This window comes from Miniopterus natalensis, chromosome 4 (assembly GCF_054644295.1).
Source record: "Miniopterus natalensis isolate mMinNat1 chromosome 4, mMinNat1.hap1, whole genome shotgun sequence".
Lineage (NCBI taxonomy): Eukaryota > Metazoa > Chordata > Mammalia > Chiroptera > Miniopteridae > Miniopterus > Miniopterus natalensis.
In genome coordinates, this window is record NC_142084.1 from 77746718 (window position 1) to 77885135 (window position 138418).

Consider the following 138418-nt stretch of genomic DNA (forward strand, 5'->3'; position numbering starts at 1 on the left):
CCACCAAACTCTCGCTAGGCTCACAAAGGGAAAGCAGTTTGGGTGGGGGGGGGGGTCCACCTCTCTCACGGAATGATTGCATTCCTTTAGGCTCTGGAAGAATATCTCACCTGCCACACCCTCCCAGATGCTTAATTCTGCCTGGTGATTCTGACCTAGGTTGAGATCTTCAGACCCAGAGAATAAATTCATGTGGGATCCCAGCCAGACAGGAGGCTATGCCCCACCCTCCCTTTCCAGTTCCATTCTGACATACTTCCCAAACTCATCTCACAGAATCCCCTTCTCTCACCCAAGTCCCTCCTCCCAAGTACCCTCCTGAAATCTCTACCAAAATCCACTGTGCACACACCAACCTTCTCCCCTCTTCCCATGGCCCTGTTAGAATCTGTCTCAGTTTACCTTTCTCCCCTTTAGACTTCTCCTACACTGGAGGGGGCCCGGGAGCAGAAAAAGCCTCACAAGCCTCTGAATTTCCTTGCCCAACAGGGCTCAGAGATGATGGAAGAGGCCACAGCAGTCTGTCAGAATCAGGGAGAAGAATGCAAATACAAAGCCGATCCTTTCTTCTGCAGTGGGTGTGACTGGAGATTAGTGACAAGCCAGGCCCAGGATGAGGAGACAAACTCTCTTCCACTCTGGGGTCTCTTACAGGCTGGTGCCTTCACCCAACACTGCCCAGATTCCTGGGTTTTGCTATCTTCTGAACTATTATTTCCTTCGTACTTTTCTTTAATTGACACACTTCCTTTAAAAGCAGATGTTTTTAAATTGTGCTTTATGGGGGTTGGGAAGCTGGGTGAAAAAGGTGAAGAGATTGAGCAAAAACAAACAAACAAAACTCAGGCACACTCTCCCTCTGGGGAGCTCCCCCTTGCCTTTCCCTTCTGCCTTTTCCTCTCCAAGGCACATTACCTTTGCCTTTATCTCTCCTCAGCTCCAAGGGCCCTTCTACTACCTCTGTAACTTTTTAAATAAACTTTCTCTTATAATTTGAATTAAAATAAAACTCATAGACACAGAAAACAGTATAGTGATTACCAGAGGGAAAGGGGGACGGGGGAGGTAGAAGAGGGTATAGGGGAGATAAATGGTGATGGAAGGAGACTTGACTTTGGGTAGTAAACACACAATACAATATACATATGATGTGTTATAGAATTGTACACTTGACACCTATAATTTTATAAACTAATGTCACCCCAATAAATTCAATAAAAAAAATCACCCTGGCCGGGTAGCTCAGTTGGTTAGAGCCTCGTCCCAATACACCAAGGTTTCAGATTCAATCCCTGGTCAGGGCACATACAAGAATCAACCAATGAATGCAGAAATCAGTGGAACAACAAATCAGTGGCTCTCCCTCGCTCTCTCTCTGCCCCTTCCTCTCCAAAATAAATAATTTTTAAATTTTAAAAATTGTGCTTTTACATCACAGCCCATATTGTCAACTTGCTATAAAAAGCTTATTGTAAAAAATAAGAGGGCAGACTCCCCCTGGAGCATGCCCACGTCTTTCCTTCCCATTTCTTCCTAAGCCATGTTTTTTTCTTCCTAAGTTCTAAGGGTCCCCTTGAGACTTGGAACCAGGGAAGCAATGGGCAGCAGCAGCTCCTCCTTGGCTTACCCTCTGAACCTTTTCTCTGACTTTTCAGTGAGCCAACAGCAGCCCTGCCTTGGCTTACTCCTGTCACTGTGACTTTAACTTCCCTGTGAGCCAAAGCAGCCCCATCTAAGCCCTTCCTTGTTTCACGGTCCCCAGCTTTAATAAATGTACTCTAAAATATATATAAATATATACATATATAAATAAGAGGATGATGCTATTAAAGTATAAATTCAGTTATGCATGCTGCCAAAGGCTCTGAGCCCCAGACTTGCTCTCTCTTTGCTAGGGTTAGGGGTCATTAACGATAGCCTAACACCAACCTACAACTTTCTCCTGGACATAATTGAAAGTATTAGAAGAGATTTGCAAAGGAAACAGCTTTCTCATTTCACGATGGCATATCCTCGGGTCTCTTGGCATCATCTCCAGCGATACCACACTCCAAAAATGGCGTGGAAAGGTAAGTGCTAGGCCTGGGCAGAGAGGGAGCAGCTGCAGAGGCAAGAAGGGTATAATGCTGTTTCTGCAGACCACCAGATGCCTACAAAGCCCAGCTTGTCTTTCTAACTGCCTCTCTTCTACCCCTCTGCCCCTCCTCAATCACACTGCCCCAGCACCATTATCTACTATGCTGCTCCTTCCACAGGCCACGCAGGTTCCTAGGCCTCTGCACTTTGCTGTTCCTTTCACTCCACAGCCAGGCTGGCCCACCCTTGCCCTTCTAGTCTGGGGTAGAAAGGGTTTTTCTTCCTCTGTGAGAGGACCAGACAGGAATTCATGTGGAAAACAATAGAACTGTGCTAGGCCCATCATGAATGAATGATCTTGGGCAAGTGACCTACTACTCTGATCCCCACTTTGCTCACCTGCCAATGAGATTAAGAGAACCCCAGAACCTACCTTTCAGGGCTGCTCTGAGTACTAAATGTGGCCTGATGCAGAGAGCCCTCAAACATAAAAAGGCTCAGAAAGAGCTCAAGAAGTAGGTGCTATTGCCCCACCTGAGTGGCTCAGCTGAGTGGTGTCCTGTGCACCAAAAGGTTTTCAGTTCGATTACTGGTCAGGGCACATACCTGGGTTGTGGGTTTGATCCCCAGTCAAGGCACGTACAAAAGGCAACCAATCAATGTTTCTCTCTCACATCAGTAGTTCTCTCCCCCCACCCCTTTCTCTCTCTAAGGCATGTCCTCAGGTGAGAATTAAAAAAAAAAAGTGGGTGCTATTATTAGCATGACCATCTTCTGCTTCCTTCCTGAGTCCTCCTGGAAGGGGATGCACAAAGCTCAGCACTGGGACCATGCAGACCCATGCTCAATCCCACCTCTGCATCCTAGAACTGTGGCACCTTAGACAGAGGCTTCCCGGCTCTGGGCCTGTCTTCTGGGCCTGTCTTCTCATCTGTAAAGTGGAGGTAACAGCCATTCCTCCTGCCCAAGATGCAAGTGAGAGTCGGAGGAAGCCTGTGAAGGTTCTGAACTGAGCCTCATGCAGGGTGGCCCTTGATAAGTGTGAACATTAGTTATTAATGAGTGTTAAGGGCTCAGCATGGCATCTGGCCCATAGTAGATGCAAAGTAAGTGGAAACTGTTCTTACATATATTTATTTTAAATCATTTATTATTTAACCATGCTACCTGCTCTTCACTTGAAAACTCAGACATGGCTTCTTCTGCTGTTTCACAACGGATCCCTCAAACCATCCCAGTGCATTTTTTTTAGCCTCTGTGTGATCTCTGACTCCCCTTGGTCCCATGTCCCTCACTTTGAGGCCTCAGTTCTGAAATATAATTGACAAGTCCATTTTATCCAGCAAGGGCTCCTTTTATTCATTCAGGGTGGGTTTTTGAAACTCATTGCAACTTTATAAAGTCAAGGGTGCCAGGAAAGTGAGCCTGCCAGGTGCAGAGAAGCAAAAAAAGCTTGTGGAATGTCCAGCCCCATGGGCAGCCTCAACTAGCCTATAGCCACAGCTGTTGGCCCACAAGGGGCCGAGTGGACCTCAGAATGAGATCAGGGTGCCTGCTCCGTGTGAAGCTTAAGACCACTTCCATCTGTCCTCCACATATACAACAGTGTGCAAAACAATCTGAAAATATCTTCACACGGGATCACAGAATCAGCTCCACTTGGCATCTCTTGGCCTAAGAAGCATTCTGGCCGTGCAGGAAGGGTCAGGCAGTTTCCATTCTTCCAAAAGTCAGGGCATCATCAGCTGCCTCTGGCCCTGTCAGCCCAGCCTTCACACAGGTGTCTCCTCTGCCACCTTCTTCAGGAGTCCTGCTGCCAGCAGGGAGTGCCGGGTAGCCTCTGAGCCATCTGTGTCCCGGATCTTTAGGTGTACTTTCTGGTTGGTTCTTCTCCATTCAGTGTACAGCTGGCAATGATAGCGGAAGGAGACCTGCGGGGCAGTGCAGGATGGGTGAGGCCAGCTGACAGGCCTCTGCCCCCAAGGGAGGGAAACTGGGCTCTTTGGCCCACAGCAGGGCCGGGCTTATGCTTCTAGAAGCAAAAACAGCAACCAGATATTTTTCATACAGATTATACACACAAACCCATTCACTATCCTGGGGAAAGTCCCCACCAGAGTTTAGGACCCTGCAAAGGTAAAGGGCCTCTCAGAGGGTGGGAGTGAAGTAGTATAGCCCCTTGGAAAGGATTAAATATCATTGGGTAATATAATTGCCAAAACTTGGAAGCCATCAAGATGTCCTTCAGTAGGTGAATAGATAAATAAGCTATGGGACATAGGAAGATGAAATATTATTCAGCACCAAAAAGAAATGAGCCCTAGTCAGTTTGGCTCAGTGGTTAGAGCGCTGGTCCGCGGACTGAAGGGTCCTGGGTTCAAGGCCAGCCAAGATTACGTACCTCGATTGCAGGCTCAATCCCCAGCCCTACTGAGTGCGGGAGGCAACCAATCAATATGTCTCTCTCACATCAATGTTTCTTTTTTTCTCTCTCTCCCTTCCTCTCTCTGTGAAAAGCAGTGGAAAAAATATCCTCAGGTGAAGATTAAAAAGAAATGAGCTATCCACCTGTGAATAGACATGGAGGGCCCAGTCAACATGGCTCAGTGGTTGAGGGTCGACCCATGAGCCAAGAGGTCAATGGTTCAATTCCCAGTCAGGCACATGCCCAGGTTGCAGGCTGAATCCCCAGTAGGGGATGTGCAGAAAGCAGCTGATTGATGTTTCTATCTCACTATCCCTCTCCCTTTCTCTCTAAAATCAATAAAAACATATTTTTAAAAAAGACATGGAGGAACCTTAAATGTATGTTACTAAGTGAAAAAAGCCAGTCTGAAAAGGCTATAAACTGCATAATTCCAACTCTATGACATTCTGGAAAAGGCAAAACTATGGAGTTGTCAGGAGTTGAGGGTGGGGGAGGAGGTATGAATAGGCAGGGTACAGAGGATTTTTAGGGGCAGTAAAACTGTGTAATGGTGGATACATGTCATGATACATTTATCCAAACTTATAGGATGTACAACACCAGGATGAACCCTAATGTAATCTATGGACTTGGGGTGATAATGATGTATCAGTGGAGGTTCATTAATTGTAGGAAATGTACCCTTGCCCTAGCCAGTTTTGCTCAGTGGTTAGAGCATCAGCCCAAGGACCCAAGGGTCTCGGGTTTGAGTCTAGTAAAGGGCACATAGCTGGGTTGCAGGCTCGATCCCTGGCCCTGGTCAGGGTGCGTGCAGGAGACAACAAACTGATGTGTCTCTTTCAGGTCAATGTTTCTCTCTCTCTCTCCCTTCCACTCTCTCTGAAAAGCAATGGAAAAAATATCCTCAGTGAGGATTAAGAATTTTATATATTTTTTTTCTTTTTTATGATATCTTTATTGATTTCAGAGAGAAGAAGGGAGAGGGAGAGAGAGTTGAAACATCAATGATGACAGAGTCATTGATTGAGCCCGCAACCCGGGCATGTGCCCTGACCAGGAATCGAACTGCGATCTCTTGGATCCTAGGTCGATGCTCAACCGCTGAGCCACACCCAGCCAGGCGTTTTTTTCTAAATAAATGTCAATGGTTCATACTCTTTGACCAAGCAAGTTCCAAGAAACATTTGCATAGGTGATGCCCAAAGCACTGTTCATAACAGCATATAAAAAAAAGAAAGAGCCCGGCCGGGCGTGGCTCAGCGGTTGAGCGTCGACCTGGGATCCAGGCGATCGGGGTTCAGTTCCCAGTCAGGGCACATGTCTGGGTTGTGGGCTTGATCAATGACTCTCTCATCATTGATGTTTCTGTCTCTCTCTCCCCCTCTCCTTTCCTCTCTCTGAAATCAATAAAGATATATTTTAAAAAAAGAAAGAAAAACCAACATTGGAATGCATCCCAGATCCTATCAAAAGGGATTGGTTAAATCAATATCATGCACCCATACAATGAATGACTGCTGGGTGGCTGCTGGGTTTTTAAAAAAAAAACATTACAACAGTGAAAACAAGCAGACTGCAAAGCAGTACCTGTGTCATCTTATTTGTATTTAAAAAAATATGCTGGTGAATGCAACGAAAAATAATTTTTGAGACAGATAACAGTGGTTATATCTGAGGGGTAAGACCTTACAGTGCCCTTTATTCTCTGAGCAAGGGTTCTAATGCCTGCCAGTGGCTGAAACAACAACTCCACCCCAGACCCCCTCTCTCTCTTTCAGTAGCTTTTTCTCTCAGTCTCTTGGTCTACCCCTCTCTCAGTCTCTTGGTCTACCCCTCTCTCAGTCTCTTATTCTCCTGCTCTTACTCTCTGTCTTTTGGTCTTAGTCTGTCTGTCTGTCTCTCTCCCCCCTCCCTTTCTCCTCCCTCCTCTCTCCCCATCTCCTTCCAACTCAGTCCAGTCTTGGAGGGCTCCTGGATGGGCCTGCACTCAGCACTGGTGATCAGGTGCCTTGGTCTCTTTGGAGCAGAAGGGTCACCCAGCTCAGGCTTCCCTAAACCTTGGTCAGGTTTGAATCTGAATTTCCACCCAGGGCCACATGGAGAGACAGGCAGGGATCCCCCCCACCCCAAGCCACTGACCAAACCCCTAGCCTGGCTGCTGTAAGCCAGAGACCCCTAGACACCTGCCCTCTGGCTGAAAGCCACTCACCAGCGTCCAGAGGACATAGATGGTGAAGAGGGCGATGGTGAGGGCAATGAGCCCCACAGCCTCGAGCCGGCTGTGGAGCCGGAGGTGGTCCTGGGCCCCACGCAGGCAGAGCCAGCCCGAGATGGCAGCCAGCGGTGTGATGAACAGGAAACACACCATGTCACAGCACAGCGTCCGCTTCTCTGTCCGAGGCCCGGGGTCCTTCAGCCACTGCCAGGGGTAAGGAAAGGGAGGGAGCTGCTGAGAGGGGCTACATACCGCCCTCCAGCTATCCCCAACCTAGGGATGGGATACAAGACCTCCAGACCCCGTGCCTCCCTCTGCTGACATCCCTCATGACTACTGGGTCCTACAGGATCAGCCTCCTACCTGGCACCTCCCTCCCTCCTTTCCATTTTACAAATACTTAAGCCTATGATGAGCCAAGCCCTGCTGGGCACCTTTGTCCCATTTTACAGATGGGGAAACTGAAAGGCATAGAGGGGCTGACTCATTTGTGCAAACTCGCACAGCTAATAGTTCACAAAGCCAGGACTGGAAGTCAGGAAGTCTTGCCCCAGGGTCTGTGTGCCCTTGACTGCTGTGCTACACTGCCTGCCACAGATGACTGGGCAAGAGAAATGGGCTTCACTCATGGAATTCTGGTGAAGAGAACAGAAAGGGCCCTGCCCTCCCACGCTCGTGGGGTGAGATACGAAACGGAGTGGGCGCTCAAGGAGGGGAAGGCCTTTCTGAGGAGGTGACATTGAGGACTAGACGAGCAGAAGGAGCCATGTGAAGAATGGGGGAGACAGCACCCCAGGCAGCAGGAAGAGCAGATGCAAAGGCCCTAAGTTGGGAGTGTGTGGCCTGAATAAAGTACAGCTGGGAGGAGGCCCATGTGGCTGCAGCATGAGGGAAGGAGGCTAAGGGCAGGGCAAACTCTCCCTCCCACTGTTCAACTAAGAGCCCAGCTCCCAAATGTGTCAGGAACCTTTCCAGAAGCCCATACCTCAGCCCAGTATCACCACCCTGTAGCTCTCAGCTGCCTCCTGCCAGGCTGGGCAGGGAGGAGCCTAAAAAGCATGCAGGCGGCCAGCAGAGCTCGAAGGAGCAGGGAGACCACCACACCTGGGAATGCCCTGTCTCAGCCCTGATACATTCCACTCAGGCTAAAGTCTAAACTCCCAGGCAAGGACCATAAAGTCCAGTGTGGCTACTACCGCCTCCTTCTGGGCTATTCTCCTCCTGCTTTAACTCGCTCTACTCTAGCCACTTGAGCTTTGTCAAATACACTAAGCTCTTCCTGGCTTCAGGGCCTTTGCACTTGCTGTGCCTTCTGCCAGGACTGCCCTTCCCCAGTTTCTTGGCATGGCTGGCTCCTTTTCATTCCTTAGGTCTCAGGTTCAGAGGTCACTGGAAGTGACGAAATCAGGGAGGGGGCAGCTCTGGAACCTTAGGGTTTGTCCAAAACAGGGTTTGTCAGTTCTGGAACCTTAGGCCTAATCCCCCGCCTCCCCCAGGATCAGTAGAATCTAACCTGGAGTGGAGGAAGGAAAAATGTCCCTCCTAGAGAAGTTGCTTCCTCAGCCCACCAGGATCCTCCAGGGCAGCTCCCTCCTCTGGACCCATGCCTGCCTTCCTTCCTTGCCCACTCCAACCTCAGGCTCCTAAGCATACCTCTGTGAGGGGCCGGGGTCGCTTCTCCACTGCAAACTCTGTGTGGCACAGCTCACAGTAGCTGGTGTTGGATGAGGAAAGCCACCTCTCCAGACAGCTCTTGTGCACAGCGCCCAGCGTGCCGGTGCAGCCACACGGAGACAGCAAGCTCTCCCCATTCGCTCCCTCATGGCAGATCCGGCAGAAGGGGCCATCGCTGGACACAGAGATGGGACATATGAGCAATGATCAGGCTTTCTGCCTACATGCCTGCTTCACTACCCATTGAATCACAAGCCACTTGGCAAACTTCTATTCATCCTTCAATGCCCAACTCCAAATGTCCTTTCCTTTGGGAAGGCTTCCCAGACTCCCACAGATGGAGTGATGTGCTCTCTCCCCAAGGTTCCTGCAGCACCTTTTTAGGCACAGGGTGAGCATCTCTTATACCTGTCTGCCCAGTGTCCACTCATTTTCTTGCAATACCACCCTGATTGTCCTGGGAAACCACCCCATTCTTTTTTTTTCTTTTTTCTTTTTTAAATATATCTTTATTGATTTCAGAGAGAGGAAAGGAGAGGGAGAGAGAGAGATAGAAACATCAATGATGAGAGAGTCATTGATCAGCTGCAGCCCGCAACCCGGGCATGTGCCCCGACCGGGAATCGAACCCTGATCGCCTGGATCCTAGGCCAACGCTCAACTGCTGAGCCACGCCTGGCTGGGCGACCCCATTCTTTTTGTTAGTTTGTTAATCCTCACCTGAGGATATTTTTTTCATTGATTTTTAGAGAGAGTGGAGGAAGAGAGGGAGAGAAACAGAAAAGAGAGAAACATCGATGTGAGAGAGACACATACATTGGTTGCCTCCCACACACTCCCCAACCCAGGCTGGGTGGCAAACCCACAACCCAAGTACATGCCCTTGACTGAGAATTGAACCCACAACCCTTTGGTACGTGGGCCAATGCTCTAACTACTGAGCCACACCAGCCAGGGCAACCACCCCATTCTCTCTCTTTAAAAAGTTTTTATTTTTTATTTTTAAAATATATCTTTATTGATTTGAGAGGAAGGGAGAGAGAGAGAGATAGAAACATCAATGATGAGAGTCGTTGATGGGCTGCTTCTTGCACGCCCCCTACTGGGGATCGAGCCCACAACCTGGGCATGTGCCCTGACCCAGAATCAAACCACTATCTCCTGGTTCATGGGTCAATGCTAAACCACTGAGCCACACCAGCTGGGCTCTTTTTTTTTTAAATCTTCACCCAAGGATATTTTTTCCATTTCTTTTTAGAGAGAGAGTGAAAGGGAGAGAGAGAAAGAGAGAAAAACATCAATGTGAGAGAGATACATCAATTGGTTACCTCCCATGTGTGTCCCAACTAGAGCCAGGGATTGAGCCTATAACCAAGGTACATGCACTTGACTGGAACTGAACCCAAGAGCCTTCAGTCCATGGGCCAATGCTCTAACCACTGAGCTAAACCAGCTAGGGCAGCCACCCCACTCTTTTTTTTTTTTTAAATATATCTTTATTGATTTCAGAGAGAGGAAAGAAGAGGGAGAGAGAGAAATAGAAACATCAACGATGAGAGAGAGTCATTGATCAAGCCCGCAACCCAGGCATGTGCCCTGACCGGGAATCGAACCCCAATCGCCTGGATCCTCGGTAGAGATGCTCAACCGCTGAGCTACACCCGGCCGGGCCAAACCACCCCACTCTTAATTCTTAGTCTTCAAGGACTAAGACAGAGCTGATGATACCCCTGATAACCTCAGGCCTGACCAATCAAAACACCACACATCACTGGGCACTGGACCAACTTAGATCATGTGTGATGGAATCAGAATCACAGGGAATTAATTCCTGAAATCACCTCCCCCCCCCCAAAAAAAACCTCCAGAACTACAGGCAGCACAGTTGATGTAAGTCTAGAGTTTCTGGTGGCAGCCTGGTCTCCACATGGAGTCTGTGAATGATGCCAAACACTGAAAAAGAGAGGAAAGCAGAACCAAAAGACAGGGAAGGACAGGTTCTTTAGGAGATCAATCAGAGGCGCTGGATCTAGCCATACCTAAAGACCATGCTACCTGAAGAACCTGTGTGTCCAGGGAGAAGAGCTCCTCTGCTCCTCTTCCCTGTGAGGCTCAGAAAACAGACATATAAAGCATCACAGAGAGTCCCTTCCGAGAGGTCTCAATCCTCACCTGGTCTCTGGGGATGCTGGTCCTTCCCCTGAGGCTTAGGAGAGTGGGGGTGTGGCCTTGGTGGGCCCAGAGGCTGTCTAGCACATGACTCATTGTTTTCCAGACATTTCTGCCCAGAGAGGGCTGTGGAACATGTGAAGGAGGCGGGACAAGAAAGCAGTTTTGTTTTTGTTTTTTTAATTTTTATTTATTGATTTGAGAGAGAGAGAAAAGAAGGGGGAGGGACAGAGAGAGAGAGCGAGCGCGCAACATCGATCTGCTGTTCCACTCATTTATGTACTCATCGGTTGATTCTTATATGTGCATTGACGGGGAACTGAACCCACAACCTTGGCATACCGGGATGATGCTCTAAACAACTGAGCTAGAGAGAGAGCAGTTTTCTAGAAAATACCAGTTTGCTCTTGGAAACTGTTTTCCATTCTTGACTCAGCAGCTCCTGCAGGGGCAGGACCTGGCTGCTTTGAAACCAAAGAGCTGAGCTGACCACTCATGTCTGCTTTCTGTTGCCAGTCTGGCACAGGGTGCTGCTTTCTCACAGAAAGTCAAAAGGGCACTCCTAGCTACACTCTCGCCCCACACCCTGATTCCATTCCCACTCCCCTACCCCCCCCCCCCACACAAGTTCAAAGGAAAGGCATCTCAGTTCTGGAACCCAACCTCAGGAAGTAGAAGTGATGAGAACCTTGAGGAAAAACGACATCAGTTTGGGGTTTGTCCTGGGAAACCTTACTTTGGAGAAGCAAGTTCAGAGAGAAAAACAAAACAAACAAAACCAGATTTATCATTGAGTACTTATGTACTGAGCACTGTTTGAAGTTCAACATCTTGGATTCATTTGTCTCATTCTCACAGGAAGCCTAGGAGGAAGGTGCCCCCATTTTAGAGATGGGAAAACTGGAGCTCCAAGGGGTAAGCTCAATTATGCAAACTCTCTCAGCTAGTTATCTGCAAAGCTGGGATTTGAACCCAGGAACTTGCTCCAGGGGCCTGTGTACCCTTGGCCACTATGCTACGTATGCTGCCTGCAACAGATGGTGGGGAAAGAGAAATGGGCTTCACTCAGGAAAATAATGCACATAATACAGATGGGAAGGAAATGGAGTGGGGAAGGGGGTGAAACAAGCATAGATCCCACTGGGCTGCCCAGAGAATGCTCCAAGATCAAAGGAAAAGGGAGAGTGTAATCAAGTTAGAAAACAAAGAGGCAGTAGTGGTAGGCCAGGTGAAAGGCCTGGGGATGCAGAAATGCTCTGGGTAGTTTCCAGAAGGGCCTGGGCTTACTCACAGCCTGGTGGGCAGAGCACTGGAGATTCAGAGGTTATAGAGGCCCCAGATGCCGGCCCCAAGCCTGAGCCTTTGTGGATTGTACTGGGTCCTGGAGACACCACCTGGGCCTTCCTCTTTATCCTCTACAGGTTTAAAAGTCGAGGCAGGCAACTGGTGACCTGCTTGCATGGGCCTCTACCAATCCCCAGGATGTGCTGGCAGTGGCAGGAGGATCCTCATTTACTCTGGGGAGACTAGCCAGGAGGCTGGAGGGAAGGCCACATCTCTGGATGATAAAAGCTCTTTGGAAAAACAGCAGCTTTCCCTCTGTGAAGGGCCAATCTGCCCTGGTCTTCAGTCTGGACAGGTTGGGATTGAATTGCATCAAGAGGCAGAGGGGAGAAGCTGTTGGCAAAGAGGTGGAAGGGCAGATCAGGAGGGCCTAGTGGTGTCAGAGGGCATAACTGTCCTGGCCACCAGCCTAAAAGCAGAGGGGATGAGCTTCTCCCCTGCTTCTCTCTCACCCTAGCAGAAGCCTTGGGTCCAAACCTCAATTCTGCTCAGTGACACTGGCAAGTGTCTGCTTCCCCCTGACCTCAGTTTCCCCATGTATCAAGAGGAAGGGTGGGGCAAGGTGGGGTTAACTCACTCAGTGCCCCTCATGAATCCATGTAGGGAGACCCCAGCTTCAGTCAGCCTCCTCCCCATCCCCCTGCCCAGGTTGCTCCGGCTAATAGACCCCTGGCCTTTCCAAGTGTCCCCCTTCTACAAGCCTGGCTTGACCAGAACATGGTCTTGCCTTCAAGGGATCTGATGAAGATACAGACTTAAAAACCCTGTAAACTGCTGCAGCCACTATGGAAAATGATATGGAAATTCTTCAAAAAGTTAAAAATAGAGCTGCCCATATGACCCAGCAATTCCACTTCTGGGCATTTATCTGATGGAAACAAAAACATTAATTAAAAAAGACATATGCACCCCTACGTTCACTGCAGTATTATTTATAATAGCCAAGACATGGAAGCAATCTAGGTGTCCATCAACAGACAAATGAATAAAGATGTGGAGCATATATACGATGGAATATTACTCAACCATAAAAAATGAAATCTTACCATTTGCAACAACATGGATGGGCCTCTATAGAAGGTATTATGCTCAGTGAAATAAGTCAGACAGAGAAAGACAAATACCATATGATTTCATTTATATATAGGATCTAAAGAACAAAATAAATGAACAAACAACTCAAAAACAAATTCACAGACACAGAGAACAAACTAATGCTGCCAGAGTGGACTAGGGTGAGGGGATGGGTAGGATAGGGTAAGGGCATTAAAAAGTACAAACTTCCAGTTATAAAATAAGTCATTAGGATGTAGTGTACAGCATAGGAAATACAGTCAATAATATTGTAAAGACTATGTTACTAGACTTATTGTGGTGATCACTTTGTGTAATGCATATAAATGTTGAATCAAACTGTTGTACACCCGAAACTTATATAATAGTGTACGTCAACTGTAAATAAAAATAAATTTTAGTCCGGCCGGGCGTGGCTCAGCGGTTGAGCGTTGACCTAGGACCCAGGCGATCAGGGTTCAATTCCTGGTCAGGGCACATGCCTGGTTTGTGGGCTTGATCCCCAGTTGGGGGCGTGCAGGAGGCAGCCGATCAATGACTTTCTCATCATTGATGTTTCTGTCTCTCTCTTTCCTGCTCCTTTCCTCTCTCTGAAATCAATAAAGATATATTTAAAAATAAAAATTAAAAAAAAATAAATTTTAGCTGTAGCCGGTTTGGCTCAGTGGTTAGAGCCTTGGCCTGCAGACGGAAGGGTCACGGGTTTCATTCTGGCCAAGGGCACGTACCTCGGTTGCAGGCTTGATCCCTGGCCCTAGTCGGGGTGAGTGCAGGAGGCAACTAATCAATGTGTCTCTCTCACATCAATGTTTATCTCTCTCTCTCTCTTTCTCCCTTTCACTCTCTGAAAAGCAATGGAAAAAATATCCTCAGGTGAGGATTAAAAATAATAATAAATAATAAATTTTAAAAAAACACAACAGCATGCTCTCCCTCCCAGAAGCATACCCATGCCTTTCTTCCCTCCCAGGCATGCATCTCCTAAAGATGCATGAAACTTGCAACCAGGGGAGCAATGAACAGTGGCAGCTTCTTCTGGGCTAACCCCCTAAACTTATCTCTAAGGCCCCCTTTCCTCTGACTTTCCAGTGAGCTAGAGCAGCCCCACCTAGGCTAATTTCTTTCCTATAACATTTCTAGAGAGCCAAAGCAGCCCCACCTAAGCTCTCTCCTGTTGCTTCTTCTATCCTAAGCCCTTCCTTATTTCACTGTCCCCAGCTTAAATAAATGTACTCTCAAAATAAAATAAATAAATATCTTAAAAGGCAACATAAAAAGACTAAATAAATAAATAAATAAATAAATAAATAAATAAATAAATAAATAAAAGCATGGGAACAAAAACAAACAAACAAAAAAAACTGCCTTGGGGGCTAGAAGGAAAACTGCCAATCTCATCTGGGCTCAGGCAAGGCTTCCTGGAGGAAGTGACACCAGGCAAAGACTTAGTGAGTGGCAGTGAGCTCCCTCCAAAGCCTAGCAAAGCTTCCATCTGCTTCTTTTTATGTCTGAATGAAAAACTTATGAGTGAATTCTGATACCTGCTACAACATGGATGAACCTTGGGGACATTAAGCCAGATAGAACAGAACAAATATAGCGTGATTCCACTTATATAAGAGGTTGTAGAGCAGTCAGATCCATAGAGACAGAAAGTAGATGGTGGGGGCCAGGGGCTGGGGGAGGGTATAAGGAGTTGTTGTTTAATGGAGACAGATTCAGATTTACAGGATGAAAAGAGTTATAGGAATGGATGATGGTGATTGCGCAACAATGCGAATGTACTTAGCACTACTGAACTGTGCGCTTAAAATGGCTATGATGGTAAAAGTTATATGTATTTTAACAAAAAAAATTGAGGGAAAAAACTTATGAATTAAATCATATCAAATAAACAATACATTAAACTTGAAAAATTGTTGCCTATTTTAAATTTTAGTGAGTTAAGATGGATTTAAATTTGTGTGGGGTTTTCTTTTTTTTAATATATCTTTATTGATTTCAGAGAAAGGAAGGGAGAGGGAAAGAGAGAGATAGGAACATTAATGATGAGTCATTGATCGGCTGCCTCCTATATGTCCCCTAATGGGGATCGAGCCCACAACCTGGGCATGTGCCCTGACCAGGAATTGAACCTTGATCCCCTGGGTTTTAGGTTGATGCTCAACCACTGAGCCACGCCCGGTTGGGCTGTGTGGGGTTTTCTTAAAACTCTTTTCCTTGGAACTTATGACAAATTGGTGAATCAGGCAGATTTAGCTCACAGATGGGTCTGGAAGGCCAACAGTGAGGTTTAAACACATTTATCGAATACTGACAAGGTGGTAAACCCACCTGTGGGCACTCAGTGTGGACCATGGCAATGTACTCTCAGCACAACCCAATAAGGAAGGTGTCTCCAATTTAGAAATATGGGGGTAAAGCAACTTGTCCCAGGTCACACAGGGAGGGAAGACCCCCCCTCAGCATTTCAGCCCAGGTGCTATATGAGTCACCCTCTGCACTTCTAACCACTTCCTCACACTGCCTCTCCGAAACAGGAGCTACTCGCCACATTTCATCTTCCTATTTCATGCAATAATCTGGAGTTTTGGCTTTTCCTGAAGAATCAGAACTTCCCGGCCTAGGCTCCTTTCTCTGACCCATTTAGATGACTGGATTTCTGACCCTAGACTGGGAGGAAGTCACTGGCCCAGAGAATGAAGTGAGTGGAGGTAGATACACCTGCTCGATTACCACTCACCTCGGTGTGTCCAAGGCCCGAATGACAGTTGAGAGCAGGCGGCCGTCCCTTGAAGTCACCTGTGCCACATACTGGGGTGGTCCTAGGCCTGTGGCTTCCACGACCTTGGAGAAGGCAGGGCTGCTGGAGCAGTCACACAGGGATCCAGGGAGGTGGCAACAATCACCCGTCGTCATGGCCACAGGGAGCACCAGGTCCTCAAGGCCCAAGGCCCATAGTCCCAGGAGCCTGGGGAGAGGCCAGCAGGGAAGTGAAGGGTAAGGTTAGTGAGTTGGACACAGACCAGGGTTTGAATCTAGCTCTCTAAGTCTCAGTTGCCTATAAGATGGAGCTTTGTAGGAGCTGTGAAGATTCAAAGAGATCACACATACAACTCAGCCCAGGCCTAGCACACAAGGACTTGGTTATATTACCTCTAACTCTCCTAAGAAAGCCCGGTCCAGCCTTCAAAGCTTGCATGCCATGCCCATCTTCACTTTTCCAGATATGGTAACAGCATCTAACCATTACTGAGCATCTGCTGTATGGCATGCCCTTTTCTTGGCGCTTTCCAATGCCAGAACCATGCCCACCAATCATGCAGAGACTGGTTCTGAATTCCCAGGACTGGGCTCAGAACAGATAAGCCTGCTTCTGAATGGGGCACAACAGACCTAGCAATTTGGCTCTACAGACAAGGATGGTAAGTCACCTTGATCCATCTGGTTCATGGCCTCTTGTACAACTCTGAACTCCTTGGTACTTCAGACCATCAAGGAAGTGGCCCAGGCTGGGGAGGACCTTGGCAGCCTCTGTTCCCACCAGAAGAGCTGCTCTAAGCCATGCCTGTTCTGGAGGTGAGGCCATGGGAGACAGCTGGAGCCTCAGACAGCAATCTGAAGTTAGCTCTGGGTGGGTGACTTGAGCAAGTTTTGGCCCCCCACTCTGGGGTCTGTCTGACCTGCCAGGAGGAACCCTTGGCAACCCTTTTGTCCCTCCCAGAACCAGCCCGAAGATGTGTGTGTTTCCCTGTGAGAATTTTATGAAAGTACTAGATGCTCCTCTCAATGCCTGTGGAGGTCAGTACAAGTGCCCTGAAGCTAAGGATCTGTCCCCAAGTTGTCTCACCCTTTACTCAGGAACTTTTTAAAAAATTTTTATTGATTTTAGAGAGAGAAGAAGGGAGAGGGAAAGAGATAGAAACATCAATGAGAGAGAAACATCAATTGGCTACCTCCTGCATGCCCCCTACTGGGGATCGAGCCCAAAACCTGTACATGTGCCCTGATCAGGAATGGAACCTGCGACCTCTTGGTACATGGGTTGATGCTCAACCACTGAACCACACTGGCCAGGCATACTTTTTTGTAATCTTCACCCAAGGATATATTTTCCACTGCTTTTCAGAGAAAAGGGGGGGAGAAAGAGAGAGAAACATTAATGTGAGAGAAACACATGGATTGGCTGCCTCCCGCACATACCCCAACTAGGGCTGGGGATCAAGCCTGCAACTAAGGTACATGCCCTTGGCCAGAACTGAACCAGGGGCCCTTCAGTCCACAGGCTGACGCTCTAACCATTGAACAAAACCGGCTAGGGCTATCTCAGGAGCTTTGAGCTAGAGACCCCAGAAATACTTACTGACATACCCCACAGTCAGCTTTAACCAACTCCTGCGAGTTAAAATCTGAGAGACAGAGCTAGGGGAAAGCAGCGTAAGTTATTGACTAACTTTTTGCACCAGGATAGTCTGCCAACAGATCAGTGCCCTCTGAAAAGCTCGACCAGCAGTGTCCTAGCTTAACATGCCCTTCTGAGCCTCCATAATAAGGCCAGATAAACAAGTTATCAGCCAGAGGCAGGAGGAGCCAGGAGGAAGGATGCCTGACCGAGATAACATCTGAGGTGCAGTGAGTTGTCTGCCATGTTGTGTATGCTGCTGTCCCTTCCATGTGCCTATAACCAGAACTTCTGGCCCAGAGGTCAGAAGGAAAGCAAGTGGCCTATCCAAGGGAGTGCTCCTGCCCGTCCAAGGATCAGCCTTAACATTCCTGCAAGGAATTGGGCATTACAAGAATCATCACAGCTCCTATATATTAGTTCTACAGTTTCTTTTACTATCAGGGGGGGAAAACTCACTGGTATATCGGCTAATGTAAGGCCTGCAAATGGCCAAAATAATAACAGCAGTTACTCTTTATTAAGGACTGCATACCAGTACTGTGCTGAGCTCACTGAATTCTAAACAGTTAAGTGTCCCCTTCAAAGGTCACCTCCCCAGAGAGACCTTCCCTGACCATCCCGTCTAAAGTGCCATTGATGCATTGATGTCCACATTATTGCCCTCAAAGAATGTGCCCCGCTCTGAGATGCTCTTCTTCATCTACCTGTGTAACCACGTCTGTCTTCCACACTTCAGTGAGCTCTGTGAAGGAGGGACTTGCTTTCTGCTGTCTCCAGCGCCTGGCCCTGTGTCTGGCACAGAGTGGCTGCATTAATTTCTCAGCCCCTACTCTGTATAAGAGCAGACCTGCATTATTGGGAACAAGGTCCCTTAGTCTGCTAGCTCCCATGGAGGGAATCAGATGTTTAGAGGCTAGAGGTCCTTATAAACCACAGAGGCCTGGGCTCAGAAGAGACCAAACTCGAGGCTGGACACAAGGATGGAATGGCTACAGGCTGGACTTAGCTCTGGGGCTGCTGGGATGGGAAAGGGAGTCAGTGTCTAGGGCAAACTTGGTTCAGTGACCTGGAGATAGATTTCACTGAGTCTTCACAACAAACCTATGACGTAAGTCCAATAGTTACCCCCATTTCATTTGCGACTAAGACTCAGAGAAGGACAGTTACTTGTCCAAGGTCATACAGGTAAGAAGGAACAGTGCCAGAATTTAAAGTTAGTCCAGTGAGTGGGTCTGGGACTCAAAAGACCTGTTTTTTTTTTAAAGTCCTGACTCTGTCATTGATGCTGGATCCTGGGACAAGTCACTTTGTTTTTCTAGGCCTCATCCTTCTTTGTCAAATAAGTTGATGGAGTTGGTGGACTGTGTCTGCTGAGGGGCTTCCTGAGGAGGATCCCCAGGCTCAATTCCTCCAGGGAAGCTCACCCTTAGCTAGGCTGATCTGGGTGGCACTACGGCACCACAACCTTTTCAGATCTGCCCTAGTCTCCTTTACTGACAGCAGGAAACTGAGGGAGGAGAAAGCAGAGAGCCATAACTCCCCATAGTGTGATCTCAGGCCAGCTACTTCAGTCTCTGGCCTTGGTTTTCTCATCTATAAAATGGTAGTCAAAATGATACCCAGCTCAAAATTCCATAAATATTAAGAAGTCAATAAATAGGCCCTGGGCCATGTAGCCTAGTTGGTTAGAGCGTCATCCCAATACACCAAGGTTGCAGCTTCAATCCCTGGTCAGGGCACATACAAACATCAACCAATGAACGTATAAATAAGTGGAACAACAAATCGATCTCTCTCTCTCTCCCTCCCCCGCCCAAACCAATTTTTAAAAAGTTAAAAAAAAGTCAATAAATATTACCTCTTATTATAATTGTTGTCATCAGCTTACAGAGCTGTTCAGAGGGTTTGATGAGACAAGACACTGTCAGTGCCTGGCACACAGTAAGTGCTCAATAAATGCTCACCATTTTGTTGTTGCTGTTTTAATAAACGTAGAGCCTGTGAAATGCATTCATTCCTCTTCACTCACCGGAGAGAGGCTCCTGCTCCTGTGTGCCCTTCAGTAATTCCCTGGCCCTGCATTGGAGGCCAGGTTAGAATTCCAGCTCTGCTCTTATTTGCTGTGTAGCCCTGGGCAAAAACTTTACCTCTCTGAGCCTTGATTTCCTCTTCTGCATAACAGGGAACACTTCTAATATTTGCACCTATTATGGTCCCTAGAGAACTAAATGAGCCAATCATATAAATTCTGTTTTGAACACCCACTAACTGCCAGGCACTCTGCTAAGCATGGCCTTTCTATACGGTGCCTGGTTCACCATATTTACTATTTTTCAGGCAGAATCCCTTTGAGAAGGAGGTTGAGGAAGGACACTGGCCACTTACTGACTGCCTACTGTGTGCCTGAAACTCTCATCAGTCATCTCCTGAATCAGCCCCATTAGACTGGCCCTAGGATGACCCAGTTTCACAGAGAGGGAAACCGAGGCTTGAAGACCTCCCACTGCCCTGGAGACGGAAACTGCGATCCCCTCGTCCCCGGAAAGGCTGAGGCCGAGGGTCCGAACCCGGCCGCCCCGCCGGGGCCAGGCTCGGGCCTCGAACCCGGGTCCAGCCCGCGGACCTGCGTCCTCCGACCCCACCAGGCTACCGGTGCGCACCTGATCTGCGGCCGGGCCGGGAGGCCGCGCAGGCCCCTCCGCTCGCCCGGGGCCCAGTCCCGGCCCGGCCGGTCCCGTCAGCGCCGCTAGCTCCGCTCCGGCCAGCACCTGCGTCCGGACACCGCCCGCCAAGCCCACAGGCTGCCGACCAATGGTGACCGCCCCTCGACTGCACTGGCTAATAGCCGTGCACGTCCCACCCTGGGAGGCGGGGCCGGAGGCGACAGGGTATCCTGGGACTCACAGGCTCTGCTGCGCCGCAACTGCTGGCTCCGCCTCTGTCGCGCTCTAGCTCCGCCCCCTGCCCCAGCTCCACCCCCCCGTCTTGGCCCCGCCCCAATCCGGCAAGGGACTGCTACCGCCACCTGCCGGTAACCAGTGCTTGTTAATAAATAAAACCGTTATAGAATTTTACACCCGTCAAAGGGATCTGAGTGTTCGTCACCTCCCTTACGCTTCCCATCAATCCTGGGGGAGACACGTATGCTCACATTTTACAGAGGGAAAACAGATGATTAGAGAGAGAGGTTAAGAGGCTGTGGAAGAGCCCAAAGCCAACATCATTCATTCATTCATGCAATAGATTCATTCACTAGATGTAATATAAACATAAAGAGAGCCTATTATGCCCTGGCCGATGTGGCTCGGCTGAACATCGTCCTTTGCACCAGAGGGTAGCCGATTGGATCCCAATGTCTCTCCCCCTCTCCCTTCCACTCTAAAATCAATAAATACATATACATATATATTTTTAAAAATCCTATTATGAGTAGGCACTGTGCTAGGCGATGGGAACACAATGTTGAGTAAGAGAAATACTGCTGCCCTTATGGACCTAATCTAGGGTATGAGACAGAGCTAAAATAATTAATTATGCTATAAATTATTATAAGAGTGATAAATTGTAGCCCTGGTCAGTTTGACTCAATGGTTAGAGTGTCTGCCAGAAGACTGAGGGGTCTTGGATTCGATTCTGGTGAAGGGTATGTACCTCGGTTGCAGGCTCGATCCTGAGGCAACCAATCAATGTGGTTTTTTTGTCACATTGATATTTCTGTCTCCCCCCTCCCTTCCACTCTTTCTAAAAAAAATCAACAAAAAATTTTTTTTTAATTTCTCGGGTAAGGATTAACAAAAGTGATAAATTGTAGCAAGTGAGAGAAGCATATCATGGAATAATTTGGAAAATCCAAAATTATGTCCTTGAAGCAGCAGCAATTGAACTGACAAGGTATGAGTGGAAGTTAACTAGAAGAGGGGGGAAATGCTAGGCAGAGTTCAAGCACATGCAAGAAGCCTCAATAATACTCTTCCTGCCTCTCCTTTAATATACAGATGAGTTCAATTGCCTCAGTTAAATTCTGTTGTTATACTAGCATATATTTTTCTAAATTAAAAGATAAATCATAACATTTTTAAAAAGATTACCTATAGAGGGAAATAATAGGATGGAAGGGACAGAGATAGAAGGTAGACTTTTAAAAAGTTTTATATATTTGACTTTACAACCATGCAAATTTTATATAATTATAAAACAAAACTTAAAGATACCTCTAAACACAAAAACTAATGAACCTATGCATCCAGTTGATGCCAAAACAACACAAAGATGAACTCCTAGTGACTTTAAAACACAACAATTTGACTGTACATACCACTACTATATTGGTGGTGGTGGTGTTAAAATTGTTGTTCTAAACATGTTGCATGTGTAGCATGGGATAAAACAAAGGAATAATTATGTTGATGTAAAAAAACTGGGCTTTTCAGAGGGAGTGAAATTGAATTGGGAGTATCTTGAATTTAGAGTATCATGATATATTTTATCTTTAGAAAAAGCAAACATTTCTTAGTTTTGTCTACTAAAAAGGTCAGAAACAAAGTCCAACCTCATTGCAATGAGCACTCCTTAAGCTTGTGGTCTTTAAATACCATTTCCAATGGAAGGAACCAGAGAACCTTGGGGAAAAGTCTGATTCTGGGTCTGGTCCGGGAAATGTACAAAATAAACTTGGCACATCGTGATATACCAGAAAGCACAAGAATTACCAAAGACATTACCTACTAATGTAGTGTCAGTGTTGGCCAACTAGAAGAAGCTTCCACTGGCCACAAAATGGATAATTTGGCCTCCAATAAGGATAACAATTACAGCTCAACACATCAAATGTTTAAATCTACTCACTCAGGTTTTAAATTTTTTATCTTAAAATAATGCTGAATTTACATAGAAGTTGCAGAAATAATGCACAGAGCTCCCATAAACCTTTTGCCCAATTGTTAACATTTCAGAATCCTTTGAGTATCAGCTACACACATGGTATCTCATTAACCCTTAATACTTCAGTGTATTTTTCTTCAGTACACTTTTCCACATACTCTCAGTACAACCTTAAAAATCAGGAAATTAATATTGATCCAATATTACCATGTAATTCCTATATATTATTAATAGTTTCAATGAAGTCCTTTAAAGCTCCAGAATCCATCCCAGGATCACGTTCTATTTTGTTACCTAATTCAATCTCCTTCAGTCTAGAACAGTTCCTCAATCCTTCCTTGTCTTTCACGACCTTGATACTTTGGAAGATTACAGGCTAGTTATTTTGTAGAAAGCCTTTCAACGGTTGTTTGTCTAATATTTCCTCATGACTTATGCATTTGGGAGAGGAACCACAAAAGTGGTGTTTTCAGTGCATACATACATCAAGAGGCATAGAATGTTGATTTCTTCCATCACTGATTATGCTAACCTGATTAAAATCGTCTGCCAGGTTCCTCCAGCATGATTCAGTATGTTGTACTTATTAATAAGTGGTTTATGGGAATATACTTTGAAACTAATTATCCTGTTCCTCAACAAACCTTCATCCACCAGATTTAATGTCCATTAATGAGCCGATTTTTGTTGTTGTTAGCTTCAACAACAAGTTTCATTTTTACTTACAAGAATTCTGGAGGATTCAACAATAAAGATAATTTTTTTTTTTATTCTGGAGGATGGATGCTGGCATTGGTTTGGTCAAATGATGACAGGGTCAATGACTTGGAGATTCTATTGGCCTTTTTCTCATGGTAGCAAGATAGTTGCTATAGGGTGAAACTAGTCTGTATGAAGTTTGGTGGTAGCATACAGGGGCTCATTTGACAGTTCAAGCCTGTAGAGAATTTTTATGACTTTATTTGAGACAAAACTGATGACATGTGTAGGGAGCAAGATCTCAAATGCTCTGCAAAATAACAGTTTGCAGTTTCTTTTATGCATTCAAAATTAAGGAAGGAACAGATTATATGAAGGTAGGATAACGCAAAGTGGGGATTGGATTATAGGATAGTTAAGATTATGCTCTCTTGAGGATGGTTACATCTTAAAGGAGGAGTCTGAGAGGGTGGTTCGCATTAGAAAGGGGTCTAAAAAGAGGCATTTCAATGGTGTGTTAATCTGCATGCACAGAAAACAATGGACAAGGTTTGCTTAAGGCAAGGATAAACCCTTTACTAAAAAGTTACATGCCTGCAATGTGACCACCCACCATGACCAGACCAAATAGGAATTTATGATCACATCACCCTATGAGATCACTTTTCATAGAATCCCTTTTTTCATCTACAGATTCATTAGACTATTCTATCCATAATGATTTTTTTCATAATAAATTTTTTAAAATATATTTTTTAAATTTTGGTATACTTCTTCCCAGTCTATTACCTGGGCATTTTCTTCAATTGTTTGGGCTTTCTGGCACATAGAAGCACTCAATAAACATTGGAAGAAGCCTTATAGCTTAGTGGTTACAAATAGAGCGCTGAGATAGAAACCTGATTGCTTATTAGCTGTGGGACCCTGGGAGAGTCACTTTTTTTTTTAATAGCTATTAGTTTAATTTTTCCACAATGACTTCTGTTCCCTGTTGATAAATCAAGGCTGGTAAATTATGCCCACCTCCTGAATCACATGGTAATTACAGGTTTAATTTTTGAGGAACTGTTAACCTAAATTATGACATAAATTTATTTTTTGTGGAACTATGTTCTTTTATGTCATAATTTATTTACAGTAACGGTTCCTCAAAAATATTAAACACATGTGATCCAGCAACTCCTGCAAAAGAACTGAAAGCAGGGACTTGAACAGATATTTGCACACCATTCAGAGCAGCATGATCCACAATAGCAAAAAGTGGAAGCAACCCAAGTGCCAAGTGTCCATCGACAGATAATGGGTAAGCACAATGTGGTCCATCCACACAATGGAATACTATTCAGCTTTAAAAAGAAAGGCCAGCCCAGCCGGTTTGAGCATCGACCTAGGATCCAGGAGATCGAGGTTCAATTCCTGGTCAGGGCACATGCCCGGGTTGCAGGCTCGATCCCCAGTAGGGGGTGTGCAGGAGGCAGCCCATCAATGATGACTCTCTCATCGTTGATGTTTCTATCTCTTTCCCTCTCCCTTCCTCTCTCTAAAATTAATAAAGATGTATGTTTTTTTAAAAAAGGCCATCCTGACACCTGCTACCACATGGATAAACCCTGAGGACATGCTCAGTTAAATGAGCCAGACACAAAAGGAAAAATACTGTATGACAGGAAAAAAAGAGGGGGATTCTACAGAAAGTAACCTCACTGGATGGTCTGACCATAAATTGCTAACTGGGCAGGTCACAGTGGGTAGTCACATCCAGCATATGACTTCTTTTAGTAAAGAAGTCATATGCTGGATGACAGAATCTTTGCCTTAAGCAAGTCATCCATTAATTCTGTGCATCTAGGTTAACACCTTTGAAATGCCTTTTTTCAGACCCCTCCTTCTAAAGCACAAGAGAGCACATAATCTTAACTATTCTGTAATTTGATCACCAACTTGCTCTCTCCCACATTCATGTAGTCTTCCTCCTTAATCTCAAATACATAAAAGGAATTGCAAACTGTTATTCTCTAAAGCATTTTTCTCAAGTCTGTTGAGATCTTGCTTCCAGGTATAAACTCTGATAATTTATCTTCAAATAAATTTTTAAAATTTGATTTTAGCGAGAGGGAGAGAAAAAAACATTGATGAGAAAAAACATAGATTGGTTGCTTCCTGCATTTGCCCCAACCAGAATATAACTCACAACCTGGGTGTGTGCCCTGATCAGGAATCAAACTTGCTACCTTTTGGTGTATGGGATGACACTCCAACTAACTGAGCCACACTGGTCAGGGCTATCCCCAAGTGAATTTTTATAAAAATTCTCTACAGGTTTGGACATTCTTTGACAAATTCATAGAGACAGAAAGTAGAATGGTGGGTACCAGGGGCTGGAGGAGGGAGATGAGGAGTTAGTGTTTAACAGGGACAGAGTTTTATTTTGGGAAGATGAGAAAGTTCTGGAGACTGATGGTTGTACAACAATGTGAGTGCACTTAATGCCACTGAACTGTACTGTTAAAAATGGCTGAGAAGTCCTTATCCAGGTAGCTCAGAGTGTCATCCATCCCAAAATACCAAGGTTGTGGGTCAGATCTCTGGTTAGGGCACATACAAGAATCAACCAATGAATGCATAAATAAGCAGGACAACAAATTGGTTTCTCTCTAAAAAAAGAAAAAATCAATTAAAAAAATTTTTTTAATGGTTGAGATGGTAAATTTTGTAATGTAGCTCTGGCCAGAGAGCTGAGTTGGTTAGAGCATTGTCTCAATACACCAACGTTGTGGGTTCAATCCCCAGTCAGGGCACATACAAGTATCAACAAATGAATGCATAAATAAGTGAAACAACAAATCAATCTCTCTCTCTAAAAATCAATTTAAAAATTTTTGTAATTTTTTTTCATAAAAACACCACAAAAACCCCTGAAGAACAGTGCCTGGCACAAAGCCAGCATGCTGTGCTTATTAAATTACTAAAATTAGAGTAACTGAAATAGCATCACTGGACCATCACCAACCCCTCCGCCCCCCAAAAGGGGACAAAGTCATATTGATCTTGTTCCCTGGCATGTGGTTCAGGGCCTGGCCAATCTGAAGCTCCAGAAAAATTTAATCTTAGACCACCTGAAACCCTTCTGGGTGCCTCAGTGCTTCACTTGGCCCTCCTGAAGCTCCCATTCACCCTCTGCCCTCTCCATAGCCCACCCTACCCAAACCCAGGGGACCTGGGGTCTATGTAAATGGTCCCTGGAATGTGCACCCCATCAGATCCCCAGTCCAGAATGCTCCTGTCTGGAACATAGGCCCTAGCTCACCCAACTCCTGTCAGAAAAGCCCCTATGATTCAGAGCTCTTTTGGAGGGATGTCTGGACCTACCCATTCCTTCAGGCAGGGCAGCCAGAGCCTGGAATCCCCCTCTGGTGGCTCTCCTAGGGGTCAAGGGCACAAGGGGTTTTAGCCAGAGACTGGAGCTTCTAGAACAGCTGCAGGCACTCAAGTGAGAGGAATCATACATTGGGTCACGTGGTCAGGGCAGGGCAGGGGCTGACCATGCCTCCTCTTCCTCCATTTCAGGAGCTAGTGCTTAGGCCAGTCCTGCCCACATGGACAAGCATCCCATTCAGTCCTTCTCTGTCACCAGCATCCTATTCAACCCTCCTCAGAGGTCAGTCTGGGATGGAGAGAGCCGGGGTGGAAGTGGTACTACCAACATCTGGACCAGCCCTTCTCACTAGTCCTTGCTGGGACCCAGATAGTGGCCAGCTAGAGCATTAAGAGCAGTGGACAGAGCCCACCCCCTCCTGAAGGGCCACCCTCAAGTCCTAGAGCTGGTAGTCCTAGGACCAGGGAGTTTAAAGTCAGCCCCTATAGCCTTCCCTCCCTCCCTGCCACAGGTGAAGCTTGGAGAGGGTCCATCCCACCCCTACCCACCCTAGGACCCCCGTGGTCAGCTCAGGAGGCCTCTGCATGATCCTGGGCAGGGGCTCAGGCCTGGTGTTGTAGCTCCCAGTAAGGCTGAGCCTGGTGGTAAGGCCCAGTGCAGGATGTGTGCAAGGGGCCTGGCTCAGGGGTGGCCATCTGGCGGAGAAAAAGAAGACAAAAGTGCAGCAGTAGGTTTCTGTCCAGGAAGTTGGGTTATACATTTTAGTAATGGGCCAGAGAAATGAGGCATTGAGGCAACAGTGCAGGGGCCACAGGGAGAATAAGAGATCTGAGAGCTGGGGTTTGGCGTCAATCTTACAAAGTGTATAAAGAATCTGTTTCTCTACAATAACAAAAAACCAAAGGCTACAAGAGCAGTTGTATATACAAAACACTGAGATATTGCTTCACTTGCAAACAGGTTCCTGACCAGACAGGGAGACAAGACAGAGAGAAGGGCATAGGGAAGGGTGGGGAGTGCGCTGCGTGCAGAAAGGAAGGGGATTGGGGCTTCTCCCAGCACAAATCTATGGGCAGGAGCTGGATTCAGGCACGCACAGGAGAGGCCGAGGTCAAAGTCATGTGCCAGTGCTGGCTGTGCATGGGTAGTAGTGCTGGGAGCCTGTGTCTGCCTGCCCCAGCCCCCTGGTCACTTGCTCTTCAGGCTTCAGCCCGGAGGAGGGTTCTGGGTAGGAAAACTGGCCAGAGAGGAAGGGAGGTAATTGCTCCCTGGAGTCTGCTGTGGAAAACTGAAGAAGCCTGCTTGGTGTGCCCATCCTCTTGCCTCTGGCTGGCCCTGTCCATCCTGCCATCCTCCCCAACCCACTCAGAGGCCCGATGGGACCCAAGAAGAGCAGGAGCAGCAGCCAGGTTTCAAGCTTTCCTGGGGCGGGGGGAAAAAGATAGATGGTGCTGCTTGACTCCTGTTCTTCCTAAGCCCCAGCTGACTGTGCAGAGCTCAGTGGAAGGGTGGGAGCCCGTCACAGAAGGACAGAGGGTCGGGTCAGGGAAAACATCACGGTGAGGGACAGGCGAAGGACGAGGGTGTGCACGCACACTTGGACGAGGCACGGGGCAGTCACAGGTTCTGGCAGCACTGCAGCTTGTTCGGTTTCTGTCCATCGGTAGTGGGCGGCACACTAATGTCCACCACATTGTTGCCAGGGGACTCGTCGTGGGCTGCGCGGTCTGCAATTTGCTTCTGTGACACGATGCGGTAGATCTCTGCAATGGGAGGATGCGAGGTGAGTGCCCTGAATTCCCCTGTCTGTGTTGACTGCCCCATTGCAGGATCCATCTGGATGCCACCTCCTCTAGGGAGTGCCCCCTAGGTTGTGCCCCTCCCAAAGGCCCCCATTGTGGCCTACCCGCACCCCATGACATAGGGGTTCTCCCCTATGTAAGGGTGGAACCCACCTCTGGTCACAGAGATACCATCCCCAGCCCAGGCCTCTTCTTAAAGATCAAAGACCCCTTTTTCCTCAGAATAAAGTCCCAGACCAGCTCTGGAACCAAGGCCATATGTCTTTCCCTCTGGCTGTTCCATGGTAGAGCCATGGCAAGGTCTACACATGGAGCTGGATCCCGAGTGCTAGTAGGGGTGGGATCTGGCTTGACTTCATGGAGCATGCCATGTCTGTCCTCCTGATTGGACTGACTGGCAGATTTAAGGAAAGAAGGTTCAAGGGCTGCATTCTGGAGAGTGCAACCAGTGTGGCTGGTGCCCTTCCCACACCACCTGTGGTAGTCCTGCTGGGGTTCCTGTGGCCCCCACCAGGCCCTAGGATCACCTGTGAGAATGTTCTTGAAAGCTTCTTCTACATTGGTGGAGTCCAAGGCTGAGGTCTCAATGAAGGACAAGTTGTTCTTCTCTGGAACAGATAGAATATTGCCCAGGTGATTGGGGGCTCCCCTGCACCCTCTAGGGGCCCTCACGTGCCTGCCTGCTCACCTGGCCCAGGAAATGGAGGGCTGGGGCCAAGGAGGTAAGACCGAGATGCCCATTCCTCGGGGAGGGGAAGCTGGCACTGCGGCCATGCTCACAGCCAGGGAAAATGGGAAAGACCTGGAGGGTGCTGCCTGCTTTCCAGAAACTTCTCCGATGCCTTAGTCACCGTCCCGCTGTCAGGAGCTGGTCCCTGTGGGAGGGCCTTGACCCTAAGTAAAACCCTTCTCCAACTGGTAGCCGCTCACCTGCAAAGGCACGGGCCTCATCAGTGGGCACAGCCCGTAGGTGGCGCAGGTCACTCTTGTTGCCCACCAGCATGATGACAATGTTACTGTCAGCATGGTCCCTCAGCTCCTTCAGCCAGCGTTCCACATTCTCATATGTCAGGTGCTTGGCGATGTCATACACCAGCAATGCACCCACTGCACCGCGGTAGTACCTATGGGGACAGGGGGCAGGGTCCAGGAATAAGCTTCCCAACAGCACCCCACTGGGGCCCCCAAGACTCTGTGGACAGCAGCTCCTGGGCCCCCAGAACCCAGCCAAGGGGCAGCTGAAGGAGGGCTTTGTGCCCCAAATTCAGCTCAGGACTATGGGGCCTGAGGAGGGAGTTTAGGGCCTGAGGTCAGAAAACACCCACAAAAAGGGGAGAAGGAAATAGTGCCTGTGCAGGAAAAGGGCTGCTGCTAGGCAAGAGCTCTGATGCCTGGCCCACAAAGGAGATGAATGGACACATATCCACCCTGAAGGATTAAAGAAATGGAGAGGTGACCAGGCTTCAGTGGAGGGCATCCAGAGGACAGCATGTGACCAATGGAGAACTGGCCAGGGTGTTGGGAGGGACCTAAAAGGAGGTAGCTCGAGTAGGTTCTGATGGCTGGTTGGTCATGGAGAGCTGAGGGAAGAGAAAACTGGGAACAAAGCCAGGCAGGGTAGGCCAAGCAGGCAGGACTGAGGGGGAGGGCAAAGTGGAATGGCCCACTCCAGGGCCAGATAATAGCCCTCACTGTGCAGCCAGCACCCAGCAAAACAGCAGTGCCTCAGAGGAGCTCCCGGGGTCAGAGGGGCCATAGGACATGCCCACATGAGGTCACAATGTTGTCAAGAGTGGGCATTGGTCTTCCCAAGGGTCCCATAGCTCCTGGGGGTTCTCATCCCTCCACCCTGGGCCAACTGCTCTCAGGGTTGTGCTCTCCTCTTCTCCTCCTGCCCAACTCCTACCCATCTTTCGGGGCCCACTAGCCCTATGTCCATGACTTCCTGCATTTCCCCATCCTCGCCACTCACGCAGAGGTGATGGCACGGTAGCGCTCCTGGCCGGCAGTGTCCCAAATCTGCGCCTTGATGGTCTTGCCATCGACCTGGATGCTGCGGGTGGCAAACTCCACACCAATGGTGCTCTTGCTCTCCAGGTTGAACTCATTGCGGGTGAAGCGGGACAGCAGGTTGCTCTTCCCCACACCTGAGTCCCCGATGAGTACCACTGTAGGGGTGGGGAGGGATATAGGTAAGGCTCCATGGGCCAGAGCAGGACAGTCCCCCAAGCCAAGACTCACACGCCATCCACGTCCACCTGCAGAGCCTTCACAGAAGTGTCCTGGGTTCTTTGGAATTGTGACAGCTAACAACAGAGCGGAGTCAGAGCTCTCCTAGAGCCCCTTGCCTGAGGCACCACATTTCTTGATGTAGAAGCAAACAGTAGCTCCAGGCTTCCAGAAACATAGCTACTACAGAAAGCACAATAACCCCGCTTATGTCTGGCTCTTCAGGGCAGGGCTTCCCCAGCTAAGGCATAGGTACCTAGGCATCCAGGCAGGCAGGTGGCTTGGGGATCCATCAACCCCCAAACTTCCACTGCAGCCTGGAAGCCCAAGTAAGCTCTGAGGCTGGGTGATCTTGACCAAGTCACTTAACCTCTCTGGGCTGCCTTTCCACAGGTGTGAAAAGAGACAAGAACAAGAGATAGTTCAGGGAAGGAGACCCAAAAGCTTGCAGGATCAGAACTCAGCCAGCATCTAGCCCCCTAAGACAGGTGGGGAAGCAATTATTACTATTGTTCCACCAGGTTCCTACGGACAAGGATCTGGCTCTGGAGTTTTAAGTAACAGGAAACGAGAAGCCTCACATTCCATGCCCACCCTGCTGCATTGTCATGGAAAGCAGCTGCAAGCAAACCAACATTCAGCTCAACACAGCCAACTTGCCTATTCAAAACAGAAATGTGCCCTCTGGATGTAACCAAGAGGGAACAGAGCCTGCTACCCCTCCCATCACCCCATCCCCAAGGTTGGACCATCCTGCAGGATCATCCAGGACAAGAGCCCTCCAGAGCAGGGCAGAGCAGACTCGGTGGGTCTCTCCCATTAGCAGTGGGGCCACTCGAGATGGTCCAGGAAGGTCCTGGGCCTGGAAAGGCTGGCCTCAGTCCCAGGGACTGGGAGTTGTGTCTCAGTGTGTGCACACATGCATGGGTATATGTGCAGCACAGAAGGAACATCATACAGCAGTCTGATTAGATGCCCCAGCTGGAAACCACATGGACCTCCAAGTATGGGCCTTGGACTCTGGCACCTGAGGGTGGATCTGCCTGGTGGAGAGCTGTGGGCACTGCAGGCTCAGTCACCCTCGGTGAGGATGAAAAATTTCTCCTCAATGAAAAGCGTTATGTGTGCATGTCCAGATTCCCCCCACTTCTTACCACTGTCACTGCCCCAACCCTAGCTAGTCCAGGCAGCCTCCTTCTCTCAGTGTCCTGGAGTTCACACTCATCCCCAACCAACAGGCTGTTCTCCGACCGCAGCCACCAGGGGGTACCTGTGAGCGCTGGAGTCAGGGCGTGCCCCTTCTCTGTCCATAGCCCTCCAGGGTTCCCAGCCTTCCTTGGGGTAAAAGCCCAAGTCTTCCTCAGGGCCCAAAAGGCGCTCCAAGACCTGCCCGTCCCCTCCCTGCCCTCACCTCCTCTCTCTCCCCTGCTTGCTCACTCTCCTCCTGCCACACGGGCCTCCTCACTAGGACTCAGAGATGTGTAGGTGCATGCTGCCTTTTGCCTGGAATGTTCTTCCCCAGGTACCTGCCTAGTTCCCACCCTCATCTCCTGCATGTGATGCCTCAGATGGCACTTGATCAAGGGGGCCCTCCCTGCAGTCCTCTTAAAACCCCGCTCCCTCCAACACTCCCCACTCTCCTTCCCTGCCTTTCCTCCGTAGCTCTCACTACCCTCCCACACCCTCCAGGTTTCATTTATTTTTCTCCAGTCTTCCTCAAGGGTAGGCTCTCAGATGGTCTCATTCCCTGCTGTATCCCCAGGACCTGGTGCAGAACCCCACACAAAGGCAGAGTGAACAAACAAATGAGTGGCTAAAGTGGCTGCAGAGCCTCCAGGCTACCATCCTCAGGCAACAGGGGAGAAGAGGGCCGATGACCCAACCCCCAGAACCCAACACCTTCTCTGGGCTGGCTGCTTCAGAACCAAGAATAATAACAAGAAAATTTAATGAATCTGTGCTAAGAAAACCTTTGATGCACATCACCTCACAGAAGACACATGTAACCCATTTTACAGATGAGGAAACTGAGGCACAGACAGGGGAACGACAAGCCCAAGACACACAGTGAGCAGAAGGCTGCAGAGCAAGGATCTAAGCAGGCTCACTTCCACTTTCCAACCATGCTCACTTGGTCCACCTGCTGAAAAGTGATCTGGCAGGATTTGAACCCAGATTTTCTGGGTCCAGGGTTGAGCTCAGGGGTCTGAATTCAGCCTCTTCCTCTCCCATAACCTAAGGCATCTGATGCCCTGGAATAGATGGCAAACTTCCGCTCTTCCTTCAAAACCTCAGTTCAGGCCTCTTTTCTCCCCACAAACCACCACATGGCCTGGCCCACAGGTACCCAATGCAGAGAGATGGCCAACAGGGCAGTGGCTGGGTTGGCTCTGCGTATATTGTGGGAATGAGAACAGCACTGTCAAAAGCACAAGCGATCTATTGTCTTGGGGAAATAAAGGGCCCTGAGGACACAACCCACAGCATTTCCACAGAAGTTGGTGGCAATGCTGGCCAGGAAATGGCCTCCCTAGACATGCCACTTCGATGGCAGGGCAGGCAAGGCCAGTTGGCAAAAATAAAGAGATGGCACCTCTTTAAAGCCTGGGTCCTCTGGCCTGCCCCATGACAGTGTAGCACCCCCAGGGCCCATACTCAGATGTTCAGGCAGACTGAGTAGCAATTCCGGTGGGGGGCATACCCCCCTACTTCAGGCAGAGCAGAGCCCCATCTCTCCTCCAGGAAGCAGACCCTGATTATCCCAGCCTCCAGCACCAGCACTTGGGGGCAATCTTATCAGAGCTATTCTGGAAATTAGAGAACAAAGAAGAGCTATCAGAAGCTGGGGCACAGGCAGGGCCACCATTTGCAATGGAAGAAGATGGTGTGCTTGGTTCCCGGACCAGTAGGCCTGGTGGGGTCCCGTCCATGTTGCAGAGCCAGGAGGCTGCCTTGGGAGTACCTGGCAGAGAGAGGCAAGCACCGGGAATGGCAGTCACTCTCTCCTCACCCCCTTTCCCAAAAGGACTCATATATGAGGCAGGTGTACACAACCCAGAGGACAAGGCTCTGGGCCACTGTGGAAGCCTCCCACATTCACCTCGTCCTTATGGGTGAGTGGCTAGGGGCTCTGGGAAGGCCTTGGTTGTCCTTGGGGACACCACTGCTTCCACTGTAGACACCACAGCCTGGTCAGAGAAGTCAGGGGAGCCCTAGGGGACTGATCGGGCTGGGAAAATGACCCACAGCTGACAGAATAAAATGTTGGCAGGATAACTGAGATTCTATAATTAGGTACAAATAAACAACCTCACTCCTGGGGAAGGGGTGAATGTGGAGTGAGGAAAATAAACACTACATGGGGACAACCCGGATCTGCTGGCCTTGGCGATGGAGGTCAGGGGAGCCAACTGTGATACGGCAACCCAAACAAAAAAACTGGTGGGAGGGCTGGACAGGGGGAAACCAGTGTCCCAAAATGAGAGGTGTGACCCCTCTGTGCCCAGGACAAGGCCAGGGGAAGATGACCAAAGCCTAGGGGCGGCTGGGCACAGGGCAGGGGGTGGGAGGATGGCTGCCCCCTTTTCTGCTAAAGGGTATCCTAAACCAGGAGGTAGGGCCAGGGAGAAAGCTGGCCCTGGTCAACCTTTCTGGTGCAGTCATGTCTTGGACACTTCTCTAATGCCCAGGCCTGACCCTCTGCAGGCCATGGAGTGTCAGGAGGGACTGGGGACGGGGAGTGGGGGGCATTTGCAGCATATTTATGTTTGTGTCTACCCACCATATTTATGGTAAGTTATGTGAGGGTTGTGGCTTGCCTGCCAGCTTCCTTCCTCCCTTCTTTATTTGCCAGAGCCAAATAGACTTTCCTTTTCCCATTTAAGGGAATGAAAACCTAAGTGAATTTAAAGACAAACATTAAAAGATAATGGAGAGAGGGATGTACTTCAATAAGGATAATGAAGGGGAGGTCTCAGATGACCACAGTTTGGAGAACCCTGACCTTGTGGATTAAACTTTCACCTCCCACTCAGCTTGAGAAGGTCGGCAGGACACCTGCTGGACTCAGAAAAGGAGGCCAGTGGGAGAGGGCAGCAGGGCAGGCGGGCACCCTCCCCCCATGCCAGGTGCCACAGAAGCCTGATCAGTGTTTCCAGGAAGTAGACTAGAGACGAATCCTGGGAAGTACATAGCTGCTCCACTGCCCCTGACCCAGTAACTGTAGTTCTGGGAACATACTTTAAGGAAATAACCCAAAGGGCAAAAGATGACTTGTGCAAACAGTTGGTGCTGGATTACTTATAACAGCCAACAGTTGAAAATAACAAGCAAATGACCACAGAAACTTGGAGGGGGTGACTGGGGGAATGCCCCCTGCCCCGACAATGCCAGGTCCAGGTATGTGTCCCACTCTGATCCAGGAGCAGTTGCCTAAGGGCTGGATGAGTACAGACAAGCACCAGCTGTAGCAGGACTGGAGTCCAGACCACCTGTCACCAGTCCCCCAAACCCCGACAGAGCTTTCCCTGCCTCTAAGGTGAGACCAACCACAAGGCTCAGTCAGCACCAGGGCCTTGGCCTAATGCCTGCTGACTACACAGCCTCAACTGCCAGTGACATATCAGCCTGCAGGCAGCTCCCAGAGGCCATGGTGCTGTGTGAGGACTCTGGACCTCTGAATGGATACTCCCTCACCCAGGTAGGGAGAGTTCCACCCCTCTTCACATCCCCAAAATCCCTGGGCCCCCCACCCCAAGATGCTGGATGGTCATCCAAGGCCAGTTCCAGACACAGACCACACTCCCAGGGATAGCAGAGCTCCCCTAATGAGGGAAAGATACGAATAGCTGGTGTGGGAGACAGACCCTCACACAGCAGGCAGCAGAGCAAATGTACCCCACGAGGGCCAAGGAGCTACCTCTCAAGGGCAGCCACTATCAGCCAAGAATCCCACCACAGAAAGCAGAGGGCCTGGCCAAGGTCCAGCTTGGCACAGAGGTGCTATGAAGCCAGTGAGCCCTAAACTAGCTGAGCTGAGAAACAAAGGACTCCAGCGACATGTAGCAAGTCTCCTCAGCTTGAGGCAGGGTGAAGGAGCTCCCCAACTGAACACAGACCAGCTATGGCTGCCTGACCTGCCTAGGTCATACTTGAGGCTCCCAGAACCCTATGTCCCTTCAGCTGGTAAAATCCTCCGGCACGTTGGCCCAGACCCAAGGCATCATCTTGCATGTGCTGAAGGAGGCGGTCTGACACCTTGGTCCCAGATCCTGGCCACAAACTCCCCCAGATACACTCCCAAGTGGTAAAGCCAACAACTGGTCTGGGTTCAAATTCTTCTCTAACACTTATTCACTATGTCCTTGTCTCCCTGCACCCCAGTTTCCAGGTCCATAAAAGAGGAGGCTGGATAAAATTGACATCACAGTGTTGGTGAGGATTTCAATAAATTTGCATGTGTAAACAGCTTAGAAAAGTGCAGGTACTTGGTACTGCTTTTAAGAATTCTAAGTGTGGACCTGGCTGGTGTGGCTCAGTAGTCAGAGCATCACCCACAGACCCAAAGGGTCACAGGTTCAATTCTCAGTGAAGGGCACATACCTCACCCTGGTGTATCTCACATCGATGTTTCTCTCTCTGTCTCTCCCCCTCCCTTCCACTCTCTCTGAAAGCAATGGAGAAAAAAAATATCCTTGGGTGAAGATTAACAAAAGAGTACTATTTTTTTAAATATATTTTTACTGATTTCAGAGACAGGAAGGCAGAGGGGAAGAGAGATAGAAACATCAATAATGAGAGTCATTGATAGGCTGCCTCCTGCACACCCCCCGCTGGGGATCAAACCAGCAACCCGGTCCTGTGCCCTGACTGGGAATCGAACCTAGATCTCCTGGATCATAGGTCGATGCTCAACCACTGAGCCATGCCATCTTGGCACAAAAGAGTTCTAAGTGTGTGCCTGCTTCAGCAGCACATATACTAAAATTGGCTTGATACAGAGATTAGTATGGCCCCTGCTCAAGTACTGCAAATTCATGAAGCCTTCCATATTTTTATGGTACCAGATAAAATTATAATTGGGAATGAAGCTTGTGTATCATCCATTATATCTAATCATTAAACGATTTAACATCCTCTTGGGGGAAAAAAAAGATTTCTAAGAGTTAAGAGAGATAACTTGCTGTTAACCACCAGGCCTGGGTCCAACACACACAGTCCCCCCACCTCCACACCAGGTCGCCCTCCACACAATCCGGTATCTCCCAACACACATCTCAAGCCGCATAGTCCACCTCTCTTCCCGAACCCTGCCTCCAAACTGGCGGCCACGTCTGGCCACGCCCACCCTGTGAAGAGCACTGCCCCCGTCCGTCCCGCCTTGGTCTTGGACACGCCCATCACATCCTAGCTCCGCCTCCAAGGGTCCCGCCCCCACCCCAGCTTTCTACCCAGCCCAGCCCAGCAAATGCTGCGGTGGTCCCGCACCACCCGGCGGTCCCGTCCCCTCCGGAGGCCTCGCCCCCAACGGCCTCTCCCACCGCTCATGGCCCCACCCCCTCTGGGCTCCGGCCTTGCCTAGGCGCATCCTGGGAACCTCAGGCCCCTCTAGGCTGTCGGGGCTGCACGGTCGCACACTCCGGTCCAAAGCTGACCGAGACCAGTCTGCTAAGGCCTTCTCGACTGACTGCCCAGCCGGGCCCCAAGCCCCGGGCTCCGATTTGGGCCCAGCGGCCTGGACGCAACTTCGGCCCGCGTGTCAGTCACCGCCCCTAGCCCACTTGTGCCCCACCGGTCGTACCTTTGAATAGGTAGTCGTACTCGTCGTCCCGGGTCCCCATTGTCCTGGCGCTTCCGGCGGGCTCCGCGGCTCCGCAGCCCCACCACAAACACCCGACGGGGGCGGGGCCGGCGCCGCGCAGAGCGGCGGCAGGCTAGCCAACCAGCGTCGGATGACGTATAGACGGACACCCAGAAAAGCCAATCAGAGGTGGAAGAAGAGCCCCCGGGGTGGGGGCTGCCTGGGATCCACCTTCCTTTCCCCCGGTCCGCCGGAGAAAGGCGGAAGGAATGCGGACCTTTCTGAAGTGACGGCAGTGTCAGCCTCTCAGACACCGGCTCAGGAAGGCGGGGCGGAAGACTGAAATAATTAAACGGATTGACGACACGAGTAGCCAATGAGAGGCTTGATGCAGACCTTGCCTGACTAACAGAGGACCTGTCGGGGAAGGAAAATGGGGCTACGCCCAGGTGATGTTACGCTATCTAACGTCCGGATGACATCATAGGTCAATGCGTGCCCCTCTGGGCCCACCTGCTCCGCCCCCATTAATGACCGTTTCCCCCCCCAACACCCCCCCACCCCCCACCCCCCGCTTCTGCACGAGCTCTTTTCCACCTTGAAGTCCCTTCTCTCTGGGTTGCAGTTTTCATCCTTACTTTCATCCTTACATCCTTACTAATCACGTTAACCCTCTGCCTCACTTCCCCTCTTCTGTATAACAGGAAAGAAACTCACCTCATGGAAACTTTGGGGGATATCTAGATCATTTCCCTAAACAACCGTGCTAAATCAACCGTCCACTTTCTGTCATTAAGTCCTTTCTTTAAAAATGTTTTCATTGAGCCCTGGTTGTTTTGGTTCAGTGGTTAGAGCATCGACCGGTGGGCTGAAGGGTCCAGGGTTCGATTCTGACCAAGGGCACGTACCTTGGTTGCAGGATCAATACATCCCTGGCCCCTGGGTCAACCAATCTATATGTCTCTCTCCCATCAGTGTTTCTCTCTGCCTTCTACTCTCTCTGAAAAGCAATGAAAAGAAATATCCTCGAGTGAGGATAGAAAAATAGAAAAAATAAAAAATGCTTTCATTAGCCCGGCCGGGCGGGGCTCAGCGGTTGAGCGTCGACCTAGGATCCAGGCCATGGGGGCTGGATTCCCGGTCAGGGCACATGCCCGGGTTGCGGGCTCAATCCCCAGTCGGGGGCACGCAGGAGGCAGCCGACCAATGACTCTCTCATCATTGATGTTTCTATCTCTCTCTCTCCCTCTCCTTTCCTCTCTCTGAAATCAATAAAGATACATATTTTTTAAATGTTTTCATAGATTTTTTTTTTTTTTTTTTAGAGAGAGGAATGAAGAAGGAGAGAGAAAAACATCTTTTGGCTGCCTCCTGCACGAATCCCGACTGGAGATGGAGCCTGCAACCTGGGCATGTGACCTGACCAGGAATCCAACCAGCAACCTTTTGGTGCATGAGACCTTTTGGTTGATGCTCAACCAACTGAGCCACGTTGTCCAGGGTGTGTCATTAGTCTTTTTTTCCTTCATTGTTGACATTATTACAGATGTCCCTCATACCCCCCACCCTTTGCCCCCCTCTTCCCATATATCTTAGGATATATTCCCAGAAGTGGGATCACTGGGTCAAAAGGCAGTTCCATTTTTAATTTTTTTGAGGAAACTCCATACTGTTTTCCACAGTGGTTGCACCAGTCTGCATTCCCACCAACAGTGTACAGGGGCCTGACCAGTGTGTCTCAGTGGTTGAGCATCCCCCCATGAACCAGGAGGTCATGATTAGATTCCTGGTCAGGGCATATGCCGGAGTTTTGGGCTCAGTCTCCAGTAGGGGGCTTGCAGAAGGCGGCGGATTGATGATTCTCTCTCATCAGTATGTTCCTAACTCTCTCCCCCTCTCCTTTCCTCTCTCTGAAATCAATGCAACATATTAAAAAACAAAACAGTGCACGAGGATTCCCTTTTCTCCACATCCTTACTAGCACCTGTTATTTGTTGATGTCATTAAGTCTTTAGCAAATATTTATAATCCTTACTGGGTGTCAGACTCTGTCCAACATAGTCTCTCCTCTCTGTCATTTACCCTGTTTTATTACACACACACACACACACACACACAGACACACACACCCCACCCCAGGATTTATCACTACCTAACCTTAAAGTACATTTTCTTTCTTAACCCATTAATCTGTTTAGTTTCTGTCTCAAGTCAACAGAATTATCAGCCTCATGAGGGCAGAGACTGTGTCTGTTGCAATCATTGCTGCGTTCTCAGTGCTCAATAAGTATGTGACATGTGATGGATAATGTAAGCATAGACCTCACATACTAGTTATAACAATAACTATAATTATTCTTTATATAACTATAATTATTGTTACTGCCTCCTGGACCTCATCCCTGCTGTGCCCATTAGGCATCCTAGTCACTAATTGGCCTCTTTCCTCCTCTCCTGTCTTCATTCTCCCCACCCCCAGCCCCTCATCAAAGTCACAGGTCATGTACTTTTCTCTCCTTCTCATCCTTGCTCTCCTGCCCCTGCCTCCCTCCCCCTCCCTTAGTTGCCTTCTATGTCCCCCCTTCCTCCTGTATTCTGACCACTTCTCCACTGTCCCTCCACTGCCACCACCCTGGTTCTTACCTCATCATCACTTTCTGGACCTCCCAGATCTCCCTGCTCTGCCCACATGCACATGCTGTTCTTCCCACAGCAGTCGGAGGGAGTCTTTTAAAACATGAGTCAGATCCTCTCACTCCCCTGTTTAAAAACCTTTTAGTCCTTTCCTTAATAAGCATTTACTTAGCACCTACTAAGTGCCAGGGGGCGCTGTACCTGCTGGGAACGCACCATTGAATAAGACAAAGTCCCAACCCTCATGGAGCTGACAGTGGGGACAGGTAGACAAGAAGCAAGTAAAGAACACACACAAGATAGTTTCAGAATGGGAGGCCTACAATGAGGAAAATAGCCTGGGTTATGTGATAGTGGAGCTCCTTAGCTAGGGAGTCAGGGAAGACATCCTGAGGGAGGTGGTATTTGCATGGAGTCCGAAGGTGAGGGAGGAGATGGTGGATGGTGGGTGCAACAGTAAGGGAGAGAGAGAGAGCCTGATGAGTCTGAATAGCCAGGAGGACATGGTGGCTGGAGAGTGAGTTCCAAGGACCCCAGGTGAGATTAGGTGAAAAGGTGAGGCTGGAAGTCAGACCAGCACAGACCCTCTGGCCCTGCACAGTCTAGCCAAACCCCCTGCTTACCCCTCCCTACTCTACCTCAGCTCACCATCCCAGCTTCCTGCTCCTTGCTGCAGCCAGGTGGGGCTGTGCACTTTCCACCCAGGCCACTAGGCTTTTGCTCTCACAATGACCTCTTCCTGGAATCTCACCCCCCACCCCCACCCCATCTTTGTAGATTTTTTTTTTTTTTTTTAATTCTCACCTGAGGATTTTTTTCCATTGCTTTTCAGAGAGAGTGGAAGGGAGACAGAGAGGGAGAGAGAGAAACATTGATGTGAGAGAGACATGTAGATCGGTTGCCTCCTGCACATGCCCCGACCTGGGTGAGGGATTGAGCCTGAAATCCTCACAGCACCAGAAGAATAGGAAGGGGTGGTAGGGGTAGGGGGCTGGGGTACCAGAACCATCCCCATTTTCCAGATGGAGGATGGAGGCCACAGAGCTTTAGAGGCTGTCCTTAGTCACTTAGAAGATGGATGTGGGTAAGAGCTCCGGCTATGGAGTTAGACAGGTCTGGATTCACATCCTGACTTTTGTTTGGTTCCCAGCTATGGCGGGGTTATTCTTTGTGTTGTTCTTTGGGGTGGAGGGACAGAAAATGCTGTGTTGGAGGAGGTGGTGATAGCAGGAGAAGGGACAGGTTGGGGAGTTAAGCCCTCTTGGAAGAGCCTGAGAATTAGGAGGGCAAAGCTGGTGGGACCACCCCTCCACCTCCACAGTTGGAACTTCCTACCAGTTTTCAGGCACAGTAGGCTCAAGAGAGACTCTCCAAGCCTGCCTGGTATGGGACATCCCCAGACAAGGAGCCTGGAGAGGGCTTGGCCCACAGAGCTGAGGACTTCGTGGCCCATATTCAACAAGGGCTCCAGGGAAGCTACTGTGTCCCCAGCATGTTCCAGGAAGAGGCAACTGGGACTCAGGGCATAGAGAGGTGTTTTTCTCTAACATGTGTCCTGGAGACAAGAGATCACATTACTTATTCCAGGCTATATGAGCTGGGTGATAATTTTAGGTGGTTCATTAAATAACATTGAACCACATGCTGAGAAAGTCCTATCTTTTTTCATTTTTTTCTTTTTTCAATTCTTAAAATCCTTTATTACCCATCAAGAAGGGAGGCTTTCTCTCTGTGGCTCATATCTCTTGAACAATTTTCTAACCCCCATCTCTCTCATTTTAAACAGAGCTGGGACATAGACTGAGTCTGCAGAAGGCAACAGAATCTGGCTAGGATTTTCTTCCTCACATTTTATTGTGAAATTTTTAAGCATTTAGAAAAACGGAAAGAATTGTACAGAGAATATCTCTGTATTCATATCCCCCTGGATCCCCACCACCTGGATCCCACTATTAGTACAGCATTTTGCTTTATCACATATCTAGCTCTCTATCCACCCATCCATCATCTTACTTTTTGATGGATTTCAAAGAAAGTTGAAGATTTGGGGGATGTAATGTATAGCATGGTGATTATAGTTAATAATACTGTACCATATGCTTGAAACTTGCTAAGAGAGTAGATCTTAAATGTTCTCACCACAAAAAAGGAAATGGCAATTATGTGATGTGATAGAGGAGTTAGCTAATGCTATGGTGGTCATCATTTTGGAAATATATAAAGTTACACAATTTTATGTCAATTATATCTCAATACAGCTGAAAAAATTAAAACAGAAAATTGAAGGCAAATTCTCTTCACCTCTAAACACTTTGGCATGCATATCATTAACTACACTTCAATATTTGTTTATGGCTCTTTTAGTAGTTTCTTTTGGGGTAAAATTTACATACAATGAAATGTACCGATCTTAAGTGTACATTCGCTGAGACGAAGGCATACACCCATCTCTATCAAGGTTTAGGCATCACCATAACTCGGGAAGTTTCTCTCATGCCCCTTCCCAGTAAGTCCCATTCTGCGCTCCCAGGGGCAGCCACTATTTGTGTGTATGCATGTGTGTGCGTGTGTTTCCTACCATACATCAGTTTCCTAGCTGGAATTTCAAAGCATTGGCATTGTTTTATTTTCATTGACTTTTTTTTAATAATATATTTATGGCAGGTGATATTGGTTTTCCATATGTTGTAGAGATATGTGTTTACATTTTTTTTTCTTTTTTCCCCCCTTCACCTGAGGATATTTTTTCCATTGCTTTTCAGAGAGAGTGGGAGAGAGGGAGAGAGAGAAACATTGATGTGAGAGAGACACATTGATTGGTTGCCTCTAGGGATTGAGCCTGCAAAGGAGGTACATTCCATTGACCATAACTGAACCCAGACCCTTCATTCTGGGGGTTGGCTGACACTCCAACCACTGAGCCAAACCTGCTAGGGCAGGTTTTCAGGGTTGTTGTTTTTTTTTCCTTATCTTTGTTCTGTGTTTACATTATTTTGGGGGGGTGTTAATCCTTACCCGAGGATATTTTTTCCATTGCTTTTTAGAGAAAGTGGAAAGGAGGGAGGGGTGGAAAGAGAGAAACATTGATGTAAGAGAGACACATCAATTGGTTGCCTCCCGAAAGCACTCCAACCAGAGCCAGGGATTGAACCTGCAACCCAGGGACATGCCCTTGACCGGGACTAGAACCCAGGACCCTTTGGTGCGCTGGCCAAGCTCTAACCACTGAACCATACCAGCCAGGGCTCTGTTTACATTTTTAAAAACAGAGTCAAGACCCTGGCCAGGTAGCTCAATTGGTTAGAGCAACGTCCTGATACATCAAGGTTGTGGGTTTGATCCCCAGTCAGGGCACATACAGGAATCAACCAGTAGCCCTGGCCAGTGTGGCTCAGTTGGTGGGCATCGTCCCATGCACTGAAAGGTTGATTCTGTCAGGACAAATGCCCATGTTGTAGGCCCAAACCCTGGTAGGGGCCATGCAGGAGGCAGCCGATTGATGTTGTACTCTCACATCGATGTTTCTCTCTCTCTCCCTTCCACTATCTCTAAAAAATAAAACTCTTTAAAATTTTTTTAAAAAAACTCAACCAATAATTGCATAAATAAGAACAAATCAATGTTTCCCACCCCCCCCTTGTTTCTAAAAAGCACTTTTTAAAAATAAACTATTATTTAAAAATAATTAAATAATAAAACTGAGTCAATAAATCCTGATATGCCTGGGAGTGAGCTGCTTTATGTTTGCCATCCGGCTTAATTATTAACAGCACACCCCCTTTCACTCTTAACAAGTGTCTCAGTTTTGACCATCAATTATAGGTCACCCTATCTGTAATGGAAGGGTCTTGGTGCCAGCAGGGTCTCTTCTTTCACTCCAGAATCCCAAGCACTTAGTACAGGGCTTTAGCATGTGCTTGGTAAGTATTAGTTGAATTTCTATGTATATATTTTTAAAGCCAATTTAAAAGAAAACATGCAGCCTGGCCGGGCATGGCTCAGCAGTTGAGCACTGACCTAGGATCCAGGAGATCGTAGTTGGATTCCCAGGTCAGGGCACATGCAGGGTTGCGGGCTCGATCCTTAGTACAGGGAGTACAGGAGGCAGCCGATCGATGACTCTCATCATTGATGTTTCTCTCTCTCTCCCTCTCCCTTCTTCTCTCTGAAATCAATAAAGATATATTTAAAAAAGTAATAAATAAATAAATAAAACATGCAGATGTGGCCCCAAAAAAGTGAATTTCCTCCAAACATTGTATTAATGTACGCATTAAAGCTGTGCTGTCCAAATACGTGTCATTGGCCTCTGTGACTGTTGAGTCCTTGAAATATGGTTGGTCCAAATTCAGATGTGCCATAAATGTAAAATACATACCGGATTCCAAAGATTTAGTACAAAAAAGCAATGTCAAATATCTCACTAATAACTTTTATATTGCTCACATATTGAAATAGCAGTACTTTTGATTTATTGGATTCAATAAAATATATTTCTAAAATTCATTTCACCTGTTTCTTTTTACTTTTAAAAAATGTGACTGCTAGAAAAAATAAACACGTTACTCACATATTTTTATCAGTTGGTGGGAAACTGAGAGGTTAACGGTGATTCACATACATTAAGTATGATCAGGAGGGTGTTCTAATTTTCTCTATTACCTGCTTCCAGAAGGAAGGAATGAGAGCTTTGTTTTTAAATTTTGAAAATAAAAATGACATATACATCATGAAATAATAACTGAAGGAAATTAAAATCAGTTTTCAGAGGTGGTAGGAATAACCAGTGTTGTCCTTAACAGACCAGGGAGTGTTCACCTCTACCCTGAGAACATGTTTACATGGATTTTGAAACTGTCCACTTTTAACAAACCTAAGGACAAAGAAGAATGAAATGTTCTGAGGTTGTTTTTATTCTGTGAGCTCTGCCCAGACACCATGTGGCACGGGCTTGTCCCACAGCGCCCACATACAACAGCACCGTGAGGGCGCCCTGGTCCCTTAGCCAGTCAACATGACTGAATCTACCGTTGAGGGCTGGCCTGGTTGCCCCTTCGTGGTCTCTCTGTGTTCCCCACTCCTTGGGTAGGCAAGGAGAAGACCTCAATGCCCGTTGGTCCCACGATTCTGTGGTGTGTGCCCTGCAGTTCCGTCCTTCTCAGAGGATATCACCTGCAGTCCCCCACTAAAAAAGGGGGGTCTCTCCAGTCATAGGCTTTTTCTCTGTCTGCAAGGCTCCAGACGGCCCCTGCCCAGGCAGGGAATGGCCACGTGTTGGGCCAGAATCAAAGTCACTGTCCCCTAGGAGCCTGGGACCAGGCCCCAGCAAGGAGGCTAGGAGGCTGTTTCAGCAGCTACGGGCTGGATCAGCATGGTGGTGGCCTGCAGCGGGTAGTAGCGGCCCCGCCAGGTCTTCCAGAAGATGCCCTTCTTACGCTGCTGCCGCTGCCGAGGGATGGAGCGGAAGTACTGGCCGTTAAGGTTCGAGTGGCCGCAGGTACCAAACCACCAGCCACCTTCGGGGGTCAGAAAAAAAGGAATATGGTTAAGAGGGGCCTAACCACTGGGGCTGGGACGGGGATGAGGCTAGGCATTGGACTTTACACACTTTAGATGGGAGGGCTTTGGCAGTGGCTGTCAAATTGTATCCTGAAGGACCCCGGGTTCTAACAGAGGGACTCGGGGACTTTGGGCCCCCCGACCCAGTAACCATAACTTTCACATCTGTGACCATGGCAAGTCACTTCTCTGCACCTGACACATGACGAACATTCATTAAAGACCTTGATTGTCATCTGTCTCATTAATTTATGTTAGATTGAACCAAATGAAATTACCAGTATTCCATCATTTTTTAAATGTATTTATTTTTTATTATTTTTTAATCCACACCCAAGGATATGTTTTTATTGACTTTAGAGAAGGGGGGAAGGGAGAGGGAGGGCGAGAGAGAGAAACATTGATCGGTTGCCTCCCAACCAGGAGGACTGAACCCACAACCTACATATGTGCCTTGAATGGGAATCAAATCCATGACCCTTTGGTGCACAGGATGACACTCCAACCAACTGAGCCACACTGGCCAGGGCTCCACCTTTCTTTTTTTTTTTTTTAAGAATAGTTTATTGGTTTTCAGAGAGAGAGAGAAAAAACTCTATGTGATCAGCTGCCTCCTGCATTCCCCCTATCGGGGATCGAGCCCACAACCCAGGCAAGTGTCCTGACCAGGGAATTGAACCAGTGACCTTTCAAAGCAGTTTGATGTGTTTCACTTCACAAGGCCTTTGATTTCATTAAATCAAGGTGAAGTTTGCCTTGGTGGCTTTACCACATGCCAGCCACTATCCAACAAATGTCATCTCCTTGAATTTTCATAATAATCCTATGGAGTGGGCACTGTGATTATAACCATTTTTAAAATGGGGCAACTGAAGATGGGAGAGATTAAGTCAGCAAGGGCACACAGCAAGTAAGGAAAAGAGGGTAATGGATAGAATTGGAGTTGAAGACAGGGCAGAGAAGCATAAAGGCAGGGAGAGGAGGCCCTGCAGGCAAGATGAGGATGGACAGAGTTTACTCACCAGAGAGGCTCTTGGCACAGTTCTTGTCCCTGCTGAGGTCGTGGTCCTGGTCCCAAGTGGAGAAGGGCAGGGAGAGGCCACTGGGTGTAACAGTGGTGGGACCCAGCTCACTGGCCATGGGTGCGGTTAGCTGCAGGCTATAGGCTGTGTCCTCACCACCCAGGCGGATAGGGAACTGCAACGACTTGGCATTGCCCTCCCAGTCCTGCAGCTGCACAGCCAGGTGGCTGCCACGGTCCCCCAATATCAAGTGCATCTTCTCCAGGCCCAGCCAGAACTCTCCTACAGCGGGAAAAGTCATTGGTGAGACAGGGGCCCACCTCCACAACCCCCTCCTCCCCCTGTGCCTCTGGCTTCTGGAAACACCCACCTTGGGGATCACCGAAGCCAGTCTTGTAGGCTTCCCAGGGCTGATTGAAGTCCACAGAGCCATCTTGACGCCTCTGAATTATGGTCCAGCCTCCATCTGCCCAGATAGGTACAAGGTCATCAGGAGGACCCTTCCCTTCCCACAGGGGACTCCAACTCCTCTATCTGACTCCAAAACCCCACAGCACCTCCAAACCTAGGGGGAGCAATGCTCCTTCATTCATCCCAGCAGGACTAGAGGAAGGTGGTCAAAGGAAGGAATACTGTGGGCTGGCCAGCAGCCCAGAGGCTCAGCCTAGATCTTTGTCCCCAGGACTCAGCAGGGAAGGAGGAAGTGGGAGTGAGGGAGGCGGGCTACATTTGACAGAAAGACAACAGTTCCCTGGAGGGCTAACATGTCCTACCGGAGCTCATCTTGCAGTTAACCAGGAAAGGCAGAGACCCCTGAGGCTGGATCTGGAATAGTCCACTTTGCCGTTCTCCTTCTTCAAACAGCTCTTGGCAGTCCCTGGGCAGCCCTACAGGGCAAAGAGAGGGGTGGGGAGATTGAAGCAGGGAGCAGTCCTGGGAGTCTCAAGAAACAGGCGTATGTAGAATCTGTGCAGTGGGCAACAGGGATATTAAGGGGCAATCCTGAGATCATGATGCCCTCCTCTTACACTTGCCTAAATTCTTCCATGACTCCCTCTTCAACACTCACTACAAGGTGCTCTAGGATTGCACCCATCCTCCTTCCTCCCACACTGCATGCCCACCTTCTGGCCACACAGCTTTCCTTGTCCTACACATGCTCCTGCCACAGGGCCTTTGTACATGCTTACCTAGGACCCTCTTCCCTCATGCCTTTTTCTGCTTCATTCTAAGTCTCAGGTTCTGGAGGAAATCCCTCACCCCAGACCAGGTCAGACACCCAGAAATGGGCATCAAGGACTCCCCACTCCCTACACTAGGGTCATCTGGTTGCCTTTCCCACACTCCCTTCACTGAATGAGGCCTCTATGAGGCCAGAAACAGGGAATGTACTTGGCCCAGTGCCCTGGCTGACCCTAGTCCACAGCAGGTGTTTAATAAAAACACAATGAATGAATGATTGATAAATGAATGATTGCAGGAGCTAGATGGGGGGGCAGGGTGGGGAGGCCAAAGCTGAGCTGAGCTGGACAGGCTTTGCTTTGTCTAGTGGGGGATTCAGATCAAGTCCTGATGGGACTTGGGAAGACAGAGGCCCTGCCTGGGGTCCCAGGTATCAGAGGGGGAGTTGAATAATTGAAGAGTAAAGGAAGGAGGGAGGGAGACAGGGAGGGAGGAGGAAAGGAGTAGAGAGGGAGACTGAGAGGGAGAGGGGGAGGGAGACAGGGAGGGAGGAGGTGAGGAAGGAGGGATGGTTACAGCTAGTGGGAAGTCCCACTCCCAGCCCAGCAAAGAAAGTAGGGGAAAGGTCACGGGCAGGAAGGGGGGATGGGTTGTGAAGGCCCAGGACAAGGGGTGAGTGTGTCCTAACCATTGCAGGAGTGGGGGCCAGCCCAGAGTGACTGGAGACACTTTCCGGCCCCTGGGGCAGCTCCTCTTTCCCCTACTTTCCTCCCTTCCAATCAGGACAGGCACCTGGCCAAACCACCAATGTGGCTTCCATTAACACCAGCTGTTTTTCTCTCCAGCTCTGAACTTTCCCCTACTTGGCAGAACTAAGCTGGAGTCTGGGAGTCCCCAAATCCACCAGTTTCCCCCTATAATCCCTTCCACATCCCTTAACCTGGACCTATACCTACTGGCCCATCCCAGAAGGCCCTCATCCCAAGACAGCAGTTTGGGAGGGTGTACTGGAACCTTTCTGACAGGAGTTGGGGGAGCGGTGGGGTGAGGGGAGCCCTCAAAACTAGAGGGCTGGAAGCCATCAACCAGCCTGAGGGTGTGAGGGGAGGGATCTGAACTTTTACCCAGTTGGCTGCAAACAGCCACAGATGCCAGGCAGGGTAACAGGGTAGGAGGACCAGGGGGAAGTCAGCTACTCTGGGGCCATGAACTTAAGGTGGGGCAGAGACATGGGAAGCTGGGAGCCTGAGTTGACATACACAGCCATGTGATTGGAAATTTGGGTCAATTTCAAGCATACATCCAGATAAGACCCAGAATTCCAAATGCTGGCAATGGCTAGCTCTCTGTGGAAGTGGGGGGATAGAAAATGGGGGTGATCAGGCAATTTGAAGCCAAGAGAGGGGTCAGGGAGCAAGGGTCAGCAGCCTTGGACTTGTCAGAGATGCAAGAATGAATGCGTCTGGCCCTGGCCGGTTTGACTCAGTGGTTAGAGCATCAGCCTGCAGACTGTAGGGTCCCAGGTTCGATTCCAGCCAAGGGTATGTACCTCGGTTGCAAGTTCCATCCCCACCCCTGTCGGGCAAGTTCAGGAGGCAACCAATTGATGTATGTCTCTCAGAGATGTTTCTCTCTTCCACTCTCCCCTTCCACTCTCTCTAAAAGTCAAAAGTCAATGGGGGAAAAATATCCTCCAGTGAGGATTAACAACGACAAAAGAGTGAATGCCCCTGGTCAGAGAGATAGGGGTCCGTTGCCCTTGCTCCACCTCCTAGATCCACAGTTCAAGCCTTAGAACCCCTCTCCCCTCTCCCAGACAGGCATTTGCTGTTCACCAATAAGGACTCCAGATTCCCTAGCTGACACCCTCTTTGCCACCATCAAGCCCTTCCACCATCATGTCCTCCTATAAAGTTCCAACCTACATGGAGGTGTCCCTGAGCTGCAGCACCCCTTTCCCTGCACTTCTACAGCCCAAGTCCCTCTCTCCCAACCCTGGCTCTATTAGTGGCCAGCAAGGCTTTGGGGAAAACCCACTGGCCCACTGGCAAGAAAGGTGGGGCATCAGGGACAGAGCTGAGGGAGGTGCCCCCATCAGCCCTTCATCAGAGCCCAGGGGGACCCAAGGCCGGGACCTCTCTCCTTCTCAAGTCAAGTGTACATGACAAGGAGGGATACAGGAATGGCCAGTGTGTGTCCGTGTGTGGAGGGAGGAGCTGCCAGAGGACAGCAAAGGGCTGGACACTCACTGTGCAGGTGGCTTATATTGTGAGTGGGGCCAACAAGCTGGGACATCTTGGGCAGCCTCTTCCTCCGGGCAGGCTTGGCCACCCCGCGGCCCAAGTTGATGGGGGCCAGGAGGCCCACCTGGGAAAGGTGGGAGGAGAGTAGGCCAGTCAAACCTGACACTCTCCTCCAGACCCACAGGTCCAGCTTCGACCTCCCCTCCCTCCCGTTCTGGCGCAAGCATCTGGTACCTGCCTCTGCAGATTCTGGATTCTCAGATGCTGCTTCTCCAGGTGCCGCTGCTGCTGGGCCACCTTCTGGAAGAGTTGCTCGATCCGGCTGTTCTGAGCCTTGAGCTGGGTCTGGAGAGAGTGTGAAAACCATGGTGAGGACGCAGCCTTCTGCCGCCAAGCTCTGCATTCATCTACTCCTCTGTCCTTCCAACTCTCCGTCTTTCGTCGCCTAAGCAGGAGAGAGAGCTCAGGGAGCCCTGGAAGCGCCCCGCTTCTGTCCACACCCTTCCAGACTCGCGAAGAGAGCAGTAGGAGAAAGCGCAGACTGCCACCCGGGTCGCCCTTACCTGCAGGCTGCGGAGGGTCTCAGGCGCGGCCTCGCCCGGGGAGACCAGACTCCCGGGGACCAGCGGGGGCGCGGCGGAAGCCCCCGGCTCCTGGCAGGCGGCCCCGCACGCGCCCAGACGCCGCTCCAGGGCGCCCAGCTGCCCCCGGGTGCGCTCCACGTGTTCGCGCAGCCCGTGGCCGAGCTGCAGGAGCCCGTGAGCCAGCACATTCACCTCGTCCCAGGACGCGAAGCGCGGCGGCGACTCGGCGGGCGCGGGGTGGTCCTGCGCGCTCAGCAGCCCGGCGGTGGCGGCGCACAGCACCAAGGCGGCTCCGGCCGTCGGCGCGCAGCGCATCCTTCCGGGTGGCGGTGCGCGGGGAGGCGGGGAGGCGGGGACTCAGGCTCGGGCGCTAAGCCGCAGAGAGTTCAAACGACGCGGGGACCCAGGCGGAGGCCCGCGCACGTTCAGAAGCCCCAGAAAACAAGGCTCGGATCCAGGCCCCCAGCCCTCAGTCTGGCTCGTTCCCGCGACACCCTTTTTGTAAGGCGGGTGCGAGAGGGGGCCGGGCAGCCTCGAAGGCGGAGCGCGGGGCGTGCCGGGGGCGGGGCGTGCGGTTGGGGTGGGGTTCTGTGCATTCCCGGCTGTGCAGTTCGCTGGCGGTGTGCGGGGCGCCCCAGGAGCGCAAAGCTCAGGCTCCTCCCCACCCTGGCCTGACGTGGCTTCCCTGCCGACTGTGGGAGACGTGACTGTCCCTATCATCGTGACCCTCTTTTCAGCGCCGGAATTCCGAGCCGCGCCCCCCGCCCCCGCCCCCGCCCCCGCCCGCCGCACTTAATTGGGGAAAGGGCGCCGGGCGTGCTCAAAGGCTGGGCGCGCGGGGAGCATTCCTCATGCCCTCCTCTAGTCAAACACTGGGGAGAGGGCGGAGAGAGGCATATGAGAGAGGTTCCTGGTACAGTGAATCCTTAAGGACCGGGCGGGGAGCCCAGGATGTTTCCGGGAGAGCCTCCCAAGACCAGGCTGCACCCCTCTCCCTCCCCCCCCCCCCCAGACATCTCCCGGCTCCCACGCTCCTTCTGGCTCAAGGATTCGTCATGGCAGATGTGTCTGTGGATTCTTTAAGTCCCTCATCCCCCTTCCCCACACCCTAGTGCCCTGTTGGCAGGGCCCGTGTCTGTCAACTCTCCAGCTCAGGGCCTCACTTCCCAATGACACTTTCTACCACCAGGGTCTGCAGTGTCTGAGTCTTCCCTGCATCAAAGCAGGAACCTCGGAACAGAAAGAGGGGATACATGGAAGGAAGGCCCATTCATTCATTCATTCATTGGGTAGTCATCTGCTCTCCTATATGGAGTTCCCAGGTTGTGATGGAGAGACCCCAATACTCTGAGATTGGGGTATGGGCAAGGTTGGGACAAAGAAAGAACCAAGTGCAGCTGTGAGTCTGGACCATGTCCATTCCACAAGGGTAAGAATTTATTCAATAAACTTTCACTAAAGTTCTCCCCCTCCATTTACACCAACTCCCCTATACCCTGTCAGGAAAGAGAGGCTGGCACAGAAAAATCTGTCTGCCGGGAAGAACCTAGGGCAGGTTGGTTCCAAGCTCTGACAAGAACAGAGTTGATTCAGCAGGGCTCAGAGCCAGTTCCGCCTCTGGAATCTGAAACTATGTGCCCCGGGCCCAGCCCAATGTGCAGGTCACCATTCATACATTCGGCTGGGTAGATGCCAGGATTGCAGATCCTGACAGCAGTGACAGGCAGACAGGGAGGAAAACCTCCACAAGGAGGAGACCTGGACAGTCACCATCTGCCCTGGCAGCCAGCCTGTCTACCCCGAAGCCCGTGGCCTCTGTCTGAGTGGGGGACATTGCTCTCCCAGAGTGCATTCTTTCCTACCGGGCTTCCTTTGCTGAGATAAATGATCAGTTATTTTCCCAACCTGATGGGCTTTTCATGATCCATTTCTCAGGGGCTTCTTCCTCGGTGCCATGTTTCAGAGGGCACAAAACACCAAAGGCTCTCTCTCTTAGAGGCAGATGCCATGAACAAGCTACAGAAGAATTTCTCCAGGGGCCTGGCTCTTGATTGCATCCTAAAAAGTGCTCTGTGGAATGTGCCCTATGCCCCAGCAATGACATGGTCACCCTGATCAACTGTTTCTTGAGTGTGCCAGTTACTGTGCTGGGGTCATAATGGTGGGCAGGACACCCCAGGCCCCACATAGGCTACTTTGGTCAAGGTAAATGGCATAGAAAGATGACATGTGGGCTGAAATCTCTCATCAGAAAGAAAAGCAGTGAAATAGACTTTTTTTGCTTGTCTGTGGACAGCTGAATTAAGTCCCTGCCTTTGGGAGTTTTCAATCTGAGGCAGGACACAGTCTCATGAACAGTGTCTTTCCATCTGTATCTCCAATACTTAGGTTATGGGGGGGTCCCTCAGTCCCTCTTTACTAATTTCTAATCCTTGGGGCTTCTGGTGGGTGGGACAGGAAGAGCAGATCTGTCAGTAGAGGGGCTGCTTATAATAAAAATAGTGGCAAACCCCTACTGTACAGTAAATATATGCCAGGTATTATTCTAAAGTGATTCTGTATTCACTTAATTCTAATAACAGCTCCAAATTAGGTATGTATTTATTCTATTTTAGGTGATGACACTATGAAAGAGGTTACACACTTGTCTGAGTTTTCAGAGTTATCTGGACAGAGCTAGGATGTGAAACCAGGCTAGCTAACTTAGAGTTGTGTTCTTAGCAGCCATGATATGCTACCTTTATTCAAAATAGCCCAGTGAGCCTTGCCTCCTGATATTCACGCCCTCATGTATGTTCTCCCTAGCATATAATCAAGAGCATATTGTTAAAATGATGGTGTGTGTGACTTCTGAGGTTAGGTCATAAAAAACAGGTGGCTGCCCTGGCCAGTGTGGCTCAGTTGGTTGAAGTGTTGTTCTGTACACCAAAAGGTGGCTGGTTCAATTCCTGGTTAGGGCACATACCCAGGTTGTGGGTTCGATCCCCGGTGGGGGCGCGTGTGAGAGGCAACAAACCAATGTTTCTATCTCACATCAATGTCCCTCCCCCTGCCCTCTCTCTCTCCTCCCCCTCTAAAATCAATTTTAAAAAGAAGATGGAAGAATGAAATCTTCAACTTTGGAACTTTATGACCAACAAAAGGAAAGACATTTTCAGATGAACAAACTAGAGAATTCATCACAGACAGATCCCAAATAAAGGAAACACCAAAGAGTCTTTTTGAGGCAAGAGAAAATGATTCCAATTTCTTAGAGATGGAGGAAGAAATGAAGAGCAAAGAAATGGGGTAAATAAATAAGTAAATAAAACACACACAGAAAAAAACAACTACACATCTTCTTCCTTGTTCTTGATTAGATCACATGGTCTTGGAGAAGCCAGCCGCCGTGCTGTGAGGACACTAACCCTTTGGAGAGGTTCACATGTTGAGGAACTGAGGCCCTCACTCAACAACCAACATCAGCTTCTCAGCCATACAATAAAGCTCTCTTGAAAGCACATCCTCCAGGGGGATAAATGGTAATAGTCGGAGACTTGACTTGGGGTGTGAACACACAATACAGTGTACAGATGATGTGTTGTGGAATTGTGACCTGAAACCTGTGTAATTTTGTTAACCAGTATCACCCCAATAAATTCAATAACAAAAGGGGAAAAGAAAGCACATCCTCCAGTCCCAGGCAAGCTTTAAGATGACACAGCCTCAGCTGACATGTTATTAACCTCATGAGACCCCATGCCAGAACCACCCAGCTAAGCCACTCCCAAACTCTTGATCCATTCAAACTATGAAGTAATAAGTGTATATTATTGTTCTAAGCCACTTGTTTTGTAGCTAACACAATAGATAGCTAATATAATAGCCAACACTTCAGTGGTGCCTACTCTGTGGCTGGCACTATTTTGAGTATTTTACGTACATTCATTCACTTAACATACCCTATAATGATGGGGTAGTACTGTTTTTTAAAAATATATTTTTTATTGATTTTTAGAAAGAGAGGTAGGGAGAATGAGAGAAAGAGAAACACTGATGTCATTGATTGGCTGCCTCCTGCACGCCCCCTACCAGGGATTGAACCCACAACCTGGGCATGTGCCCTGACCAGGAATCAAATCAGCAACATTTTGGTGTATGGAATGATGCCCAACCAACTGAGCCATACTGACCAGAGTGAGGTAGTACTGTTTTAAGCTCCATCTTGAAGAAGAGAGGAAATTGAGGCATAGAGAAGTCACATGACCATGTGAGAGAGGAGGTGTAAGGTCAATAGTTCCCCAGCAAGACTAGGACTGCTGTTGGGCTTAAACCTGCCCCAATCATGGTCTGCCAGGGGCTGACATGAGAGCAGCTAATGCTGCTTCTATGAGTCACAATCCTACCACCTTTTCAAATTTGCACAGAAGCCAAACCCCCTCTGCCATCTCTCCTCTTGAATCCATCACACCCCTTGCCCATGTTTTAGGCACAGATCCTACCTCTCCAGCCAAATTCTGTCTGAAGATATGCTTCGTTTGGTCTGCCCCAAAATTTGAACATTGGGAGATTTCTAACAAAAATCTAGATTTTTGGCTTCCCTTGCACAATTGAAAGGTCCAGCAAGGGTGGCCTGCAGGCCTGCTGGTTTGCAATGGGCTAGAACTGAGGGGGAGCTGCCTCCTTGGCCAAGGCAAGTCTTCCCACCCTGTCACTGCTGTGTGACACAACCCCTTCCATGCTCTGTCTTTTGCAGATATCTTAAGCCTCTGTTCATTCCCTTTGGGCCAGTGTTTTTCTATTGCCAATGCCAGCCTCAGACTGGGGTAAGAGAGGTCTGTATTACAGTACTGAACTTTTCAGGGCAAACCTAGAAGGTCCAATCTCCAAAAATCATACAAAATAGTAGCTATGAGTCACATGTGGCTGTCAAACACTTGAAATGTGGCCAGTCCATATAAAGATTTGGAAGACTTGAAAAAAAGAATGCTACTTGACTAATTTTTAAAAATATTGATTGCATGTTAAAATAATTTTAGATGTGTTGGGTTAAAATTAAATGATTAAAATATATTTCATCTTTTTTAAAATTTTAAATCTTTTTAAAGTGCCTTCTAGAAAATTTAAACTTACACATGTGACTTGCATTTGTGGCTCACACTATGCTTTTATTTTCAGCACTAACCTAGAGTTATTTACCAGTTTTTAGGAAATACAAAGAACAGGAGAATATCATGAATGACACTGCAGGGGTGCAGTCAGCTTTTGAAATCCAAACTGTGGAAGATGCATCGGGACAAATCTGTCTTCTTTAACAAATAAATTGGAAAAAAAAAAAATGGTGAGAAATTTTTGAGATCAAAAGACATTTAAAAAACATTTCAACTACATGCAATATATGGACATTTTGGGATCCATATTCAATCCTTCACTAAAATAATGAAACAAAAGAAATTACAACATTTATGAAACAATTAAAAATTTGAACACTTACTGGACATTTGATGATTTTAATTTTTAAAGTATAATAATGCTATTATGGGTATTTAAAAAATAAATAGTCCTTGTCTCCTAGAATGCATATATACTTAAATATTTACAGATGATGGCATGCCTGCTTTGAAGCAAAGGCTTCAAAACAGTCCAGTTGGCAAGGAAGTGGGAACACAGGAGATAAAATAGGATTGAGTTGACAATAATGTTTACGTTTTACAATCTACTGCCTTTTTCACTATGGAAAATACGCATCATATAAAATTTACCATTTTAACCATTTTCAAGTGTACAATTTAGTGGCATTAAGTACATTTCTCTATTTTTTTTGCTTGAAATTCTCCAAAATAAAAGGTTGAAATAAAAATTGTGAATAAGGAAATGGTGATCAAAATAAAATATGTAGATGAATTAATAAGTACCCAGGAGGGCTAGTGCAGTGATTTTAATTTCTTTTTTTAGTTTCTTAAATTTCTATAATTAATATGCTAATGTTTAGAGATTTTTTAAAATTTTATTGATTGATTTTTGAGAGAGAGAAAGAGAGGGAGAAACAGTAATTTGTTGTTCCAGTTATTTATGCGTTCACTGGTTTCTTGTATGTGCCCTGACCGGACATCAAACTTGGGCATATAGGGACTCGGCTCTTAACCAACTGAGCTATTTTTCACCAGGCCAGGGCAATTTTTAGAGGTTTTTCAAAATAACAATAAGAGACCTAGCCAGTTTGGCTCAGCGGTTAGAGCGTTGGTCTGTGGCCTGAAGGGTCCCGGGTTTGATTCTGGCCAAGGGCATGGACCTCGGTTGCAGGCTCGATCCCCGCCCTAGTGGGGGTGGTTGGGTGACTGGGGAGGCAACCAATCCATGTGTCTCTCTCACAGAGACACATGTGTTTCGCTCGCTCTCTCCCTTTCCACTCTCTATGAAAAGCAATGGAAAAAAATACCCTCTGGTGAGGATTAAAAAATAGTAATAACAATAAGAAAAAGCTAAAGGCGGCAATGTTTTTAAGGACAATTCCTTCAGAGGTGTTCCGCGGCCAAGCTCAGCTCCTGCATTGGGCAGTGGGAGGGGCGCCCCCTGGTGGCGGAGCTGAGAACCGCGCTCCCCGGCCGCGTCCTGGGCTCCGCAAGGGAAGCAAGATGCTCGTGGAGTGTGTGCGCCCTCTTGCGGGCTCCAGAGCACCAGGGGGGCGCCCGCAGTGGCCTGGAGGTCTTGTCCTAGATGAGGTTCAGAGGAGAGACCAAAGGGGAAATGTAGGGTGATGCCTAGCAGCTTTCCTCCTCCTCCACCTTCCTCCTTTTAAAAATCCATCTTATTTAACAGCAATTCATTCATTCCTCCTCAAACATTTATTGAGTACCTACTGTGTGCCTGGCCCTATTCCAAGCACTGGGGACAAAAGCTCTTGCCCTAACGGAGCTGACACAATTACTGTGTGAGGGAGAACAATAAACAAGTAAAAAAATTTACAGTGTGTTATGTGGTGATAAGTTCTAGGGAGAAAATAAACCCAAGAAGGGAGATACCGAATGAGAGGATGCTTGTAATTTTAAATAGAGTGTCATCAGTTTGGTTCAAAGAAACTCATAAAAATCGAAAGAAAGAAAGAAAGAAAGAAAGAAAGAGAGAGAGAGAGAGAGAGAGAGAGAGGGAGAGAAAGAAGAAAGAAAGAAAGAAAGAAAGAAAGAAAGAAAGAAAGAAAGAAAGAAAGAAAGAAAGAAAGAAAGAAAGAAAGAAAGAAAGGGAGAGAAAGAAAGGGAAGAAAGGGAAGAGAGAAAGAGAGAGAAAGAGAGAAAGAGAGAAAGAGAGAAAGAGAGAAGGAGGAGTTTGGTCAGAGAAGTGAAGGATGCGAGGGGGTAAGTCAGGCAGGTATCTGGGAGAAGAACATTCTAGGCAGAGGGACTAGCCAGTGCAAAGCCTCTGAGGCAGGAGCGTGCCTAATGTGTTTGAGAAACATTAAGAATGGCCATGGAGAGGGAGGGAGGGAGGGAGAGAGAGAGAGAAAGAGAGAGGGAGAGGGAAGGAAAGATAGGGAGAGAGAGGGAGAAAGAGAGAGGGAAAGATAGGGAGAGAGAGGGAGGGAGAGAGAGGGAGGGGGGGAGAGAGAGATATAAGCAAATGTGGCAACATCTTAGCATTTTGGAAAGTTAGGTGAGAAATACACATATATATGTATATGTATGTGTGTGTATGTATGGAGGGGGGTGTAGAATAGATATGTATTTTTTTGAGCCTTTGAGAACCAATCCCATGACTCCTTTATATTCCTAAATGCTTTAATTTCTATTTCCTGAGAAAAAGAATATTCTCTCTCTCTTTTTTAAATCCTCACTCAAGGATGTTTTTTCCATTGCTTTCAGAGAGAGTGGAAGGAAGGGAGAGAGAGAAACCGCAATGTGAGAGACACACTGCGCCCTGTCGGGGATCAAGCCTGCAGCCAAGGTAGGTACCTTTGGCCAGAATAAAATCTGGGACCCTTCAGTCCGCAGGCTGATACTCTAACTGTTGAGCCAAACCTACTAGGGTACAAAAAAAGGATATTGTCTTACAGGGGACTTCTCTACCTTGTCACTGTTGACATTTGGGCTGGACAATTTTTGCTGTGGGGGCCTGCCCTGTGCACGGTACACTTTTTAGCATCTCTAGCCTTTACCCACTAGATGTCAGCAGCGCACACTCGCCCAGTAGTAGCAGCCAAAAATATCTTCAGACACTGTGGAATGTCCCCTGGATGACAGAACTGCCCGCAGTTGAAGACCATTGCTTATATAACCGCAGTGCAAGGGTTACAACCAGAACATCTAATATTGATGTAACATTACTATCTAAACTATAGACCTTATTCAAGTTATACCGGTCATCCAATGATGTCTTTTATAGCATCATAGGATACCATGAACAGAGTAAAAAGACAACTGACAAAATGGGAGAAAATTTTCACAAATCATATATTTGATAAGGGATTAATATTCAGAATATATGAATAACTCCTAAAACTCAACAACAACAAACAGTCTAATTAGCCCTGGCTGGTGTGGTTCAGTGGTTAGAGCATCAGCCGGCACACCAGAGGGGTCGCTGGGTCAATTCCTGGTCAAGGGCACATTCCTGGGTTTCAGGTTCGGTCCTGGCCCTGGTCAGGATGAGTGTGGGAGGCAACCAACAGACAACCACATTGATGTTTTCTCTCTCGCTCTCTCATCCTTCCCTCCCCTTCCACTCGCTCTAAAAAAAATAAAAAAAATTAAAAATCAGGTGAGGATTAACCAAAAAAATAAAAATAAAAATAAGCAAAGGACTTGAACAGACATTTTTCCAAAGAAGATATGCAAATGGCCAATATGCATATGAAAACATGCTCAATATCAAAACTACAATGAGTTATCACTTCACATCCACTAGGATGTGTATTATTTTTTTTAAATGATCAGTTTGGCTTAAGTAAACTCATAAAAAAATTTTAAAATGGAAAATAGGTGTTGGCAAAGATATGATCACACTGGAACCCTCGAGCACAGCTGGTAGAAATGCAAAGTGATAGCCACTGTGAAAACCAGTTTGGCATGTCCTCAAAAAGTTAAATATAATAAAAATGGTTAAAATGATCAATTTTATGTTACATATATTTTACCACAATAAAAATTTTAGTGGAACCTGAGAGCTTCGACTCAAAAGCACTGCACCAAGACATGTTTTAATAAAAGTTTTGGACTTTAAAAGAATAATCCTTTGAGCATCTAGGAAAAAAAAGAGCAAATGGACCAGTTGTTGCTGCTCAGTGGTTGAATGTCCACCCATGCACCAAGAGGACGCTGGTTCGATTCCTGGTCAGGGCACATAGCTGGGTTTGGGGCCCGATCCTCAGCAGGGGGCATGCAGGAGGCAGCCAATCGATGTTTCTCTCTTCCTCTCCCTTTCTCTCTAAAATCAATAAAAACATATTTTTTTTTTTTAAAAAAAGAGAGAGCAAATGACTTAGAAGGAAAAGAAAATTAGATTCTCAACAGATTTTTGGGAGCAATGCTTTATACAAGAAGAAAATGGAGTCAGATGTTTAAAGATATTCTAGGGGAAAAAATATGAGCCACGGATTTTGTATACAGCAAAACTGATTTTCAACTATAAAGGATACAGACTGTTATCAACATGTAAGAACTAAGGGAATATAGTTCCATGAGGTCTTCTTGAAGATTCTACTTCAGACAAACAAATGATTAGAAAACATGAATGTAGGACTGGCAGAAAGTATGAAACAAAGAGTTGCTTATAAAACTAAGACTGAAGGGGATAAAAAGGAAAGAGTCTTGTATGGAACAGCAAGATGTGCTCACAGTGTAGATGCAGTACAAAAATCAGAGAAAGGATGGAGAATCAGGAGAACATATGCAAAAGATACTTTTTTTAAAAAATCATTTTAAAAAATATGTTTTTATTGATTTCAGAGAGAGGAAGGGAGAGGGAGAGAGAGAGATAGAAACATCAATGATGAGAGTCATTGATCGGCTCCCTCCTGCACGCCCCCAGCTGGGGATTGAGCCTGCAACCCGGGCATGTGCCCCCACCGGGAATCGAACCGCGATCTCCTGGATCCTAGGTCAATCCCAACCACTGAGCCACACCAGCCAGGCTGCAAAAAATACTCTTAAAGTGTTTTTAGTCACAAATTGGTGGTAGTATTGGCATGTTATTTTTAGACTGTTTTGTGAGCAATTTTCATTAAAGCAATTAAGTAATTATGTGATATTCTAATTTTGTTTTCTGTGTCCCTGGGAACCAGGATTTTTATGGAAGAAAGGAGAAATAGATAGCAGAAGTATTAATATTAGCTTCCTATGGCTGCTGTAACAATTACCACAATCTTAGTGGCTTAAAAACAACACAAATTTATTTTCTTATAATTCTGAAGTCAGAAGTAAAACATGAGTCTCACTGGGCTAAAACCAAGATGTCCTCAGGGCTGTGATTCTTCTGGATGCTCCAGAAAAAGAATCCATTTCATTTCCTTTTCGAGCTTCTGGAGGCAAATCTATTCCTGGGCTGGTGGTGCCCCTTCCAGCAATCACAACACTCTGACCTCTGCTTCCATCCTCACATCTCCTTTTCTGATGCCGACCCTCATGCCAACTCTTTTTTTTTTTCAGTCCTCATCATAGGATATTTTTTCCATTGCTTTTCAGAGAGAGTGGAAGGAGAGAGAGAGAAACACTGATGTGAGACAGACACATTGATTGGTTGCTTCCCGCATGTGCCTAGATTGGGAGCCTGGGATCGAGCCTGCAACTGATGTATGTGCCCTTGGTGAGAATCAAACCTGGGATCCTTCAGTCTGCAGGTCGATGCTCTAACCACTGAGCAAAACCGGCTAGGTCCTGCCAACTCTTTTTTTTTTTTTTTTTTTAATATGTCTTTATTGATTTCAGAGAGAGAGAACAGGAGAATGAAAGAGTGAGATAAAAGCATCAATGATGAGAGAGAGTCATTGATCGGCTGCCTCCTGCACGCCCCCTACTGGGGATGGAGCCCAAAATCCGGGCATGTGCCCTGACTGGGAACTGAACCTCGATCTCCTGGATCATAGTGGATGCTCAACCACTGAGCCACTGGCTGGGCCTACCAACTCTTATAAATACCTTTAGTGATATTGGGCCCACCTAGACAGTCCAGGATCACATCACCATCTCAAAATTTTTAACATAATCACATCTGCAAGTCAGTTTTGCCATGTAAGGTAACATATTCATAGGTTCCAGAGATTAGTATGTAGATATCTTTGACAGGATGTTATTCTACCTACCACCAAGAGGTTGAGTAAAAATCATGTAGTCATGAATTGAATTGGAAATATCAAAATGAACTTATAAAGCATTTTACATAACATAAAATGCACACATATATAATACATATAGTAAATATATTACTTATATATTACTTATATATTACTTATATATTTACCTATACATATATTTATAAATATATTAATTTTATCATTTATACTATTATATCATTTATACTATAATTATATTATGTTTTATTATAATACTATTATACATTATATCATATCATCATGGCATATGTCATAATCATAAATGATGTAATATTATATATATTTATATATATTCTCCCTACTTAGCTCTGCTCACTGAAAAAGTCTAGACACAATAGCAAATGAGTATTCCTAGCACCCAAACTCCTATATTTCCCATTGACAGAATCCAGAGTTTCAAGGAGTTTCTGGCTGATGCCAGTCCTGGGATAGGATATGTCCAAGATGAACCTGAAACATCTGGTCCTATGAGAGAGCAAGAAAACTATCAAAGATTACCAGAGTCACTTCTGAAAGTTCCAACCCACAAAGGTTCCCCAGCCAGGTGTGCCCAGCAGTGAGCATAAATGCAAGGGCTTGAAGCACGATGTGTTTCAGTCCATAAGCTCATAATTACTTAACAACAACAACAAAACCTAATTCATCACCTTAGGGGATGGTGGAGAATCATTCATTATTTTGAACACTGGTATATAAAGTGAAAGAAGCCAGCCCTTTTCTTGTCTTTCCTATAGGAAGTTCACTGGGTAACCACACAGGAAGTAAAGGGAAGGAAGCATCTGACAAATGAAGAATTCTACCTAATAAACAGGGAAGAAATACTGAAGGAAGGTCACTATTTTGTAACCCTCAATGGCTGCTGGCCTCATGCAAGGAGAAACAAAAAGTTTGAGCTTCCTGGCAAAAGGACACAACTCCACTCATGGACATACCAAGGAATTAAACCCGAGTCTGACCCCAGTTCAAGAACAAACCACAAATTTTCAAGGCGTAGGGAAGACAGAGCAACATACTGGACTGCATCATGAGTGTGCAATCAATGACACCCCAACTGTGGGAAACACTTCAGGGCAAATAGCCTGAGTTGTGCGTTTGATTTATCACAAGGGAAGAAAAGGGATGGAGGGGGCCTGTGGGTTAACAGAGACTGAAAAGACATAGCAGTTTCTTTTGGAATGGGCAAGACTAAACTACAGTGTCTAGAGATGCATATTCAGGTGTTAAGCTATTCAGGAATTCAAGGCAATGATTACTACACAAGTCACAACAGTGGTTACTTTGCAAAGTAAGGAGGCAGCTGTGATGGGAATATGGAGAATGGAGGGCCTTCTGAGGTAGCTGGTGATGTGTTGACCTGGGTGGGGGTTATAATTATGTTCATTTCCCAGCTGGGTTTCTCAAACTAAGCACTATTGACATTCAGGCCATATAATCCTGTTGTGAGGGGCTGTTCTGTGCACTGTAGGGTGTTTAGCATCATCCCTGACCTCCACCCATTAGATCCCTTCCCCCTCTCCATCATGACAATAAAAAATCACCCTGGTTGAGAACCTCCCTCCAGTACTCCTTAAGCTATACTTTTAGTTTATGTAGTTTCTTTTTTTTCTTCAAAGATTTTTTTTATTGATTTCCAGAGAAGGAGGAAGGGAAAGGAAGAGAGAGAAACATCAATGTGAGAGTGAGACATCAATTGGCTGCCTCTGGCATGCCTCCTACAGGGGGTCAGGGATTGAGCCTGCAACCTGGGACGTGTGCCCTGACCTGGAATCGAACAGACAACATTTTGGTGCACCAGATGACACTCAACCAACTGAGCCACACAGGCCAGGGCTTATGTGGTTTCTTGGGTTTGGCTCTATGTGTGTGCATTTTATTTTACAGTAAAAACATTTTTAAAATTCCAATGGAGTTTTCATGGGAAAACTCGACAGAATTCTGCATACGGTTTATGTGCATGAAGAAAAGACAGCGGAAATTACCCAGGAATTTTCTAAAAGGAGGAATATCAGATATTGAAATACATTCTAAAGCTACAGTAGTTAAAGTGAAGTGGCACTGGGACAACATAGAGGAATTTGGAATAAATCACTTTCCTCTGGACGGGCTCCACTGATCAGGTAAAGTCCGAGAGCTTCAGATGTGCCTTTCTGCCCGTCCTCTCCCACCAACACATTGACCTAGTCAAAGTCCTCCATATAGGGAGCTTCCTTCTCTTCCTTTACATGTGCACTTTCTTCTATTTGGAGCACCCTTCCTTTAGTGTTATCCCTCCAGGCTGCCTCACCAGACCCTCCAGGTCAGGGATTTGCCTCTCTTGTCTCCTCCCATAGACTCCAGCTCCCACCTGTCATCCCCTTACCATAAACTTTAGCTTGGAAATCTGCCTCTGCCTCTCAGCTTTGAGGTCCAGGATGGCAGGATTGTGTCCCCTTAGGGACCTACACAGTGCCAAGTACACAGAAGGTGCTCAATAATGCTAAAATAATCAGGAGAAAACCTACCTGTACAGTCACTTTAAATAATAACACATTCCAAATGGATTAAAATGTTAAATGTAATTTTAGATAATTAGTTGAACAAGCATTTATTGAGCACTTACTGTGTGTCGGGGCAACTGGATAAAGCAGTTACCTAAATAAATCAGTGTCCTTATGGTGCTCACATTAGTGGAAGAGACATGCGCAGGGAAGACAGTTCAGGAAGGTGGATGGCCAAGTGCAAAGACCCTGCCGTGGGAAAGATCCAGGGTACTGGTACCTCGCCCAAAGTGGGACCTGGGCATCAGTCCTTCCAGCTTCCATCCAAAGTATCTTCCAAACGCACAAATTTCCTCAGTGAGTCTCCGGCTCAGGGCCTTCCCACGGCTCTCTAATGTCGGGTGGATCAAACCCAAGGTCCTTAGCGGTGAGCTGGACAGCACTTGGCCGAGGCCCTCCGCGGGGCTCTCTCCCTCGGGGACCATCACTCCAGGCCCCGCCTCCCAGACCGCCCCACAGTCGCGGCGCCGGCCCACTCCGCCTTACTATTGGACAGTTCGGAGAGGGTCGGGCGTTGGTTGGCTGGAGTGACCGTCAATTAGGGTTAGGGCATTGATAACCCGTTCTCGAGCTTCGAGGGGGCGGGCTTGGGTGCAGGCTCGGCTGGGGCTGCGGCATCAGGTAAATCGCCTGCTTGTGGGGTACCGGTGCGGTTCTTGGGGGGATAAAGGGACGCCCCGGGAAGGGGCTATGAGCCTTCAGCCCCTCTGCGGGCCCAGCGCGCTGCGACGGGGCGGGCACCGTGTCCCCCGGCTGGGACCCCTCCCACACTGAGAGCCCGTAGTGGGCAGCTGGCAGAATGGGAAGCTCTGGAGTCGTGAGATCGCCCTCTACCCACCCTTCAGGAGCCAAGTGGGGGGCTTATTCGCCCCTAGCTCCCCTACCGACTCTAAGACCCTTTCCCCGCGTCCCTCCCGGACAGCTTGGGGACCCGGGTCGAGCCCTTTGCGCTGGACATGGGTGTGTGTGTGTGGGGGGGGGTGGGATACGGAAACGGTGTTGGGGGAGGGACGGACGGCCACCGGGCCGTCAGACAATGGGTAGCGGATGGAACCGCCCGGCGGCGTTTCCTGTAGGAAACGGCTCTGTCTCTGCGAGGCAGTCCTGGGGGGGACGGTGAGGGGGTGGTGGGTGCTGACCTGAGTCCCTCCCCTCACACCATCATCAGCCAACATCTGCACCTCAGGGATGTGCAAGTTCTACCCCAACGTTAGAGGGCGCCATCACCCGGGGCCTCAAGCCCGGGGGGAAAAAGTCCCCTCCCCAAGATCCGGAGCCGCACTGCCCGCACTCCTCGAATTTCATGATCACAGCACCGAGTCCCGAAATAGTCCCTGGGGCTGGAGTGGGGCGTGTGGCATCTGCTATGACGGCCTAATGAGGGGGCCTCAGGCGGAGGACCCGGGTCTAGCAGTGACAGCTCCGGCAGCCAGCGGAGGAGAGAGCAGGGCGCCTGCACGCCCCTGCTCCGATGAGGTTGCAGCCCACCGGAGCCACGGAGTGTGAGCCTGCTCCCCGCCATCAGGGACACACCGGGGACAGGCATGAGTGCAGGCTGGGAGGTCGGGGGAGGGCTCTTTCTAGAAGGCCATCAAGTGGAGTGGTCAATGCAAAAAAAAAGGGGCAAAGCTGCCAGGGTTTAAATCCTGCCTTTGCCTGTATGTGACCTTGGGCACATCACTTAATCTGTATTTCTCCATCTGTATAATGGAGGAAAGGAGAATGATAGTAACCTACTGCAGAGGGTTTAGCCAGGATTTCTTAAAAGTTAATTAATACCTACAGATTGCCTAGAATTGAAGCTGGTCCATTGAAAACGGAAAAATTATTGTTTTAATTATTATTTACCATTCTTGGAGCATCCACCCATTTCTCAGCCCAGCTTCTGAATCCAGCTGCAGCAGCTGGTTGGGGCCTCAGGGATGGCCCACAGCTGTTCTTTGAGTTCCCAGCACCTCAGATTTGGGTGTTACCAGGTCACTGGAGGAGGGGGCTGACCCCAACTGAGTCACACAGTGAGCTGTGTGTGAGGGAGGCCCAGACTTCTAATCCCCCACCTAGGCTTTTTCCATGGCCCAGCTCTTCTCTGGCCGTTTCCTAAAAACAAGTCCTGAGAGGAACTGAATGTCCTCTGTGATGGTCAGCTGTCCTGCTGGCCTACCCCTTGCAGCCAGCTGGTATAAGAGGACAGGAAACAGCTGCTTTGGGATTGGCCTTGGGGTGGGTGTGGGAGGTCAAGGAGCCAGGTTGGACAAAGGTAGGAAGTGGAAAGGTGATTAGTTTAGCACAGATGAGCAGTGGGTCAGGGAGAGCTCAGATTGGGTCTGGTAGGCAAGGGTCCCCGGAAGATAAGTAGAGCCCAATCTGAGGGTGTTTCCCATAGACAATTGACTTAATTGCTTTGTACCTCAGTTTCCCCATCTGGAAAATGTGAATACCTGCCTTGCAGGACTGCACAAGATTACATTTAATCAAGCAGGGCAGCTTGCCCTTCCCTGAAGGTTTTTCATTGTGGGCTCTTCAAAGCTCTACTTTTCACCCTGTGCTTTTTGTTGTTGTTGTTGATTTCAGAGAGAGGAAGGGAGAGGGAGAGAGATAGAAACATCAATGATGAGAGAGTCATTGACCAGCTGCCTCTTGCATGCCCCCTGCTGGGGACCGAGCCCACAACCCAGGTATGTGCCCTGATGGAGAATCAAACCAGGATCTCCTGGATCCTAGGTCGATGCTCAGCCTCTGAGCCATGCCAGCCAGACTCACCTTGTGCTTTCTGATGCCAAGTTCTGGACTCAAGATTTCTCTTTGTAAAATATCACATTATTAGATGTGTCCCAATGTCCCTTAGTTTTTTATGTCACCCCAAGTTACTCTCCCTCCAGCCTCAGGCATAGTTTCAGCTCTGACAGCCTGGGTGCTTGTGGTTTCATTACAAGCTCTTACAAGCCAAGGGCAGAGCCTTGTGGCACTCCACTAGAGACATTCCAGGGATACAGGTATCGATTGATTTGCATCCTTTGTGCATCTGGCCCACAACTCTCCATCTTTCCTATAAGGGTCTCATAAGTCACCTTGGTAAACAATTCTATTTGTTTGCACTTGTCTATGGAAAAAATTCAAGTGATTCTGTATTTTTGTTTGTTTTTTAATCTGCAGAATCTGACCAGATGAGTTCTTAATGAGCCCATGAAGGGCTTCCAATTCTTGCCTTCCTCTCCCGAAGATTCACATTCCACCCGTGACCATTAATTTCTGATTTTCCCCACGGATTGACAGAAAACTCAGCAGGTCTAGAATGACACCCATCCCCATCACCAGCTACTCTTCTTTTCTTGATCACTTTCCTTTCTTCTTTTGATGCCCTTCCTGCCTTCTGCCCAGCAGGCTGAGGCCTGGCACCTGGGTGTTCCCATTTATTCATTCCAAAGTTTCAAGGCCTCTTGAGGGAGGAGGGAGGAAAGGGCAAGGTGTGTGGGGGTGGGTTGTTGGAGAGGAGCTCTTGGTTCTGTTTACTCTCGTAGAATCCAAGCTGACCTGAGTCACAGCCAGAGGGACAGGGCCTGACTCCACCCTCACCACCACCCCCGGGGGCCTTTTTCAGGGTGTGTCTGGTGGCTACTCCAGGAAACATGGCCAAGTTTGCCCTGAATCAGAACCTGCCTGGTGAGTGTACAAAATGGGATACGTCTGTTTGCACAGATCAACACTTGGTGAACACAGCCCTGCAGTTCCCTCCTTTGCATAGCAGCCAGAGAACCCCCCCCCCCATGCTGCCCTATCACATGTGGAATATAATCTAACTTCTCATGATGGCCTAGGAGTCCCCTTCTGTCACCCTGCTCACCTCTCCTACTCCTCTTTCATCACTCTGCTCTGGACACCTTCACCTCTACTGTTACTCTAGCCCACCCCGCTCACTCCACCCCAGGACCTTTGCATGGCTGTTTTCTTTTAGGAACCTTCTGTCCCCAGCTGATTCCTCCTCATCACTCGGCCCTGACAACCACAGCCAAAGTCATGCGTCCTCCAGTTATTCGCTACTTCATCTTATTATTGCCCTAAGCACCATTTGTAATGATTGTGTTTATTTGTCTCCTACAAGAGGGCAGGGATGCTTGTCTTGTTTCATGCTGTGTCCTCAGAGCCTAGAAAATTGCTTGACAGATACTAGGAGCTCAATAAACGTGTTTGCATGACTATTTGGGTGCATATAGGCATTTGAGCCTCGGGTGTGTAATGGCAGGTGTGCAGAGCTTGGTGCAGGTGGAGCTCTGCCGGTGTGTCATGGTGGGGAGGGGACGCGCTTTGTTTACGCAGTCGTTCCGGTGTACCCCTGGCCTAACACCCTTCACGCCCCGGCAGACCTCGGAGTCTCTCGCCTGTGCCCCGGCTCGATCGGGGGCGCCCGCAGCCCGAGGTCGCCCTACGCGGTGGAGACGCCCTATGGCTTTCACTTGGACCTGGATTTTCTTAAATACGTGGAGGAGCTGGAGCGCGGCCCAGTCGCCCGCCGCCCCCCGGGCCCCCAGCCGGCACGCCGCCCCCGCGCGCCCCGGGCGGGCATCACGGGCGCGCGCAGCCCAGGGGCCTGGACATCCAGCGAGTCCCTGGCGAGTGACGACGGGGGAGCGTCCGGCGCACTCTCTCCCGGAGCGCCCTCTTGGTTCCAGCTGCCGCCGCTGTCGCCGCGTGCACCAGCCCGTAACCCGCACGTCGAGGACACGCTCTTAGAGACCAGCCGACGCCTGGAGCTGGCGCAGGCGCAGGCGCAGGCGCACGAACGCGAGCGCAGCCCGCGAGGTTCCGGCCGCAGCAGCCCCGCGCCCAATCCTGCCCCTGCCTCGCCAGGCCCGCTGCAACTGCAGCTGGTGCGTGAGCAAATGGCCGTGGCTCTGCGGCGTCTGCGCGAGCTCGAGGACCAGGCGCGTGCGCTGCCGGAGCTGCAGGAGCAGGTGCGCGTGCTGCGTGAGGAGAAAGCGAGGTTGCTGGCTGTGCGTCGGCCTGAGACCCACGTGGAGGCCGAGGCGCGCCCAGACAAGCTCTTACAGCTGCGGCGGCTCACCGAACGCCTGGCGACTTCCGAGCGCGGCGTTCGCGCCAGGGCCAGCCCCCGGGCGGACGGCCCCGACGAGGAGGCTCTGAAGCGCAGCGAGGGCGCACTCCAGGTCCTCGACGGGGCGGCAGGGACCCCCGATCGTGAGCCCCAGACGCGGGAGCCTGGAATCCAGGCCGTGCTGGGGACCCAAGATGCGGGAGCCCAGGCAGTGCCGGAGACCCGGGAGGCTAGCTTGCAGGCGGCCCCCAAGACCCTCGAGGCGGACGCGTGGGTGACAGAGGCGCTGCTGGGGCTGCCCGCGGCCGCTGAGCGCGAGCTGGAGCTGCTGCGCACCAGCCTGGAGCATCAGTACGGGGTGAGCGAGCTCCTGCGGGACCGGCTGCGAGAGTTGGAGGGGGCCCGCGAGGTTGCGGAAGAGCAGGCAGCGACCCAGTCTCAGCCGCGCGAGGCTGCCACCCAGACCCCGTGGATTTGTGTCGAGGCGGCCACGCAGACCGAGCCTCCCGTGGAGGCTCCTTCCCTGACGCAGACCCCGTCTAGATTCACAGATGGGGACAGGGCCATGGCGCCCGCGGGTGAGTCCCTACCCACCTCGCAGAGCCCGGGCTTGATGGCCACCGCACTCCGCACTCGAACTTAGTGCCCTTTTCTGATCCCTGGCAGGCATCCTCAAATCCATCATGAAGAAGAGAGACGGAGTACCTGGCGTCCAACCCAGTCCTGGACCCAAGAGCCTGCAGTTTGTTGGGGTCCCCAACGGAGAGTGAGTATTTCCCCCCTCCCCATGGCAGCATCTGAGGGAACATGGACTGGGGTTTGATTTCCAGCTCTGCCCCTCTGGCAGCGCGATCTTGGCAAGCCTGTTTCCTCATTGGGGAAATGGGGACAGCCAATCCCACCTCAGAGGACTCCAGAACGAGCCTACAGGGGAGGCTCAGCAGTCGCCTCCCAACCTGCCCCCAGGTACGAGAGCTCATCCAGTGAGGAAGACAGTGACAGCGAGGATGGTGCTGCTGAGCCCCCGAGGAGCAGCTCCTGTGGCTCCGGGGAGGACAGCGGCCAGGGATCCGACTCGGGCACCCCCGGCTCTCCCAGCGGCGGGGTCGCCCTGGAACCTGAACCGGAGGCGGAGACGGAGCCTCAGCCGGGTGTGCAGGGGAGGTGAGCAGTACCATGGACACCGGAGTGGGGATGGTAGTTCTCTTTCCAGTTTCCGCCCCGCCCTCCCCCCCCCAAATTCCTGAGCCTTTCCCGACCTCCTCGTCAGGTGCGAACTGAGCCCGCGATTAAGGGAGGCGTGTGTAGCACTGCAGCGGCAGCTGAGCCAGCCCCGTGGAGTCGCCCACGACGGCGTGAGTGCAAGGACAGTCCTTCAGAGATGGAGTCGTGGGTCCGCCAGGAACCTCCCCGGACGTCCTTAGGGAAGAGCTTGTTGCCTAGAGTTGGGGGAAGGTCCGGAGTTCTGTCCCCAAGCGCTGGGGACCTCCACCAATCTCAGGATCTCCAAAGGAATCTCCGCCTTAGGGCTGCGGTGATCTTTACCTGGTTCCCTAAAAGATCCTGCTCCAAGCACTGATCCAAGCCCCAGGCCCTCTCCACAACTCCCCAAAGACAAGCGTTGACCGCCTCCCTCCACTCCAGGTTTTCCTACAGGCTCTTCCCCAGAAGGGGAGGATCCCTGCTCCTGTGAGCCCAGGACCCACATGTATTCCTTCCACAGGGGTGTGGCCCCATGGGTCCCTATGGCCCTCCTCAGACAAGCAGTGACCTTTCTCCCCTGCCTGGATTCCCAGCCCCGCCCCTCCATGCACCCTCCCAGCCACCACGCTTGGACCCGCAGCTGATGCCTTTCCCTGTCCCGGCAGGGTGCGGCGCGCCTGGTGGCCCTGGAGTGGTTTCGAGTGTCCAGCCAGCGACGTTCGCAGGCTGAGCCCGTAGCTGGTATCTTGGGCGCTGTGGCGCGCCTAGGACCAGAGCTGCTGGCACACGTGGTGAACCTGGCGGATGGAAACGGGAACACAGCCCTGCACTACAGCGTGTCCCATGGAAACCTGGCCATCTCCAGCTTGCTGCTGGATACTGGTCAGCATGGAGGGGTGGGCAGGGTACTAGGTAACGGGGTGGGGAGCACGGAAAGGAGGCCCTGGCAAATCCCAGCTAGGAAAACCTGGAGAAGTGTGCACAGAAGAGCTGGCCAGGCAGATGTCACCACAGGACCTTCATTGGGAGTTTCAGGATCCATCATGGATGGACATGAGCTCTGTACTGACTCTTCACTCACTTTCCTGGGGGAGGGAATTGTAGGCTTTTGGATGTGTTGTCCAAAATTTAGGGAGATTATTTAATCTCACCATCTTTAGCTTCCTCAGCTATGAAATGGGACAGATCACCTCCCTACCTGGGCAGTTGTGATAACTGTAGAACAGCATCAGGCATCCAGTATGAATCTCCAAACCTGGTGCTTATCTTGTTCCCGAGCCTCCATTTCTAGCCAGCTGCCTCTCTAGTCTTGAGGGAAGATACTCACTAGTCAGGGCTGTGACTACCATCCTGGCCTGGGAGTGTACCTTGTCCTCCACCGGTTCCATTTCACACATTTCTATCACCTACCTCTTACTAGCTCATCCCCTGCCTCTGGAGCAGAAATACATCGCCCCGTGGGTTGCTGAACCCACAGACATGTACTGAGAGCCTACTAGGTACCAGGTGCAGTGTTGGGAGTAGGCCACCCACACACAGTTGCTTTCCCCAATGGACTCAGGGCAGAGGGAACAATGGGCAGTAAGCAAAACTGACTGACCTGAGTGCCCTGCTTCAGGTCCAGTAACATCTGGGGCCTGCCTTTGGGAAAACCTGTCTCACTGCAGCCAAGGCAGGTCCTGTCCCCTCCCTGAACCCAACACAGATCCATCCCATCCCTCCAGTTCTTGGTGATCAAAGGAACAGCACAGCCACTGGGGGCTGATCAGGAGGCTGGGGCTTGGTAGGAGGGGATGATGCATGAATTTGAAAGTTATTTTCTGGGCATCTCCTGCTTTAAAGGGGGCTGTGTCTGCAGCAGATGGCAAGGTAGGCATGACTGTCATTGACAAGAGACCCAAGGCTCCTTGGGCCCTTACTTCCTATTAGTCACCACCAGTATCCCCCATATCCCTATCTGCTTGCTGTCCTGTCAACCTGACCCAACCTCCCCCAGGACGCTGAGCCCACAATGAACCTGATATAGGGGCTGCTTCCTCTTTCATCTCTCCAACCTCCTGGCTTCCCAGTATCTTGATCTGCTCCTCTCCCTTCACCTTGACCTTTGCCTTACACTAGGAAGGTCACCTTGAAACTCTGATGTCACCAACTATGCCCCCTCCATAACCTCACTCCCCAATGTCTCAGCTTGCTGTCTCTCATTCCCCAACTATAACAAGCCTCAATCTTATGGGACTATTAACCATTACCCCCACCCTATCTCCTTGGACACCAGTCATAAGGGATTAGAGCCTACAATAATGACCCATCTTATTACATCTGCAAAGACCCCATTTCCAAATAAGGTCAATTTACAGTATAGTACTTCAACATATTTTTGGTGACAATCTGCAACACAGGCTTGGGACAGAGATTAGAAAGGAATGTAACTTAGGTAACAGCCTCACAAGTCATAGTGCACTATGGCAGGTATTCCAGGAGCAATGGGGATCACAGGAAGGTTTTAAGTAGACTGGGCAAAACTTTTGATCTGTGGGCTGCTGCATGGAAATGAGGGGAACTTGGACCAAGGTGTACCAGTTCTTTGGGGGAACAATGATGGTGACTTGGTGGGCAGTAGCCATGAAAATAAACATCCCTAGATGAACCCAACACTGGGAGAGGTGAACAGGTTGGGCAAGGGGCATGAGCTCTTCTCAGTCGAATGACTACCTCCTCTCCTAGGGGTCTGCAAGGTTGACTGCCAGAATCGAGCAGGCTACTCAGCCCTCATGTTGGCTGCACTCACTTCCACTGGGCACCAGGACATGGGTGTGGTCCAGAGACTCTTCCAAATGGGCAATGTCAATGCCAAGGCCAGCCAGGTGCGTGGACCCTCCCTGGCTCCTGAAGAGGTCACTTCCACTTTAGGAGCCAACCCTGTCTTTGACCTCCCTTTCCCTAAAACCCACCCAGCTGTCTTCTTCCCCACTCCTCAGACAGGGCAGACAGCCCTCATGCTGGCCATCAGCCATGGCCGACAGGACATGGTAGCAGCCCTGCTGGCATGTGGGGCAGATGTCAATGTGCAAGATGTGGATGGGGCCACAGCCCTGATGTTTGCCAGTGAGTATGGGCACCTGGAAACCGTCAAGTTGCTGCTGGCCCAGCCAGGCTGTGATCCCGCCCTCCTGGATAATGTGAGCAACTGTGGGGCTGGTTGAGTAGGCAGGGTACCTGTGCCTTGGTTCAGGGACCTAACTGTTCATGTTTTTCTTCAGGAGGGCACCAGTGCCTTGGCCATGGCCCTGGAGGCTGAACAGGATGAGGTGGCTGCTCTGCTGCACGCGCACCTGAGCTCGGGCCAGCCTGGTCCCCTGGTGAGTGTAGCTCCAGTCCCAAGCAACAAAACTTTATAGCTGCACACTGGGGGAGGCTACCAAGAGTGTTCTAGAAAGCTCTCCCTTCCCACTACCCCAGGGGAGCAGTAGGGTGGGGAACCAGGGTCTGAATCTCCTATGTGGCTAGGAAGCTTCCTCCATTTCATAGGTCATGAGCCTGAGATCTGCAGAGGGAAAGTGACCTATGATCAGAGACCTGTTAGAGCTTCTATTCCAATGAACTTGTTATTGCCCCCAAGGAGGCTCATAGCAAAGGAATCAGACACCCTTTGGAGTTAGGCCTGGTGGGGAAAGAGGATACAGGGTCCCTGCAAGTAAGAGCTTCAGAACTGGAGACTGGATGAGTTTGCCAGCAGCAGGCAGGGAACACTCAGTTTTTCTCCAAGGGGGAGAGAGTTAATACTCAAAGCATTTGAATAATTAAACTCAATCAGTTTGTCCATCCTGCTCTTTCCTGTAGAGCTATGGGAAAGGAGGCATGGAGGTCAAGCACCTCTTCCAGGTCAGATGGGGCAAAGGCAGGATTCAAATCCAGGCAGCCTGCCATTACTGTGAAGGAATTCTTCCTTAGACAAGACCTCCACTAGTTTAAGCATACTTGAGTCTGAGGGAGCTAAAACCCAGTGTTCTGCCCACAAAAGATGATCTCCCCCACCTTTTTCACCAGCCACCCCCTGACTCCCCCACGGCCATGCCTGATCCAAGAGGAAGCAGTGACAATGGAGAGGATCCCCAGTCTCAATGAGTGGCCTCCAACAATGGACTTGGATGTGGGGGTGAAGAGATCTTTCCCTCCCCCATCTCAACTGGGGCCAAGGTCCGTTGTCCAGTTGCTAAACCTGGACCGACCTTCTTCCTTAATAAAACATTCCTAGCTAAATTTGTATCTTGCTACCTGGCCTTCAGCCTTCATGGCTCAGTGGTTGAGTGTCTACCCATAAACCAAGAAGTCACTGGTTTGATTCCCAGTCAGAGCACATACCCAGGTTATGGGCTCCATCCCCAGTGGGGGACTGCAGGAGGCAGCCAATCAATGACTCTCATCACTGATACTTCTATCTCCCTCTCCCTTCCTCTCTCTGAAATCAATAAAAACATTTAAAAGTAAATAAATTTGTTTTAGAAGCACAGAGAGACACACGGTTACTTCTCCTCAAAAAGAAAAGTGCCTTGTTGGGGTAGAATACTGCCGCCCCCCCCCCCCCCCCCCAGGTTTCCAGAATGCAAAGGGGTCACTGACTACTTGGATGCCCCACCGAAAGGTATTATAGGCCTAGTGACCCCAGACAAAAACCTGGATTTACACAAACGCTTTATTCAGAACATCTTCCCCATGGGTCACGTGGTCCACCCAGGCAGCCAGGACCCTGTAAACAGACCCAAGCATGAGATGCTGACAGGCCTCCCAGCAACTGGCAAACTCCCTCCCCAGCCTTGCAGCCCGTTTCTACACCTCCACTCTCCTCCAAGAGCCCCTCATCTGTGGGCTTGCCCAAGCCTCTCTACCACCAGCCAAGAGTCTAAGAGATGCCGGCTCTCAGTTCTCTCATTCCGGTACTGTACTCACCAGACACAAATTCAGCGCAGCCTCCGAGCCTCTCGCTCTGACTCCAATAGCGTGAGCACGTCGCCCTCGCGTACGGGGCCTTTCACGTTGCGGATGATGGAGCGGCTCGTGTCGTCCATGAACTCCACGCGCACCTACGGGGCAGACAGGGGGGGCAGGGAAAGAAGTGTGGGCTAGCCACGGATAGGCACCGGATCTGGATTATAGAAGGTGTGAAGCGCCGGCCAAGGCATACTTAGAAAGGGGACTGAGGCTCGTTCGCAGATAGGGCTGGGCCGGGAGAAAAGCCGAAAAGGGCGGAGACATGGCGAACAAAGCTCTGGAACGCCAGAAGCAGCCACCAGGAAGGAAAACTGCAGCTCTGGGCCCGTTGGAGACGGGTGCATACTCAGTAGGGCGTGAAGCCACACAGTGGTCGTTGGGACCGGCTGAGACAAGAAAAAGAGGTCCATCGGAACTCAGACCCGGCTGGTAGGGCCTTGGTGAGGGTTCGGACCCTCAGGAACCCTGGGATAAAGGGTTCTCGGATTCCAAGAGGCATAGTTCAGACCCCGGGGCGTCCCCATCCGCTTACCTGTGTGCACTGTCCCTGGGAACCGGTCCTGCCCAGCACCTTGGTGACCTGGCGGAAAGAAGCTGGGGTCAGAAGTGGCCCGGCCGGTTCCCCCTACCCCTCCTGCCTCACTTCGGCAACCAACACCGCAACCCCTCTCACCCTGGCTAGCTTGATGGGCTGCACACGACTCGTGTCCATGATGGCGGCAACTGTAGAGTGGAAAGGAGTCACGTGCTTTGGGAAGATCCTTTATACAATGCCCTAGCCCCGCCCTCTCCGCTCTCGCGAGAACGTACACGTACTTCCCAAAAGCCCCCTCTGTAATGACGTCGCCGGCGCCCTTCAGCGCAGTGCGAAGATGGCGTCTGCTACTCGGTTCATCCAGGCGCTACGGAACTGGGCCTCTGGGGTACGCGGGTCGGGAAGGGCCCTGCTGGGGCGGCTGCGTGCTCCGTGCGCTGCACACCCGCATCTTCACTTCTGTACCCTAGATCTGAAGGCCTTAGTGCCCAGATCCCCCTGTGCCAGCACCCCTCGCTTAGCCCGCGACCCCCAACTCTTGATCCCATCAGTTCGGGACACCCCACCTCCACCCCCACCCCTTGGCCGGAGACCTGGCCTCAGACCTGGCATCTCTCTAGTTCCGGACCTTATTAGCCTTGGCTCTGGTGGCCCCAGCCCCCTACTTTCCTCTTCACAGGGTCCGTCTACCTGCCTCTAACTGCCCGTCTCTTTTCATTTATCTATTCCTGGACTGTCCCTCTCCTCTCTTGGGGTGCCCTGCTGGCTGACCTCCTTTCTCTTTTCCTCCCACAGCAAGATTTGCAGGCGAAGCTGCAGCTGCGTTACCAGGAGATCGCCAAGCGGTGAGCAGGCCCCGCTTGCTGCTCAAACCCTCGCCCTATTCTGTCCTTCCTTCACCAAAAATAAAACCCGTGTTTCTTTAGACCCCTGAAGCCCTGAGCCAAAAATCCTGCCTCCAGCTTCCTGGTAGGCTGTGAAGGCAGGTTTGCCTTTAATCTTGCTGGACTGCGTCCTAAACTGCTACTTTTAGAAACAGCCAGATTGGGCATGAATTCTGATTGGGACTCTTCATTGTGATTTGCAGTCCTCAGTGTGGCCTTGCCAGTTAGTGTTATCCCCAAGCTACAGATGAAAAAAGTTTGAGGCATGGAGAGACCTAAATCATTTGCTTAAAGCCACTCAGAAGCTAGGAAGTGACAGCTGGGACTTGAACCCAGAAGTGCCTTGATTTCAACTCATTTATGTCCAAAAAATGCTTTATATTTACAAGCACTTGCCATGTTCTCAGCCATGGGGATACCAGTGCAAACAAGAAAATTTATTGTTCTCATTCCTTCATATCTTGGGGAAAGAAACATTTTGAAACCAGGCAATGAATGAGTCCAGGCTTCTTGTCACTACTTGAGCCAATTAAGTAGAGAGGGTTGAATCAAAAATGAGTGTTTAGTCCAGTTATGCTGGCAGTATGGGAGAGCAGTGGGTCATCCACGAAAATCTGCTCTAACCACCCCCCGCAAATAAGCCAGCTGCTTATATTGGGTAGAAGGGCAGAAATTACGTGGGAAAGGAGGGATTATAGGCACGAGGAAGTAGGTGAGGTATAATGGTTACAGGTTGCAGGCAATGTGGGCTGGGGGTTGCAAAGGGCAGGCACAGGGACTGCTGTGTTTAGGAAACAAGGTAGTTAACCTTTCCATGACGAAAGGCCGTTCTTTGAAAAGGAGAATGGACCTCATTCCAAGGTTAACTCCCATGATCAGGGGTGTACAACTTTCAGCCAGGTTAGAATGTGCTTCCTTTAGTCAGACTGGAACAATCACGGTTAACAGAGCATGATTAATATTTCTTACAACTACAGCTAGTCCCCACTATTCTGTTTCTGCCCCTAACACCACTATTCTATTTCTGCCCCAACAATTGTAGGGAAATAAACACAGCAGGCAAAAAGACATTCTGGAATGCTCCAAAGATAAAATGAATGAAAGTAATCTGGAGGGTGACTACCTTGGATCATGTTGTCAGGAAAAGTTTCTTTTCAGGGGTTGACATTTGACTCACCTAAATGATGAGAAGGAGCCAAAGGATAATTCTTGAAGAAACATTCTGGGCAGAGGGAACAGTAAGCACCAAGGTTGTGAGGCCCAAGAGAGCCAGAAGTAGAAAGGAGGCCAGTGTGGCTGAAACACGTGGGGGAAAGGGGCATAGCATTATAAAATAAAGTCAGCAGCAGGCAAAGGTAAGGCAGCCTTGGAGGCTTGGCAGTAAAGGAAGAAAAATAGCATTAAAGTAACCAAACTTATGTGAATACCTACATGGTGTGACTAATTCCTGATTTCTTTTGTTGTTGCTTTTTGTTTTGTTTTTTTGTTAATCCTCACCCAAGGATATTTTTTCCCCATTGATTTTTAGAGAGAGTGGAAGGGAGGGAGGGGGAGAGAGACAGGAGAGAGAGAAACATCGATTTGGGAGGGACACATCAGTTGGTTGCCTCCTGCACTCGTCCCAACTGGAGCCAGGGATTGAACCTGCAACCCAGGTATGTGCCCTTGACTGGGAATCATACCTGAGACCCTTCAGTGTTTGGGCTGATGCTCTAACCACTGAGTAACACCAGCCAAGGCCCTAATAAAAAGAATTTTAAATAGCTTTTCCATCCAGGACTTGGGCCAGTTGAGGAAACCTCTGTAAAATTTTAGCTTCTTTAGGATAATGGCTCCCCCTAGTGATTTTTTGGGCCTTTCTGTTCGTTCACTGGTTTTGTTCTTTTTCAATCCTCACCCAAGGATTGAGGATATTTTTTCCATTGATATTTTTTAGAGAGTTGAAGGGAGAGGAAAGGGGGAGGGGAGAGGGAGAGAGAAACATCAATGTGAGAGAGACACATCTATTGGTTGCCTCCCACATGTGTCCAACTGGGGGTGGGGATCAAACCTATGTGAGGGGAATTGCAAAACTCGTTTTGCAGGCCAACGCTCTAACCATTAGACCACCCTGGCCAGGGCTTGGCACTGGTTCTTTTTTTTAAAAAATATATCTTTATTGATTTCAGAGAGAGGAAAGGAGAGGGAGAGAATGAGATAGAAACATCAATGATAAGAGAGAGTCATTGATTGGCTGCCTCCTGCACGCCCCCCGACTGGGGATTGAGCCCGCAACCCTGGCATGTGCTGTGACCGGGAATCGGACCCTGATTGCCTGGATCCTAGGTCTACGCTCAACCACTGATCCATGCCCAGTCAGGCAAGCACTGGTTCTTTATACCTTTTCTCTGTGCTGGGTTGCAGAAAGCTATGGCCATTCCTACAGAGGTCATCTGTGCACTCTAGGGGTTAAGCAAATTCTAACTTCCGCACAGGATATTTATTTTGAATGTGAAATTTTAAAAATTTACTTTTATCTGTATTTCTTTTCTAAAAAGCATACAATGACTATCACTTGTTTTAAGAAAAAACTTAAATCCTGGCAAAATTATCAGACAAAAAGCTTATTTAAAAACATGGTTGAGCCCGGCCAGGCGTGGCTCAGCAGTTGGGCATTGACCTAGGATCCAGGAGACTGAGGTTCGATTACTCATCAGGGCACATGCTCAGGTTTCAGGCTCGATCCTCATTGGGGGGCGTGCAGGAGGCAGCCGATCAATGACTCTCTCTCTTATCATTGATGTTTCTATCTCTCTCTCCCCCTTTGCCTTCTGTCTGAAATCAATAAAGATATATTTTTTAAAAAAAGGCATGGTTGAATGAAAACCCAATTTTTTAAAAATATATTTTTATTGATTTCAGAAAGAGAGGAAGGGAGAGGGAGAGAGAGATAGAAACATTAATAAGTCATTGATCAGCTGCCTCCTGCGTGCCCCCTACTGGGAATCGAGCCCAAAACTCAGGCATGGGTCTTGACCATGGGTCAAACCATGATCTCCTAAATCATAGGTCTATACTCAACCGCTGAGCCACTCCGGCTGGGTGAAAACCCAGTTTTTAAAAGATTTTTCCTACCTTTTCTGCCCTCCCTCTCTGCTATGTTTTCTAGGGAAGCTCCTCTTGAGATTAGGGTTTCCTATTCAAGCTTCCAGCTTCTTCATAAATTCACCCCAGGGCCAAGACAGAGTTCTGTTCACCCCCCTTTATGGCTGCAGCCACCATGAGGTGGCAGGAAATGCAGAGGCCTGGGAGGCTTGGGGTACAAGGTGCTTTTTGAGTAATAAGCCTTGATCCCAGCAAGGTTCTCCAGAGAGTTAGATAGCAGGAAACCCAGGAGTTCTGTAGTCTGGCCTTTGGGAAGGAAGCCCCTCAGAATGAACTATGTTTGGAGCTTGTTGCCCAAGCTTTTATTGACCGTAGTTACTAGATAGGTAATGGGCAGAGCCTCACAACCTGGCTCTTCATTTCCTGAGCATCTGAAGGTGGAAGTGAGGCCAGCTGCCGAGCTCTGGGCCATGGTGGGGTGGGAACAGGCCCAGGTGTTCAGACTGGGTGTGTCCCTTCCTTGGGTTTCACAAAAGGTCATTCATCCATACCTACCACATTTGGGGAAGGTGGGGGACCTGTAGTGGGGCAGACCCAGGTCTCACTTTTCAGCACCTTCACATCCAAAGCCTGGGCTGTCACCTGCTTCTAGGTTCTGGACTCTCATCAGGCGTGTCTCTCCACGACAGTGTACCAAGGGATACGCCTGGCATGTAGCCTATCCCAGTGACTGAGGTGACCAGCCCTGCCCAGCTAGGCAGTGAGAGCACTTACGGCTTTACTTTAGTGCCAGTGTCCTTTTTCCTCAGAACTCAGCCTCCTCCCAGTCTCCCTGTGGGCCCCAGCCACAAGCTCTCCAACAATTACTACTGCACTCGTGATGGCCGCCGGGAAGCCATGCCACCTTCGATCATCATGTCCTCACAGAAGGTGCTGGTGTCAGGCAAGCCAGCAGAGAGGTGAGGATGCCACATGCCTCTCCTGCAGTCAGCTGTTTCTATTGGTTCTGCTTTGCAAGGTCCCACTTATCTAGCATCAACTGTATTGGGAACTGTGCTGCTGGGGGCTTTTCATCTGCAAACATTTAATCCCCACCTATCTTGATATAGGGGTTAGGGCCTCAGCCAGGGGTGAGTTTCCTGCAAATCAGATTAAGCACCAAAGTTCCTTCAAGGGCCCTGGGAGAATCCCAGGCATTGCTGTTTTGTAATTTTGTATTTTTTTTTAAATTGAGGTGTAATTTACATATTATATTAGTTTCAGGTGTACAACATAATGATTTGATATCTATATTGCAAAATGATCATAAGTCATGTTCACCACTTCACATAAAGTTTTTTTATGTGTGATGAAAACTTTTTTTTAAAAAAATATGTCTTTATTGATTTCAAAGAGAGGACACTCCGGAGAGGGGGAGAGAAATAGAAACATCAGTGATGAGAGAGTCATTGATCGGCTGCCTCCTGCACTCTCCCTACTGGGGATCAAGCCTGCAACCTGGGCATGTGCCCTGACCTGGAATCAAACCTCGATCTCCTGGATCATGGGTCAATGCTCAGCCACTGAGCCATGCCGACCACGCTGTGATGAGAACTTTTAACATCTACTCTCTCAACAACTTTCAAATATATAATACAGTATTATTATATGGTACAGTATTACCATGCTGTACATTACGTTCCCAGGACTTGTTTATTTTATAAATAGAAGTTTGTGCCTTTTAACCCCCTTTGCCCATCTATCACCCTCCACCCCTGGCAACCACCAATCTCTTTTCTATATCTGTGAGCTTATGTGTTTGTTTTGTTTGTTTTCTAGATTTCACATATAACTGAGATCACATGGTACTTGTCTTTCAGTCTGACTTATTTCACTGAGCATAACACCCTCTAGCCCTCTAGGTCCATCCATGTTGTTGCAAATGGTAAGATATCATTCCTCTTCCAGCTCGGCCTTGGCAGCCACTGAGAAGAAGGCGGTGACACCAGCTCCTCCCATACAGAAGTGGGAGCTGTCCCAGGACCAGCCTTATCTGTGACACTGCTCTGGGCCACCTGGCTGTGCCCTCAGGGCCACCGAGTGCTTCCCCTCCTTGTTTTCCATACTGAGAGAATGTGACCTAATTTATGACAAATATATCATGCTCTCTAGTGTCACTTGCATTTTTACTTTTAAAGCAACACTGGGTTTACTTAGATTTCGGGGTGAGATTGGTGCCAAATCTCTTAACTCTGTTAGTGCTCCAGGGTGACATATCACAGACCTGGATGACATGGTACAGGGGGCCCAGAGATGTCTCTGTCCTTTCTCCAGGGACCTGGCTCTATTCCTGAGAGTAGTGGACTGGATTCCAGGGCCTCTGGGGATTTGAGAGGCTCTGACTGTGAAGGACAGCAGGGCCAAACACACACTGCTCACTTACTTCTCTCAAGAGTTTCCCCAGCCATTGCTCATGTGGACATTGGCCAGTACCCTCCCACTGCAGCCCCTGACTTTGACCATCCTGCAGCTTAGCAGGGAAGCAGAGAACAACAAGGTAGCTCACAGGTAAGGCTTACTTAGAGCAGGTGAGGAAAGGTCTCTCTGAGCCAGAAACCTTTCTCTGGGCCTGGGGGCAGGGGTGGGGTGAGGCCGAGTTAGCCAAGGAAAGGAAGGAGCTTGTGCCCGAGGAGGAATGAGCAGGAGAGTAAACGCCAAAAAGAAGTGTCCCCAGTCTGGCTGCAGGAGTGAAGGGAAGCTACACTCAAGTGGGGGAATGGTGTCCCATGAAAGAACCCTGCAGCTGTCAGTTAAAGTCAGCTGTGTGCTAGGAGAGAGGAAGTGTAGAGCAAGGCAGGAATCTGGGAAATTATCAGAAAATATAGCTACTACAAAAGCAGCTATAACCTCCATTTTCAAATAGTGAAGTGTGCCATTGACCTGCAAATAGAGCCCCTTCTGTGAAAATCTGTAAGCTTTAGTGTAGCTTCACAAGAAACTTAAGGGATTACTTGCATATCTGTCATAATGCTGAGGGACATTGATTTGTTTGGGTGGGGTCTTGCTAGCAATGGGACATGCTGCTTCTCCTGAAGGCAGAGCTGTAGGTGAAAATATTTTCAAGAAGAGAATGCAGAAGCCAGATTGGTTAGAATGCAGGTTTGTTATTTTATGTGCCTTTGTGTGAGTGTGAGAAGTGAAAACTCAAGGATTGCTTTCGCATATCGTGTTCCAAAAGTGAGGAAAAATACTTCCCTACTGGGTATATGAGGGCTAAAGGAGGCCGTGAGCGCCGGCGAGCGCCTCCGGCTGCCGTGTCCAGGACCGAGGACGAAAGCCAAGAACTGGACGTTTATATTTAAAAGCCTACTAGGTAGTAGGCAGCACTGTTCTAGGCGCCGGGGACACAAAAACAACATTCCTCCTCCTGGGTCTGACATTCCAGTGGAGAATCAGACAGTAAACCAAAGTAAGTAAGTAAAACAATGCATTTTCGGTGTATGAAGGTAGAAGGCGAGGCGTCGGGTGCTTGAAAGGTTAGAAGGCGGGGATGGGGTGTGTCTGAGGGGAGTGGCTGCGATATTAAATAAGATAATTAGGCAGTACATTTGCTGCAGGGTGCATATGGGACATTAACTATTGTAAGTAGACACCGACAAGTTCGTTTCCGCCCCCACCCCACCCCCGTACCTTTCGCTATACCTCGTCCTGGGAAAATTGTGCGTCCCCTAGTATTCGGACATTTACGGTAGGCTTAGCGGCTAGACCTCCGGCTCAGGCCCCGCCCCCGGCCCGTGTGCACGCTTGCGCGGGGATCAGAGCTGGGTCGAGACTGCGCGCGGCCGGCGCCGAAACGGGTGGCACGTTGAGCGGTCGGATGGCACCGGGAGGAGCGCAGCAGACCGCGGCTCTGGGCCTGGCGCTGCGGCTGCTGCTTGGCTTTGGACTGGGCCTGGAGGCCGCCCCAACCTGGTCCCCGGCCCAGACCATAGGTGAGTGAGGTCCGCGCGCCCATCCCGCCGGCAGCCTGGCTTCGCCCATGCTGCACCACCACGCCATTGGCTGCGCCGCGCGTCTGTTCGGGACACTCCTCCGCAAGTGGCTGTTGACTCCTTAGCCGCGAGGTTGTGCGAGTCCTCACCGATGGGGGAGTTAACTGCCAGCCTTTATCCTGCTTTGGCCCTGCTCACACTCCGCACCTGCTCTGCTTTGTCACTTCCAAGCCGTCCTTCAGCCCAGCGTGGGCTCACTGTAGGCTCTGGTTGTCCGACCTCTAACACTGCAGGGCGGTCGCCTGGTACCTGGTACCTTGTGCAGCACCTGGTCCTTCCAAACTCTTACTTCTGAGCTGAGGCCATGTGCCTGTTTTCTCGGCGACCATTCCCCCCATTCCCTTCCCAATCTGCACTTTTCTCCTCTGGTCTTAGAGAACGAAAGGTCTCCCTCCCTGTGACCCCTGGCGTTTTTGATGTTGGTGGCTGTCTCTAAGGTTCCCAGAGGTAGTTGGGAGGGTTAGAGAGGCCTTCCTGTGTGCACAGGTGCCCCTGACTTTTAGCTGTGAGCTCAGGTTCACACATCCCGCTTCTCCTTGGGTTTCCCTCTAATCTGGTCCCCTGCTTCACCCCAAAGTCCCTGCCTTTTCAGGTTAAATGTCCTTTCAAGGAAGGCAGGACTCATGTTAACCAAGTACCAAACCCTTTACATACAAGCAGTTTCCTCAGGACACTGAGGTAGGGACTCCAAACTGCCCCATTTATAGGTGAGAAAACGGAGACTGGGAGGGGAAATCACTGGTCTGGCCCCCAACCTTATGAGGCAGGGTCAACTCTGCTCTGCTGCCCACTTTACATAGGGACACACTCTCCAGCAGGCCAGGGAGAGATGTTTGTCCAGGCCAAGCCTGGCCAGGCTTGGGGAGGAAGCCTAGCCTGGAGGAGGACAGTCCCCCAGGGGCACCAAAGGAAGCCAGCTCCAGGTTGTCTACAGCTCCTCTCATGTGGCCTACAGCTGCATTTGGACCTGGAGGTCTGCAGAGGAGCCAGCTGTGGAGAGTGAGGTGTTTGGAGGCTCAGGCCCCTGTGAGTAAAGGCGGAAGGGGCAAATGGACCAGCATCAAATGGAGTGGGGCTAGGCTAGGGCCAAGGTCACTCCCTTGCTCTGTCCCTCAAACTCCCGTCTGCTGACTCAGGGTCCAGTTCCTTCTGTGCTCCTCCAGATCAACATACTGCCTGAGCTTTACTGTTGGGGATCCAGGAAGGCTCAGATTTCTTCTAAGTGTGACCTGTGTCCACTTATGGTCAGGCACCACCCTGGGCTTTCCATCACAAGGTCATGGTCCTGACTCACTGAGTGTCCAGTCTTTTCCCTATCAGTTTAAGGACCATTGTTGTAAGTGGGAAGCAGAGCCTAAGGAGTCTCTGAGAAGGGCAGGAGACCCCTCCCAGGAAATAGATTGAGATCTGAAGGCTGAGGAGGAAATCACCAGGTACAGAGTGGAGGAAGGAAAGGGTGCACTGGGCCAAGAAACAGCACAAAAGCCCTTTGGTGGAACAAGCCAGGCCTCTTGGAGAAGCAGTGAGGAGGCTAGGACAGAGGGAGCTTGGTGAAGAGAGAATGTGGGGGGAGGGGAAGTTCTGGGAAGAGTTCAGGGCTGGCCTAGGCCTTTCAGGTCACATGGAGGAAATAGGATTTGATTGTGAGAGGGCTGGTGGACCAGGAGATGGCTTTGAGCAGAGGGCAGCTGAGGTGGGTGACAGAATGATGTGACTGAGAGGTCTCCAGTGTCCAAATGGAGATAGGGGTGGGGGCCTGGTGAGAAGATAGCACATTCAGGATTGGGAAAGTAGTCAGATCTGGGAGGAATTTAGGAGCTAAGACAACAAAGCTTGGTGACTAAGCAGGTCCTTTACCCAGGGCCTCAGTTTCCCTTTGTTAAGTAGGTGGAATGTAATGGGCCCTGCTGACCCTGACCATGGGCCTGATGGATCCTCCCGAAGTCTGTTTAACCATGAAGTTTGGAGAGAGTCCTGGGAAGACCATCTGGCCATTTGGAGCCTGGTAATGACTCCAGGATCAGTGAGACCTGGGTTTGAACCCTGACTCTGCCACTAGTTCTGCTGCTTCTGGCCTTATGTATCCTCAGTGTTTTCTGTAGAATGGGGATCGCAATAGAACCTGCCCAGTAGGACTCGTGGTGAGGCCATGAACTCTTTGGCTCCAAGCCCCACACATAGTAGGTCCTCAGCAAAGGGTGGCCACCAATGTAGTTCCAGCGCTCTGGGACCTGGCTTGTCTCCTGGTGTTTCTTCCAGGCCTCACCTGTGTTCATCTTGCAGGCCCCAGCCCAGGCTCATGCCTGCCCACAAGCTTCCAGTGCCGCATCAGAGGCTATTGTGTGCCCCTCATCTGGCATTGCGATGGTGACCAGGACTGCCCTGATGGCAGTGACGAGGAGGAGTGCAGTGAGTGGCCACACCTTGGGCTGGGTGGGACCACAGGATGTGTTGCTTGTGGAAGGGGTGTGGCTTTCAGGGGGCACACTGGAGAGGGCCCTGAGAGTGGGTGGGACTTGTAAGGAGGGAAGTCTGGGTCTCAAGCTTGAGAGGAGGTGGGTTTATAGGGAGGTGGAGTTAGTGTGGTCTTGGTAGGGAGGCTTGCAAGAGGGTGGGCTGTGGGGTGTACCTATGCCCTGTTGTGGGGGCATTAGGGACCTGACTGACCCGTACTCCAGAGATGGAGCCATGCACCCAGGATGGAGAATGCCCACCGCCCACAAGCAGCCTCTGCTCTTGTGACAGCATCAGTGACTGCCCTGATGGCATCGACAAGATCCTTCCCAACTGCAGCAGCCAGCCCTGCCCAGCAGGGGAGCTCCGCTGCTTGCTGGGCAGTACCTGCATCCCACACACCTGGCTCTGTGATGGCCACCCGGACTGTCCTGACTCCAGCGACGAGCTTGGCTGTGGTATGTGCCATGGGACATCATCATGGCTGTAGCAGTGGGGAGGGCTGGTCGTTAGATAAGGATGTCTGACGCCTTCCCATGTGTGACCAGGCTGGGGGCATGGACGTGTGTGTTTGCTCTTGTCTGCATCCTTATAGGGGCAGTGAGAGGTCACTCCTGGCACCAATGCTTACCAGCCTCACTCGGTCTGGAGTGGAAGATGAGCCTCCTGGTCCCCCTCAGGCACCTGAATACCTGTTCACCACCACCACCACACCCCCTCCCCAGCTAATGAATGTCTGGACTTATTGCAGGAACTGAGACCCTCCAGGAAGGCAAGTCTGTGGGGACCCCTGTGACCCTGGAGAGTATCACCCATCTCGAGAATGCCACAGCCACCATTGTTAGGAACCAGGACTCAGTCCAGTCCGGGAATCGAAGTGCCTACGGGGTCATTTCAGCTGCCGGTATGATGAACAGGCCCTACTACTCCCACTCCCTAGGCCTGGGGCAGCTGCTTCTAGGAGCTGGGGCTTGGGGAGGGGACAGGCTGAAGACCCCAACCTTCATGCATTAGGAGCTTAGTGGGTGTGGGGCTCCTTCACTCCCTCACTTACTCCCATCTGTCTGTTCCCCACAGTGGTGCTAAGTGCAGGTCTGCTTGCCGCCACTCTGCTTGTGTTGTCCCGGCTCTGTGCTGAGGGTCTCCTGTACCCCCTGGGGCTGCTGGTGGCTGTGAAGGAGTCCCTACTGCTGTCAGAGAGGAAGACATCACTGCTCTGAGGATGAGCTCTTGCCATTAGGCCGCCAGGGCCCTGAGTGTGGCAGCTATGAGGACACACGTGGCTGCTGGCACACCAGCCCTCAGATATGGGTTCTTCTGGCCACAGCACTGCAAACATGAGCTCTTGCAGACTTGACCCTGGAGAATGGAGTGCCTGACACTACCCCTGATTGTGGGGAGCCTGGATTGGGAACATGCCCCATCTGGAACCAAGTGGTTGGCCCCTGGCTGCCCTGGGCTGGCCCGTGTATAGACACTACTCCTGCCCCACCCTGTCTGAGGGTGGTGATTAAAGTTATTTCACATCATCGCCTATCTCTGAGCCTCTATCTCCCTCTGCCTGGGCAGCCTGGGGTCTGGGCAGCAGCCCTCCTCTGTGGCCATTCTGCTTCTTGCTTCCTGGGACCCAGAGCAGGGGCAGTGGGGCAGTCTGCATTACCCACAGGCCTTTTTAAGGAGAGCAGAGCTTGGGCATTGCCTCCTGGAGTCCAGGGGTATCCCCGTCCTTCATGGCTGCCTTCTCTTTGAGATAGAAACTGGTCTCTGCTCCACAACATTTTAAAATGTAGGTTTTATTATTCAGGTACGATGAGGCCAACAGATTAGGAGAGGACTGCCATTGAAAAGACACATTGTGCCTGGCCAGGCATGGCTCAGTGGTTGAGCATTAACCTAGGATCCAGGAGATCGGGGTTCAATTCCTGGTCAGGGCACATGCCCGAGTTGCGGGCTCGATCCCCAGTCAGGGGCATGCAGGAGACAGCCGATCAATGACTCTTTCATCACTGATGTTTCTCTCTCTCTCTCCCTCTCCCTGTATCTGAAATCAATAAAGATATATTTTTAAAAAAAGAAAGAAAGAAAAGACACATTGTGCCCTGGCTGGGTAGCTCGGTTAGAGCATTTTCCTCATATGCCAAGGTTGCAAGTTCAATCCTCAGTCAAGGCACATACAAAAATCAATCAATGAATGCATAAATAAGTGGAACAACAAATTGATGTTTCTCTCTCTCCCTTTCCCTCTCTCAAATCAATAAATTTTTTTAAATAAAAAAAAAAGACCCACTATAACTCACTGAGAGGAGGGGGTCCACCTTTGCAGGTAGGGCAACACAAGCACCATGGGCAGTCAGGAGGCAGAGGCTGGAGGAGAAACGTGGGCCAGGACCTTGACTCTGGTTTACTCCAGAAGGAATGGGCAAGGCAGGGTAAGCTTGGATTGCTAGTTTGAATAGTTTCAGTGGGCTCAGCGTAGGCACTGACTGTTGTGTGTCAACCTGTTGACAGTGATGCACTCAGCTAGGAGCACCTGAGACACTCACCTGGGTCTTTTATTGCTCGTTCTGCCTCCACAGACATCTCCCCAACCAGAGCCAGTGCTATGGCTGGACCAGCCCTTGTGGTTCTTAGTATGATCCCAGGATGCACCTTAGCAGCAACCGCCAGGGAACTTGGTGGAACAAGATTTATTACTCACAGGTCCTGAAGCTTACATGTCAGGCTCAGGGCCACATAGTGTGATGGGGGTGGTGGTGGTGGTGGAGGAGTGCACAGACCTGGGGCTCTGCCTTAGGGACTGAAGATGAGTCATCTAGGGTTGCCTGGATTCTCTGTTGGTGAATTCAAAGCATAAGAGCAGGAATTAGGATGCAGGAAGGGAGAAGCAAGGTCACTTGAGTGGTCAGTTATCTAGGTCACCCAGGGCTTTCTGAAAGAGGGTCTTTTGTGTATGGGAGTAGCCTGATTCCTTATCTGGGTTGTCTTGCTAATAGCTGTGTCATAAGACTGGCATAGTGTTTATTCAAGATGGATGTCTTTTGAAATGGATGCCTCAGCAACCAAAAAGCTTATTGTTAAGCACTTACACTATACTGTCCCTAGTTGGCACCTGGCAGGGCAATAGTGGCTCTGGATTGGTTGGTTTGCATGTTAAAGGTGAGTTGTTTGCTATCTCCAGGAACTAGCTAACCCCAAGGAACAGTCCCTCCCTGGTTAGGGAGACCCCAGCTGCTAGAGCATCAAGAATACAGAAAATATAATTAATATACCCCCTAATTGCTGGGCGATGAGGGCAAGGCTCTTCTCTGACCTGTTTCCTCATTACTGAATGGGGTGCCCAGGGCCTGGATAGCCTCCTTTGGGACAGTGACCTCACTAACATCCTTGGAGGTGAACTGGATATTTGCCATCAACTTGCCCCATGCAGCCCAGCGCTGGAAGACACCAAGGGTCTCATGCAGGGTCCTACACAAGGTCTTGGGGCTCCCAAGTCTGGCTGGCAGGGAGCTGGCCCCTAATATAAGATGCTGGGAGGGGATAGAGCAGGCGGGTGCAATAGGAGGGCTTCCTGGAGGAGGTAAAGTTCAGTTTTGGGACCCTGCTCCCCATGGGGGAAGGTGGTTGAGGAGGGCTTTGGAGTCTGGGCCTCAGGCAGTGTGTTGGAAGCTGAGCCCTCAGTGGGCAGAGGGAGTTGAGGCTTGGGAGGTGGGCTGCAACCAGGATAGGGGGCCCTTGACTGACAGTGGAGCAGAGGGTGCCCTGCCTTCTGGGGTACAAGGCCTCTGCACTGTCTGGGTGTACTCTGAGCTGGCCAAGACATCCTGCCAAAGAGAGGGAACCATGGTGGGCTTCTAACAGTTGACAGGAAGGAGTTATCCCAGAGAACAGAGTTTCCTTTTTCTTTTTTCCTTTGTTTCTTTTTCTTTTTTTAATTAATTGATTAGACAGAGAGTGTAAGGGAGAGAGAGAAACACAGATTTGTTGTTCTGCTTAGTTATGCATTCATTGGTCAGTTCTTTTATGTGCCCTGACTGGAGATCGAACCTGAAACCTGGATGTATCAGGACAATGCTCTAACCAACTGAGCGACCCAGCCAGGGCCAAGAGCAGGGTTTTCTTGTTTTTAGGTTTTTTTTTGGTTTTTCTCCTTTGCTCAGGCATGTCAGCTGCAGTGCGCCAGGGGCTATGAGGCCAGCTGCAGGTGTCACATGCTGTCTAAGCAGAGGCCTAGGATTTGGACCTTTCTGGGGTGTCACTTGGGTTCTCAGTTATCAGGAAAGCCAATCACCACACACCCAACAGGAGCTCCCAACAACCGATGATATATTCTCATGGTTCTGAGTTCACTGAGCTGGCTGCTCCCCTGTGTTTTTTTCTTTTTGAGAAATCCAACCATTCAGTTTATTAAACTAAGGCTAGTGAAGCCATAGCATGGAAAAAAGCTGCAGTCATTTGGGACAAATGGATGATTTTATAAAGCTGAAATCCAAAGATTTAAAACATGGAAAGCTTGTTAATTATGAGGAAGTAATAAAACATAGAAGTGACCACAAGAATTACAAATATATGTAAATTCTCTGTGGGAGAAGAGAAATGCCTTGTATGTTCTGACAGCACCGCACCTTTGTCCTGTTTTTAGTGGTTGGTGGAACATGAACAGCAGCCACATCGTTGCTTGGAGAAATGTCATTTTCACATCTTTTTAACATTTGCTTCTGGGAAACAACGTGGTATATCTCTGCAGAACTGTTTGAAAAGCAGCTTCTATATTTGTAGAGTCTAGAGCTGATATCTCAGTGAGTGACCAACCATTCTTTTCTGCAAAAGTTTTTGCTTTATGTGTAGGAACTGCCCTGAGATGACGCAAATCACCCTTATTGCCCATGGGCATGGCAGTAATGTTACTATTGGCATGACCTCTCAGTTCTTTTGTTACAGGACCGGGCAGGTCTGCCTCAGGCCAGCCTGTAGTGCGTGGGTCCTTGACTTCTTGTAGGAAAGATTTCACAACACGCGTCCAGATCGGGTTGAGAATATATTTACGAATGCGGGGGACAATGAAACAGAGGAAGAAATTAGGATAGAAGAAACAAGATGGGAGAGCCTAGGCGGTGCTCTGCTTTGGCTCTCTAGAAAGTTCTAGGAAAGAAGTGAGCCAAGGTGTGGCTGCTGCTGTTAGCTCACTGGGAAGTGAAGGGCACAGTGTGAGAAGTGAGCCTGGAAGGGCTGCTTTAGCTCCCTGGGAAGGCAGAGAAAGAGGAGGCCTTGGAGACAGGAGCAGGGGCTGAGCCTGGGTCGAGCTGCCACCGCCCACTGCTCCCCTGGCTGCAAGCCTTGTGGGGACCTTAGAAATAGAAGGTTCATGCCCAGGAAGGGACGTGTGTACTCTAGAGCGAGCTGCCTTGGGTCTTTGTCCTGAAGGCCTTTTTTCCTGCAGGGAGACTCTTAGGGGAGGGTTGCAGTAGAATATTCATCAGTTTTCCAGGTGCATTCTTTGTATGCTGAGGCATTAAAATGAGTGTATAAGGGGATTATTCTTTGGGATTATTCTTTGGTCTTTTTACTTTTATCTTAGGTCTGTCTGGCTTTAATGGGGTTTTTGTTATTTGTTCCCCAACTTCATTTGTCCTTGAGTTGAGCTACCACAAACAGCATTAATTGGGTCTTTAGTCACTATTTTCCCCAGGCCAGGGTGATTTAAACTATGTATTTTCTGGTTAGGGAGGAGAGTATAAACCATTTGCTCTCAAGTGTCCGTGGTTGAGGGAGATAAGGTCTTGCAGTTCACAAGCTGGCTGCAAGCTGCCCAAACTGTTTGGTCTTGTTTAATTTTCTTGTCTCAGTTTCCCCATTCCACCTGCCCAGGGATTTTCCTAGCTTCTTACTATCCGGCTACACTTTCAGCCATCACTCTACATTTTCATATGTGAGATGTTTAGCAATGTTATAAACCAATAAGGCACCTTATTTGTGCCTTTATTGTTTTCCTATCAACCTGGATACTTGTGTTGCAAACTTTACTCCAATGGTGCTCTTCTTTTAAGATTAAACTCATTTCAAGTAAATTGAGACAGGAGATTACTCTTTCCAACACTAGAATCTCTGGTAAGGGCAATTTTGAAGAGACAGTCCTACTCATCTCAAGGATGCCCATTGCCTGGCAGAGGAATGAAGGGGTGGGAGCAGCAGTGGTATTGGTGGGACTAGAGGGTGTCACTGCAGGCCCACCCCCTTTTTTAATGTTACTATGATTTTATTTTTTCAAGTTTTAAAAAATTTTCAATTACAGTTGACATTTGATATTATATTAGTTTTTGGTGTGCAGAATAGTGGTCAGACACTTATATATATTACAACGTGATCCCCCCATAAGTCTGGTACCCACCTGACACCATACAATTGACTATATTCCCTATGCTGTACTTACATCCCTGTTACTGTTTTATAACTGTGGTTTGTATTTTGTAATCTCTTTCACCTTTTTCACCCATTCCCCAACCCCTTTCCCATCTGTCAGCCCACAGTTTGTTCTCTGTATCTATGAGTTTGTTTCTATTTTGTTTGTTCATTTATTTTGTTTTTTAGATTCCACATATAAGAGAAGTCATATGGAATTTGTCTTTCTCTGCCTTATTTCACTGAGTATAATAACCTCTAGGTCCATCCATGTTGTTGCAAATGGCAAAGTTTCATTCCTTTCTATGGCTAATTAATATATATACACACACACCAGTCTTTTTATCCACTCATCTATCAATGGACACCTAGGTTGCTTCCATATGATATGTTGGCTATTGTAAATAATACTGCAATTAACATAGGGGTTCACATATCTTTCAAATTAGTGTTTTCGTCTTCTTAAGATAAATACCCAGAAGTAGGATTGCTGGGTCATATGGTAGTTCTATTTTTAACTTTTTGAGGACCCTCCATACTGTTTTCCACAGGGGCTGCACCAGTTTGCATTCCTGCCAACGGTGCATGAGGGCTCCCTTTCCTCCACACCCTCACAATACTTGTTGTCTGTTGATTTACTGATGTTGCCATTCTGACAGGTGTGAGGTGATATCTCATTGTGGTTTTAATTTGCATCTCTCTGATGATTAGTGATGTTGAGCATCTTTTTCATATGTCTATTGGCCATCTGTATATCTTCTTTGGAGAAATACTACTCAGGTCCTCTGCCCGTTTTTAAATCAGATTGCTTGTTTTTTTGGTGTTAAGTTGTACGAGTTCCTTATATATTTTGGATATTAACCCTTTATTGGGTGTATCGTTGGTGAATATAGTCTCCCATTCAGTATATTGCCTTTCATTTTGTGGATGGTTTCCTTTGCTGTGCAAATCCTTTTTAGTTTGATGTAAGTCCCATTTGTTTTCTTTTTTCTTTTGTTTCCCTTGCCCAAAGAGACATATCCAAAAAAATATTACTAAGAGTGGTGTCAGAGATTTTACAGTTTATCTTTTCTTTTAGGAGTTTTATGATTTTGGGTCTTACATTTAAGTTTTTAATCAATTTTGAGTTTAGTCTTGGATATAGTGTAAGAAAGTGGTCTAGTTTTTTTTCTATGTACTTTTTTTCTATGTACAATAAATGGAAAACTGGACACCATTTATTGAAGAGGTTATCTTTACCTCATTGTATATTTTTGTCTCCTTTGTCATAAATCAATTGACCATACAGGTGTAGGTTTATTTCTGGGCCTCTATTCTGTCCTGTTAATCTATGTGTCTGTTTTTATGCTAGTATGGCTACTAGCTCTTTTGTTCTACCTGATGGTGGCTGCTATCCATTGGGGGCTGGGCTAGCTTGACCTTACCATCCAAAATGTTTCTGTCATGCCTGGTACCTTGAGGGGAAGGCTGGGATAATGGGCCTCCCCCTTTCCAGGTGGCCTTTCCAGATAACCTTTCCATGTGGCCACGTAAGCAGGATGGCCATTTACCTTTTCTGGCAACTCAAGGCTCCCCTGAGTGCAGAGCTGAAGCCCCCGAACCTTCTAAATCTCATGCCCTCCAGGAATGGAGCCGGCATCACTTTCTGCTGCATTCTGGTGGTTCAGTGGAATCCCAGGTTAGCCCAGATGTCTGTATGGGGAAGGAGGGTAGAGGGGGCTGGAACACTGGGGAGGCCCAGTTTGTGGGGCCATCCTTGCAGACCAGCTGCCACAAAGGGGCAGACCTGGGTGGGGGACTTCCTATTCAATGAGCCAGCTGATGAACCCTGGGCAGGTAGCTTTGCTCTTTCAGTCTCAGCTTTGTCATCTGCATACCAGGGCGGTCACAGAGTCCATTCCCCCCACCTCCCCACCCCATCAGTATGCCTGGGTGTCAGCTCTTTGTTCCTACAAGCAGGGCTTGTTCTGACTGCCAGCCACCCATCCTGTCCTGTGCAGCAAGCCCAGTGAACCTCCAGGGAGGGTTCAGGGAGGGGTGTTTGGGAGCCCACTAGGAGGGACGTGGACCAGGTGGGTGCAGGTCCCAGTACCTGGTGAAATTCTGGTGGGCCAGAGAAGGTGGCCTGGAGGGGGTTGGGTGGGGTGATGCAGGGACTGTAGTGTTAAAGATGGGGAGGAGGGTAGATGGGCATATGTGTGTGTTTTGTCCAACTCTCACTATTCTTCCATTTTTTTATCAAGGAAAATTCACATAACATAAAATTAACCATTAATCATTTTAGAGTGTACAGTTCACTGGCATTTAGTACATCTGAAATGTTGTGCAACTCCCACCTCCGTCTATTTCCAAGACATCTTCATCTCCCCAGAGGAAACCCCTCCCCATCAGCAGTCCTCCCACCCCTGACAACCACTAATCCACATCCTGCCTCTGTAGATTTGCCTGTTCTGGACAGTTTGCATAAATGGAATCACACACTATGTGGTCTGTGTTTTGCTTCTCTCACTGGGCTCCTGTTTTCAAGGTTCTTCCCCCAAAGTTTCCTCACTCCCCATTTTATGACATCTCCTCCCCCCATTACCCAGGTAACCACTGATTGGTTTCTGACACTATAGACTATTTGCATTTCTAGAATCATGTAGTATATACCCTTTTTTGTCTGACAGTTTTTACCTGACACAATTATTTTAAGACATGTCCATATTGTTGCATGTTTTAAAAGTTAACTCATTTTTATTGTTGAGCTGTATGTAACCCATTGTACAGCTAGCCCATAATTCATTTACCCAATTCATCTGTTGATACTTGGATTATTTCCAATTTTTTATTATTACAGACAGAGCTGCTATGAACATTTATGTATAAGTCTATTCATGTGCTTTTCTTTCTTTTAGGTAAATTCCAAGAAGTGGAATGGTTGCCTCATATGGGAAGTATGTATTTAATTTAAAAAGAATTTCAGAGTGTTTTCCAAAGTGGCTTACTCTTTCCCTCGCCCACCAACGTATATGTTCTCATTCCCTCATATCCTGACATCACCTGCTGTGACGAGTCTTTGTAATTTTATTCTCATAGGTGTGCAATGCTATTATTACACTGTATTTTTTAAAATGAAATTCACATAACAGAAAATTAACCATTTTAAATGAACAATTCAGTGGCATTTAGCACATTCATGATGTTATGCAACCCCCACTTCTATTTTCTGCCTCTACAAAGTTGAGTCCTCTAGGGACCTTATTAAGTAGAATCACACAATGTTTGTCTTTTTGTGTCTGGCTTATTTCATTTAGCATAATGTCCTCAAAATTTAAGTCATTGCATGTGTCAGATTTTCCTTCCTTTTTAAGACTTATTAATTCCATTGTATTGAACCATATTTTTAAAACTCCACTATCAACCTGTTGGCCAATTCAGCTCCAACGGGAATCCCCAATTTCGAGTGCAGTGAAGAAAACTATTCAGTGTAAAACTGCTCAAATGTGATACAGCACAGCTGTGAGGCAGACCTGGGGCCAGCTAGCCCTGGGGGCAGGCCCCTGTCTGGTTACATGTGCCTTCCCTGTCCCTCACTGGTATGATCAGTAGTGTCCCTCTGCGCTGGCCGGCACTGGTCGGCTCTGCTGCATGCGTCACTGCTTCAGCTCAGTCACCGAAACACGGCGCTCAGCAGACGGCGAAAACGGACTCACTGAGCCCCAGGGGACCGGCTTATATAGACAGAAGTCCCTACCCCGGTCCCTGATTGGTCCATCTTCATGCAAATGAGAACTCCAAATCCTAGAAGTTTGATTGGTCCAAAAAGCACTGCCCTGATTGGTTTGAATGGAGTCACCCTGGTTGCAGAAGAAGCTGGGGGGGGGGGGGTGTAGCTGCCCAGCTCAGATTGGTTGGGGACAGCTTCAGTCCTATTGGCTGAATAGGATTCCAGGAAGTCCTTTATAAAGGCTGGCGCAGCCGCAGGACCGCAGTGCCCGCGGCGGCTCAGTGCGGGCTTTTCTCTGGAGCAGCCTGTGTGAGAGCTTGTGTAGGAGTGGCTGCTAGGCTCTGTCTTTTTTGTTTTAAATAGCCCAGCTAGCCACTGAATGTCTTTAAAAACATTTTTTTTTTTCTTCTAGGGGGGAGATGAGAGAAAGAAAGGGAAAGAAAGGGAAAGAAAGGTTGATTAAAGAAGATCAGCTTTGCCAGGGTCAGTTTAGAGCAGCTGCTTAACGGGCCCAGTTTTATTGGGGGTGGGGGAGGAGTAGGGGTTAGCATGAGACAGTTCCCGCCTTTGCTAGAGCCCCCAGGCCAGCTCCCCAACCCCTTCACAACCACTGTCATTTCCAGGAGCCAAAGGAGTTTCAAAAAAAGTATCGATTTTATACAGTTTTTGTCATTATTTGGTTGCCATCCTAACCTATATTGTGTCGCTAAACTCCATCTTCCCCTCTTGGAATCTACTGCCTAAAGACTTGCCATTTTAGGGGGTGGAGGGAACCAATGGGGGTTAAAAGGGGACATCTGTAATACTTTCAAAAATAAAGAAACAACAAAAAAAAGACATGCCATTTTATAGATTTTAAATTAATGGATGGCTTTGAGAGAGGAAGAAAAAGCAGGCCTAGGCTGAAAACCGAAGAAGGGAGCAGCAGCCCCAGGAGGGAATGGGAAGAGGGGTGGTCAGCAAGCCCCCCGGGAGAGGAGCCCAGCTCCCCCTCTCCCTCCTCCTCCCCCAGTCTCCTGTTGTTAACCCTCACCAGAGGATATTTTTTCCATTGATTATTGTTTTAGAGTGGAAGAGGAGAGGGGAGAGAGAAACATCGATGTGAGAGACATCGATTGGTTGCAGGTGCAGGGTGCAGACCAAACCTACAACCCAGATACCTGTCCTTGACTGGGAACTGAACCCCTGACCCTTTGGTGTGCAGTGGATGCTCTAGCCACTGAGCTGGCCGGGGTTAGTGCCCTTTATTGGCACTATAGAGTTGGTCCCTTTATTGTTGATAAAGGGACCAACTGCCCTTTTTAGGTATGTCTTTTCTTAGGATCCACACACTCCTGTGACTTGCCTGTTCATATCCTGTTTGTCCCTTTACTTTTGGGTGGCTCTTTTTCTTACTGATATTTGGGAATTGGTGTTGTGGGTGTTTTTTTTAATGGAATGCTTTATGAATTTCCACGTCATCCTTGTGCAGGGACCACACCAGTCTTCTCTGTATCCCAATTTTATCATATGTGCTGCCAAAATGAGCATGGGAGTTCTTTTTTTAAAAAAAGTTTTTATTGATTTCAGACAGAGGGAGGGAGAGGGGGAGAGAGAAACATTAATGATGAGAGTCACTGATCGGCTGCCTCCTGCACACCCCCCTACTGGGGATCGTGCCCGAAACTGGAAACTCAAGCCCGCAAGCGGAGCCCATGACCTCCTGGTTCATTGGTTGTGGCTCAACTACTGAACCAAGCTGGTCAGGTGGGAGTTCTTTCTTAAGGCTCACTCCAGAAAATATCTCTACCCATTAAACAGTTATTCCTTTCTTCCTCAACCACCCCCGACCCTGGCAGCTGCCAATCTGCAGTCTATTATTATAGGTTTAGCTATTCTGGGTATTTCACATAAAAGGAATCATAAAAGGTGTCACCTTTTTTCTGGCTTCTTTCACCTAGTATAATGCTCTAGAGGTTCATTCATGTTTTCACATGTGTATTTAAAAAAAACTCCTCACCCAATGACGTTTGTTTTGTTTTTTTAAATAGAGAGGAGGGGGGCCGGGAGGAAAGAGAAGAGAGAGAGAAACATCGATTGGTTGCCTCCCATACACACTCTGACTGGGGATCAAACCTGCAGAATTTAGGTGTGCGGGACGATGTTCCAGCCAACTGAGTCACCTGGCCAGGGCTGTATTGCTTTTTTATGGCTGAATACTACTCCATTGTGTGGCTGGACCACAATTTACCCGCTCACCTGATGGATGTTTGCATGGTTTCCACCTTTTGGCTGTTGCGAACAGTGCTGCTGTGAATATTTGTATACAAGATTTTGTTTGAGGCCCTGTTTTCAACTGGGTCATATGTAACTTTAACTTTTTGAGGAGCTGCTGAATTGTGTTCCACAATGATTAACCATTTTACATTCCCAACAATGTTTCGAGGGTTGTTATAATTTTTCCACATCTTCAACACTTGCTATTTTTTGCTATATCCATCCTTATGGATGTAAAGTGGTATCTTACAGTTTTGATTTACATTGAACATCATTTGATTTGCTGAACATCTTTTCATGTGCTTGTTAGCTGTTTATACATCTTTGGAGAAATGTCAATTCAAGTCCTTCGCCTATCTTTTGATGTGTTTTTGTTGTTGTTGAATTGTAAGAGTTCTTTATATATTCTGGATACTAGGCCCTTTTCAGATACATGGCTAGTAAATACTTTCTCCTGTGTTGCATGTTGTCTTTTTGCATATCCCCTTTAAATTTTTTTTAAAAATTATATTGTGGTGACATTGGTTAATAAAATTATATAGGTTTCAAGTGTACAATTCTAACATCTGTATATTGCATTGTGTCCACCACCCAACGTCAAGTCTCCTTCTGTCCATCCACTCGACCCCCTCTACCCTTCACTAACCCCTCACCCCCCTTTCCCTCTGGTAACCACCATACTGTTGTGTCTATGAGTTTTTGTTTGTCTTATTTGTTCATTTGTTGCTTTCAGTTTTATATCCCACGTGAGTAAAGTCATATGGTTCTTGACTGCATATCCCTTTTAAATTATATTTATTAATAATATATCTGTCACCACACCTCACAACTTCAAAAACTAGAACAGTGACAGTAATTTATATCTACCTGAATCCTATTGCCCTGCTTCCCCAGATCAAAGGTAATATATCAGTCTTCTGAATTTTTTGTTTATATTTTATTAAAGAAATACAGTAGTACCCCCTTATCCATGGTTTTGCTTTCCGTGGTCTCAGTTACCTGTGGTCAACTGCAGTACAAAAATATTAAATGGAAAATCCCAGAAATAAAAACATAGTATATATAGGATTTGGTACAATCTGTGGTTTCAGGTATCTGCTGGGGACCTTGGATAAGGGGGGTGGGGGGGGAGAGACTACTTTGGTTCTACTAGATAGGCGTTTAAGCCTAAACAGTACATCATTTTGAGATGCTTTGAACTTTATAAAATGGTCAGTTTTACATGAGGCTGGTTTTCCAAATGATTGTACCAGTTGACACTCTCCCCAGTAATATCTGTGATTCTTATTGACCCCCATCTTCTCCAACACTTGTGTGGCCCAATTTCTTTATTTTCGCCAAGTGAGTGGGTCTAAAATGGTATCTTTCCCTCTGAGTAACCTGTTCACCCTCTCTTCTGTCCTGCCGGGCCTCAGCCTCCCTCCCCCTGGCGGCCTGCCCACCTGCCCCCTCCCACGGGCCCCTCTGCCCCCTCGCCCTCTTGGCGCCCGGCGGCTGCAGGTGCTCTCCGTCCATGTCCACTCTCTCTCCAGCGCCTCTTTCCCTCCCTCCATCGCCCAGAGTCCCTTCTCTCTTCCCGTTTGCCTCACGTCCCCGTGCCACCTGCTGCTCTCCTGCCTGCGACCTGCGCGTCCCCTCCCACCTCCGGTCCCCCTTTCCGGCGTCTTCAACACCTTTGTCTTGAGTCTCCTTCCTCTCCCTCCATCCCCGTCTCTCGTCTCTCGGTGGAGGCAAAGCAGAAGCCTTTCTCGTGCCTGCCCCGTGTCCCCACCGCCATCTCCGGTTCTTCTGCACAGACCAGGCCCGCACCCTTTCCCTTGCCTCCTGGTCTTCTGCCTTCCCTCTGGTGCCCCTCAGCCACCTGGACTCGGGGGTCTCCTCCCGCCCCTCCCCTCCTTTCCCGCTTTCCCTGCCCCATGTCCGAGCCATTTCTTCTCTCAGATCCATTCCTCTCTAACCCTGTTATTTTTCTTTCTCTCTGATTTGTCCTCTGTCTCTGACACACTTCCTCTCCCCCTTGTCCCCAAGCAGTGCGGGTCCTCTGCATTTCCTACTTCTTCCATTTCTATGACTCACCTCTTTTTTGTTGTTCTGAAGGTGGCATTTTCGGGCCCTGCATGGGGCCTTGTGGTCGTGATTTCTTCTGTGTGTGACACAGTCCCTCAGCCTGTCTCAGCTGGGGAAGAGGGGACACCTTCCTACAGAGCTCTGGAAGAGAAAGTGGCCTCATGCAGGCTGACCCCTCGAAAGCCCCACTCATGGGCCCTATTTCCCCGTTTCCAGGGAGGCCTGGGGGACCATGAGGGTGGGGTTCTTCCAGCACTGAGCAAGGGCTGCAAGGATAGGCATGAGCCTCTCCTTTGCCCTTTGGCTTTGCCTCTGACCTCGGTGACCTCTGGCAAAGTCATCTGTAAGCTGGGTCTGTGAGTAGCTGACTGAAGGCTGCCCTGGGGTGGAAGGAGGTGGCTTGGCTAAAGCGTTGGCTGGGAGTCAGGCATTTGCTGTCTGGGTCTCCCTGGGACTGGGCATGTGTCTTGGGGTGGCAGTGAGTGTCCTGTCAGTGGGGTATGTAAACAGAGCCCTGTCTTCCTTGGGGCTTCCGAGGAGCTGTGACAGGGACATAAACTCTGAGGCAGAGAATTTGGCTCTGTTCAAGTTTTATTGTACCCCTTTCAACCTGGGGACTGAAGAGCCTGGTGGTGGCTCTGTTGGGCTGCAGCAGCCTGCCATCCCCCAGCTCTGTCTAATGGCCTGAGGGAAGGTGGGAGGGAGGCAGAAGGAAGGGATTGGAGACAGATCACCAGCCCTCCCCCCACCCTGGGGTGGGGCCCTCCCTGTCTTCACAGAGCTGGCCCAAGGGCTGCCAGTCCAGCCACCCCACAAATCCAAGGCACTGGGGGCAACCCCTCACAGCCAGTCCTCAGCCAGCTACGTGGCCAACGTGTGCCCATTGGCGAGCCGCCCAGCTGCCCGGCTCCGAGGGCCATCAGTGGGGGTTGCCTGGGGGCCTTGAGCTGCCCCGTTCTTGAGCTGTGAATGCTCCTGGGCTTCCTCCCCTTCACTCGACACCGACTCCTCCGCGTCACTGCGAATGTCCTTCTCCATCTGGGGAACAAGAAGTGGGTACAAGGCTGGGGCTGGGCTGGGGCTCTTGGTGGTGCTCAGGAGCCCACCCTCACTTGGCCCTACCTGGCCTTTCTTTATGAAACTGCGGATCATACGAAGGATGAGGCAAGACCAGAACACGTGCAGCAGCTGCAGCATCATCAGAAGCGAGTTGAAGAAGTAGTACCCGAAGAAGGGGCCTGAGTTGGCAATGGACTCGTAGTATGTGGTATAGAGGATCCTGAGGCAGGCAAGTGGTTAGGCAGGAGGGAGAGGTGGGCTTTATCAGCAGCAATAGCCCCCAGTCCTAAGAAGCTCTAACTTGTGTGACCTTCCCTACTCCAGAACCTTTGATGGCTCCCCATTGCCCCCAGAATAATACCTAGGCTCTTTAGCTAGGCATTTAAGTGCTCCCTCTCACTTGGTTGTGTTAAATGAGTAAGTCACACAAGCTTCTCAACTGGCCTGTGCACAACCATGAACCCCAAAGGAGCACTTAGTATTCTCATTGCTCTCCTGGGTGGTCCTTTCACACCTTTCCTTCTCTTCTCAGGCTTTCACCCCCAGCCACCCTCACCCAAATCAGCTGTAAGGTCACCAGTGACCTGCCTGGCTCATGCAGCAGGGGCACAGCTGGTCCTTCCTCCTCTCTGATGCCCTCTCCTCGAGTGCCTTCAGGGACCCACACTCCCATCTCCCCACTTCATGGCTGCTCCCTCTGCATCTCCACTGCAGGCTCCCCCTGGCCTGCAAACATCAGGGGCTCTAGGACTGGGTCTCTCTGTCCATACCTGGCCCCTGGATGACCCTGTCCAGTCTCATGGATGCAAACACTGAACAGTCACATCTCTCCAAGTTGGTGTGCCCAGTTTCCTCTATGATTTTTCTGGGGGACTTGGAGGCCCCTCAAATTCAGCACAGCCAGAGCTGAGCTCCTGATCCTGAATGGACAACTCTAAGCTCATAATCATCTCATGACCCTTGAGTCATCCGAGTCCACCCACTTTCTCTCACCTGCACTGGTCCAGTTCCATCATCACTAACCTGGACTAGCGCAGTGGCTTCTGCCCTGGCCTCTGCCCTGTCCCCCAGCTCCTGTCCCAGGGTTGGGGTGGGGGTGTTGGTTCAGGGGCTCTCACCAGCTGTTCTCTCTGAAGCCACCAGAGGGCGCCTGTGAGCACCCAAGCCAGGCCCCCTCCCTTCTCTACTCAGAATCCTTCACTTCACTTGGGATAAAATCCCAAGTCTTGCCCTGGCCAGCACTGCTCAGTGGTTATAGTGTCAGCCTGCACACGGGAGGGTCTCAGGTTTGATCCCACCCTTGGTCAGGGCATGTGTGGAAGGCAACCAAATTAATTCACATTGATGTTTTTCTTTCTCTCTCCCCCTCCCTTCCACTCTTTCTCTAAAAATCAATGGAAAAAATATCCTCAAAAAATTCTTCCCTATGGCCCTACAACCTGTCGAGTCCCCTCCCTGCCCTCACATCTCCTCTCCCTCTAGCTCAATCTGCTCCTGTCATAAGGGCCTCCTTGCTGTTCCTCCACCATGCCCAGCACAGTCCAGCCTCAGCACTTTTGCTTGTGCTGTTTCCACTGCCTGGAACACTATTCTGCTATGATCAGTACTGAACACTGTCAGTGACACCTTCCCTGACCATCCTGTGTAATTCCAACTACCCACACACTTCCTGTGCCTATCTTTAACATGATCACCACTCCCTCACACACGCTATATTCTACTTGTCTTAGTTTATTCCCCCAATGTCAGCTCCATGTGAGCAGAGATCTTTATATTGCTCCCTCTGCTGTGAGAAGCTCAGCAAACATACTGGGCAAAGACTTCAGTGAGCTGGTGACCGACCCTGCCATCCATTCCATGTTCCAGGCACATAAGGGAATGAGGACTGAGCCCTGTCTTCTGTCTCTTTCACCTCTGGGCCTTAGCATGTGCCCTGGGCTGGGAACACAACACCCTTCTTTGTCTCCTCCTGGAAGCCTCCCGCCAACACCCCCTGCTCCCTGGGTCTGGAACCAAGGGTGAGGCAGGCCTGCATCCCAGCCGTGTCCATCCGCCTCCCCAGCCCCCACTAGAGGCTGACTCACTGGGTGGGGAAGAGCACAAGGCGCGTGTAGAAGAAGACCAAGGAGAAGACGATGAAGAGAGAGTTGCACACTCGCCACTGGTGGGCATAGTTGAACATCTTACAGGCCTGGGGAAGACAGCAGAGAGAGGACTCAGGTGGGTGGTAGTGCTGGGGAACCAGGTAGGAAGGGGTGGGGACCTCTTCTCAAGGAAAAGGTGCCATGGGGCAGAGCCTTATCTCCAGGAACTGCCTAGAAAGGTACAAAGTGGGTCTCTGAGTGAGAAGCTTCAACTACCTGAAAGAGAAGAGAGGGGGGGGCCTCACCTTCTAGGAATCTTAGGGGCGGGGCCTCAACTCCTAGGAAGACAGAGAGGGTCAGGGACTCATCTCCCAGGAAAGCTGAGGGGGCGGGGCCTCACCTCACTGGAAGACTGAGGGGCGGGGCCTCATCTCCAGGGGCACCTGGGAGGGTGGGGGAGGACCGCTGAGAGGGGTGGGCTGGGCCCACCTCCAGCAGGTAGTCTGCTGAGTCATGCAGCAGCAGCACCAGAGAGCCAATGCGCAGCAGGTTTGCGCAGTAGGAGAAGGTGATGAGGGTGATGGTCACGAGGTGGTGCGCCACCTGTTCCTTGAAATCCTGTGAAAGAGATGGTGGGTCACACCTGGGACAAGGCTGGGTGGCCAGAGGTACCAGAGGATCTCCAGGTACGGGGTGAGGCCATCCCTCCCCAACTGAAACTGGATCCTGGTTCCCCCAGGACATCACTTCCTCAGCCAGAAACTTGGCCTGTCCTCACCTTGCGTTTGGTGTCGAAGGGCAATGTGATCAGCAGTGAGATGTAGAAACTCAGCTCGAGGAGATACCAATAGTAGAGGGCTGGCTTCAGGGGCTGTGGTAGGGTGATGGGACAGGGTTAGCGAGGGAAGTGGAAACTCCCTCGGGGCCCTCCCCAATTTGCTCAAAATCAGGACGCTTGAATCCCAATGAGCAAAAATGGTGTGACCCTCCTATCCCTGGAGGTAACCAAGGGCAGTGGTTTTGTGTCAGCTCCTGCTCCAAGTTTCCTGACTCCTAGCCCCTCTCTATTCCGCAGGGGGTGCAGAACTAGAAAGCGGGACTTGGAGGGGGATTATACTGTCTTGTCCTGTATGGCTCTGCTGCCTTTGGCCATAGGAACTTTGACCTCCCCAATCCTCCCTCCAGCCCCTAGGCAACCCCTGCCACTCACCTGGTTTGGGTAATTGTCCCAGCACAGTACTGGCCTCCACATCCATGACTCCTGGAGAGGGGGAGAGGCACAGGCATCTGAGGCTGCCCAAAGATCAGACCCCAGCCCCCCACCCAGCCCAGGGCCTCCTTGGGGTCCCCCTGGCTCTTGAGGTACTGCTGTCACTCAGCTTTGATCTGTTTAAAAATTTTTTTTCATATTTTTATTGATTTTTAGAGAGAGAAGGGGGAAAGAAAGAGAAACATCGATGTGAAAGCAGAACATGATTCGGCTGCCTCCTGCATGCCTCCTGCAGGGATCAAGCCTGTAACCTGGCCATGTGCCCTGACCGGGAATCGAACCAACAACCTCTTGGTGCACAGAAGGATGCCCAACCAACTTAGCCACACCAGTTAGGCTACTCAGCTCTGATCTTTCCTATCTGCTTACCTCTTTGCTTTCACTTTAGGCCAGGGGCTCACTCGCTGCCATATCCCCAGCCCCAGCCACACTAGGTTCCAACGGGCTCCCACTGAGGGAACATCTGCAATGACTGCCAAGTTCTCCTTCCTTTCTCTCTGCACATGCTTTCCCCTCTGCCCACACCCCTCCACACCCCCTCATCCCCAAGCCAGGCCCAGGGCATAGTAGGTGCCTGTAGGACAGGTGGAGGGGCCAGGAAGCAGTCAAGAACACTCACGTGGTAGAGGACCGAGAGGCCACCAAAGAAGGAGCACAGGTAGAAGACAAACCTCCAGCTGCAGACAGGGAGGAAGCCCATGAGGCGGCTGCTGACCGAGCAGACTCCTCCCACGCATACCTCCTCCCCAGCTCTACCCCAGGCTGACCTGGCTTCACAGAACTTCTTGCTCAGGCAAGGTCGGTCCTGGTTCCGGCGTCTTCGGAACCAGCGTTGTGTCTGCTGCAGCGTGAGGCCACACTGCGTGGCCAGGACAGCCATCTGAGGCTGGGGAAGGGGTGATGGGGGCCAGGGTCACAGAGGTGACTTCCCACTCCTGTCCCAGGACAGGTGGGACCCAACTCTGCTACCCCCTCCCCTGCAGCCCCAGTCCTCATCTGTGGGGCTATCTACCTATAAAGATAGGAGAGTAGTGGGGCATGGGGTGGGGCCCCCTGAAACAGTCAGGCCTGTGAGAACCCAGTTCTGCTCACAAGACAGGCAAATGACTGATGGGGACTGGGATTAAGAAAGGGGCTTCCTGTATCCCCTCTAGAACAATGTATTCTCACCCCTATTCCAGGCAGGCAGTTGAGACCTTGTCCCCACCTCTACCTACAGAGGGCAACTGACAGGGGACAGGGGTCACAAAGCTCTCTATTCTGCAGGAGCTGCACCCCTCTTCCCCAGCCCAGACCCTGCCCACCAGGCAGCTACACCACGGACAGGAATTGAGGGAGGGTCACATGACTGCAGAACCCCCAGAATAGTCAACTCTTCCAGTCTTCCCCAAAACAGGAGAGAAATCTACACCCCTCACCCTCTCCAGTCCCAGGAGCTGCCCATTGGTTGGCTGGGCTTACTGATAAGGGACCAGGTGGAGTGGGGGTGGGTGAGGCACGGTGTGTGTGTGTGTGTGGGGGGGGTACAGGCTGCCCTGGGCTTTCTCTGTCCCCAACAAGGGGGCCACATACCATCCCCAGACCCCATCCACACAGCAGCCATGCAGGCAGATGGGGATGGAAGAGGGTAGCGGGGGACCTCACCTTGTTGAGTCTCCATCCTTCCATGAGGAAGTGTTTCTCCAATGTGGCATTGGGTTTCACCGGCCTCCTGGCCTGATCCTGCACACCCAGCAACCGGCTCAGGGGCAGGCCGACAAGTCTGGTGCAAGGGACACAGGACTCGTCAGTCCAGGTGAGAAGAGACGTACATGCTATAGGTGGGGAAACTGAGGCTTGGAAGGGCCAGGTTATATCCTGGGACCCTGGAGGATAGCACTGAACATAAGAAAGGTAGCTGGCCTGGTCTTCAGAATCAGGGTGTGAAGGTCAACATTAGTGGTACCTAATCACCTTCATTCAATCTAATCTCAAACTAGGGGTCAGAATCCTCTCACCGCCTGTCTCATGGTGGCCTATGTCCTGGTCGGGCCCCCAGCAGCTTGTGTCTCTCCACAGTCAGGAGCAGGTCTGCTCCTTTCCTCTCAGGCCTCCCATCTTCCACCCCCCCCCCACTTCAGGGTGGACAACTTGGAGGAGCTGGACTCTGGACAATCAATGCTTTGCCCGAAAGGGGGCTCCCAAGGCCAGGGGGTCAGGAATGAATTTCATATCTATTATTACAACAGCGAGGCTGCATTTGGGGAAACTGAAGCTCAGAGCCGCCCTGCAAGGAATTCATTCCAGGCTCAGTCGAGATGGGGAATGGCGCACACTGACGTTTGTTGAGTGCTTAAGCCCTGTCAGGCATTATGCACTTAACCCTATCATCCCCATTGTCCCAATGGGCAACAGCTCGGAAAGGTCAGAAATGTGTCCAAGGCAACACAGGGAGTGAGCGGCAAACCTGGAACTCAAACCCAGGATTTGTATCAAGTTCCCTTAATAAAGGGGAAAACCCCTGCCTTCCACCCCAAAAAGTTCCTCCCCCCCTTGCCCTTTGGCAGCAACTGATGCCTTTGGGACATGATAACACTTTCACCTCAGTTGGGGCCATCAGTTAAATATCCAAACCCCGCCTGGGCTCCAGTAGTAAACCTGGGCACACCCCCTCCAATGTTCCCCACCCCCGTGGGAAAGCAGACCCACCCACCAAGGCCTGGCTGAATGGGCCTCTCAGAGTCCCTCAGGCGAAGCCTCAGCCTCTACTGGCCTACCCACTGTGTGGCCTCAAGTAGGTCACCAGACCTCTCTGTGCCTCCATTTCCTCTGTAAGGTGGGGATAATAGTACCACGCCTCGGGGTTGCACTGAGGGCAAAGTAGGTAAAGACCCATTAACTGCTGAGAGCAGTGGCTGGCACAGAGTAAGTGCTCAAAGCGTGCATGTTAAATAAATGTCAGTGGATGTTCCCTGGGTTCCCTGTGTCCAAGGAGCCCATACCTGGGAAGCTCCTTATGAGTGGGAGAGACAAAGCAAGATGCTGAACACTGCCAGGTCCCTGTGGTCAGGGCAAGACAGAGGTGGAGACCCAAAGTGGCAGAAGGGGGTTAAGAGCTCTGTGGGGGGAGGGGCAGGGCAGGCTTCCCTGGAACCCAGCCAGCCTCAAAGGAGCTGCAAGGGAGTGTGTGCAAAGGCCAGGTGGCTGCAAAGAAGATGGCAAACCAGGAATGGGTGTGGGGAGTGGAGGAGGAAGTACATGTGGAGAAAGGGGGGCAAGAGGGGTCCTCAGCATCAAAGGAACCTTGAGGGTGGGGGGACAGTGGGGAGGCAGGCAGATAGGGGCCTGGCAAGGCAGGTCTAGGAGCTGTGATCACAGCATTGGTCACATGGGAAAGGGTGGGACTCCCTGGGACAGAGGGGAGGAATCCTAGGAGAGATGCCCACACCCAGGAGGACACCCAGGGAAAGAGGGAAAAACCCAGTTCTGAGCAACATCTGGGTCACCTGAGAAATGACTGAAAATCCACAGGGTTTGGCAACCTGGAGGTCGCTGGGAGGGCAGCTGACATATACTTAGGGGCTGGTGCCAGGCTGCAGGAGACTGGGGGTGAGTGGAGGGGGCCCCCGAAGCGGAGTCTAGAGTGCCTATGCTCCTTCCTTGGCTAAAAAGGGCAGTAGGAGGAAAGGCGATGGAAGGAGCAACGGGGGGGGGGGGGGGGGGGACGACCGCAGGAAGGAGATGTGGTAAGGGTGAGGGACTGCCTTGCCTGTAGAGGGAGGGGGAGGAGGGAGGGGGCAGGAGTTTCTCAGCTTACAGACTGGCCTCTGCAGACCTGTCCTCAGTCAGTAAAGTGGGCATATGCCCACCAGGTCCCCATCCGTTTTCTGAAGAGGATGGCATACCCAGACTAGAACTCTGGCCAGTGTTCTGGTAAAACAGCCATCAGAGACCAGAAGAAATGTGAGTGGTGGTGGCTAGGGGCAGGATGGAGGAGGGGGCAATTTTGTTCAAAGCCAGAGGCACATTGGGACAAAACCAGGCACAAGGTGGCAGCACAGCGCCACACCACACACCAGCCACAACAGACACTCACCTCTCGAAGGTGAAGCGCATGGCTACCAGAACCAGTGCCACGGGCAGGGCTGCCAGCATGTCCTGGGGGTGGGCATAGACCAGGCCATCCCTGTCCTCCAGTTCAGCCCATGAGGTATTGGGTGGTAGCCAGAACCTGTCCTGCCACAGCCACTCTTTCAGACTGGACCACATCCTGTGGACAGACGGTCCGGTTAAGGGCGAGCTGAGAATGCAGGATGGGTGAAGCTGGAAGGCCTATCACCCGGCCCTCATTCCCCCAGCGCCTGGCAACCTGGAGTTTATTACAGCCGGTGTTAAGGATACACTTGGTCTGTGTGTCTTCAGGCAAATGACTCGATCTCTCTGAACTTCAAGCTCATCTGTAAAACAGGGACAGTAATACCCACCTCTTAGCTCAGCCTGGTTAGGTACACAAAGTGCTTGGCCTGACGCCTACTGACCTTTAACACCACAGCTTATGACAGCAGTTATTATTCTGTACTTTACAGACAAGAAAATAATGGCCAGAAGTCAAGGGAGTGGCGGAGTAGGGTCGTGATCTCAAGCTCTCAAATGTCCAGGAAGGTTTCTTGCCATTGTGGGAAGGTGCCTTGGATGCAGCCCAAAGACCAAGAGTTTAAAGAAATCTATAATTCCCTCCCTAGCTATCCTTCCCAATGTGGACCCCACGAGGTGCGAATGTCAGTTGTCTCACTCACTACCCCAAATCATGGGCGACAGCTGGGCAAGAGAACCAACAACAAGACCGAGCTTCCTGGAAAATGGAGCAGTAACTAAGGTGAGCCAGCTTTCCACCAAGAGCTATCAGGGAGGGGACCAGCCCCCATCTGCAGAGCCTAGCCATCTTGAGTAGCCCACAGTTTCTCCCTTTCTCAAGATCTTAAGACAAGTGCCCAGACCCTCACACAGATCCCACTTGGAATGTTTGTTCACTCATTTGTTCATCTGTCCGTCCATTCATCCATCTGTCTGTCCATCCATCTATCCATCCGTTCGTTTGGTCCATCCATCCATCCATCCATCCATCCATCCATCCATCCATCCATCCATCCGTCCATCCACCCATCCATCTACCTATCCATCCACTTGTTTGGTTCATCAATCTACCTATCCACCCACCCATAAGATGTTCTTTGATTGACTTGTACATGCCAGCTTGGATACAGAGGGGAACATTCAGGATGTTCTTAAATGTTTGAGGACAAAGTAGACACATTCCTGTCTCCATGATGCTCCCAGCTAAGCAGGGGAGGCAGCCAATATGCAAATAAATAGATTAATAAGTAAATGAAATAACACGGTGTGATGGGGTCTGATAGAAAATAAACAGGGTGGAATTGATTTTAAATGAGGTGACCAAGGAAGGTCTCTAAGGAGAAACCATCTGAACTGGGAGATCCAGAGATAAGGAGGGCCTGCGTTTATGCAGAGGAGAGTAGTGGTTGTACAGAGGGGCTTTCCAGAGAAATAAGCAGCATGTGCAAAGGCCCTGAAGCAGGATTCAGCTAGGAGTGCTGAAGGATTAGTAAGGAGGCCTGTGTGGCCGGAGCAGAGTAAGTGAGGGGGAGAGAAGGGGGTGAGAGCAGGGAGGAAACTGGGCAGATCATGTAGGGCCTGTGGGCTGTGGGAAAGAACTTAGATGATTTCCCAGCAGAGAAATTAAAAGAATTTACAGTGGCCTATGTGGCTCAGCTGGCTGGGTGTTGCCCCATGCACTGAAAAGTTGCTGGCTCCATTCCCGGTCAGGATACGTGCCCAAGTCGCAGCTCAATCCCCAGTAGGGGGCATGCAGGAGGCAGCTGATCTATGGTTGGCTCTCACATCAATGTTTCTCTTTCTCTCTATCCCTTCCTCTCTAGAAATCAATAGGAAAATTTTTTTTTACAGTGAACACCTATATATCTACCACTAGATCCCGCCAGTCATAGTTTGCTTCATCACACACCTGCCCATCCGTCCCTTTACCCACCCACCAGTCCGTCTGATTTTCCTGGATGCATTCCAAAAGCAGCAGCAGACACACAAGCAACATTACCCCTAAATATTTCAGTATGCAAATCATAACTAGGGCTCAATATTTGCTTATGGGGTTTTTTTTTTCTTTCAAGATAAATTTTATTAGAGCAAAATGCATCAATCTTAAGTGCAGAGTCGCTCAGTTTTGGCAAATGCATGTGCCCATGTAACCCAACCTCCTACCATAAACGTTCTCGTTTTTCCACAAAATTCTCTTGTGCCCTTTCCAGTCAATCTCCATCTCTGCCATTCAAAGGTCATCTCTGTTCCATTTTTTTTTTTCCATCTGCACTGGCGTGGGGGTGTCTGTCAGATGGGTGAGAGGGCCCCTGAGGAGGAGGAGGCTCTTTTATCTGTTCTAGAACTTCACATAAATGGAACCACAGGCTGGTCTTTGTGTCTGGCTGCTTTCACTCTGCCATGTTTTTGAGACTCATCCATGTTGTTGCATTTACAGTAGCAGTTTTCCTTTTTTACACGAAACTGCTGGTACCACAGGCATATAACACAACTGGTTACCATCTGTTTGTTGAGGGGCAAACAGGATGCTTCCAGTTGGGGTAGCTATGAACAAAGCTGTCATGAACAGTCACATCCTAGTCTTGTGTGAATAGAAGTTTGCATGTCTCCTGGGTCAGTCCAAGGAACGGAACTGCTGGGTCATAGGACAGTCACGTGTTTAACTTTATAAGCAATTGCCAAACTGTTTTCCAGGTGGCTGCACCATTTTACACTCCTGCTTGTGGAGTTGGGGGGGTTCTGTGACTCTTGGTTATATTAAGGCCAGATGGCAAGCCATGGGCTGTTGGTTGCCATGCAGGAAGTGGCCTAGAGGAGGCCAGAAGGGGGTGCTGTGTGCTGTCCAGATGAGGTAAGTGGGTGGATATTTCCAGAGACATTTTGGGGGCAGAGCCCCCAAGAGTTGAACACCCTCAAGAAAGGAACCAAATAAATCTCGCTGGGCTAATATCAAGATGTTCGCAAGGCTGTGATCCTTCTAGAAGTTCCATGGGAGAATGTGTTTTTCTGCCTTTTTCAACTTCTAGAGGTACCTGCATTCCTTGGCTCATGGCTCCTTCCTCTACCTTCAAAGCCAGAAGGGTAATATCTTCAAATCTCTCTCTGATCCTCCTGCCTCGCTCTTATAAGGACCCCTGAGACTACGTTGTGCCCCATAGGTAATCCAGGGTCATCTCCCATCTCAAGGTTAGCTTGTTAGCAACCTTAGTTCCTTCTGCAAACTCAGTTCCCCTTTGCCAGGCAAGGTAACATAGTCCCAGGTCCCGGGATTAGAACATGGACATCTTTAAGGGGCATTGTTCTGCCTGACACATTGCCGGCCATCAGGAGAGTGGTTTCTCTTAGGGACAGGTAATGACCAGAGGGGCCATGAGGGGTTGCAGAGGGCTGGAAGGTTCAGTCTCCTGATCCAGGTGTTATTCTGGTTGAAAAAATCCACTGAGTTGTGTATGTATGATGTGGGCCCTTTTCTCTGTGCAAATGAAAACATTTGTATTTAAAAAGTCTACAATTCTGATTTTAGGTCTGACATGTGGGTTTTCTGCCCACACCAGCATGCAATTCTCTCACACCACCTGGGTGTCCTACAAGTCAGCTCAGTTCTGACACTATGTGGAGACACTGATGTCAGATCCCACAGGTTAAGGACTCTGTCCTACAAGACTGCCCCTGCCCCAACTTCACCTGGGCTTCTGCCATACAATGGGCTGCAAACCAGAGTTGCCACCATCTCCTTCTCAGGTTTGATGTATTTGCTAGAGTGGCTCACAGAAATCAGAGAAATGCTACTACTAGATGACTGGTTTGTTATAAAGGATATAGCTCAGAACAGCTAGATGGAAGACATGCATAGGGCCTGTATAGCGAAAGGGCCCAGAGCACCTATGCCCTTTCCAGGCACCACTCTCCCCAAATCTCCATGTATTCACAGCCTGGAAACTCTCTGAAGACACAGCCTGTCTTATTTGTTTTTTTATGGAGTCTTCACTACATAGGCACGATTGATTAACTCATTAGCTATTAGTGATTGATTCAACCTCCAGCCCCATGTTCTTCCCCCACCCAAGGGCACCCAGATGGGCGTCCACCAAAGCCATGGTGCTTGCAAGTCTCAATGAGCTTCAGGGACAAGGGAGAACACACAAGAACAATGGCATCTCATAATCTCAGGCCTCTGCGGATGTATCCAGCCTCAAAGCCCACCATTCATTGCCTGACACTCTGCTCCCATCACACTGTACATTTTCACACACCCAGCCTTTACAAATGCTGTCCTCTGCCTGGAATGCCCATATAATATTTATTGCCCAGTTCTGGGTGCTGAGGACACAAAATGGTGGGGAGAGAGGGCAAGGTCTCTGCCCTCACAGGTTGTCTGTTTAGTTGTCACTTCCTCCTGGAGGCACCTCCAGACTGCCCCAAACTTAGATCCACTTAAAGCACCTCCCCTAGCCCTGCCTGGCTCACTGTGGTGTTGGGAGCTAGCCAGGCAGTCTTTTTAGAGGTGATGAGGGGGGAAGGAAGGGTACATAACCAGTCTCAAACCCCAGTCCCCTCAGGTGAAGCAGGCCCAGCCCTTTCTTGCCCCCAAGTCACTTTGGAAAAGCACTTTCCAAACTAGAGAGCCTTCCAAGGGTGCTTCAGACTGACATACCCTACCCTGACTGCAGAGGTCTTGGCCCTGGAAACCCTACCTCTCTCTAGCACCAATGACTGTCCCCCCCATTCCTTCCATGCTCTTGATAAAGAAAAGACACTGGTTTGGCATGAGAACAGGACCTGGAGCCGAGTAAGCTGGCTGAGTTCCAGCTCCAATGCTCCTACTCCTGGGGCCTCAATTTCTTCACCCACCTTTGGTGGGACAGGTGCCTGGCACACAGGGTGGCTCAGGGGTGGCCGTAAATGAGCATCCATAGCCAGCAAGGCCCAAACTTCTCTTTCACCTCCTGATTCCCCGCCAGATGCCCTCTTCTCAAGGGACGGGATGAAATGGGGTTCTGGGTGGCACTCCTCCTCAGGCTTCATTTTTTCTCTTTTGGACACCAGCCCCTCCACTGTTCCCTGTGACACTCTGCCTCCTTGGGCATCGGCTGCCCCGTCTGAGTCACGTCTCCTGCTTTACCACACCCCCTGCATGCTGGTGTTGCAACACACTGGATTCCTGTCTCACCCATTTACCAGTCATGCCAGCTGGGGCTGCTGACCTGGCTGCTCTGTGCCTCCGTTTCCTCATCTATAAAGTGGAGTAACAATAGGCCCTTTCAGAGGGGGTGGCTGGAATGACACCACGGGAGAAGTGGGCATGAGGTAAAGTTGAGTTACTTATTGCCAGCAGGAGAGAGGAGAGGGGCGGGCTGGAGAACATTCTGGAAAAGAGAGGTGGGGGCCTGAGGCAAGTTCTGGATGGTTCTTTCAGAACAGCCCCTGGCCTCTGCAAAGGCACCTTACCTTAAAGCTATAGCTAATGAACTCAGACTGGGCTCAGCCAGGGCCACAGAGGGGCCATTTGGAGAGTGACCACACAGGTGGCTGGGCCAGCCTGAGCCTCGTCCCCACCGCTGCCATCCTGCCCACCCCGGGTCTCAGTCTGGCTTCGTCTTGAAGCCTCTTTGGCCTTACTCCCAGCCCTGCCTCTGCCACCTGGAGCCAGACTCTGATAATCCTTTTTAGTGGCTAAAAATATCTCCAGATTGGGGGACAGAGAGATTAGGGTTTGTGCTGATGTGAGGAGGGGGCAGGAAAGCAGAAGATCCCTGGCCTGCCTCGTGGGTCTGGAAGAGCTTGCCTGGTCCCTATTATTCCCCTGAACTCTCAAATGCCCCAGCAGAGTAGGACTGCACACAGGTTTATTTTGTTTTATTTTTAATCTGGCTGGAAACACAGGACTGCCCTGAGTTGCCTAATTAAAATAGGAAATCAATTCAGACACCACATGTCCAGGTCCAGGTCCAGACAGACAGACAGACAGACAGACAGACACACACACACACACACACACACACACACAATCACCCCGGCCCCTGCGGCCTGGCCTGCTGCCTGGAGTCACCTGACTCCTGCAGCTGGAGGCCCTGGCAAAGAACACATGATCTGCTAAGTGGGGATTGTTTGCCGATAACCACAGTTGCCCCTGTACTAGGCCCTGGTTGTCCCCTCCAGATGGCCCTGGCTCCTCCACTCTGGACTTCTCTGAGCAGGGTGCCCTCAGGGTACTAATAACCTGAGATGCAGCCAGTCCAGAAGGCACTACCATATTGCTCCCTGCAAAGACCCAAAGAAGGGACCCAAGTCCAGGGTTCTACCTCACCACAACTACTATTTATTTTATTAAAAATATATATTTGTATTGATTTTTAGAGAGAGAGGAAGGCAGAGGGAGAGAAAGGGAAACATCAATGTGAGAGCAGAACATTGATCGGCTGCCTCCTGCACGCCCCCTACTGGGGATTGAACCCGCAACCCGGGCATGTGTCCCGACAAGGAGTGGAATCAGCAACCTTTTGGTGCATGGCTCAACCAACTGAGCCATACAGACCAGGGCTGCCCCTCCTATTTAGACACACTCCTGCTCTCTACACTCTGGCCCTGTTGATAGACTTCTCCTCTCCCCAACAGCTCAATTCACTGCAACAATTACTTGGTGCGCTTCTAACTCACCAAGCTCCTTCCTGCCCCAGGGCCTTTGCATGTGCGGTTCCCCCTCATGGTCCTGTGTCTAGGTCTGTCTCATCAGTCACATCTCAGCTCACTTATCACCTCCTCAGAGAAGCCGTCTCAGATCACTACCAGAGAAGCTACCATATTAGTCCATCTCTTTATCCTGTTTCATTCCTTTAGCCCTGTCATCTCAGTTGATCTGTTTTCTTACTCACTTGTTTGTCTGCCTCACGACAAGGCATAAGCTTCATGAAGGCATAGATGTTGTTTTAGTCACTGCTGTGTCCTCAGACAGGGCCTGGAACAACATTAGGTGCCAACTAAATGCTAAGTGGATGAATGAGTAGATAAAACAAACACATTCAAATAGGTGGATGTGAAGACTTTAGGTCAGTGGTCAAACTTTCTAGAAAAATAAGCCACTTTCTTTAACAGACAAGGTCAGCTTGATCCCCATAAAGTAGGTATATTGTCTCTCCAAAAACTGGGAAGCCTGAGGCTCAAAGGCAGAAGCTACTAGAAACAGGTCCAGCAAGGGAGAGAGCCAGGGCTGGAAGCTCCTAGGGAGGGGAGGGGCTGCTCTGTACTGCCAGAGGGATCAGGACTCACGGGATCCTGTGGAGGCCTCCCCAAGCCTGTTTCTGCCTCTTAAGGTTTCCCTAGGGAGAAAGCTCCCCACCTCCCCCTGCAGGCTCAGGGGTCTAGGTGAACTGAGCCAGGTACCCAGGTATCCCCAGCTGGCCAACCTTCCTCATCACAGCTACCCCTTCCACTCCCCTGGTTGGCCCCCACCCCCCAAATTAAATAACCAACAGTGGGGTCATGAGGGTTGCTCTACAGCTGCCAGCCAGGCCTGCTCTCCTGGCCCTGCTCCCTCCCTCCCACAGCTCCACTCAAGCCCCTGCAGTGTCCCACACCGGTCCAACCGAGGATGCTCAAGAGCTTCCTCTGGTGGTCCAGCCTCCAGGCCTTTAACAGCCTTTTGCCAGAAATTCCTCCACCCCTTTGCTGGGCCAGTTCCTACTAGCCTTTCAAGACTTGGATCAGATTAAATTCCCTGCTTAAGAGACTTTCTCTGCCCTTCCCACCCTCGGCAGAGCCCCTCTCCTCAAGCCTTTCTTCAGAGCTTTTTTTTTTTTTTTTTTGGCCCTGGCCAAACCCCATGGAGCTTAGAGAGCTAGCTGGCTCTGAGTCTCTCTCAACAGTGAGCGCCAGGGAGAGAGACCTGTGGGGTCCCCAGCATCACCTAGTGTGGGTGTGTGTTGGGGGTCGGCAAGGGAGGTTTCAAGGACTGGGGAGGAGGGAGGATCAGGTCTCCGGGCGTTTGGGGGGGGAAATGAGCAGTCCCCAGCCCCAAAGGTAGGCAGGGGTGGGGCAGCAGGATTGATTGATACCTGCACAGATGAGAGTATAAGGGCAGTTCTGTTGCACTACAATTAAAACAACACAGCTTTAATGAGGTATCATTGACATGTAATAAACGGCACGTTTAAAGCATGTGATTCAATGCATTTCGAAACATGTGCACACTCATGAAATCATTACTTCAGTCAAGACATTGAATACAGTTGACTCTTGAACAACACGGGTTTGAACTGTGTGTGTCCACTGTATATGCAGATTTTTAAAATCTTGTAAACAGATGATATACACTTACAGTATTGATACATACAGTACAAAAATGTATTTCTTTTCTTAATGATTTTCTTAAGAACATTATCTTTTCTCTAGCTTAGTTTACTGTAAAAATACATTATCTAAAACATACACAAAAATATGCTTTTGTCAACTGCCTATGTTACCGTAAGTCTTCCGGTTAACAGTAGGCTATTAATAGTTAAGTTTTGGGGAAGTCAAAAGTTATAAACATATTTTCAAATGCTCATGGGGTCAGGGCCCCTAATCCCCACATTGTTCAAGAGTCACTGTCATTTCCTGAAGTTTCCTTGTGCCCCCTTTGAAGCCCTCCCTCTTGCCCTTCCAGTGAAAACTGGACGCAACTTTGATGTCCAACATTTGGGGGTCAGGAACCTCAGCATTTCATGTGATGAAATATTAGGTGTGAGTTTAAACGGAGGAAGATACATCATGGATTAACCTTGAGGACATTATGATCAGTGAAATAAGCCAGTCACAAAAAGACAAATACTATAGGACTTCATACAGGAGGCCCCTAGGGGAGTCAAATCAGGGGGAAGTTGTTTAATGTGATGAAAAAGTTGTGGAGGTTAACAACAATGTGAACATTCTTAACAATACTGAACTGTGCACTTAAACATGGCCAAGATGGTAAATTTTTGTTATATGTATTTTACCACAATTTAAAAAAAAATTTAATTTAAAAAATTATCAAAGGAAGGGGAAAGAAGAGGAAAAACTTTGTTAACTGACTTGGGAGGATCACTGAGTTAAAAAAAAAAAAAAGCAAAAGGTGGAGACACACTAATGGCCTGATACCTAGATTATGAAATGGAAAACCACCAGAAGAGTTCTGCTTCTGGTAACAGCAAAGTTAGCCACATCAGACCAGCCCTCTCCGAGATAAGAGTCAACTCTAGACTATATGTTAAAAAACAACTACACCCCAGCTGGCGTGGCTCAGTGGTTGAGCATTGACCTATGATCTAAGATATTGAGGTTCGATCCCTGGTCGGGGCACATGCCTGGGTTGCGGGGCTTAATCCCCAGCCGGGGGCGTGCAGGAGGCAGCCCATCAATGACCCTCTCACCATTGATGTTTCTATCTCTCTCTCCCTTCCTCTCTCTAAAATGAATAAAAAATACTTAAAAAGAAATAAAAATAAAAAACAACTATAGCAGGTCCTTGAATAATGTTATTTCATTATAACGTTGATGAAATGCTGTAGGAACTTAACTCTGTTTACATCAATTAGCCTTTGGTAAATTGGCTCAGTTATGTGTCATTTCACTTAAAGTCAGAGTGCATCGATGTTAAGTGAGGACTTACTGTACCTGACAGCTTTGGTGCTGCAACGTCTAATGTGGGAGCCACTGGCCTAATATGTGGCTATTTACATTTCAATTAACTAAAATTAACTAAAATTTAAAATTCACTTCCTCAGTTACACCAGCAACATGTCTATGCTCAATAGTTGCTTGTGGCTTATATACTGGGCAGTGCAGATAGGGAACATTTCCATCACGCACAAAACTCTACAGAGCAGTACTGCTTGAGAGTCACCAAAAATATGTAGACGGTAGATGGGAGTCTATAGCTGGATTAAGGAATAGCAAGGGATGAGTTTCCCACTTTTTGTTGTTCTTCACTGAAAAAAGAAACTGGCTTGAAAAAATGAGAAGACAGAGCCTACAGAGACCACAACAGCTCAACAGTGGGTGGAACATGTTAAAAAAGAGAGAGAGAAAAGGCAGGTCCAGATTCTATACGAAACTCTGTGCGAACCCTGAACCATGCATGTGCTGGGCAGACTCCAACCAGCCCGGCTGAAGCTAAAAGAGAGTGAACTTTCACCTGTCACCACCACGGGAAACAGACTTTGGAGCCTGAGTCCCGGTGGATTAACTGCCTGATAAAAATTTTTTTTTTTAATCAATGGTCTTCAGAGGAACAAAAGAATCCAGAGTCTCTGCAACATCTTTCACAATGCCCAGAATACAATCCAAAATTACTTACATACGAAGAAATAGGAAAACATGACCCATAGTCAAGAAAGAAGAAAATCAATGGGGACTGGCCCTGAGGTTACCCAGATGTTGGAATGAGCAGATAAGGACTTTGAAGCAGCTATTATATAGTCAAGGATGTGAAGAAAAATGACTTCCTAATGAATGAATAAGACACCGCAGTAGAGAGGCAGAAACTATAAAAATGAACCAATGGAAATTCTAAAACTGAAAAATACAGTATTTGAAATAAAACTCATGTGTGGGCTTTTGCCCCGTTACACTCAAGTTGTCCTCCACCCACAGACCATGCTTTGTTTCTCCTGAGGCTTCTTGGCCAAGGTCCCACCTTCCATCTAGTCTTTGGGGACGGGAACCTGGGAGTCATCGCAGGCCCCTCCACACACCCTGGACACTCAGTTACTCATCAAGTCCTGCAGTTGTATCCATCTCCCTAGTTACTGTTGAGGAAGTCCCTTCTCTGCTGATCCCACTGCTGTGGCCCCATCTCTCCATCTCAATCATTGTGGCCTCTGCCCAGGTCTCCCTTCTGTGGGTTTTGCCTAGGCCACCTCCCAGCATTCATGCCATCCTTCTACCATGCACATCAGACCTTCCCTCAGCTTTAAATCCTGCAAGTGCTCCTACAGATCTGGCATGCACTCAGGCATACCTTCAGGCCTTTTGCACATACCTCTGTCCCCATCTCCCCCACAAGCAATGCCCTCCCTTTCTGTCTGCCAAACCCTTTCTGGTTCTTCAAGAGTGTTCTCCAGACACTTTCTCCAGGAAGCCTTCCAGGTGCCCACACACTGGGTTAGGGGCCTTTCCCCTGGACTCTCCTACCCCCTTCTCAGAAATTTTGGGGCAACTTTTGTCTCCTCCCCAGTAGCCTGGTGATGGGGCCTGACCTCTCCATGTACCCAGCACCTGACACAAGATAGGTAGCCAGAAGCTGGCCACCAAATGTACAACTGAAAGGCTGAGCTTAGATCCTGGCTGGCTGCAGACACTCAGGCCTCGGAAAACAACTTAGCTCCAGCCTCAGTTTTCCCCACTCCTGCCTATCCCTGTTCCACCTGTGGGATTACACGCCTACCAGTCTCCTTCAAAAGGCTCACTTTTTTTTTTTTGGTTAATCCTCACCAGAGGATATTTTTAGAGTAGGAGGGAGGGAGGGAGGGAGAGGGGTGGAAGAGAGAGGGAGAGAGAAACATCAATGTGAGAGAGACACATCAACTGGTTGCATCCCCCAAGAGCCCTTGACCGGGAATCGAACCCAAGAGCCTTCAGGCCATGGGCCAACACTCTAACCACTGAACTAGGGCCCAAAAGGCTCACTTTTTTTCCTTAAGTACATTTATTTTCATATTGTCTTCCATCCCCTAGGAGAAAGCCAGCTTCAGTGTCATGTGGTGACAGTGGATATAAAACAAACACAGTGAAAACAAGATGACATTCATTCCTGGCCAAATGACTCTTGTACTTTTTGGATTTCTGAAAGTCCTGAGGCATAACCTTTTCACCTATTTCTAAAATTTCAATTGCCTATGCTCACTCGAGTCCCAGATGCATACGGTCCAAGGTTGAAACAGGCTGACACAGGTGAACAGTTACACCCCTTTGGCTCACCCGTCTCACTGCAGAAGTCACTGCAAGCATCTCTTTCATTGCATCAATACTCTTGCTGTACCCCTGGAGAATGTTCTGGAAACCCTTCACCCTCAGAGCCAGCTTCAAATCTAGGAACAACTCAGGCTGCAAGGAAGAGGTCTTGTTCCCTGTGTTATTTAGATGGGCTCTTAGATTGAACAAACACATCCTATTCCACCAATCTCATTACCTCTGTGGAGTCATGTGAATTTTGTGGTGTGAAAAAGGGCAACAGTTTCAAGACTCAGAATGCTATGAGAAGAATTACATCAAGGAAGCATGTGCATGAACAACCTGACACTTCCTCCAAGAATTGCCTTATAATCTGCAGTCCACAGGCTCTTAGTACCTGAGAAAACATGGCAGGCACTCGGCAGTGGAGGGGAAGCTGGACTTTATCATTAGCAATTAGCCCTTTGGAAAATGGTACTGCTATCCCATATCCTAAATGGTAATGGTATTTGTCTGGAAAAATGGTTTATGAAAAGTTTTCTTTATATCCAAAAGTGAAAGATAAACAATCTATGAAGAGAAAAAAAATACACATAGATGATCTCCTCAGAGAGGCTCTAACTACCTGAAGTAAAGTAACCCCCTTATTCTTAACACATTTCTTAAAAATCCTTGGACTATGTGGGACTGTGTTAGGTGTCTTCTCTCAGGGTCTGACTTTGCCCCAACTTTTTCCAATCTCCAGCTAAGCCCCCAGGAAGCTACAGCAGGTGTCCAGTGCCAGGAGTTTCTGTAGTGTGTATTTTGCAGATGGGGAAAATGAGGCACAGGGCAGGAAGTGGAAAGCTGGGATTCGAACCTAAACCTGCCTGTCCCAGAGCCTGACACCCTATGCACCCTCCATCCAGTCCCTCCCCTTCTGAGCCAAGCTTCTCAGGAAGTACCTGGGATGCCTATCATCCTCTCACAAACATTTATTGGGCACCTACTATATGCCAGGTGTTGGGCTACACACTGGGGTCCCAGCAGGGTATAGACTACCACAGGATTGCACCCCATCCAGAACCTCAGCTCCATGAGGGTGGGAGTGGGCAGCGACAAACACCATATATTTTATTAATTTGTTTCATGATGTCAGGTAGTAAAAAGGAAAGTAAGGAAAGAAAAGCGATCAGAAGTCAAGCAGAGAGGGCTGCAATTTTAAAGAAGGTCAGGAAGGCTTCTCTGACAAGATGATATTTGACCAAAAGAGGTGAGGGAGGCAGCTCGTGGGGACAGAGCACTCTAGGTAGCAAAAATAGCCGGTGCAGAGGCCCTGAGGCAGGGCCATGAGTGCTGGGGCTGGGAGAGTGGGAAGACATAAGGGCAGGGAGGTGACAACCAACATCTAACCAGTATCTCAGATGGAGAAATGAGACCTAGAGGCAGACATTTCCAGAGCTTGCCTTGCCTGCTCTCCTGTCACTCAAGCTCCTTATACCCTGCCATCTCCCAATAGTTTAGCCTGACTCCCTTGCTCCAACTGTGTCCCATGGTGCCTGCCAGAATCACTGCCATAGCTGAGCCAGGGCCTAAAGGAGTTGCTCTTAGGTGCTCTCATCCCCATTTTGGAGGGTAATGGGCGTGGGGGTGGGGTCCCAATCACGGTGTGTCTTAGTACAGTAGAACCTCTGATTAAGGTTCCAGGGTCCAAGTGTTCGAAGCCTCTGAAGCGGGAGGAGTTTGGGCATACCTGGGTCAGTGGTGGGGGGTGGGGGGTGACCAGACCCAGGTGATCAGGCCTTTGTTCTCACAGGGTATGTGGAGGGGTGCGGGGGGGTCTTTTTCCTCAACCTGGAAAGGGAGTGACAGTGGGCTGGTGGCAGGGCCATCCTCAGAACACACCTGCCTAGGTTTTTGCTGCTTGTCCAGAAGGCCCAGCCAGACCCCTGCCTGGTATCCCTGAATCCCTTAGGGCTCTTATCACCTTTTTTGAGAGCATCCTACCTTAACACCCAGCTCTGTGCCCTGTCCAACCTGCCTGGCCTGCAGCCTAGCCACCAGTGCCGCTGTGCCCCCCACTCCCATATCCCCCATCATTGCCCTCTCTTGGCTACCTCCCTCCACTCCCTCAAGCCCCTCCAGGAAGTATCCCAGGTCAGCTGAGCCCCACCAAGTACAGGGGGACAGGGGTGGTGGTCTTCCCTCCCCCTGCCAGCCCCCTCGGCCTTCAGGGTTCCAGGACTTCAGAGCAGAATGACCAGTGCACACAAGGGACAAAGTACCAAAGCAATCTCCCCTCCGCCACAAACCACAAAGCAGTCCTGGCGCAAGGGCACTCCGAGGGTCTGCTGTTGCTGTTGTTGCACCTGAGAGCCTCAGTCTCTTCATCTGCCCTTCTCCACTCTCTCCCTTGCTCACTCTGCTCCAGACACACCAGCCCACTTATTCTACCTCTAACATGCCAGGCCTGGTCCTGCTTCAGGACCTTTGAACATGCTGGTCCCGCTGCCTGAATGCTTTTCCTCCAGATGCCCACCCATCCCCAATCTCGCTGGTTCTTTCTCATCCTTCAAGGCTCATCTCCTTATCACCTTCCTGCTCTCCTCCTCCCAGAACATCAGTTCCATTGAAGGGGGGGGTGTTTCATTTTGTTCACTGCTAGTTCCCACTGTCTCCCAGTGCAGGGACTTCCTAAGTATAGGCTGAATAAATAAGTGACAGACAGGGGTGGAAAGGAGGCACAGAGAGGTTTTGCAGGCATGGCTGGCAGAGGCTTGACCCCTACTCAGATACATAGTCATGGGACCTGGGGGCAAAATATGGTTTTGAAAGCCCAGGAGTGGGTAGGGAGAAAGCCAAGCTCCTGCTGGTTCAATGTGGGGAAGTGACATGAGGGCATCATATTAACAGAGGTATAAAGTCAAGACAGGGAGGAGAAAGGTCTCCTCTTTGTGTGGTCAGAGCCAGGTTGGGTCTGAGGTGCAGATTCAAGGGTGGCAATAAAAAGCCCATTCTGAAAGATCTGGGTGGGGATGGGGGCAGAATGGGCAGACAAGGGTATAAGACCCTTGTAAGGGGAGGGATTGGAAGCAGTGGATTAAGAAACATGGCTGAGGCTGGCCTCTTCCTCCTTTTTGAAGCCCTTGCTCCCTTGGCTTCTGACTTGTCACCCACTCCTGGTTTCCCTCCACCCTCTCTCCAAACTCCATTCCCCTACCCAAGGTGGGTATGTGTCCCAAGCTCCAGGCTTGCCTCTCCAAAGCCTAGCCTCACCTCACCTCCCCCTGGACCTCCAGCAGCACCACAATTTCCAGATGCTAGAAACAGATCGCTAACTTGTAGCTAAACCTGCTCCCCAATCAGCAGCTTCTGCATTCCACCCAACTGCAAACCTATGTGGGATTCACCCACTTCCTACACATCCCGCTTCCACCCAGTCCTGCCCCACCATGATCTGGACCAGTGCAATGTGCCTACCTCCATGCTAGCTCCTGCCCGCAGCAACCCCCATGCACCCTGCAGTTTCTCCCCTCTACATCTCAGCTCACTGGTCTCTTTGCCCATTAACTGTTCTTTTTTTTCCCCTCTGCCCATTAATTCTTAATCATCCTTACTAATGAGTCCAACAGCCACTTCCTCCAAGAAACTTTTCCTGACCCCTCCCTAGGCTGAATCAGGTCACTCCTCTGGCTCCCCACACCCAGGCATCCTGTTTTACCTGGTGCTTATTACCTACCAGCCGGACACTGTGCTCACCACTGAGGTGATGACTACTGTCATTCCCATTTTGCAGGGAATAAACAGAAGCACAGCACGAGAAGGTGAAGTCACTAGCCTGAGGGCACTGAACTCAAACTGGTGGGACCTGGTCTGTGACAACCTCCTGACAGCTATAGCAGGAAAGGGAACAGCCTGCAGGGCCTGGATAAGAGAGAACCGTGCTTTTCCACCCCCATGCCTGCTTTCCTGTGGGTGTCCCAGGGGTAGTGGGAGGTGGGAGGAGTGATCCCAGGCCTGCTTCCCCTACCCACTACAGCCATCCCAACGGCTCCTGTGCCAGTGTTCACTCCATGCCAGGCACTGGGCCAACCAAGCACTTTGCAAGCCTGACTCACTCAGTCTGCAAATGACCCTGGCTCTGAAGGTGGGTGCAATTATGCCCCACTCCCATTTCTCAGAACAAGAAATGGAGGCTCAGTGAACTCCCACTGATACTGGAGCCCCCCCTCCCCCATGAGGCTGCCACTGGGATGGCCAAGCCCTTTCCTAGCCAAGGCTTCCTTTGACCCCAACAACATTCCCAGGGGTAGGAACTGCTGATCCATTTTACAGATGGGCAAACTGAAGCTCAGAAAACTTTCCCTGGGCCCAAAAGGCCAGTTCAAGGACGAAGGCTCCCAGCTTATTTCCACTGCCTCTTCCCTCTCCCCTCAAGACATCTTTGCTGGGAGTAGGTGAGCTGGGAGGACAGGCAAGGAAGGTCCTGATAGCCTTCTCCCTGCAGCCTGACTAGACCTGCGGGACCCAGGTGTGCTATGTGAGGCTCCAGGCACTCACTGGTTTATTCATAGCAGCTGCTCTTGGAAGGGGACCGAGTTGAGGCTGGGGATGCCAGAGTCCTCAAAGGCAGCTCCATGTTCCAGAATTTCTAACTCAGGTGGCCCCATGCAACAGATCCAGGCTGCCTCTGTGGGGCCAGGCGGGGCTCGGCTGCTTGGGACCTTGCCTGGGCTCCCCCATCAGGTGGCACCTCACAGGTTTTGTAAGTCAGACTCAGTCATGACAGCTACCCCCACCCCCAGACATGTTTTTTCCTGTTTCGCCATCCCAGCTGTGAAAGGCCCTTCCACACTCCCAGCTGCCCATGCCAACAATCTCCTCTGGGCACTTTCCTTCATGCCCCACTTTTGAGCAGACAGGAGATACAGATGATGTTCTGACAAAATTAATCCCCAATTCACCTAGTTTCCACCACCCCTGCCAGTCCAGAGCAGCAGTATCCTCCCATCTGTTCTGCCCACAGCAGCTGCTGGATCGTCTTAAGACTACCTCGCCCACTTTGTTCTAAGCCTTCCGTGGTCCCCACAGGCTTGAGAATGGAAACCACACGCTCCTTACCATCCATCCATCTTCCAGGCCGGGGCCAACCTCTCCCCACCTCCAATCCCAGCGCTTCAGCCACGCTGGCCTTTCCGCTCTGCAAACACACCCGGCTGGGCCCTGCCTCAGGATCTTGCTGTTTCCTGGGCCTAAAAAGCCCTCGCTGGCTGGCCACTCTGGCCTGGATGATGCCTTCTCCGAGAAGCCTTCCCTGACTTCTTTTACCCCCTCGCCGTGATGCCTGGTCTTCCGCGCACGTAGCGTGGGCGAGAATGATGTGTGTTTCTGCCACCGCCGCCGTCTACGCGGCCCCGCCGCGGGCTCCGTGGCCGGGGCCCCGGCGGCATCCCCAACTGTGGCACGTCGGTGGCACCCAGTACCGGCTCCATATGGATTCGCCGGTGAGGGACTGGCACTCTCTTCGCGCTCCCCGCGTCCACACGGCCAGATAGCCCCGCGTCACGGTGTCAGGCTTGCCCCCAGGTCCCCCCGCCCGTTTCGCAGCCGCGTCCCCGGGCGCGCGCGGCGCGGGGCCCTCCGGGGAGCAGGGCTCGCTCGGGGAGGCAGCCCAGGCCTGGCACCAGATGGGAAGCCCCAAGATGCCGTCCAGGGCGGGGCGATGGGGGACCGGACAGCTGCATCTGGGGGCCGGGCCGGGGCCGCCATGGCTGTGGAGGAGGGGCCGGAGCTGGCCGCAAGGGTGGCGTTTGGGGCGCGTTCTGGGCGCGGGGGGCTCGCTTACCTGGGGGTGGCGGGCGGCCAAGTGCACCGGGTGTCGGGGGACCGCACGCCAGTAAAAGAAACACACGCAGCGAGCACTAGGGAGCCGAACTCACCTCCCAGCACCGCTACGGCTGGGGGCCGGGGAAAAGGCTGTAGCGGGGACGCGGGGCGGGACTGGGGGCCGAGCCTAGAAGGGCGGGGCTGGGGGCGGGGCCCGGCTGGACGCGGGGTACTGGCAGAGCTCCGCTCCCTCCTGGCAATTGGCCGCCTCCCTCCCCCGCCCCCGGCCCCGCCCCAGACCATCCCCTCCCCCCCGGCCCCGCCCCGAGGCTCGCTTGGCAGCGATCCAGCCGCAGATAGCTCGCCGGAACCTTTACGCTGGTCTCTGAACCCTGCACTGTACTGTGCGAGCTCAGTCTGGCCCCCGCTTCTCCTCGGTTCGCTGCACATTCCTCCGGCCCCCTCCGGGGCCCCATCGTCTGACCCGGCTCTGACCCGCGCATCTGCCAACACTCCGTGGGCGCCCTGATCCGCTGTGGTGTTTGGCTGGGTGTTGCGGAGAAGGCCCACGCACAGCCTCAGGCCTCAGAGGCCGCCTCCCGCACCTCGAGTCGAGGGACCTGCCCCAACTCGCAGGCCAGGCCGGCCCAGTTCGTGGTGCGTGGGACCGAGGCCCGCGCAGAAGCCAACTGCAAAGCTGAGGGCCTTAAGGGCCATTCTGGAGGCTGGGAGGTGTGCCGGGCAGCCGGGCGAAGTCTCCAGTTTGGAGTCATACTAGAGGATTTTAACACCCCATTGACATCAATGGATAGATCTTCCAGACAGAAAGTCAACAAGGAAATGGCAGGCTTAAATGACACACTATTTAATTGATATTTACAGAGAATTCCACCACAAAACAGGAGAATATACATTCTTTTCAAATGCACATGAAACATTTTCTAGGATAGACCACATGTTAGGTAACAAAACAAGTCTCAATAAATCTAAGAAGATTGAAAAAAACATCTGCAGTTGGGTGGGGTGCAGGGGTCAGGCAGTGTGGAAGGTGGCGCTGCCCCGGGTTAGGCTGAACCACGTAGACTGAGCGGAGGGCAACAGGGGAAAGTGCTAGACGCCCTCTTGGTGACAGGAACTGAAAGTTACCCCAGATCGGCAGCATGCAGGGACATGAAGCCTGCGCGAGCTGTAAATGAAGGACAACCCTGGATCAGGCAGTCTTCTCTGCACACCTGTGGCTCACCTCACATTCATGGTCCAGCTGTCATCAGTGGAAGGGAACAAGGTTCCAGAGCCGCTGGCCAACCCGTGTCATCTGGGCAAGTAGCTTCACCTTTGGACAATAAGCCTCTCCCTGAAGCAGATCCCACGGAGGTGGGGCAAGTCTTGGTTTTCTGGGCTGTAGGGTCCCAAGGCAAGTTGCTTCACATCACTGATATTTCATTTCTACACGTAGGAAGGGGTGGGGGTGTGGGAATAGAGGCCTCAGATGCAAGTGTGGAAGAAACTGTCCCTCCAATCCAGCTTCAGATCTTGCATTTACTGCACCTCCCCCCCACTATCTCCCTCAGGCCTCAGTCCTCTCCAAAGATCCCCCCACCTCCACCTCTGCCCCACACTCCTTGTGCAATCATTCTCTCCCCCTCCTGCCAAGAGCTCCTTTGCACATGAGAAAAGGAAAACAAAATAATTTTTCTCAGTTGTTGCCACTAGTCACTGTCTTGTATCACATGCCTTGCACCTGAGTCTGCTCAGAACAGGGCAGTCATTTGTATGAATAGTAACAGAGAGACTCCCCCTGGAATGGGAACAAGTGGCAGATCCTTGGTGAAGTGCAAGGAGAGGCCCTCCAAAGAGGATGGGGTGGGCCAGGGCCAGTGCACGATTTCAGGTGGGACATACTGCATGGGCAAAAGTAGGGAGGCTGGAGGAAGGGGACAGCTGTGCCTGAAGAGATGCAGGCTAGACTGTCTACAGTTGGGCTGCTGCTTGGTTTCTGCATGCTCTTCTTTTCCTGTTCCCCCATTCTCCTTCCAAGAGCATGCTTCCTGGAGGAGGAGGTGACTTCAGGGAAATGAGTGGGTAGGGATTAAGCTGAGTCAGGGTCTGGAAGTGAAGGAGGAGAGGACAGTAGGGTGGGGCCAGCAACTAAAGCCCTCAAAGGCTCTCTCTGGAGAGGCCCAATCAGATTTAAAATGAGACACAGTCAGACTTAAAATGAGTGAGCAGTGGGAGCAGCTGGGGCCTGATCTGGAGGTTGCAGACAGGAGTGAAAGGAGGGGCTTCAGAGGGATTTAAAGGTAAAATTGTCAGAGTCAGGGGGAAATCGGGGAAAGCCAGGGCCTGGTTAGTGGGAATGGGGAGATGGAGTTGTTTCTAAGCTGGCCAATTCGGTGTGGGGTGTCTGGGGAGTGGACCAGAGCAAAGCCCAGAGCTCAGACCTGAGGGTTGAGAAGGAGCTCCTTGCCCCCTTCCTCTCCTCCAGGACTTCACGGGGCAAGGAGTAAGCTGGAGGAGGCCGATAAGCCTGGATTCAGGTAACTCCCGGAGGATATCCTTGATCCCTACTGCTCCCCTCCAGCCAGTCCACTGGTCCCAGCCATATTGGCCTGTTTCAGACCCTGGGGCCATCAAGCCAGGCCTGGAAGCTGCACCCTGGACCCTGAACCCTGTGATAGGCAGAAAATAGCTATCTGGTGATATCCACACGTCCTAACCCCTGGAACCTGACTATGTGACTATATATGGCACAAGGGATTTTACAGATCTGATTAAGTTAAGGATCTGGAGACTATAGTTCCTATGTGGTATATTACATTCCTATGACTATTTTGTAACTACCAGTATGTATTCCTTAATCTCTTCACCTTTTTCACCCAGCTCCCCACCCACCTGGCAACCATCAAAATGCTCTCTGTATCTATGAGTTTGTTTCTGTTTCAGTTGTTTATTTTGTTCTTTAGATTTTGAGGGCAAGAATCTTGATTGGCAAAGCCTGGGCCATGCAGGACAGTAAGACTACTGGGAGAGAAGACACCTGGCACTAGAGTATAAGTCACTTAACTGGATACTGCAGGGCCCAGAGAGGCAGTGACAGACAGGCAGACATCCAAGACTTTAGTCCCCAACCCTCCAGAACAGGGGAGCATCAGCCCTGGAGACCACCAGAGGGGGCTAGGTCCAAAGTGGTGGTAACTTGGACACTGAGTCAACATGGGGAGTGTCTGACAGGGGGAGTGCAAGCAGGGCTCTGAATGGGGGGCTCGGATTCTGTATGAGTCTCCTATGACTGCAGTAACAATCATCACACTATTATCTGATCATTTTGGAGATCAGAGATCCAACATGGGCCTCACTGAGCTAAAATCAAGGTGTCTGCAGGGCTGTGGTCCTTCTGGAAGCTCTAGGGGAGAATGTTTCTGTCTGTATGTCTGTGTTTCTTTGTGTGTTTGTTGGTCTGTCTCTCACGAGCATGACAAGAGTCCAATCTTGTCTTCATCAGGCCCAGAAATAGGGCCAGTGTCCAGACATTTGGTGCCATTGGTTCAGTCCATGTCTCTGTCCTGATGCAGCTAGCTTAGTCTGTTCCCAACTGTGCTCAGGCCCATGCAGTCTGCCAAGGGCCCCAGGAGGCTGCGAGGGCCACATGGCTGCTACGGAGAAAACACATGAACAAGTGGGGTGAGCATGTGTTACTGGGGGGGGGGGGGAGGAGAGAGAGAGTGAGAAAGAGAGAGAGAGAGAGAGGGAGGGAGAGAACTCTTTGTTAGCTGGGATATTATCTGGGGCTTGGGAAGGACCAGACACTTCTTAACTAATCAATCAGCTTCCCAAGGTTCATGGGCTTCTGATGGGTCTACCCCCTAACCAGTCTATTTCCTAGATCTTCCAGGATTCTGTGTCCCTGATCCAATCCAGTTCTTTTCCTAGGCTAGACAGACCTCTGTGGTCACCCTCTTGAGCCCTATTTATTGCATATACTTCATAGGAGCACCTCTCCCTTTACATCATCATTTTGGCTTCGACTGCACATAGGCTTACCTCCCCCCATGGTCAGGGATGGGTGAGGGGGTGGACTAGTTGTATCCTGGGGAGATTGAAAAGCTGGTCCTTCCTCCCTACATAGGGGCGTGTGTTCATGAATGCTGTGACCTCCTAGTGAAGCAGGCTTATGCTCCCTAGTTTATCAGGCTTAATAATACCTGCTTCCCTTTGCTTCCTTCCTTTATCAATATCTGGCTAGCGATGCCAACTCCATGACATTCCCTCCTGGGTTACACGTATATCCAGTTTTCCAGGTAGGAGCTAGATCATAGATACCAAGGGCCTGTACCTGTTTAATTGTTCTTTTTGCTTCCTCAAAAGCCTGCTAATAAGGGACTGGATAAGGGACACAGAACCATGGAAGATCTAGGAAATAGGTTAGTTAGATTGGACCCATCAGAAGCCCATGAAAGCTTGGGAAGCTGATTGGTTAGCTAAGAAGTGCCTGGTCCTTCCCAAGCCCCAGATAATATCCCAGCTAACAAAGAGCTCTGTCTCTCTGTCTCCCTCCTTCCCTCCCAGTAAGACATGCTCACCCCACTTGTTCATGTGTTCTCTCTGTAGCAGCCATGTCACCCCTAGCAGCCTCCTGGGGCCGTTGGCAGACTGCATGGGCCTAAGCACAGCACCAGCTGGGAACAGGCTGAGCTAGCTGGATCAGGACAGAGACATGGACTGAACCAATGGCACCAAATGTCTGGACACTGGCCCTATTTCTGGGCCTGATGAAGACAAGATTGGACTTTTTCCATGGCAGGATGGATGGACATGAGACATTGGGAACCCAGGGGCAGCATTCTATTTCCACCCTAATGAATCTTTCCACTAAACCTCATTCTCACACACATGAGTCTCCGAAATGCTTTTCTCTCGACTCTGTGAAAGGACTACACTTCCACTGGCAACAATGGTGTCTCTGGAAATGACAGAGGAGGCTCCACACCCCAATAGGGTTTAGGTTCCAGGTATGGAAAAAGGTTGAAGTAAGATACAGCCTGATAGAGAAACAGCTCTATGCCACCTACCAAGACCTGCAAGCGACAGAACCTATAACTGGAAGCTCTGCTGTAACAGTGCAGACCGCCTGTCCCTGCACTATGTGTCTCACACTCTGAAGTCTGGTGCAGCACAGACACAAACTATAACAAAAGAGCATTTCCGTACAGCAGAGACACATCCATTAACATTCCCCTCTTAGCCAGGAATTGCAGACGTTGTTAGGGCCAATCACTTTTGTGTCAGAAGAAGATGTTGAAAAGACCCTCAAGGAAGATCCTATTGACCCTTTGGCAGTGAAAGCAGGCGCGGTTCTAGTACCACCTGAAGCCTGGTATACTGATGGCTGGTGCAAAGGACAGCCCCTTAAATGGCAAGCCACTGTGTATCAACCCCTCCTGGGAGCCATTCGGATGGAGGTTGGGGAAGGATGCAGTGGCCAATGGGCTGAATTGAGGGCTGTATGGCTGGTAATTGTGCATTAACCAAGTCCAATATTTATCTGTATGGATAGTTGGGCTGATTTTAAACGCCTGACCTTATGATTAGAGCAATGGCGTACTCAGGACTAGACTATCCACAACACAGTCTTGTGGGGACAAACCATGTAGGCAGACATATGGACAGTTGTACAAATGAAGGAGGGGACCCTATATCATATCTCAGGACATCAACTTGTTACAATGTCCAGGGAATGATGAGTGAATACACTGTCTTACATTCAATGGCTGGAAAAGGTCTTAGCAGAAAACCTGGCTACAGGGCTACACAGGAAACTGAAACATGCAGGGCAGAAAACCTTATGGGCAACAGCTAAAGCTGGGGCCTCCCACTGAAAATGACTGGCATTGTTAAAGCTTGTCAACAGTGTTCTCTATGTGTGGAGTGGCACCTGTATCCCTTGCTGGCAACAACAAGACAGATAAAGAAAGGACAAGATCCCCTGAGCAGGTGGCAGGTAGACTATCTAGGCCCTCTACCGCTGTTGGAGGGAGCTCGGTATGCGCTAACATGTGTAGATACTCCAAAGGGCTTGATGCATTTCCCAGTAAGAGAGCAGACCAATGGGCCTCCATAGGGGACTTAAAGAAACGACTGGCTATGTATGGTACTTCACATGCTACTGGAAGTGACCAAGGGATTCATTTTACAGGACATTATGTGCAAGACTGGGCTGAGAGCCACAGCATTGAACGGCAACTTTCACCACCCTTATAATCCAACGGGAGCTAGGCTGACGGAACGTGATAATGGACTGTTGAAAAACGCCTTGAGCCTTGGGCAGTGTGGCTCAGTTGGTTGAGTGCCATCCTACGCATCAAGAGCTCTCCAGTTCAATTCCTGGTCAGGGTGCGTGCCCAGGTTGTGGGCTGGAGCCCTGGTAGAGGGCACTCAGGAGGTAGCCGTTCGATGTTTCTCTCTCTCCCTCTCCTTTCCTCTCTCTCTAAAACAACAACAAGAACAACAACAAAGAAAAAGAAAAATTCCTTGAAAACCAAGGGAGGGGCCTTACAAGGATGAACCACTAATGTACTACTAACCGTGATTGAAAAGTCCCAACCAGATCCACCTGCAGCATTCCAGATGCTACAGCAGACATGGGTGTCCCCACTGAGAGTGCAAGTTGGAACAATGGATTGTTGCCAGCACCCCAGGATATATACCTTGGAGGTAATGTATTAACCTGGCCGTGGGAAACTCAAACAGGTACCTGCTGGTGCTCTCTCTTAGCCCCATGGAGGGAGGATCTTGCCCAGGGCTTGCTTATACAACCTACCATAATTGGTAAATGGCCATTTACTATTCAAGTAAATAACCCTAGGAAACTTATTTGAGTAGGTACCTTAATTATTTCCATCTGGCAGATTAGTACTCTTCCTCTCACAGCTAGAATTCTAGGCCCCCTGGATGTCACTGGTCAAAAGGTATGGTATAGGAAACCAGGGACGCCACTTGAACAAGCCACTGTTCTCACAGGATAGAGCAACAGCCTTTGTACTATCCACCGGTGCTGCTTTGCCTCTGCTGTAGCCTACTAAACATTTGTCCTGTGCTCCTTGGTTCAGTGCAGGCTAACAGCTTTGCGAGACGGGCTGAAGAAGTGGCCCTCTGGTCCAATGTTTTGAACTGTTGAGCGTGTTTGGAGATGCCCCTCTCTGCTACTGCTGGGCTGCTTTGGAAAACAAATCCAGTTAACCTAACGGAATGATCCTACCTCAACATGGTTTGGAAAATTGTCTTGGGGCTGGTGATCAACTTTATATACTCTGATATTGATATGTATAAGTCTGTTATTCTTTTGCTGTGTGTTATATTGTTGCTGTGGTATATGGATACAATGTCTCACCCATCTTCCTCTCTCCCCAGAATATATGCAGAAGATGTAATGGGCAGATTGTACGGGAGTGGAGAAGGAAGGTACCCATGTTGGGGTGGAGTGTGTGATATGTGAGAGCATGGGCCCCGTCCCAAGCTCCAACTCCCCCTCCCAATCTGTGGGAATATTATGAAGGCCATCTGAAAGTGCACTGTGGGACCTTGGGAGGCTGACCAGCTCCTCATTCAAGGAGGGATCAAGCCCTGCCAAGCGTGGCTCAGTGGTTGGACATCAACCTCTGATCAAGGAGATCGTGGCTTGAGTCCCAGTCAGGGCACATGCCTGGGCTCGATCCCCAGTAGAGGGCGTGCAGGAGGCCGCTGATGAATGGCTCTCATCATTGATGTTTCTCTCTCTCCCCCTCTCCCTTCCTCTTTCTGAAATCATGATATATATATAGATATATAGATATAGATATAGATGATAGATATAGATATAGATATAGTGATAGATATAGATATATAGATATAGATATAGATATAGATATATATAGATTTTTTTAAAGGAAGGACCAAAAAGAAACTGTTTCTGGATGTGAGCCTGGGTTGTAAACATTATTACCCTGTTTGCTTTGTTTTCTGTACTCTACATAATTCTGTAGTGAGAAAGTCTGTGTTGCGGAGACTTCACTGGCAGGTGGCCCTCAGTGTGCACATAAATCCTAATAATCTCATGTCTTTCACAGCCAGTCCTCTGGAGTTATTTTTTTGGAATCGGCAAGAAATACAGCCTAATCTCAGTTCTTGAACATTTCCTATCTCGAACAATTTGCTCCTCAACCCAAAACCCTTTCATGCTGATACTTGTATGATAAGTCACGTGTCTCTCAGGCGACAAAGTAGAGAATATGTGAGTATAAGTCAGTTTACCGTTAAACCTCACATTGTTAATATTTCAGGAAATTGTGCTGTGAATATTTTTGTGTTTTTTTGCTTTTGATGCTGCTTATTATTAAATTTTCATTTTTTATTCTATTTCATTTCCCTTTTGTTAAATTTTCATTTATGTCTTTTTTGTTTTTAAAGTGTTTATTTATAAATTAAACGGTACATTAGACATGAACTGTGTATAAGAAATGTTAAAACAGGGAATCTTTGAGGGCCTGGAATGGATTAATTCAATTTACATTATTTCTAACAGGAAAAAGTGATTCGGTTTTTGAACAACTTTCTGGAATGAATTAAGTTCAAGAACAAAGGTTCCACTGTACACCAAGTCCTTCTTGGATCTTGGCTCTTTGCCTAACAGGGTGAAGCTGAGCATTTTCTCACTCTTTAAAAAAAGATGGATCTCTATTCTTTAACTAGAAAATTTTTTTTAGCTGTCAGACTTGTATTCTTTTTTTTTTAAATGTCTTTATTGATTTGAGAGAGAGGAAGGGGAGAGAGAGAGAGAGAGAGAAACATCAATGATGAGAGTCATTGATCAGCTGCCTCCTGCACGCCCCTCACTGGGGATTGAGCCTGTAACCCGGGCATGTGTCCTGACTGGGAATTGAACCATGATCTCCTGGATCATAGGTTGATGCTCAACCTCTGAGCCATGCTGGCTGGACTAGTTGTCAGACTTTTAAAAATTTATTTATAGAGATTCTTTTTTTCTTCTATTGCTTTTCAGAGAGAGAGTAAAAGGGGGAGAGAGAGGGGGAGAAAGAGAAACATCGATGTGAGAGAGACACATCAACTGGTTGCCTCCTGTATAGCACTGAAACTAGGGCCGGGGATCAAGCCTGCAACTGAGCCACGTGCCTTTGACTGGAATAGAACCTGAGACCTGCAGTCTGATGCTCTAACCACTGAGAAAACCAGCCAGGGTTAAAGGCTCTTAAAAAACCCCCACAAAATTAGCCTTAGCCAGTTTGGCTCAGTGGTTAGACCGTCGGCCCATGGACTGAAGGGTCCCAGGTTCACTTCTGGCCAAGGGCACATATCTCAGTTGCAGGCTTGATCCCTGGCTCTGGTTGGGGTGCGTGTGGGAGGCAACCAATCGATGTGTCTCTCTCAGATCGATGTTTCTCTCTCTAACTCTCTCTCCCTTCCACTTTCTCTGAAAAAGCAATGGGAAAAATATCCTCAAGTGAGGATAAAAAACACCCCCCCCAAAAAAAAAACAACACCTATGGTAAAATATACATAGAAGTTCTTTTTAAAAAAAATTGATTTTGGAGGAAGGGGGGAGGGAGAGAGAGAGAGAGAGAAACATCAATGTAAGAGAGAAACATCGATTACTTGCCTCCCATATGCATCTCACCTGGGGTTGAGCCCACAACGTGGTGTGTGCCCTGACTGGGAATGGAAACTGACCCTTAGGTGCACAGATGAAGCTCTAACCAACTGAGCCACACCGGCTAGGGCTCAAATTGTTATTTTAAAAGGCCCCCATGTGGGTTTTTTTGCTAGTCCTTTTATGATTTTATTTTGCACATGTGAAACTTTGATCTGTCAGAAATTTATACTGAGGTCAGTTGTGAGCTATGGATTCAGCTCTTCTAGTTGTCCCAGCAGCATTCACTGCATCCATCTTTTCAATGTGCAGTTTGGGGAAGATCACTAAGGATGTCATCGCTGCAAGGAGAGTAGTTCTGAGGTGTGGAGAGAAATTAGGGTTTCACAACATGGAAACTGCTTACTACTACACTGATGATTTAGGAAAACAATCCTCCAACTTTTGTACAGTGCCAACTGCATCCCTGGAATGTGATTAAAAAAAATTTTTTTTTGATCAGCTGTTCTCTGGTTGTGGAATGTTGTAAGTATTCCACAAAAACAATGTTGACACAGTGAAAGTTGATTGCAAAATGATAGGACAAGTCTTGCAACTTGGTGGGATTTTATGTGGTGGAAGAAAGTAGCTGTGGAGAGGAAACAAAAATGCCTATGAGTTGTTGATGAAGGAAGACTTGGTGGTCAGTCCAAGGAATAGTTTGTCATGGAGACAGTGGCCACTGGTGAAGGAAGGATGTGCTGCTCCAGGAGGAGTGACCAGAACATCAAGTGAGTCAGACCATGGCATGTGTATGGTTTCCTGAGGGACCAGAGCCAAGTATCACAAATTGGGTGGCTGAACAACAAAAATTTATTCTCCTACAGTTCTAGAGTTCAAAGTTCAAAATCAAGGAATCAGCAGGTCCATGCTCCCTCCAAAGGCTCTAGAGAAGAATCTTTCCTGCCTCTTTCTAGCTTCTGCTGCTGTTGCTGGCACTTCTTGGCATTCTTTGGCTTGTAAGACACATCACTCCGATTTCTAGGTCTATATCCATATGGCTGTCTTCAATCTCTGTGTGTCCAAATTTCTCTTATAAGGTCACCAGTCACTTGGTTAGGGCCCATTCTATTCCAGGACGACCTCATTTTAACTTGATTACATCTGCAAAGACCCTACAGTAAAGTCCTCACTTAATGCAGCAAGTTCTATGACTTTAAGCAAAATGACATATAACAAAATTAATTTTATCAAAGGCTAATTGATATAAACAAGAGTTCACTTCTCATCAATGTTATAACAAAACGACTGACAACTTTATTGGAGGACCTACTGCATTTCCAAATATGATCACATTTCCAGATACTGGGGGTCAGGATTTTAATATATCTTTTTTGGGGGACATAATTCAATACAAAATACCCTCTAAGCATTTTTTGTTTTGTTTTCTTTATGTGTGCACATATTTTCTCCACCCCACCCCCCCAATTGACTGTGTGGTGTCAGAACCCTATTGAAATATTGCATGTGAATTATTGAATATAAATTTGGGGGGACAAAAATGCCCCCTCTGAAAAAATCCCCAGTGAATTAATTTCTTTTTTTGTTTCAAGAATTAACCTGTAGTTTCAGCTATAGCCCTCATCTTGTTCATTATGAAGCAGAATGAATT

The 138418-nt window shown here is 49.5% G+C and overlaps 8 protein-coding genes, 1 non-coding gene and 2 pseudogenes across 15 annotated transcripts; 4 read left to right on the top strand and 7 right to left on the bottom strand.

Annotated features, from left to right (window-relative positions):
* Positions 1–3208: 3208 nt before the first annotated feature.
* On the bottom strand, positions 3209–20102 carry MARCHF2 (membrane associated ring-CH-type finger 2). Of its 2 annotated transcripts, none has more exons than XM_087816074.1 (5): positions 20046–20102; positions 15724–15951; positions 8373–8568; positions 6714–6923; positions 3209–4007 (listed from the first exon to the last, which is right to left on the bottom strand). In XM_087816074.1, the coding sequence occupies exons 2-5, from the start codon at positions 15897–15899 to the stop codon at positions 3849–3851; spliced, it is 741 nt and encodes a 246-aa protein (XP_087672200.1). In that variant the 5' UTR covers positions 15900–15951; positions 20046–20102; the 3' UTR covers positions 3209–3848. The 2 variants fall into 2 exon arrangements, with proteins under 2 accessions (XP_087672200.1, XP_087672201.1); XM_087816075.1 differs by lacking the exon at positions 20046–20102 and adding an exon at positions 19415–19712.
* Positions 20103–27073: 6971 nt separating this feature from the next.
* Positions 27074–37279, bottom strand: RAB11B (RAB11B, member RAS oncogene family). The gene is made up of 5 exons (XM_016203476.2): positions 37172–37279; positions 30116–30311; positions 29074–29267; positions 28671–28751; positions 27074–28104 (listed from the first exon to the last, which is right to left on the bottom strand). The coding sequence occupies exons 1-5, from the start codon at positions 37209–37211 to the stop codon at positions 27959–27961; spliced, it is 657 nt and encodes a 218-aa protein (XP_016058962.1). The 5' UTR covers positions 37212–37279; the 3' UTR covers positions 27074–27958.
* On the top strand, positions 36328–36427 carry LOC148093381 (U6 spliceosomal RNA; annotated as a pseudogene).
* Positions 37280–44700: 7421 nt separating the features above from the next.
* Positions 44701–50725, bottom strand: ANGPTL4 (angiopoietin like 4). Its single transcript, XM_016203432.2, has 7 exons — positions 50375–50725; positions 50046–50156; positions 49818–49935; positions 47160–47273; positions 46757–46852; positions 46387–46668; positions 44701–45321 (listed from the first exon to the last, which is right to left on the bottom strand). The coding sequence occupies exons 1-7, from the start codon at positions 50708–50710 to the stop codon at positions 45140–45142; spliced, it is 1239 nt and encodes a 412-aa protein (XP_016058918.2). The 5' UTR covers positions 50711–50725; the 3' UTR covers positions 44701–45139.
* Positions 50726–60459: 9734 nt separating this feature from the next.
* Positions 60460–76207, bottom strand: RPS28 (ribosomal protein S28). Of its 2 annotated transcripts, none has more exons than XM_087816871.1 (4): positions 76147–76207; positions 76006–76053; positions 75432–75565; positions 60460–61039 (listed from the first exon to the last, which is right to left on the bottom strand). In XM_087816871.1, exons 1-3 carry the CDS (start codon positions 76183–76185, stop codon positions 75443–75445), a joined length of 210 nt encoding a protein of 69 aa, XP_087672997.1. In that variant the 5' UTR covers positions 76186–76207; the 3' UTR covers positions 60460–61039; positions 75432–75442. The 2 variants fall into 2 exon arrangements, with proteins under 2 accessions (XP_087672997.1, XP_016058932.1); XM_016203446.2 differs by lacking the exon at positions 60460–61039 and adding an exon at positions 74962–75231.
* KANK3 (KN motif and ankyrin repeat domains 3) lies at positions 67344–74761 on the top strand. Its single transcript, XM_087816872.1, has 11 exons — positions 67344–67516; positions 67750–67891; positions 68591–69859; positions 69948–70047; positions 70248–70445; positions 70552–70636; positions 71150–71366; positions 73209–73348; positions 73463–73663; positions 73745–73843; positions 74532–74761. Exons 2-11 carry the CDS (start codon positions 67858–67860, stop codon positions 74607–74609), a joined length of 2421 nt encoding a protein of 806 aa, XP_087672998.1. The 5' UTR covers positions 67344–67516; positions 67750–67857; the 3' UTR covers positions 74610–74761.
* A 111-nt stretch (positions 76208–76318) lies between the features above and the next one.
* NDUFA7 (NADH:ubiquinone oxidoreductase subunit A7) lies at positions 76319–82129 on the top strand. Its single transcript, XM_016203478.2, has 4 exons — positions 76319–76396; positions 76804–76853; positions 80786–80935; positions 81924–82129. Exons 1-4 carry the CDS (start codon positions 76346–76348, stop codon positions 82012–82014), a joined length of 342 nt encoding a protein of 113 aa, XP_016058964.1. The 5' UTR covers positions 76319–76345; the 3' UTR covers positions 82015–82129.
* A 1520-nt stretch (positions 82130–83649) lies between these two features.
* Positions 83650–87990, top strand: CD320 (CD320 molecule). The gene is made up of 5 exons (XM_016203477.2): positions 83650–83947; positions 86291–86416; positions 86686–86919; positions 87213–87365; positions 87539–87990. The coding sequence occupies exons 1-5, from the start codon at positions 83833–83835 to the stop codon at positions 87679–87681; spliced, it is 771 nt and encodes a 256-aa protein (XP_016058963.2). The 5' UTR covers positions 83650–83832; the 3' UTR covers positions 87682–87990.
* A 3027-nt stretch (positions 87991–91017) lies between these two features.
* LOC148093382 (ras-related protein Rab-11A pseudogene) lies at positions 91018–100599 on the bottom strand (annotated as a pseudogene).
* Positions 97993–98096, bottom strand: LOC148093383 (U6 spliceosomal RNA). Its single transcript, XR_015714522.1, has one exon. It is a non-coding gene; the product is annotated as a U6 spliceosomal RNA (small nuclear RNA).
* Positions 100600–100835: 236 nt separating the features above from the next.
* CERS4 (ceramide synthase 4) lies at positions 100836–127279 on the bottom strand. 5 transcript variants are annotated; one of them, XM_087816875.1, is made up of 13 exons: positions 127147–127279; positions 116288–116370; positions 109651–109738; positions 109378–109551; positions 106947–107064; positions 106070–106188; positions 105922–105979; positions 105243–105293; positions 104811–104903; positions 104522–104650; positions 104033–104139; positions 102012–102168; positions 101374–101927 (listed from the first exon to the last, which is right to left on the bottom strand). In XM_087816875.1, exons 4-13 carry the CDS (start codon positions 109548–109550, stop codon positions 101751–101753), a joined length of 1182 nt encoding a protein of 393 aa, XP_087673001.1. In that variant the 5' UTR covers position 109551; positions 109651–109738; positions 116288–116370; positions 127147–127279; the 3' UTR covers positions 101374–101750. The 5 variants fall into 5 exon arrangements, with proteins under 5 accessions (XP_087673002.1, XP_087673003.1, XP_087673001.1 ...); XM_087816876.1 differs by lacking the exon at positions 116288–116370 and having other exon boundaries at positions 100836–101927; positions 109683–109738; XM_087816874.1 differs by lacking the exon at positions 116288–116370.
* Positions 127280–138418: the final 11139 nt, after the last annotated feature.

Coding starts and splice junctions, on each gene's coding strand:
- KANK3 (XM_087816872.1), top strand. CDS start 67,858: ATGGCCAAGTTTGCCCTGAATCAGAACCTGCCTG. Junction 67,892..68,590: donor CCTGAATCAGAACCTGCCTG/GTGAGTGTACAA, acceptor ACGCCCCGGCAG/ACCTCGGAGTCTCTCGCCTG. Junction 70,446..70,551: donor CAGCCGGGTGTGCAGGGGAG/GTGAGCAGTACC, acceptor CCTCCTCGTCAG/GTGCGAACTGAGCCCGCGAT.
- RAB11B (XM_016203476.2), bottom strand. CDS start 37,211: ATGGGGACCCGGGACGACGAGTACGACTACCTATTCAAAG. Junction 30,312..37,171: donor GTACGACTACCTATTCAAAG/GTACGACCGGTG, acceptor CCACCCCTACAG/TGGTACTCATCGGGGACTCA. Junction 28,752..29,073: donor TGAGGCCCGTGCCTTTGCAG/GTGAGCGGCTAC, acceptor TATCTGTTCCAG/AGAAGAACAACTTGTCCTTC.
- CERS4 (XM_087816877.1), bottom strand. CDS start 109,550: ATGTGGTCCAGTCTGAAAGAGTGGCTGTGGCAGGACAGGTTCTGGCTA. Junction 107,065..109,377: donor ATGCGCTTCACCTTCGAGAG/GTGAGTGTCTGT, acceptor CCCTTGCACCAG/ACTTGTCGGCCTGCCCCTGA. Junction 104,651..104,810: donor CCTTCGACACCAAACGCAAG/GTGAGGACAGGC, acceptor TCTCTTTCACAG/GATTTCAAGGAACAGGTGGC.
- CD320 (XM_016203477.2), top strand. CDS start 83,833: ATGGCACCGGGAGGAGCGCAGCAGACCGCGGCTCTGGGCCTGGCGCTG. Junction 83,948..86,290: donor GTCCCCGGCCCAGACCATAG/GTGAGTGAGGTC, acceptor TTCATCTTGCAG/GCCCCAGCCCAGGCTCATGC. Junction 86,417..86,685: donor CAGTGACGAGGAGGAGTGCA/GTGAGTGGCCAC, acceptor CCCGTACTCCAG/AGATGGAGCCATGCACCCAG.
- RPS28 (XM_087816871.1), bottom strand. CDS start 76,185: ATGGACACGAGTCGTGTGCAGCCCATCAAGCTAGCCAGG. Junction 76,054..76,146: donor AGCCCATCAAGCTAGCCAGG/GTGAGAGGGGTT, acceptor TCTTTCCGCCAG/GTCACCAAGGTGCTGGGCAG. Junction 75,566..76,005: donor CCCAGGGACAGTGCACACAG/GTAAGCGGATGG, acceptor TCTGCCCCGTAG/GTGCGCGTGGAGTTCATGGA.
- ANGPTL4 (XM_016203432.2), bottom strand. CDS start 50,710: ATGCGCTGCGCGCCGACGGCCGGAGCCGCCTTGGTGCTGTGCGCCGCC. Junction 50,157..50,374: donor AGACCCTCCGCAGCCTGCAG/GTAAGGGCGACC, acceptor CACTCTCTCCAG/ACCCAGCTCAAGGCTCAGAA. Junction 46,669..46,756: donor TGGCTTCGGTGATCCCCAAG/GTGGGTGTTTCC, acceptor TTCCCGCTGTAG/GAGAGTTCTGGCTGGGCCTG.
- NDUFA7 (XM_016203478.2), top strand. CDS start 76,346: ATGGCGTCTGCTACTCGGTTCATCCAGGCGCTACGGAACTGGGCCTCT. Junction 76,397..76,803: donor TACGGAACTGGGCCTCTGGG/GTACGCGGGTCG, acceptor TTCCTCCCACAG/CAAGATTTGCAGGCGAAGCT. Junction 76,854..80,785: donor TACCAGGAGATCGCCAAGCG/GTGAGCAGGCCC, acceptor CTTTTTCCTCAG/AACTCAGCCTCCTCCCAGTC.
- MARCHF2 (XM_087816075.1), bottom strand. CDS start 19,626: ATGATTGGCTCATTTAGTTCTCTAGGGACCATAATAGGTGCAAATATT. Junction 15,952..19,414: donor GGAGCAGGAGCCTCTCTCCG/GTGAGTGAAGAG, acceptor GCCTCTCCCCAG/GCTCCTGGGACTATGGGCCT. Junction 4,008..6,713: donor TCTATGTCCTCTGGACGCTG/GTGAGTGGCTTT, acceptor ACTGCCCCGCAG/GTCTCCTTCCGCTATCATTG.